The 144,179-nt window shown below is 34.8% G+C and overlaps 2 protein-coding genes across 2 annotated transcripts in view; both read left to right on the plus strand.

Annotated features, from left to right (window-relative positions):
* The window catches only part of LOC149560595 (putative auxin efflux carrier component 1d), a 100,288-nt gene extending 94,745 nt beyond the window's left edge, over window positions 1-5,543 (plus strand). The window contains exon 7 of the mRNA XM_089827648.1: window positions 5,391-5,543. Coding sequence (XP_089683774.1) covers window positions 5,391-5,543 — 153 coding nt within the window. The remainder of the gene's footprint in view (window positions 1-5,390) is intronic.
* Window positions 5,544-17,576: 12,033 nt separating this feature from the next.
* On the plus strand, window positions 17,577-113,064 carry LOC149560596 (uncharacterized). Its single transcript, XM_089827649.1, has 13 exons — window positions 17,577-18,320; window positions 19,955-20,361; window positions 20,639-20,994; window positions 21,082-21,293; window positions 21,512-22,327; window positions 29,595-29,731; window positions 32,055-32,243; window positions 74,604-74,723; window positions 110,378-110,626; window positions 110,780-110,823; window positions 110,914-111,597; window positions 111,687-111,898; window positions 112,107-113,064. The coding sequence occupies exons 1-13, from the start codon at window positions 17,699-17,701 to the stop codon at window positions 112,922-112,924; spliced, it is 4,866 nt and encodes a 1,621-aa protein (XP_089683775.1). The 5' UTR covers window positions 17,577-17,698; the 3' UTR covers window positions 112,925-113,064.
* The last annotated feature ends 31,115 nt before the right edge of the window (window positions 113,065-144,179 follow it).

The following is a 144,179-nucleotide window of genomic DNA, read 5'->3' on the forward strand; positions in this document are numbered from 1 at the left end:
GAATTCGTTAGCCTTTTCTACTATTTATTTAATTTATAATTCATTATCTTTTTCTATCCAAAAAATAAATAAATAATTATTTAATTTGTTACTTCTACATTGACATATTTATTGCATTTATTAAATAAGCGTCTTTACTTATTTTATAAATTCCCAAAGCATCTTCTTCACATTTTAGTTAGTCATCTTTAATCACATAGATCAATTCTTGAATCAGCTTAAGTTGTGTCACTTTTCTTAAATATCTTCATTTGACCTTATCATATTGTCTATGTCTAAGTTCAATACACCTTGAAAAGTTTTAGCACACTGTTACCACCACTTAAACTCAACAAGTCATTTTTAAATTTTTCTTAATCATATCCACTCTTTTCAAAACCCTATATAACATTTTTTCCTATGTAATCTTATATTGCCTCTTAATCATAATTGTTGGTAATCACAAGGCTTCTATCAAAGAAAATTTATTATTTCTTGATCAATCAACCATTTTCATTCACCATAGCCTCTTGTGCTTGAATTTGAGTTTAAAGAGTTATTGGAGATTTCTATTGGTACCACAAAGCACCCCAATGATGTTGATAAACAAAAGATGTTTGACAAGGCTAGTATCAAAGATTTGGTATTAATCACATTTAACATCTCTAACAAGGTTCAACTACATGTTTGAGATGCAACCACATCACATGCAATCTAAGGTGTCTTCCTCACCATCGATTATGAAAAGAATTAGACCAAGATTCTCCACCTTCAATCCACATTCCATACCCTTAGTATGCAAGTTAGCAAGAAAGATGAGGACTTCATGTGTTGTGTTTCTAGACTCTAATTAGAACTTGGTGAGAAGGTGGAAGACAAATTGATTGCTTTGATTACCTTATGAGCTCTCCCTTCTCAATTTCAAACATTCGTCAAAACTATAAATATTACCAAATAGAAGGTGTCATTTGAAGAATTGGTGAATCTAATTCAATAAGAAAAGGTCATTCAATCATTAAAGATGTTTTTAAAGGAAAAAACACTACTTTTTAGAGAACAACAATAACAAAAGTATGGAAGAAGACCCTCACAAAAGCAACCTCCTCGATTCAAGTCCTAGATAGTCCAAATAAAAAAACTCTAAGATATATACTCTTTGAAATAAATGCTCTATCAAAAACCTTTAGTATAACAAAAAGGATATTTACGCCGTAGGCATTCCCTATATGAAGACAAGGAGTTGAATTTTCCATCTAATGGCAGACAATTGGGGAGAGCGAATGACTACCATTGAGAGGGTTTGAGACATAGATCTTACATTTTTACTATTCAACAAAAACAATTCCACCTCTAATGTTTGGTTTGGTTTAGGTAAGGTATTGAAGGCTACTTTCATTAGAGTCACTATGTTGTTTCTATCATCACCTCCTTTGTATATAGAGCAGTTCCATAATGAAGAATTGATAGGATCAATTTAAGAAAAGATGAAAGACAATTGGCAGTAGCTAGCCATGGACAAAGAATTGAATTTACATGTATTATAGAATATGATTAGATGGTATTATTAGAATCCCTTTATCATTCACTATTCACTCCTTTCAATGGTAGCGCAAAGGAGAGGGGTGATAACATCGACTGGGAATTGAGGCCTAGAGATATGTTAGTGCAGAGAAGAGACGATGGAGTTGTTGTTGCTGGCCCTATGATTAAAGTCAAGGTATCCCATGGATCATACCAACATGAAATCTCCATTCTAGCTCAAGCTACTTTCAGTATGTGTTCTATCCATCTCCTCTTTTGTGTGATTAACAAATTGGATATTAGGTATTCACATGCTTTGATGACATGCTCGATTGTAAGTTTATTTTCAAGAGTATTTTTTTCCCTTGTTGATAGGACTTTCTCTTCGAGATGAATCAAGCATAATGGGATTGTTAACTGCTCTCCTAGTTCATTAGGAAAGAATCTCTGGAGCTTGAATGTCTCTCTAATGAGGAAAATACAAAGGGAGTTTCGAATACTTTGGTGAGCTCGGGAGTAAGAGACAAAGACGAGGGCAATAGAAGAGAGTTGTCAGTGGCATGAACAACAATGAGGGATGCATATTAGAGTATGCAGTGAAAGATAAGATAAGTGGAGTTTTATGTGGTGCATTAACAAGCAGTTGGGGATTCCATCCCCTATTTCGAGGCTCGTACAGTTATGTGGCAATGGGTCTAAGCAAGAAAAGAGATATAAATATAGAGAGATAGAGAGATAGAAAAGAAGGGATACATATATATAAAGAGACATAGATAGTGATAAATAGAAAGGAAGGGGTACAAACATATAAAGAGATATAGAGATAGTGAGATAGAGAGTTAGGTATATAAGGATACTTAGAGAGGGATAGTTATAGAAATAGATAAAGATAAAAACATATAGATAGAGGATAGAGACAAACAAATAGAGATGATGAGAAGAGGAGATCTAGAGATGGAGGTGGAGATATACAAGAGATAGAGGGGAGGAAAGAGAAAGAGTGAAATATAGATATATATGGGAAGACAATAAATATGCATGAGAAGAGAAAGAGACAGATAGAGAGATAATGTGCTATAGTAGAAATGAATATGGAACATATAAAGTTAATAAAATATGTATAGAGAAGAGGGTGGGGATAGATAGTGAGATGTAGTTAGAGTGAATATGTGACATGTAAAATTAATAACATATAGCCCAGGAGGGAGAGGGAGAGGGAGAGGGACAAGGAGAGGGAGAGATAGAATATAGAGGTAGAGAGGGTGAGAATGAGAAATTAAAAAATGTGTTAGAGACAAGTAATAGAGAGATGAAGAGTGGGATAGATAGATATACATAGAGATAGGATACATATGTAAAGAGAGGGGGTGAGGAGGGGTAAGGAGATAGAGATAAAGGAGGGAGATAGAAAGGATACATATATAGGAAATGGGGTGAGATCAAGAGGTAAGGATATAGAGACAAAGGAGGGAGAAAGAAAGCCTACATATGTAGGAAGAGGGGGTGAGGAGAGGTAAGGAGATAGAGACAAAGTAGGGAGATAGAAAAGATGTGTATCTAGGGAGAGAGGGTGAGGAAAGGTAAGGAGATACAAACAAGAGAGGGAGATGGATTGGAAGAAAGAAGTAAAGATAGATATAAAAATAATACTATTAGATTTGTACAAATTAACTTGATACAATTTCTCAATGTTGGTCCATTGAGTTTGATTTGAAACATTGTTTGAGACAAATAAAATTTGAATAGTTGAATCCAAAGCCTACTCTAATTACTATAGATTGTAGAATCTAATGTCTTGATATTAATTTAATTAATACTATATAGAAAATATTTATAAAGGAGACATGAGAGAGATGTGTGTGTGTGTGTGTGTGTGTGTGTGTGTGAGAGAGAGAGAGAGAGAGTAGGGAAAAGAAAGAGGGAGTGATATAGAGGGAAAAGAAGGAGAGAGTAAGGGGATAAAGAGAGGTGTGGAGATGGAGACTGAGAAGATTAGGGATATGTAAAGGGGAGGGAGAGAGTGGGAATGGAAAATATAAATTTAATAAGACACACATAGAATGAGGAGAGATGGATGGGCCTAGAGAGGGATATATGTCTAGATAGATATAAAGTGAGAGGATAGAAGAAAAATGGATAGAGAGTTAGAGATCTACCAAGAGGTAAAGATAGTAAGAGTAAAAGGGAGATATAAAGGGATACGTGGAGAGGGAGAGATAAATAGGAAGAGATATAAAGAGTGAAATATATTGATAGAGAGATAACAAGGATAAGTAAAGGGATATTAGAAAATGGAAAGGGGGAGATTTATAGAGGGAGAGAGGAGAGATAGTGAGATAAACATGGAGAGAGTGAAATGGAGGAAGATTGATAAAGAAATAGGGATATGAGAGAGAGGGGGGAAGATATAGGGAGAGATAAGGATAGAAAGAGGGCAAGGTGTAAAGGGAAGAGTAAGAGAGATAGATAGTAAGGATATAGAGAAGGGTATGGAGATCGAGAAGAAAAGCGATATGGTTGTTGGAGAGGAAGATAGAAATAGAGATGAAGATAGAGTGATGGGATGGGAAAAAAATAGATAGAGAAATAGAGATAGATTGATAGGTAGATGACATATAGAGAGAATGATTAAGAGAGACACATAAAGGGACAAATACTTATTTCACCTTCCCTATCTCTATGGCATACCCATTGCACACTAAGGTGCGATTGCTAGTTTACACTTTTTAAATACAACCTAATAACTATATTTTTCATCAAATTTATCTTTAAAAATAGTAAAAATGACAACGAGAAACAGTAAGAGATTATCTGTAGGTGAATTGGTAAAATATATTAATCAGGTGGAATACATTTAATACAATAAGGAAGCATCATAGCTAGTAGATATATGAAAGTCAAAGAATATATGTCAAAGAATATGAAAGTAGATATAAAGGCATAGGGTATACATTTTTTTTGTTTTTTTTTTATGGAGGGTTCGGACCAACGAGGCAATCCAGCAAGGCATGAAGTCTACGAGCTACCAACCAGCAAAGGCCACCACATAGACAATTCGGGAACCCAATAAGAACCCATAGTCCTTGGCTCTAAAAGGAAGATATAATAAGTTTCATTGAAAATTCTACGCAACCTTCGTGATGCTTTGAAAATAAATACCTATGGGGATCTGTCCTGCTTCACGGATATATCTAGCCATTGTGACCTTTTTGTTGTTGCGAACTTCGAAGCACTCACGACATCTTCCAACGTCTTGGAAATGTCACTGTTGCATCGATAAATGGAATGACAAGGCGCGGCGAATAGTCTTTTCATTATTCGCAATCCTGTGCTAGCGTCTTTTTAATACAAAGTTTGCCACAAAATATTCTTTCAATATATTATCTTCCATTTATCTTGTGACTCAAAAGTCTTGCGAAAAAAATCTGAGCTTATCCGCATTTTCCAATATAAAACTCGGGAATTCTTATTCGGAAAGTCAAATCTGTCATTTTAAACCAACGGCTATTACCAAGGCAAGTGCCCGTTGAACAATTCTCGTATTCGAGTTGTTGATCTGCCTCCTCTCTTCAAGTGGTCAACACTAATCCGTCGACGTGTCTTTTATTGAAAAGAGTCCCAAAGGGCTTAAACATTGCATTTTAATATTTAATTGGCTCTTAATCTATTCTTTCATTAGCATTCATTAATAAAAAAATTACAATTTCCTTTGGTACTTGAAAGGACGGAGGATTGATGTGTATCTTCTTTTGTCTAGATGTTTTGGAATGTGATTGAATAAAATCGTGCTGTTTAAAAAATCCTCCCTTCAATTTAGCATATGATTAGATATAGCATTTCTCATATATATATTTTTTCTATTGAATAAAATGCGAATTACAAAATTGCAGTTAGGACTGCAAGAAAATCAGCAAGATACACAAACAACAGCAAATGATTTTGCTGTAGCAAAACCAGTACAAAATAGAGAAAATGTCATAGCTGGAGCAAAACAAGAAGCAACTGTATGCCAAATTCAATCCCGTTGTAATGCAGCCATGTGACGCCCTATGTTGATCTCTTTCTTGCCAAGAAGTTGATTAATCTGAACCTTAATTCGTTGAATCTAAAAATCCAGTCTCAAATCTTTTTCAGCGGCAACCTAAAGCTGAGAGAAAGGAGATATCAGACAATAAAAAATCTCTAAATAAAGCCTTAAAAGTATAAATTCCAGATGATTACTATTGTGATTACTAAAAATCGTTGTACACCTTGTCCGCCATATATGGAATAATATAACCCGTCACACCCCATCAAAAATAATATTTTTATGTAGACCCACCCCTAGAAGAGCCTCTTTCGAACTTAGCTTGTGATCAAAAATAGCAATCAAATTATTGAAAACAGAATTCCACTGCTTCTTCACAAATAAGCAGTCCCAAAAAATATGTTTCATGCTCTCTAATTTATAGCAAAATGGGCAACTGACCGGCTAGACCATTATACATTTCAACCTATCCTCAATGGGAAGCTTGCAATGTAGAATCTTTCAAGCGAGCAATTGAGCATCTGCATTGATCTCTGTCTTCCAAATTTGAGCAGACAATTTTAGCCAAAAAGATTCATTAAATCTACATTTCCATTTAATATTCAATCAATCTTTCATATGCACCACAGGAAGCAGACGTAAATAAACCTTCTTTAAAGGGAAACAAAAAAAGGGATATAAAGACAGCGATCGCTAGTCCTTGAAAAAATTACATTGTATTGGGGTACATAGTTTCATAGACAATTCCAAAGGGACAAGAGATTGGACAAAAATTAGGAAAGCTTTATAACCATTACTCAAACCAAATTTAGTTTTAAGCGTGTGCCACAGCAGCCAATCCATTGAATGGAAATCCCAAAGATCCCCAACTGTGCTAATTCCTTTTTTAAACAGGTGATAGGAATGCTTGGGAAACATTAAGGAAATAGGCTGATCCTGATAACGAATGTGTCTGTTCCACCAAATAGAAGAAGTGGAAAAACTAAAGCCATGTTGAAGAAAATCTCCTTTCCAGCTCAAAAGACAACAAATATGTTGCCAAGCTTTCCATATAGACTAGAGTGAAAAAGGAGGAGGCATGAAGCACTTTATCAAGTTGTCCCACTTGTTGCCATTTACCTTTCACGGTAGCAAGATCAATATGGTTTCATATGAGTATCTTCTATGGCTCATTCCCATGAGTAGCTTTAATTATCCATTTGGATGCCAAACAAAATCCTTGTCTTCCTGTATCTATTAGTCCCAATCCTCCTTTGCTTTTAGGTTGAATACAATGAGCCCATGAGGTAGAAATAAAACCTCTAGTACCATCCCATTTAGCCCACAAAAATTGACGAATAATTTTAACTAGGTCCTCATATCCCTTCTTAGAAGGCATCCAATATGATGAGTAGTAAACATTGGTTGCCAGAAAGATTTTATTAGCAACCTAAATTTTACCAGCCAAGGAAAGGAATTTATTTCCTCAATTATGTAGTTTATTCCTTACCCTATCAAGATACCATCTCCACATATCAGAGAGAGGTACCCCAATACCAAAAGGTATACCAAGATACCTCATGATTTCCCCATGTTTGATTTGCTTCCAATCTTTAGGGATCCAATGAGGGGTTGGACCAAATTGTACCAACAAGAATTTAGTCTTGTCATTGGCCAGCTTGGATCCTTAAACAACACAATACAGTTGTAAAATTACCAAAGTATTATGTACATCTTTTTCTGTATTACGTAAACATGTTGTCATCAACATAGTGTGAGTTAATTACAGTAGCATCATGTGGGATTGAGATTCCTATAATCCATTTCATGTTATTAGCATAGCTAAGCATATATCCTAAGGCATCGGTTGTAAGGGCATAGAGATATGGAGATAAAGGGCAACCCTGCCATATAGATCATTGTAGTGGAAATGAGTTTGTCATCATATTATTAATGATAATCTGAGCACTAGCATCCTTGAACAACATTCACACATGAGCTTGAAACATAGGTCCAAATCCTAACCATTGAAGCATTGTAAAAATGAAGCTCCAACGTATTCTATCGTAGGCTTTGTCAAAATTAAGTTTGATCAAAATAGCATTTTGGCCTATTTGTTGGACCCATTCACATGTCTCTCATGCCAGCATTAGGTTGTCAAGGATGAATCTTCCAGCAATGAATAGTGTTTTCTCGAGTCTAACAATTTCCTGCACAACAGGTTTAATTCTAATAGCCAATGGCTTAGCTATGATTTTGTAGGAAGTATTAAGCAGTGTTATAGGGCGCCAATCGGAAATGGTATCTTCTTTTTTTCCTTTAGGGATAAATCTAATTTTACCACCATTGATAATAGGACCCAACAACCCTTTTTCAATAGCCTCCAAGTACAAGTGGTAGAAATCCTCCTTAATATGCGGCCACATAGCTTGATAAAACTCCATAGGAAGTCCATTGCTGCCCAAGCTTTTGTAAGGAGCCATTGAAAATAAAGCATTTTCCAGCTCATGTAAAGTCAACCGTCTATCTAGCTAATGACTATACTCAGGGTCAATTCGAGTAGGAATGAAATCACAGATAGAGTCTTCTAGACCCTCTTGGGTATCTTGCCAATAGTCATCCTCAAAAAGTTTCTCGTAGAAACGCTTGAAAACATTACAAATAGCAGAGGGATTAGACTGTGGGATATTAAATTCATCCTTAATCATATCAATTCTTTCTTTTCGATGTTTATAGGTAAGGTAATTCAAGAAATACTTAGTGCCTTTATTGCCTTCTTTAATCCAATGAAGTCTTGATCTAATTTTAGCCCCCTATCCCTTGTAATTTTCTATTTTGCGTAATTCAGCATCTGCAACAGCAATGGAAGATTGAATGTGAATGTTACTAGGCTAATTATTTAAAAGCTTCCTAGCACAAGCAACTTTTCCTTCAAGTGATCGCTCCTTATGCTTACGTTGCCATGCCATTTTTTTGCCAAAGCAGCGCAAGAACGTAGTGCATTGAGAAATAGTTGCACATCACCATTCAACCCAAGATTCCCCATTCACAGGTTTAGAGAGGGAGTTCTAAATATTTGATAGAGCTTCTATACAAACATTATTCTTTAAATGTGAAACATTAAGCTTGAAAGGTCGAGAATTATTAACATTTTCTGTTTGAGACAACTTAATGTTACAAAGGATAGGATAATGGTCAGAAAGAGTAGATGATAAGTCCACCTGAACACCCACCCCCACTAAATTGTAAACCACAGGTAGCATTGGGGATATATAAAATCTGTCTAGCCTGCTCAATTTCCTATCATAACTTGTTCTATAGTTTCACTAGGTGAACCAATTATTGGATTAACACAAGAGTTTTTTATAAATAGAATCAACCATGCCTAAAGAATTGTGGCATAGCAACCAACTATTAAATTCTTCATGACTGAGATTGGTTTGTTTAACCCATCTGCGATCAGAAGGATGTTCAACCATATTGAAGTCTCCCCCTAAAACCCAATCTGTTGATGGAAGGTTGTCAGCCATGCACTTCCATAATTCAATGTGTTCCTTAGCAAAATTGGGGGCATAAATGGAACAAAAACTAAGGAGCTGATTATTGATAAAGGTAAGAACCCAAGCACAGCTATGAGATGGATCCTCACCTTTATCAATAACATACTTGGCAACCCAAGGAGCGAGGCCAATAACAGCCCCTCCCCTACCATCTAGATGAGCTGTGTACCAAAAAGAAGCATCTTTCCAAACATTGCGTAAAGAAAGTTCTAGCTTAGTGCTATTGAGTTTTACTTCCTAAAGGAAAAGGACATTAGGCTTCCATTTAGAAACCATTTCATTCACCTTGTACTTGCGGGGAGGTAGAGAAATCCCTCAAACATTTGAAGACAAAACTTTATAAGTCATGATGATCATGAGAGACTGAGTCATCTTGAGCCAACACACTAAAACTATTACCTAGGATGAGTTCGACATCTTTGGCATCACATTCTTTGGTAGAAGAGGGAGATCGTGAGCATTGACGAGAGTGAGAACTAGAAATAGAATTGTTAATGCTTGGTTTAGGAGATGAATGATGAGACGAAAGAGGGGAACATGTATTTCAAGGGATGTAGCAATGGGAGAAGGATAGTTGGGGTGAGAAGAAAGAGAGATATCACGAGTATTAGGGGAGGCAACCGGAGAAGGTGCCTAGACTCTGGATCGAGGCCAAATCAAAGAACAAGAGGAAGACATGGATGGATCTTTCCTCTTCCTGACCATTCTCCAACCATCTGACATCAATGCATCTTCACATGAAGAAATAATAGTATCCAAAACAACAGAAGAACCATTATGATGATCTGATGGAATAAAAGTAGTCTTAGTGGCAAAAGGAGACAACTGGCACCCCATTTGAGTGGATGATGGACTATGGCTATTGGGTGGAGTAGACTTTTGCGGAGGCTGTACTAATTTACTTTTCCTAATGGGACAATCACGAATCAAGTGTCCTTCTTTTCGATAATAAAAGCAGGCATTTGGCTTATTCAAATAAACTAATGGTTGAACCAATTCAAAACTAGGGCCAAAAAGTCTAATGTTTTCTAGCAATGGATTGTTGAGGTCTACTTCAACACATGCCCTTGGGTGAACTCGAAGTCTTGAAAACTTATTAGCATTATGTTTACACCATATTACTCTACCCAACCGGGCTACAATATCCTTTAAAAAGAGCCTGAAAGCTAGATTAAGAAATGGTAACTCAACCCACATTGGATAATGTGAGCGAGAAGGACCTTCAGGGTGAAAATTGAATGTCCAAGCTTGTAAATAACAAATTTGCCCACAGATTACCCAAGTGCCATACTATAGCATAGCTTGAGCATGTTCTTTTTGTTTAAACATGCAAGAAACATATCCTTTCCCCAGACCTTGTAAGGTTTCAATCTCCCATCCCCTACTTTCCCAATTTAGCCTAGCTCATTTATGAAATTCTGATTCAAATGGGACTCATTTTAGAAAAAACAAAATGATAGTTTTGTTTTGATAGTCTTCAATAATCTCAACAATTGATAAGTAGGAGATGATTTCCACAGCTAGTCAAATTGTGATGTGAATATCAGGATTTAACTGTGTGATTTTGAGTCAAACTCGATGACCCATGTTTCATGAGTAGTGATTCAACATGAATCCATCTCTCATGAGAATAAATGGAACACTTAGCACTCATTGGATCTAGGTGATGCTCACAGGGGTGAAGCACCGGGACTTCCCGGGAGGTCACCCATCCCAGTACTACTCCAGCTTGAGCGCGCTTAACTACGGAGTTTCCTCCACAGTTAAACCCAAAGCTTGCAACCCCATTTGCAAAACCTTCACCAAGTGTTGTGCCTTATGAACCATTCATTAGAAAGCCCCTTAAGCTCATTAATTGATAAGTAGGAGATGATTTCCACAGCTAGTCAAATTGTGATGTGAATATCAGGATTTAACTGTGTGATTTTGAGTCAAACTCGATGACCCATGTTTCATGAGTAGTGATTCAACATGAATCCATCTCTCATGAGAATAAATGGAACACTTAGCACTCATTGGATCTAGGTGATGCTCACAGGGGTGAAGCACCGGGACTTCCCGGGAGGTCACCCATCCCAGTACTACTCCAGCCTGAGCGCGCTTAACTACGAAGTTTCCTCCACAGTTAAACCCAAAGCTTGCAACCCCATTTGCAAAACCTTCACCAAGTGTTGATGAGCTTAAGGGGCTTTCTAATGAATGGTTCATAAGGCACAACACTTGGTGAAGGTTTTGCAAATGGGGTTGCAAGCTTTGGGTTTAACTGTGGAGGAAACTCCGTAGTTAAGCGCGCTCAGGCTGGAGTAGTACTGGGATGGGTGACCTCCCGGGAAGTCCCGGTGCTTCACCCCTGTGAGCATCACCTAGATCCAATGAGTGCTAAGTGTTCCATTTATTCTCATGAGAGATGGATTCATGTTGAATCACTACTCATGAAACATGGGTCATCGAGTTTGACTCAAAATCACACAGTTAAATCCTGATATTCACATCACAATCTCAACAATGTCATCTGGAAGTTGGGTTTCTAAGGTTTTACCTTGATTTTCTTCTTCCATAGGCTCATCAGGATCCACATTCCCTTTATCCATTGTTGTATCAATAGGATTGTTCTAATTAAGACATTCATTAATCCCAACTTGATCTTTGCCTTCTGAAACAGAGTTTGTGAGTTGAACATTTTGCCTAGACTCCACTTGTACAGCTGCTTTTTCCTGCTCTTGATTTTTTAGATGGGCTTCAGATTTTAGTCACATTTGTTTGGGAAAGTTACCGTCCATTCTGGGTTCCTACTCCTTGCAACCAGCTGTTACACTTTCCTCCATTATGGATTTCTGTTCCTTGTAGCCGGTTGTTATCATTCCATTAATTGTTGCCTCTATTTGCTTGTCACCTAAGTCTCTTTGCCTAGTGATAGCAGTTGAGAAACCCCCCATGGTGGCCAGATTTGCTGAAAAAACCACTCTAAATTGCTTGAGAAAATGCATAAAAGATAGGGTTTTTGCGTTGGCTAGGGTTCTTCAGTTCACTCTTCTGAAGATTGGAATGTTAGTCTATTTGCAATGGTCCGAAAGAATAACATTTCTTATATTTCTTTAATAATACATTCAACATCTAGACTTCTTTGCTTGTTTGATTTAATAAATAGGGTGTATCATTCTAATAGTTGTTTTAGTAAGTTTATAATAACTTCAATGTCTTCTTTATATATATATATATATATATATATATATATATATATATATATATATATATATATATATATATCACTGGAATTCTTATGGTTTCGTTTATAAAGAGAGATTGTTAGTCATTTCATTTCTTTACATATATTATATCGATTTGATGTTAAAGGAATAATATTTCTATTGTGTTTACGATCGTCCTATTCTTCTTTCATCTCTAATCTAGGATACTATGAGTATAGAAACTATGGAATTTTATGCACTTAATCTCATGTTTGGAAGCTATTTTTAAGAAAATAAACAATACTTCATATATGGACACATTGTTAGCACATTTAAGATTCTATCTAAAAGTGATTTCATATTTTATATAATTTGATGACACCAATACAATGCTTACACCTTTTTCCTTCTTTTGAACACACACCATCAAAATGCATAAATGTCATATGCCATTCTTTTTAGACATTGAGGTTGAAATGATACATTAGGAATGGTGAGATTTTCAACAACATCATCATAATATCCAACAAAATCAATCAATTTAGATTCACTATATACCTCATCTTTTATGTCTTTAGGATTCTCTATATTATAAAACATGTTTTTTTCCTTGTACAAGTTAACATCTTTTCTTTGTAATTATATGGTAGCATATGGTCAAGGCTAACTAAATATTATCACTTATTGAATCTAGATTTTCTTCTTAATAGTAGTGTATTTGATGTAGCTTGAAAAAACAACTATGACTATATCCATCAAGAAATATTTCCTAAGGTATGTCAATAGTTGTACTTTAACATCATCATCAACTATCTTGGAATTTACTTCTCAAGAGTTGGTTGCATAGTACTTTTCAAACATATAGAAACCTCTAAGCCTAGTTGATATTAAATGTCATTACATTGTTGGAAGCTTTGTAATATATATCATATAATTCTAAACTAACAATCTATTTATTTTCAAAGAGGTACTGAATAGATCTATAACTTTTTCTATATTTTAAGATACTATTTTGAGATACACTCAAAGTGTTTCCATGAGACTTAAAGTGTTTCAATAATATTTGCCACGTCATTAACATTATTCTAAGATCACTTGAGGAATCATTAAGTTAATTGAATTTGGCTAAATCATTAGTGGATCATGGGCTGCTTAGGGATCCTATTATTCATATATTATTAGGATTTGAACTTTTAATTAGCTTAAAGTTAGATTCATGTCTATTTGGCTAATACATAAGTAGATTAAACAATAGAATTTATAGAAAATGTATCACAAATAAAAGGTATTATTTGACTATCAGTAGTAGCATCATTTCCTTTTACTATGCCTCAAACTCCTTTAGTTGCACTTTATCTTCATTTGACATCTTCATTATTTGGTTTGGCATGGCATATGCTCTTGTAGCCTTAGGATGTTCTATATTGTTAGAAGGATTTATTTCTTATAGTAGAATAGGAATGTTCTCATTTGAGTAAGTTCTAAATATGAACACTATAAAATAATGAAAAATATAATGATTTCTATAGCATGAAATTAAGTGATTGATGTAATGTTGATGTTTTATGAATGCTCCTCTAGTGATATGACTATAATATGTGAATTGATAGTCATAATTTTAGATTATTTAAAATTAATGCATTCAAATTTACTACAAAAAATTTATCAATAATATTGAAAAAATTTCTTAAAAAACAACAAATACAAAGAGTTCAAGAAATGGGAGTAATGACTTTCTTTCATTAATCTTCGTCCAACTTCCTTATAGTTGAAAAAATGAATCCTTATATCTCCTTTAGAGTTCCCTCAAAAATCTAAATCAATACAAATCTACTACTTTCTAATTATCACCTTCTAAACCAATTACATGCAACTTAAGAACATCTCAAGAAATTATAATAACTCACTAAAGCTTTCTAATCTCCTACAAGAACATCCAAACAAATCATTAAAATCTAAAATTAAATTCACTAAACTCTTAAAAAGACACTAAATCTCAAAAAAGTTGCTAATTTATTTTGACAACATCTAAAAGTGATTACTAAAATCTCTTTTCAAAAAGATTTGAAAAAGGCTCCTATAATATAAATGAATTCTTTTTGTTGCAAATTAACAATCTTGTAAGTTAAATCCTCATATAATTAGACATTAAAATTTTGACTTAAATCCCATTTTAAATTTAACTTTTAGAAACCTTGAAGTTGTTTTAGTTTTTAAGCCAACAAATGAACAAAACTATTAAATGATGAGATTAAAAATACAAAATAATTTTTTTATGTAATGACTTGGTATAGATGTTTTCTCTCATTGCTCCTTTAAGGCTTGTGCCATAAAGACAGTTTTTAAAAGTATTTTTTTAATATAAATGTTATTTTTTCTTACTTAACAAAATCTTCTATAAGTTACTAATAAAGATTTTGAATATAGTTTTCGTTGGTGGCAAATCACATAAACAAGATAAATCACAAAGGAGTATAAGATGACTAATGAGGAGACAGTAGTTAAACAAGTTAACAAAATAGGTAAACAAATAAGTCATATTAGAGAATGGAAGACGATATTAGTAAAGGAAAGAAGAAGAATGTTACTAGAGAACAATATAGTTATTGGTACATAAGATATGTACAAATCTATTTGGAACAAAGGAGAATTATCAGTAAACAACAAACTAGATGAATAGATAAATGAACAAACTTTTTAGAAAAATAAGAGGTGCAAACATCACAACAAGAGATTGATTGAATTTGGACATAAGAATAAGTGAAGGACATGAGTCAAGGAATCATAGAAAATGATTTATAGGAATAGGTGAAGTGATTTCAATGTTGAATTCAAGGAATAATGAAGGAAAATAAAGTTTTACTAGGGATGACAAAGCAAGATTTGAAGACAACATCTAAAGGTTGAAACGGTTTATGGAAGATTCAGGAGAAAGTCTCATGGAGCCCTAATTAGGTTTTGGCAAGTATGAAAGGAAAAGGAATCATATGTAGGTATAAAAGAAAAAGTCAAGAATGATGTGAGAGAGGGGGGGGAGGTTGACAAACCAGAGAAAAGTTACAAAATTGTAGAGCAATCACAAGGAAAAGTAGTTGAAGAGAAACGAAACTGACAAGCTTTTCAAAATACTTGTTAATTTATTCCAATAGTTTAGCAACAAGATTGTGAAATCCTTTAATCAAGTTATCTTAAACTAAACTTAGAAGTTCCCATTCAAACTTATTGTAAATCCTTTGACAGGGTGAACAGTGCATAAGTGGGATAAAATCACTTAATAGATTAGTCTTTAACAGGACTGCATATACTTCTAACAGGTCTTTAGTTACTCCTAACAAGGTGAAGTCATTCAAAAGATGACATTATTGTAAGTTCTTAATCGAACTACTTTTTGCTACAATGATGAGTTGTGGGCACCATCCCCACTACATTTTTTCCCTCTAAGCAAGGATGTTATGTGAGACCAAAATACCAAGTCATGTGTTGTGTGTGTAATTGTTCATGCTACAAGTTTATTACTTTGCATTCCAATAATAGGCAATAAGTTATTTCATACTGGTAAACTAATTGATGATACAACAGACATCAGTAAAAGAAAATTGATGTTTAGAATTTTATGATTAAAAGGTTAAATAGTGAATAAGTGTGTGATAGTTACCTAAATCTTTCTAACATTTTTCAATTTTAAAAATAAACTAAAAATTGTTAAAAATCTATACAAATAAAATTCTCTTAGACATCTCTTTCATGTTAATTATTACACTAAAAATAATGTAGAAGAAAATGCATGGATGGAATTTCCACCATAATGCATAAATACAATTTCCATCATAATGCATGAATGCAATTTCAAGGGAAAAAAAATCTAGTAACTTCCTGTCATGAGGGGGAAATTCATGAATGCAATTTTCAACCATTATAAAAGAATGAACCTAGTAGCTTCTCATTCTAAGAGGAAATATGTGGGTGCAATTTTCAACCATTATAAAAGAAAGAATCTATTAGCTTTCTATTCTAAAGGAGAAGTTCATAGATGTAATTTCCAATGCATGACTACCATACTCAAGGGAAAGAATCTTGTAGGTTCCCCATAAGGAAAAATACATGGATGTAATTTCCAACAATCATAGAAGAAAGAATCAACTAGCTTCCCTCTCTAGGAGGAAAACACAAAGACACAATTTTCCCTCATTAAGAAGGAAATGCATGGATGCAATTTGCAACCAAAATAGAAGAAATAATGAAGTAGCTTCCCACTCCAAGAGGAAAATGCATGGATGCAATTCACGTGCATTATAAAAGAAAGAATACAATAGCTTCACTTTAAAAACGAAATGTATGGGTGCAATTTCCAATCATTATAGAAACAAGAATCCTATTGCTTTTCATCGTAAAGAAAAAAATGCATTCGATAAGTAGGAGATATTTTCTAAAACAAGTCAAATTATAATATTGCTATCAAGATTCAAATGTGTAGCTTTTTTGAGTCAAACTGAACGACATGAATGCAAATTCAAAAAATGTTATTTTAAAAAAATAATTTAAAAAAAAAAAATCCAATAACACTTTATTGTAAAGGAAAAATACATAGAAAGTAACATCACAGTTTTTTTTTTCAAAAGTCAAATTTAACTATTTAATATATAATGCACGATGTTCAAACTGTTTGCGCATTCTAGGTAATTACCAATAGCTTCCTCACAACGAAAATATATGAATACAATTTCTTACCATCGTAGAAGAAAGAATGCAGTAGCTTCGCACCTTAAAATATAGCCGATACATCAATTCCGACAAAGAAGATAAAGAGTCTGAAAGCGAGCTCCAGGCGACCCTCATACTGTAAGAAAAGATAGGGAGGGGTCTGTGCCGCTTCCCGGATACCGGTCGGAATCTTCGAGGATTTATTTGACCTTTTGGCTTTGCAAAGCAATTACGCCATCGTCTTCCGACGCATTAGAAACGTAAACCGACATGACGCGGCGAATAGTCCCCTCCTTTATCCAGAGATCTCTGCTGTCGGTTTTTGATACACAGTTTGACCAAAACTATCTGAATAGGGAAACTTCTTCTATTTCCTTTCCTCTTACTTAATTCTGTGTATCAGACACATGGCAGGTAATCAAAGGGCGCGCATTATAACTTAAATTAAACAGACGAACGATTTGCACTACAAATTGTTTTGTTTGCTTTATTTTCACACGTGACCTACATTTATACCTATCCACTGACGTGTCTTGCATGACAAGATTCGTGTTGGGCTTCTGAGAAATCGAGTTATTTGCCTATAAATATGCCTGAGCTATGCCTTCAAACTTTCCAACGAGAGAAACATCAAAGCTACAGCAATAACCAGCTAAGAAGGTTAAGATTTCGCTTGAGTTATAGAATTCCTTAACAGTATCTAAAATCTCTTACTGACTTTTTCGGTTTTAGCAATATACAGAATGGAGAGCTTCAATAGAAATGTTGTGTATGCCAGAGCCGATTCCCTGCTGAAATCCCTAATCCCAGCTATCCAACAATTTTGTGAACCTGACCTGCAATTACCCATAGATCAGCAAAATCCCACTTTTCACCAGTTTTTAAACACTCTTATTAGGGGCTCAGAGCTGGTTAAATCTTGTGAGAGCATTGGCTCTTCAAATGTATTTTGTAGGCGTAGATATGCTGCACAGATAGTCAAGCTAGAAGAGGAGATCAATGGCTTTATGGTCTCCATCCCAAACCAAATGGAGTCAGATGCTAGAAATCTTGTGGCAGCCCTGAAAGATATGTACAAGGAATTGCAGCCTCCAGATACAAGTAGTACGCTGAATAACATGATTCAACAGCAAATGAGTTTAGGTAACCTGTGTCAAACAACTGAACTGGAAGAGTCTGATAAATGGCCCGCTCTAAGTAATCTTCCTGTGAAGTCTCGGTTTTATGCGGGATTGGAGAAGCCTGTTGAGGATTTGAAGGAGATTTTGTTAAAGAGCGAGGTGTCGGTTGTTGGGGTTCATTGTATGGGGGGTGGTGGGAAAACTACTTTGGCCTCAGCTCTCTGCAGTGATCCCCATATCAAAGGTAATGTTTCTTTCTTCTTTCTTCTTATTTTTGACGTTTCTTTAAGCCACTGAATTTTTTTAGGCCTATTATTAAAAATGCATTAAGATTTTGGGCAAAGGACTATTATGCTAAGGTGGTCAAGGGTAAATTGATCTGTGCTAGTATCATCCTTTAGGGCAATTTTTCCCCTGTTCATTAGTTTCAATGGGTGCAGAGTTCCAAAATTAGTTCTCATGACGTTTTATATAGGGCGCATAGCAATAACTTTGTATTGAGTCAGATAAGTGAGAAAAGTACTATTGTTTGTCGAATTGCATCATTTAGTTTGCAATCTCACATATTTGCTGTTCTTGAGGTGTTCATGTGGGTAGGCCTACCATTTCCTCTGTTTAATCTGTACACTCTTAAATCTTCAGTCATGAATTTTCTTGTCGCTTTTTACTATTATTCCAATCCTTTGAGGAGACTGTTAAATTGTTTTTGGCCCATCTCCTCAATGCCTTAGATTTTGGGCAAAGGTTTTTGCTGTTTATGTCATCGAGGTTAAACTGATCTGTGTTCATTTAAGGCAATAGTGGACACGCCTAGGCAATTGTTCCCCTGATCTTCAGCTTCAATTGGTATAGGATTTCAAAATTAAAATCTCGTGGCGTTTCATATAGAGTGTGCAATGGCTCTGGATATTGTCATATAAGTGAGGAAAGTAGTTGTGTTTGTTGAATTGCACTATTCAGTTTGTGATCCTTTACGCATTCGCTGTTCCTAAGGTGTTTCTCATGTGGGTCGGCCAACAAATTCTTGCGTTTAATATGTACACTTAGGTTTTCGATCATGATGTTTCTTTGTCATTTTTACTAATGTTCTAGTCCTTTGAGGAAATCGGTGAACGTTTTTGGCCCATCCCATCAATAGCTGAGATTTTGGTTGAACGGCTTTGGTGTTTAGGTCATCGAGGTTAAACTTGATATGTGGACTTCTAAGGCTAAGATCGTTAGGACATGTAGTCTACATGCCTATATGATTGTTCCACTATTCGTAAGTTTCAGTGGATATTTACTATTAAATCTCTTGACATTTCATTTAGGTTGTGCGTCAGATAAATGAGAAAAGTAATAGTGTTTGTTGAATTGTACCATTTCGTTTGTGGCATTTTCAAATTCTCTGTTCCTGAGCTGTTTTTCACGTGGGTCAGCCAAACATTTCCCGTACTAAATGTGCACTCGCTTAGATTGCCAATCATGATTTGTTTTCTTGATTCTCTGGTTTAGGATACAGAGCGATAATATATTATTTCTGGTTTTGATTGTAATGCAGTTTTTTCATCAACATGAATGTAATCTGAAATGTTGATTAACTATTGAGCAGCATTGTGAATTGTAAAAACTTATATGTTATGTTCCAACATACTGAAAATTTATTGATCTTTTCTGTGGGCAATGCTGCGCATCAGGAAATGTGCATTTCATTATTGTTTCGCATATTCAAATCTGAAGGAAATTTTTCGGACATCAGGTTATTGTGGAAATGTACATTTCATCAGGTTGTGTGGGCCGGCCTACCATTTCTAGTGATGAATTTGTATGCTCTTAAATTTCCAATCATTTTTGTTTTGCAGCCTACTGAAAAACAATTGTTTTCTTCTGTGACATCAGGTTATTTTGGAAATGTACATTTTATCACTGTTTCAAAGTCTCCAAATCTGCAGGGAATTATAGAGAGAATGTGGGAGAAGATCGTTGGAAGGAAGAAGCCCGAGTTTCAGAATGTAGAAGATGCGCGCATACAGCTAAAGCAGCAGCTTTCTACTCAATACAAGCGGACCCTGATGATATTAGATGATGTCTGGTCCAGGGCTCACTTGGAGGAACTACTATTTGAAGCGCCAGGGTACAAAACTATTGTCACAACGAGAGACAGTTCTACCATCCCCCTAAACCCCTGTACTCAACTATGTCAGTTGCCATTGTTGGGTCACAAGGACGCTCTCTCGCTTTTCTGCTTCTCTGCTTTTGGACAGACATCAATTCCGAGTACGGCAGTTGCAAATCTAGTCATGGAGGTATAGCCTTTTCTTACCTTGAAACTAAAAATATTAAAAAGCCTAAAGCTTCTTTGAGAATCAAATAAGTCCAACAACAAAAATAGGATGAATAATATGCTTTTTTGTTTTTAAGCTATAAGAACTTGCAGTTATTGATAGTTCAATTAGACTAGTACTTGCAGGAAGTTATTTATGCAGTTAAAATCACAAAAATATCGCTTTCTTTTTCGTTCTTTTCATTTTTTACAGAGCTTCCTTTGGACGCTAATAAAAAACCGATCTAAATGAATGGCAGGTGCAAGCTGAATGTAAGGGCTTACCCCTTGCTCTAAAGGTGATTGGGAGCTCTTTAAATGGGGAATCTCATATGGCCTGGTTGAATGCAAAGAATAAGCTTTCACAGGGGCAGTCCATATCCAGTTATCACAAAGAAGGGCTGTTTAGATGCTTGGAGACCAGTATTGATTTCTTGGATGATGTTGCGAGGGAATGCTTCTTAGATTTAGCCATATTTCCAGAGAACAAGAAAATCTGTGCTGATGCACTGCTGGGCATTTGGGTTTATGTTCGGAAGCTGGAGTGGCAAGATGCCTTTATCATGTTATTGGAATTTGCAAGCAAAAACCTCTTGAACTTAATCAGCAGCCCAGGGTATTTGCCTAAGCTTTATATATGTTAAATTTCTTACCATCGTTTTGTTTTCAAACTTTGAGCTAATATTGTTTGTGGTAATATCAGAAGCCAAGCAACAATCTCTTATGGAGATTCCTCTGAGCTGTACTTTTCCCAGCATGACATAATGCGAGATTTGGCCATATATTTGGGAAGCCAGGACAGTATAGTCCATAGGAAAAGAATATTCATGCCCAGGAAGGAGCTGAGCTTGCCAGGGGAGTGGGAGATGCATAATGATAGACCATTTGATGCTCAAATTGTCTCTATTCACACAGGTAGGCGATTCAGACCAAATATTCTAACTTGTTGAGTGACATAATATGCAAGCTACTTAAATTATTAAAATGTTTTAGCTTTTGTGTATTGTCATAATGAATAATGATACTATTGAAACAGCAATAGCTTTGATATAAATTCTTTACTTTAACTGCCGGTATTCTTGACCACTAAAATATTTTCTAATTCAATTGTATATATGATTGAACTATTGCAGGTTCTATGGCTGAAAATCAGTGGTATCCGATGGACTTTCCAGAGGCAGAGGTTCTGATGGTACACTTTTCTGCAAGCGAATACTTTCTACCACCATTTCTTAAAACCATGAAAAAACTGAAATTTTTAATGTTGTGTAATTTGAGTTCAAAGAGAACCACAATTAAAGGTTTAGATGCTCTATCTTCACTCGCTCAGCTCAGGACTGTTCGCTTGGAGAAGTTGGATGCGCCCTCTTTTTTAAAAGAGATTAAAGTAATACAGAAACTAGACAAACTCTCTCTAAGTTTATGTGAACGGTTTGGAAATATTTCCACATTCAGCAACACCAATCTACAAGAATTTAACCTAGACCACTGCAGCGATTTGGAGAAATGGCCACTTGACATCTGTCATATGCCTTCTGCTCGCATATGGTCTATAACCAACTGCCATCTGGTTCAAAAGTTGCCATATGATCTTGAAAATCTGAGTTCTGTAAGAATGTTAAGATTATCAGCATTACCAGGCTTGAAAGAGCTTCCTGCATCCGTTGGAAAACTTGGGCAGCTGGAATTTCTAGACATTTCACTCTGTGAGGGCTTGAAAGAACTTCCAGAGGAAATATGTCAACTCAAGAAATTGAAAGAGTTTGATATGAGGGAGTGTTCTCGTTTGAAGAGGTTGCCTAAAAGTGTTTGCGGACTAAGCTCTCTGAAACATGTCATCTGTGATGAGAAGATTGGGCACCAGTGGCTGAGAGTTAAGGCCTCTTCTATCCCTGATCTTAGGGTTGAAATTGTGGAGGCGCAATTTACTCTGGATTGGCTTGATGATTGAGAAACATCAAGCAACTTCCCATCCTGTTAAATTAATGAGTGTTCTCTTTCTTAGTTCTTGGAGATGGAGCATACTGTAGGTTTCACTTAGAATTAAAGGAGTGTTTAGTGTCTACAAAGTTCAACTTTATGGACAATTCTCCTGTATATGTAGCATACTGTAGGTTTCACTTATAAATTGTAAAAGTTTGTAATGTATATATATATATATCATTATGTACATTTGTAAAGTCTATGTCAAAGTTTATCTTTACAAGCAATCTTCTTTTCCCAATCTTTTGAGGGTCCTTCTTTGGTGGAAGGACAAAATGACAAGCAAACTATTTTCCGTTGTCATTCCGTACTAGTGTACGTGACAATGAATACCGTATTTTAAAGGAACATTTTTTAAAATTTTGTGCAAGTTTCTAGGATTGAATACCATATATGGTTGATAACCGAGTGCTTCATTAATGGCTTTTGCGATTTTGAATGCTAATTCTGTCATTACACTACACGTGAAGTTACATGTCGGGAAAAAATCTCATGCAATTGCATCTTGACTCTTCATATGGATCGCTTATAATTTTTTAACGGAAGAGATCTAAAGAGCAAAGAGTATAAGGTCTTATTCAAGACATTTAAATTTCAGACATTTTTTGAGGCTGAAGTTCAGGTTGCTACAAGTACGCCACACACAGTTTGGTACCATGGAAAGCCGAATAAAATTAAAACCTTTGGGAAGAAATGTTCCTTATTTATTTTTGGTTTGAGGAATTTCTAGGCCTTGAAGTGAGAAAATCACCAAAGACTGGGTGGACCATGCACAAACCTCACTTCGGGACCTGGTTTCAAATGCATCAAAAATTACTTCAAATATCATTAAGAACACATTTTTCCCTAGCAGTTATCGATGCTAGATACAATGGAAAGATAGGTAGGATTCCATCATATGAAGCTGATATTCAGAAGTAAAACATAAAATCCTTAATAATAAACAGTGTTTCACACATTTTGGATCGAGGAGACATTTAATCGGGTGGAATCAGATTACCTTTACCTTTATCTGCCTAAAGATTTTCTTTGTACTGACAAGACTGCTTCGTCACGGTACATACTGAGTCTGATGAATTAAACATCACACTAAAGCTTTATTTGTAGACTAAAAGTGTTAAATAGTCAAAGTTGACTTATTTTTTCAGGCTTGACTTTCATTTTCGTTTGTGATGTTTAAGAATGACCGTCCTATATTTGAGAAACGATATGCTAAAAATCTCATCCAATATTTTGAATTTATGTTTAATAAGATTTGGTGATTCTCTCATCCAAGAATTAGCGACTTGCTAAATCAAGGAGGAGTTATATTTCTGAATAATATGAAATGGGTCTATGTATATTGCCACATAAACCTTGACACTAATTCATCTCAAGTGAAGGGAAACACAATGACTTTGAATCCCAAGAGATGGTTAATGTTCATCTACTATTGTATGCCTAGGTGTAATGTTTTGTTTTGTTTCACATCATAATATTCGATGATACAAGATTATTTAAGCACGACTTACTTAACACAAAGTGGAAGTAAGAGATATTAAATCCCTTGCAAGTAATCGAAAGATGGAGGTATGGCCCTTAGAGATCTTGCTATTTACAATTGCCTCAAGTTTCTTCTTTAGGGAAGGGTCCCGGTGGTTGTGGGTCCTCATTTATCTCATAAATTTGATGATCTTGTTGAATGGGATAGAGTTCCTTGTTGAGTTCTCCTTTTATATTTATTTTTATCTTTATAAACTTTTTACCTCTTTTAGTCGAAAACATTATTTTTGTTGCATACAAAGAATATATAGATACTAGATGCAAAGCATGCCACATATTTCATCTGAGCTAAATCTTATTGCACCGAGCCAACATGTAAAAAGTTCACTCTTATAATTTGTAATGTATATATCAAAGTTTCAAGTTCAAAAACATTTTTCTAATATCCCCAATTTCTTGTGGGTCTTCTCTTTTTTAGTGGAAAGCTAACAGGAAAACATTTCTATTTACATGATTTTGAATTCCCGCATTAAAAACAATATTTTTAAAATATGTGCAAGTTCTTGAGGGTGATCAATGATAAGGTGGATAAACACATGGATTATACCACAATGCTATTAATGATTCTAACTATGTCATTACACTACATGCAAAGTTGCATGGCAAGTTTCATGTTATAATGTCTTCAAACTTTAAGAATCTATTTTGATGTTCACAAAAATTTACAAAATACTCGTGATCAATTCACTTAGCCGCCTGAGACTTCCATTACTTGTTTATACATTACCTAGAAATCACAATTCAATGTGAGGGCTTGCTTAAACCTTTCCCAATTATCACTATTTTCAAATCCTTCTCAAGCATCCTATATATTTATATACACAATACCAGTTGAGTGATTTTTAGAATATTTTATGCAACATTGAAAATTCAGTGTGCAACTATGCTACTACCTTGACAATTGAAGTCCTCATTTTCAAGACATCAATTCCATTTAAATATTACTCAAATTTCACCAATTGATGCATACATAGCTACCTTGAGACTTCCTATTACTCAATCAGGATCCCCTTAAACATCGCCCTGTTTCATTCTCAATCAAATCCTTTTAAACATCACCAATTTTGCTTGCAAGAAGCAGCTTTACCAATCTATCACTTTGTGCACATGAACTAGTAAATATTTGTCTAAGTAGAAAAATGAATTTAACCAAAGTGGATGGTAATAAAGCACAACCTAATCTATCTGATGCCTAAACTCAAGAAACACTGCAACCCAGTAAGAGCAAAATTAACGAAATGCAAGCAAGAGCGGTAAACGAGAATTGTTGCTTAGAAATGGACATTCATGATAGGAAGCCTATTTCAATTATTGAAACACGAAACAAGGGTCTCCCATTGTGTTTCTCATAACAAGGCTTTTGAGTACTACCTATCTATTGAAAAGGTTGGGTTTGCTAATACTACTATCAAGATTCAACTATAGTATTTGAGTCATATTTCATTAATATTAGTTCATAAGAACCTATTTCTAATGAAAACTAAAGAAACACTTAGACTCATCCTATGTGGGCGATGCCTATAGTGGTGAAATATTGGAAAATTTGACACTCATGTGAACATCACCTAGATGCAATGAGTGTTTAATTCATTCTCATGAGGGATGGGCTTTTGTGAACCACTACCCATGAAACATTGGTCCAAGTGTTTTACTAAAAAAAAAACATAGTTGAATCCTTATAGCAACGCCACAATTTGATTTGTTGTGGAAATTATCTCGTACTCATCAAGTAAGAGGTATCTTTTGTGTTGCCACTCAAATTTGTTAGATGTAAAGGGCCAATGCAATGACCTCAAAACCTCAAAGCACCATTGACAATTAATTACTTGAATTATAAATCTCATTGTTGATCTGCTACTTTATGCTTGGGTCTTTTTTTTTTCTTACATTGAAATTCCATGAGTAAATTGGGGAAGAAAACTCATGAGCTTAGACATTTTCATTGACAACTTAGAGCTGAAATTTTGGAAGGACAATTTATTTTGAATTGTCTTCGTAAGTTACAAGCTCTAGCTCCAAGCTCCAAGAAACTTAACATCTTCATGACCAGATTTGTTGATCTAAAGACTACATAGTTTTCTCTCGGAAGTGCTATAAGACTATTTCATAAACTAGAAGTGTGTTGTCTATAATCCTTGTTTGTGATCTATTCATTATCTATATTGATTTCAATATACAAGAGAGTATGATCTCATGGGTAAACCTATGGTCTAATCTTTTTGTATATGTAACTATCACTTTTAGATGATAATGTGCTATAAAGGAGGTGTGCATTGTTAGAGTGGGGTTGTCATTGCACCAAAAGATTGAACTATCAATGCTTGATACAACCACTCAACTTATAGTACAAAATAGACAATTAAGCCCTTGTCACAAACCTCGAACGGAGCACTAAACAAATTCCCAACATTCTCCCCCTCAGTGTTACCTAAGGGTCTGAGGATTCAAACCTGTGACCAAGCTCTGATACCAATTGTTAGAGTGGGGTTGTCATTGCACAAAAAGACCAATCTATCAATTCCTGATACAATCACTCAACTTATAGTACATAGGAGGGAGTTAAGCCCTTGTCACAAATCACAAGGGGAACATTGTTCCCAAATTTCTAACATGCATACCTTGATCCCTATAAACTTTGAACTTTTAACCTCTCTTTAATTGAGTTGGAAAAGTGAATATACCACATATAACATGTATTGAATTCCCACAAGATACTTCCTCTAACATGAATTATTTAGAAGAAACTATTGAAAAATAAACTAATTTGCAAACAATGTTAGGATATATGGATAGAGGAGATGTAGGAGAAGGTAATTTGCCTATATTTTAGATTTGGACAACCCTCAAGAAGTAAATCTCTCAAAATTGCTTCTCGAGAAATGAACAAAGACAACCATTTAGAAGGTACAAGCCTAATAGGAGCTAACCGATAAAGGGGAGTAAAGTGAAGATCCCAAGAGAGGTCATTGTATTGTCTCCTCCTAGAATTATCCCTAGGATATATACCCGACAAACAAAATTCCAATAACTAAGGTTAGATAGGTATCTTACCAAGTAAGATGTTTTTTTCCCTCGTGCTTTGAACACACACGTACAATATCCTAGCTAGAGATTATGTATTATAAGATAATAAATATTTAAGATTACGGAAGAAAAAAACTTGTGGTACTTAATTCTCATGACCTTAACCATAATGAAGAATAAGATAATGAAAGACATGATGAGGTGCCCTCATTTTCCCTAAGCACAAGAGCAAAAAAATTGGTCCCTACATGCCTCGTGATTCATGGGTTTGGTCTACCTAATAGAACCTTTACATTATTTTTGTCCATCACTCTATTACCTCATATGATTAAGGATTCTTTCCTTAGCTATCACAATAATTATCCCATTTAAGTTGGTAGAAGAATTTACAATAGAGTTCTTTTAACTCGACCTTTGGACCAAGAGCATAATATCTTGTCCACCTAGTAAAGCATAATCATTCCCTCTGATTGCAATTATTTCCCATCACCCATATGATTAATAAGTTATATTGGAAAATGTGGTTTTTAAAATACCATAAATACATAGTTCCAAATGAAGTATACAAGGACTTGATCACATAAGTAGTTAATATGAGGAAAATATTTTTGAGAACCTTGTTAGAAGTTGCATGTTTGCATCGAGGTTTGACTCAAAGATTATTGTGTTCCACATCAAATAATTTTCTACTTGTGGATGTATTTTAGTTTTTTTTTTTTTTTCCTTTTTTAAACCTCCAAAGTTTTATTGAATCTAGCTTGAATTGGTGAGGAGCCAAATAAGAGGTATCCACAAGTCATATCAATGCCTAAAATTACTTTAGTAGCTTGAGTATGCCATCCCTATTTTGAACACATTTACATGTCACGTGTGAAGGGGTGTTAGCTAAAGATAATGACCACACACTTTTTTATGCAAATTAAGTCCCATGATTTAGGAGACATAATTAAATTGATCCAAAAGCTCACATAAGCTCTTCATTTGAAAAAAATGATGTCTTTGTGTTCTAATTTTCTCAGAGTTTTATTGTTGCTTATTAATTGGGTTCATGTGTATTTGAGAATGTTCTTCAAGGTGTATGTTACTTTTTTGCACGAAATCCCCCTATCTATTTTTCTATAATTGTTTAATTTGATATGTTGTACACTATTAGGTTGATTATTTGCTTATTATCAAACTAGTTAACACTAGGTTTGACATTTTCAAACTAAGTTTAAATTTACTTAGACTAGTTGAGTTAGTTGTCTCACCTTATGTGGTGTAGATATGATTCCTCGCTAGTGGAGACACCTTGTCCATGCACACTTGCAACTTTCTCTTACACTGGTCAAGTGAGCTACAAAAGATGCATGCTTGTATAGTTAATGGTTGTATCCAACAATCTCACCTCCTCCTCCTCGCCTATTTATGCAAGGAATTGTTCTCATGATTATTGAGATATATATGCAATCTTAATACACAAGATCGACTTCAATTTTGTTTCTAATTTATCTCTCTAGATTCTGGAAATTATTTCAATTTTGATTTGAAGATTCTAAATAAATTTAATTTTGGTAGCACTATTCACTCTTGACATTTAAGTTTCTAATCAATAAGTTTGTTAATAATTTTATAAGATTGTATGTTTCATTAGCTTTAAAAGTTTCTTTCTTTGGTTCACTTTTTTTTATGGGATTTGATTTTGTGAAAGTCTTGTAGCTTATAAATATCCACATGGTGTAGATTTCACCGCTTCTAGGATTTCATGAGGGAAAAATAAGTTATAAAAGAAGACTTGTTGGACATGATAGATAGAAGCAAAATACATAGCCTAAGGATAATGTTATATAATTTGATAATTAAATGTCGTTTTGGGTTTTAAAAATATATATTTATTAGTTTATCTAAGTATATGTTGTATACTTTGATAAAATAAAATGTCATTTTTTACTTACAAATGTTTTTTTGTTTCTAAATTTTTTTTTGTGTGGATGGGGCATGAAATTCATATTGAGTATTTTAACATGTACAATTTAGTAATCTTTAATTAATTTTTGGGAATTGCTACAATTAACAAAGTTCTTTATCACATGATTAGTTTCTAGGTTGTTGTTGCACTGAACAAAGTCGTCCATCACACTTTAGTGCATATTGTCATTGATTGTACTACATGGAGAGAAGCAACAAGATCCATATAAATTTGAATTGATTGATGTTTATTGATTCTCAATGCAGACAAGGTGGGAAATTGTTTCTGGTTATTTGAAGATAGATCATTAATCTTGTTATCAATTTTTGCCCAGATTTTGGTTTAGCATGTAGTATAAGAATTATAGCATACCATATATGAACTGTCTTTTAATGTAACATAAGAATAATTGCATACAACATATGAATTCAACATCTATTACTTAATTTGTACTTAATCTTTATAAATCACAATCGACATAACCCTCACACCCATTAGTAGAAGTGCTAATATTTGTCTTAAATCTGAAAATTTAGTATTACAATTCAAACGATCATACACAAGCATTTACATCATGTCTACAAGAAACAGAGCCGCTACCAGAAGATAATTTCAACGTGTGGATTATTTTCTTTAATTGTATTCCAATCCTCTCCACCTTCCATTAACCACTCCTGTAATTGGGCACTTGCCTCCTGATAAACTTCTATCCTCTTCAGCATCTTCAACTGCTCCAATCCCTTTGCAACTGTCTCCAGTCTTGGACAATTACTTATTTCGAGTCGATCCAGATTTCGCATTGCCTCCTCTTCCAATTCCTGCAACTTTCCAAAAGAGGGAAGTTTTCAATCTACAGGTCAGCCAAGTTGGGAAATCCCCCACTCTCTCCGAACTCCTTTGGCGATTCTCTACAATTTGAATCATTCTTCAACTACAAAAATCGTAAGTTGGGCATCTTTTGAAGCGATGGATAATCACTACACTTGTGAAGGGAAAGATCTGTCAGATATTCCATTCCACATAACCATCTTGGTACAGAGAAATGAATAATTTCAAGTTATTGAAGATCATAACTTTCATCTTTTCTGGGAACGTGGGAAGGCTGGATTCTCTTTTATCATCCTTTGTTGCACAAGTATTATTTACTACTTCTAGAATTCTCATGTTGACCAAACAGTCAAGAACACCATCATCTATACTTCTCAACCCACTTGCATCGCTCAAAGAGAAGCATATTACTTGGAGATTAATGAGATTCCCAACATCTTTAATACTTAGCAGCTCGTTGTCTTTAATAGACAATGTGAAGAAATTTGATCTGAGTCTCCTTAAGTTCAACAATTGAGATATTCCCTTGGGCATATCAATGATCGTGTTCTCATCTGAGCTCCACTCTAGATTGAAATAGGAAAGACATTTGAGTTCCCCTATCCACTCGGGTAGACTTTGCAGGTTTTTGCAATAGGAAACATCAAGAAACTCAAGACTTAAGTTTTCTTATAGTCTGGCACCTCCTTGATCTCTGTATAAGATAAATTCAAAACCTTGAGAAGTTTCAAATTCCCCACACATTTTGGCAATGTGGAGATGGCAGTGCGGCTGAAGTCAATTACCCGAAGTAGTCTCACATGCTCAAGCATCTGCTCTGGAATACTTGTAATGCCAGGATTTTGAGAAAATGACAGAGTGTGGAGAGATCGATGGCAACTAAAATGCCTTTCTGAGCTTACATTGGTATCTATACCTTTCTTAGACAGTAATAACCTGCGGCAACTTGTTTCTTTGGAGGGAAGATCAAATTCACACTGGTACTCTTTACACATATTTACAGCCAAATCAGGAAACATGTCATGTACAGTGTAACAACTTAACACCCTATTTACTTCCAGCAAACATAAATTAGCAAACTAGTGTATATAATCTAACCCAATATCCCACTGTTCTCTACCTTTTTCTTGCGGAATGAATCCCTCCGCCATTCACAAATATATCAAATAGTTCTGGTGTATAGCTCTGTTAATTTTGAAAGTAGTATAAGAATTATATGTGTCCTCTGGAAAGAAGGAAACATAAGCAAAACAACATTTCAAATAAGGAGGAAGAGAATCATAGCTGAACTTTAAAATCTTCTTTATGTAGTCTTCTCCCTTTCCTAACATTTTCAACTGCCCCAGTTTTGCCTCCCAATCTGATGTGAGGAGGGACTTGGCCATGGATGCTGCAACTGTCTTTATGGCCAGTGGCAGCCTCCCACATTCCTCTACAATTTTATTAGTTAAGCTCTCCAAGTGCTCAGGTAGGCTGTTGCCTTCAAGATCAGGGAAGGTGTAATGGCAAAACAGAACCCAACTTTCATCCTCTGTGAGGTGCTCCATTTCATAGATGTGGGCATTGAGATTTTCAGCAACATCTCTACTTCTGGTACTAGCCACTATTTTGCACTGGTTATTACGGCCAGTGGGAAGGCCAAGTCTAGAGATCAAGTTGCCCTCAACACTAGTCATCCACACATCGTCCAAAACAATCAAATATTTTCTGCCCTCTAATCCATCATATATCAATTCAGCTGCCCGTACATCACTTACTCTGTTATCTATTTCTAAACCAATATGGGAGGCTAGGTCACATTGCAATTTTCTAAGAGAACATGTCTGTGAAACAGAAATCCAGGCAGAACACTCATACCTATGTTTTGATCCATTGAAGACATGTTGCAGAAGGAATGTTTTACCCAACCCACCCATTCCAAGGACGGCAACAACTCTAACTGCAGGACTCTCTAGCAATGCTTGAATCTCATCCACCTTGTAGTGAATAGCCACTGCTGGTGCATCTTTCTCCAAGATACTCCCTCTTCTCAACTCTGCTCCTCTTTCACTTTGGGATGTGCTTGTTCAGGGCTTACTCAAATGGGGCATATCATGCAAAAGCTTGAGTTGCTGTGCCCCTTGAATAGAAGCCCTAATCCTCTCTTTGATGTATTTAATCCTCTTCCTCATCTTATACCGAAAACCCAATTCACTAAAATTGCAAACACATGAGTGGCTGATATTTGTATACAGATGCTCAGCGGCACATTCATCAATTATGTCTTCTGCATCAAAAGCAATATTTCTCACTCCCGCCAGCCATATTTTCACAGCATCAGAGTGCCCTGTTTGCTGGTTTGCAGCTTGTAGAGAAGCAAATATGAGCCTCAGCTGTTTCTCCAACCATTTAAAGTCAGTTTTGAAGTTGAGGAGCAGAAATGCCTCATCCAGTGCTTTTTCGCCGAGCTTTCCCATGAGGCCTTCGGCAAAAGCAAGAGCAAGTCCAGCTTCCATCTTTGTAAAATGGGGAATGCTAATGCAACTCAAGCTTTGTTGAACGTGAGTATGGAAATCCTACAACTCTCAAGAATTTATAACGACAACTGGAAGAAAAGAAAACCAACGTTTTGTGCCACTACAGGTGAATGGGTCTGTAGAAAAGGCTCAAAGGAAGCAACGACTACTTTGTGTTGCACTCGCATTTTCCACAACTAATATTTGAAAAGATTCCGAACATTTGTATTATTTACGGAAATGTAACATTAAAAATTAAGTGCAGAGTTTAAACAGACTGATTTGGTAATATAAGGCCACGACGGATGATAGTGAAAATAAACATTTTCTTCAGAAAATTTTGGAGGGGGAAACGTAAAGAGAGTAATCTCCGAGTTGTTTGAGAGCGAAATAATTATTTTTCTACCGAATGGAGACGCCGACACAATTGAAACTAATAATTTTTAAAAATAAACCAAGAGCTCTGTGACAGCTCGAGTCTCCTCATTTTTTAAATAAAAGTATTTTTCATATATTATAAAATATGAATTGAAAAATTAAAGAATTTTGTTAGATATAAGTCTTTTTTAAAACGTAGAAAATAATAATCTAATATATAATTATGAATGATGGTACGACTTCTTAATTCACTATTATTTTTCTATAAGAAATAATTTTAAATTATAAAAAATATTATTATTAAAGTGTATAATAATTTAAATCAATTTGATAAAAGAAAATATTATTTTTAATAATAATATTTTGACAAAAAGATAACAAATTTAAATAATCTTAGCATAGATTATAAAAATTCTTATCACTAAAATATTCAATTTGTCTACAACTATGATAAAGATAATAAGATAAATTATGTTTTATATTAAATATATAAAATATTTTTAATATTCCGATTCCAATAAAGAAATCTAGAATGATCCAGATCTATGCGACCTATCTATGCAACCTGGTAAAAGATTATTACACTTGATTGCAAGATTCAATAAGGAGAGCGAAGGACAACTAACTTATAGGTCAGATAGCTTTACAATACATAGTGTCTAAAATCCCTTATCCCGGCAAGGAAGCATTATGTCAATAAGAATGCACTAAAAAATGTTTTAAATTTGCTCATATTAAAAATTTAAAACATTTACTCAAATCTCTATCTCTTTGTATCCCTGCCGATGAAAAGAACCCTGCCTCTAATCCCTCTAAATTTGATTTGTCCTAGCGGCGATAATTATTTGATAGCTAATAAAGAAAAGAATATAGCTACATTCAATAATAGAAATGCTTTGAAATGCCTATCACTATCCCTAGCTCTAATACTTCCTCTTGCTTCTATATGCAAAAATTTAAGGAAATTATACATTTTGACCAGTAGTATATTAGAGCTTTGAAAATAGAGAATGATTGCATCGAATGTTAGCACGGAGAAGTTGGAGAGTTATATGCCTGGAAAGGTTGGTTTCATGCTTGTATTCCCAAAACAATTGGGAAATTGGACATTTTGTGCAATCACATTTAAATTGTATACTCCTACTTAAATGCTTCCCACTGCATAATGATTTAAGAAATCCAACTCAACCATTTATTTCAATACTGACATGCCCAAATTTTTTGAGGAAAGCTATCGGAACACATAGGAGAATGAGAAGAGGGCAACACTACTCATTGTTGCTTTAACCAGCTTCCACATCACAGTAGTCACAAGAGGACTGCAGTGATCTCACAATCTATTTTAAAAGCAAGAATCACACACACCTCCAAGTGGTGTGGGGAGAGGAGTGACTGAGGGAGAGGACTGATTGATGGAGATGGTAACGAAGAAGAGGCTCTATAGATGGGACAAGATGGATTCATCCTGACCTTGCAAAAAATCAGTGTCAATAGTCTGGCAAGAGACGAAGAACTTCCCATGGAAAACTGTAGAAGAAAATGGAAATGTGAAATTTTTCTTCTAATTTTTTTCTCATAAAAATAATTATACCCCTAGAAAAAAATTTATTTGCCAATCAAAATTTAGGAATTGTTAGATGAAAAATGAATTAAAAAATAAAGTGATTTTAAACTTTAGAAAGTAGTGAGTTTTGATTGTAAAAATTAATTGTCACCCTCAGTGAAAACATTAGTTCCCTGCCTATAGATAGGCAGGGACTAATAATTAGAGCCAATGAAAGTATCATTGATTAATATAGATCCATTCCAGAAAGTAGAGTTAAAATGTAGCCCATACATGTGATACCTTGAGTGGGATGGCAGATAATAAGCGATAGAGACTTTGATTTGTATGTGAACATTTCAATTCTTAATAATGAAAGCAAGGGCCCATTTGGTTGCTAGCATAGGAATTGAAAATTAGAATAGAAAAATGGAATGGGAATAGAAAAGGGCAATTCCAATCCTATTTGGTTTACTTGGAATTTGATTAAGAATATGTTAATTCGTTGTTTGGTTTTACAAAAATGGAATGAGAATAAGGTTAAGTTTTGTACTTCTAAAAAATATTTTCCTTAATTTTTTTTGTTTTTAAGTTATTGTTTTTTGGTTAATTTTTTATCAGTAAGAGGCTAAAGCCTAGATTAATCAATATGTATTATTATTAATTATTATTTTATTAAGCACAGGTAGATTCAAACCCAAGACCTCTTCGATAAGAGGCTCGCAATTTACCATTGTGTTGTAAGCTCTTGCCTTATTTATTTCATTTTTTAAACAAATAGATATAATAAAAAAATATTTTAAAAAATTAAAAAATTAAAAGAAATTTTTAAATTTTTTGTTAAAGAATTTTTTTTATAAAAAAATTATTAATTTTTTAAAAAATAGATTGGAAATAGGAATGACCTATTCCAATTACAACTATTTTTTGGCATAGACCTATTAAATGTAGTAATTTTTTGTTAGTTTCGACTGCAAATAATGCAAACCATGAAGATCAAATGCTAAAATTTTCGAAAAAATCCATGATGTTTTCAATTTTTTGAAAATTGGTCAATGGTATAGTTTATAGGGAGGATAGCCGCGTCCTTTTGGGGACAAGCTAATCTCCAAACAAAACAAAGTCAAACTTTTTTTTTTAATTCATGAAAATGTAGTGATTTTTTTCCAATTTTTTTTTTAGTTTTGACCACAAACTATGTAGATCATGAAGATCAAATGCTGAAATTTTTGAAAAAAATCCATAATGTTTTCATTTTTTTGAAAATTGGTCAACTATATAGTTTGTAGGGAGGATAGCCACATCCCTAGTTTTGGGGTCAAATGTTTGCATGGATGTAAAGATTTTTGTGAAAAATAATAATGACAAAAAAATTTGCAATTTGTTCCGTTCGTAGTCAACACTCATTTTGAATGTATCTTTACATCAAAATGTATATTAAAAAAAAATCATAACTTTTACATCATCTACTATTGTAAATTTAAATTTCATTTACTTAAAACATACCTTATAATAATCTTATTTAAACAAGGGGCGCAAGTGCCAAAGTTCTTGTCTGTAATGTGGTTAGTATTGGGGTAAGAGTTTAGTCTAGTTGTACATTTGCGAACTTGGAATAGATGTCAAATGTCATTGAGAGCTTCCATTGAAGGCTTCTAATCCGCGAAGATCAACTACGTCAAATTTACTTTTAGAAATTCTACGAATGTAATGATGTTAATATAGGTTGCATTATTTAGCTTTCTAGAGTAAATTTTATTTTCTACTTTATAGAATAAATTTATTTTTCTTTAAAACTTTTTAAGTCTTTTCAATAGATCTTATTTTTTTATATGTTTCAAAGAAAACTAAATCAAGTTTTTTGTACATATTTGAGAATGGTGTTGTTTGCACAACAGTGGCATGTGAGATAAATGAAAAATCATTATTTTATTTTATTATACATCAATTCAATTAGAAATGAGATCATTTTTTACTTTATCCATAGGCTTCTATGTTTAATTAAAAGTCATTCCAGAGATGATTGCTCTATTTAGTCACTACTACACTTCATCACTATTTTATGAAATTTCTTCTAGAGAAAACCTATTAGGTACTTGGTGAAGAAAAACATTTTGGATCATGTTTTATGTTTAATTTAGTCAAGTTACTCTAACAATATGCTAAGGTGCAAAATATCTCACAAATTTTGTAACTTTGATCATATCCCTTGTTGAATATAAATATAATTGTCTACAATTGGTAATGATAAATAGGTGTTGCAGATAATAATAGGTCCTTGAATCGTAGCCATATTTTTCTAAATATATTCTAGCATCGATGAGAAGTCCATTTTTGTAAGAATTAAAAGTCATCAATCAATATATAATACTCGTCCCTAACAATTTAACTTTTTAATGAAAATTTTGAAGAATAAATAACCAAATCTTAGCAACATAACAAAGTCGACATTGTTTGGGAACATATGAGCATAAGTTTAATTAAAAAAATTGGTTCAAGAATATTATTTCCAAAGACTAGTGGATTTAAGGGTGGGCTATCAATCTTTGTTTAGTGAGATTATGAAATCAGATTAGAACCTTTGTTGGATATCAATGACTCATTATAGAAGGAGACGTGGACAACAAGGACATAGAGGGATGTATGTAGAGAAAACAAATTGGAAATGAAAATAGAAGGGATGATAGATAGAAGAATGAATAGATTTCAATTGAAAAATAAAATAGAATGAATTAAACACTCAATTAAAAGTAATATTTGAATTTATGAAATAAATACAAAATATTAATTTGACTGATAACTAATAGTTAAAATAATGATTAAATAAGATTTTAAAAGTTAGAGTCATAATATACTCAATATCATACCTCGATAGCATTAGTAGGTTGTAAGAACTTGCATAACCACCTAAATTTATAGTCATCCCAAGTTATTTTTTATTATGATAATTATGCATTGTATTTATTTTTTCAAATATATATAATGAATTTCTAAAAAATTGAAAGGAATTAATAATTAACACTCTAGTTGATTCTTGAACACATTAGACTTGGTTACACATGCCTTCAACTTATGTTTCTGGTCCATGTACCCTAGCTTTGTGTCTACACTTGTGCACAAACTTTCAACAAGTCATTGATGTGCTACATGACATTTTGGCCACTTTTCTCCTCTGCTAAATGATGGTACCCCCTTTAAGATTACTATGAACATCAAATGCAACTTTTATCACTCGACATTTTCTAGCTTTGTTTATGTGTGTTGATTAGGCTAGCACCCGCTCTTAGATTTCTAGATATTAAATCAAGAGTGGTTTTGATTTATAATTGTTGTCCAACTCTTTTCCTTAATTTGTTTTGAATTTAGGAATGATTTTGTTGTGGTTGCTCAATTTTATATGTTGCTATCTATCAGTTCTAATATTTAGCAACCCGTTTTCAATATTCAAAAAACATCTCAATATTACATGACATAATTGCAAACAACTTTTAACACATTAATGCATACTTCTATTGAAATTTGTTAATAGCCAAACTAAAAGTTGAATTAAAAACTAGAAGATTACAGTGGATGGAAGCAACACTGATGGACTCGACAAATACCAACAGATGAAGCAAAACAACCACAAGAATTGAAGAACTTCTCAATGAAAATCTAATATATGAGAGAGGACGTCAGTCTAATTACCAAACTAGGACATACATTGTGTACCATAGAGAGTGAAAAGAGTAGGAGACGTACATTGTGTACCATAGAGAGTGAAATGAGTAGGAGAGATTTCCTATTCATTTGAATGCTGAAATGATGATATTTATTAGGTCTATCTAATCTCTCACTTTGCATTTTGTAATTTATCTGTTTGATTTTAACACTTCACATTAGTTTTGTAGATGTTAATGAAGTATACAAAATGGATGTAGTACCTTTTGTGATTTGGTTTTCTTTAATATTAGAATTAGTTTGCCAAAAGATACATAGGATTTCTTCATCAATAACTACCAACTACCCAATTCAATGGTAGAAATTACTGTACCCATTATAAACCTCTTCAAAAATACATGAAGCTATTAGTAACAATGAATGAGAAAGTGTGCTAAATATAAAGAGGCTCATCATGAGAGTTCATACTTCAACAAATAATTATCATAATTTATACATCCCATTGTCTAGTAACATTATGGCTACCCTCTACCTTTTTAGAGTCTCCAATCTCCCCAAAGTGGGGTCAATCTTTTATTCTTGTTGCCCTTCTTCTTCTTCTCCTGTAAAACAATTCATTCTAATCACAATTTCACATATTACCCTTAGGTTAAGGTTATGGTGGTTGAATTTTAAACCTGTATAAGAACCCTCATGTCCCTCCATACAATTTTCCCTAAATAAGTTTACCCATCTCTCTACTTTTTGGATCGACATTCTCTTCCTCTTCCACTCACCTTGGTTTCTTTGCTCTGGTGAACTTTCTCTTTCCACATTGTTCTTTTGGATTTATGTTATGAAAACCACTTTGGATCTTGTTCTTAGAATTCTACAATTGTTTTGGAGCTTTTTTTGGGATTCAACTTGTGTGATCGGAGTTGTTTATTTTAAACATTTGATACCCATATTTGTTTAAGTTTTGTTGGTCCTTTCTTCTCTACCCACATTGTTCTTTTGTAATTCTACTCTAATTACACATTGTACCATGTGAGTTCACGACTTGCAGTTGCTTGCACCAAGAATATTAAGGGTTAGATTGTCCCTGTTGGGATAGAAATGGATTAGAATGCAAAAGTAGCATTCTGAGAGAGTGTTGGAGAGATCCCTCTACATTTTGATGCAAAGTACCAGATGGGGTTTCAAATAGGAAAAACTACCTTCCTTATAATGCTTTCCTCTGCATGTATCAAAAATAGAAACAATACAATAGAGGGCAACCAAACTTAGCTAGAAGGAGAACATATTTTTCCTTAACAAGTGCATACAACAACCATATCAATTTGGAACTAGAACTTGCAGCTTCTCAGCTACTCAGACTAGGTTGAACAAAAGGTGCCACAAATTGCAATGGTTATAGTGTTCTTGGCTATAACTAGTGGTGCATAGATTTTTTTGCGGTTTAAAAGGGTACACATACTATTTTTGCACATATTTTCTTTCAAGCCTTGATAAGCATGGGGTGATTACATGAGAGGAAGGAATATTTTTCAGCATGGGCAACACGGCCCTGGTTTTAGATTTCCCTAAAGTTAAAGTGTGATGTCTTCTCCATAAGTTAGAATAAAGAATCACCACTTTGGCCTAGTAGCTTCTAGAATTTTCTAGTAGAAGCTTTAATGCACATCTAATGGTAAAAGATCCTAGATTAGATTTTCCTTACAATTTTTGTTTAAAATTTTGACTTTTACCTTGTCTTTTTTGCATTGAGCTAATAGAAGTTCAAACAAATAATATTATTCCAATTTTAAAAACATATAAAAATTTAAAAACTTATATTATTATTCTAATTTAAAACACATAATTTTTTTTTAAAACTTATGTAATAGACTTTGGAAATGAATTAATTCTACAATTCTATTGGTTGAAGTAATTGAATCTTATGGACTTAACGGATCCATAAGTATCCTGTCGAAGGCCAAAGGCAAGAACTAAAATGTCAAATTTTCATAATTTTGACATTCTTTATGTCAATTACAATAATGATTTATTTCTTATGATAGAGTGGAAATGTTTTTTTTAGGATATAGTGATATATGCCAGTATAGGTGTACAATATTCAATCTTAATATATAATGTTTCTATTTTGTAAAAATTATATATTATAATATAAACTTTAGGGTAAAAAACCATTAAATTTTCTTGGGAAGAAAATCATCAATTTGATATAAAAATATGATATAGTGGTATATAGTATAGATGTACAATATTCAATCTTAATATATAATTATTCTATTTTGTAATGGGTATGTGCAAGATCATGGTGTACCAAACTATAGCCTTAAGTGGTAGTGGAAAATTAGCAAATCAGGGTTATGTCAACTTGACACATAATTTTAAAGTGGTTGTGGACTTTATATCAAAAAGTTGTAAGAAAATAATCTGTAAGAAATTGAATGTAGTTTCTAAACTACTAGGCCTTATCAGGAGAAAAAAATAATTGATTGGTCCAAAGTTTGAATTTTAATGCAGTACTACAAAAATTTCAGGGCGAAAATAAAAAATAGGTGTATGTCTTACCACCTTAATCAAAATCAAATAATAATATTTTTAAAATATAATTATAGATATGAAAAGTAGACTCATGCCCGGATGTGATGCATATTTTTTAGTATTTTTATTCCAAATAAATAATTAAATATGAATTTTCTACCAAAACTTTTTTGGAAAAAAAAAAGTCTTGTGTCTGACCACCTTAATTAACTAATAGAAAATTGTACCTAATTTTTTTTTTTTTTTCTTATACTAGGCGAAGCATAGAATGTGACACAACTTTTAGATTTAAAAAATGTTATACCATTTGAAACTTATAGCTATTTTTCAATAAGTATGTCAGTCAACACTTTACAATAATCTTCATTGATAACTAACTAATAAATACTTATCAAACTCAAAATTTGATAAAAATTATATCGATGGAATCTCAAGAGTGACATTAAAAAACTATTTTTGTTTCATTCAATTTTGATCAAAATAACATTGTCAGACGGCTACCCAAAGTCTAAGTATCACTAAAACCCTCTTCAACCACATCTTTTGGGTTGACCAGATAGGCTCGGTAAATACCAAGCCTAATCGGATATCCGATATGGCTCGGTGAATTTTGGTGAGAAATTTGAAATCCCAACTCATTTTGGAGGGAAAATCGGATTTAAGAGTTATAGCTTATGATTTATAAATTACTTTTGTTATATTACTATGTAAATATGTATTATAATATATATATATATATATATATATAATAACGTAATGTAAAGATATAACATATAATATATTAATATATAATAATATATTATGTTATTCTTATTATAATCTATAAATATAATTTATATTATTATTATTTTTACTAAATATAATAACGTAATATATATTATAATGTAATATTTTTATTAAATATAATAACGAAATATATATGTTATTCATATATATTATTACATTAATATGTATGTTATTAATATATATGTATATTATTAATATATATGAGTCAAAGGGGGTCATAGGTTGACCTATTTCCCCCTTCAACCCATAAGAATGATTCTAATATGTCACTAGGGATCCTAGGAAAGACATATGTCCCAAGGGGTCCTCGGACCCCTAGTGACATATTAGAATCGTTCTTATGGGTTGAAGGGGGTCATAGGTTGACCTATGACCCCCTTCGACACACTACATGATGACATATGTCCCTAGGGGTCCTAGGACCCCTAGGGACATATTAGGATCATTCTTATGGGTCAAAGGGGGTTGTAGGTTGACCTATGACCCCCTTCAACCCATTAAATGACGATATATGTCCCTAGGGGTCTAGGACCCCTAAGGATATATTAGAATCGTTCTTATGGGTCAAAAGGGGTCATAGGTTGACCTATGACCCCCTTCGACCCATTAAATGATGACATATGTTCCTAGGGGTCTTAAGACCCGTAGGGACATATTAGAACCGTTCATATGGGTCAAAGGGTGTCATAGGTTGAACTATGACCCCCTTCGATCCATTACATGACGACATATGTCCCTAGGGGTCCTAGCACCCCTAGGGACATATTAGAATTGTCCATATGGGTCGAAGGGGGTCATAGGTTGACTTACGATCCCCTTCGACCCATTACATAACGACATATGTCCCTAGAGGTCCTAAGACCCCTAGGGACATATTAGGATCATTCTTATGGGTAGAAGGGGGTCATAGGTTGACCTATGACACCCTTTGACACATTACATGATGACATAAGTCCCTAGGGGTCCTGAGACGCCTAGGGACGTATTAGAATTGTTCATATGGGTCAACCTATGATCCCCTTCAATCCATTACATGAAGACATATGTCCCTCATATTAGAATCGTTCATATGGGTCATAGGTCACCCATTAAATGATGGCATATGTCCCTAGGGGTCCTAGGACCCGTAGGGACATATTAGAATTGTTCATATGGGACAAAGGCAGTCATAGGTTGACCTATGAACCCCTTTCACCTATTAAATGATGACATATGTCCCTAGGGGTCCTAGGGACATATTAGAATTCTTCATATGGGTCAAAGGGGGTCATAGGTTGACCTATGACCCACTTCAACCAATTAAATGACAACATATGTCCCTAGGAGTCCTAGGACCCCTAGGGACATATTAGAATTGTTCATATGGGTCAAAAGGAGTCACAGGTTCACCTATGACCCCCTTTGACCCATTACATGATGACATATGTCCCTAGGACCCCTAAGGACATATGAGAATCGTTCTTATGCGTCAACCTATGACCCCCTTCGACACATTACATGATGACATATGTCCCTAGGGGTCCTAGGACCTCTAGGGACATATTAGAATTGTTCATATGGGTCAAAGGAGGTAATAGGTTTACCTATGACCCCCTTTGACCCATTACATAATGATATATGTCCCTAGGACCCCTAGGGACATATGACAATCATTCTTATCAGTCAAAGGGGGTCATAGGTTGACCTATGACCCCCTTCGACGCATTACATGACGACATATGTCCCTAGGGGTCCTAGGACCCCTAGGAAAATATTAAAATTGTTCTTATGGGTCAAAGGTGGTCATAGGATGACCTATGACCCACTTCGACCCATTACATGATGAGATATGTCCCTAGTGGTCCTCAAAACCCTAAGAACATATTAGAATCATTTTTATGTGTCTAAGGGGGTCATAGGTTGACCTATGACCCCCTTTGACCCATTACATGATGGCATATGTCTTTAGGGGTCCTAGAACCGCTAGGGACATATTTGAATGCTTCTTATAGGTCAAAGGGAGTCATAGGTCAACCTATGACCCCCTTCGACCCATTACATGATGGCATATGTCCCTATGGGTCATAGGACACCTAGGGACATATTAGAATTGTTCATATGGGTCCAAGGGGGTCATAGGTTAACCTATGACCCCCTTCGACCCATTAAATGATGACATATGTCCCTAGGGGTCCTAGGACCCCTGAAGACATTATAATTTTTCACATGGGTCAAAGGGGGTCATAGGTTGACCTATGACCCCCTTTGACTCATTAAATGATGACATATGTCCCTAGGGGTCTTAGGATCCCTAGGGACATATTAGAATTGTTCATATGGATCAAAGGTTGACCTATGACAACCTTTGTCTCATTACATGATGACATATGTCCCTAGGACCCTCAGGGACATATGAGAATCATTCTTATGGGTCAAATGGGGTCATAGGTTGACCTATGACCCCCTTCGACACATTGCATGATGACATATGTCTCGAGGGGTCTTAGGACCCCTAGGGACATATTAGAATCGTTCATATGGGTCGAAGGGGGTCATAGGTTGACCTATGATCCCCTTCGACCTATTAAATGATGGCATATGTCCCTAGGGGTCCTAGGACCCATAAGGACATATTAGAATTGTTCATATTGGTCAAAGGGGGTCATTGGTTGACCTATGACCCCCTTTGACCCATTACATGATGACATATGTCCCTAGGATCCCTAGGGACACATGAGAATCGTTCCTATGGGTCAAAAGGTGCCATAGGTTGACCTAAGACCCCCTTCGACGCATTACATGACGACATATGTCGCTAGGGGTCCTAGGACCCCTAAGAAAATATTATAATCATTCTTATGAGTCAAAGGTGATCATAGGTTGACCTATGACCCATAAGAATGATTCTAATATGTCCCTAAATCTCCTAGGACCCCTGGGGACATATGTCATCATGTAATGGATCAAACGGGGTCATAGGTTGACCTATGACCCCCTCTGATCCATATGAATGATTCTAATATGTCCCTAGGAATCTTATGACCCCTTGGGACCTATGTCGTAATGTAATGGGTCGAAGGGGGTCATAGGTAAACCTATGACCCCCTTTGTCCCATTTTAACCATTCTAATATGTCCCTAGGGGTCCTAAGACCCATAGGGATATATGTTTTCATTTAATGTGTTGAAGGGGGTCATAGTTATTTAATGGGTCGAAGGGGGTCATAGCTCAACCTATGACCCCCTTTGACCCATAAGAATGATTCTAATATGTCCCTAGGGGTCCTACGACCCCTAGGGACATATGTCGTCATTTAATGGGTCAAACAGGGTCATAGGTCACCCTATAACCCCCTTTGACCCATAAGAACGATTCAAATATGTCCCTAGGGGTCCTAAGACCCCAAGGGACTTATGTCATAATTTAATGGGTTGAAGGGGGTCATCGGTCACCCTATGACTCCCTTTGACCCATAAGAATGATTCTAATATGTCCCTAGGGGTCTTAGGACCCCTAGGGACATACGTCGTCATGTAATATGTTAAAGAGGGTCATAAGTCAACCTATCACCCCCTTTGACCCATAAGAACGTTTCTAATATGTCCCTATGAGCCCCTTTCACCCATAAGAAAGATTCTAATACGTCTTTAGGGCTCTTAGGACCCCTAGGGACATATTTCGTCATGCAATGGGTCCAAGGGGTTCATAGGTCGACCTATGACCCCCTTTGACCCCTAAGAACGATTCTAATATGTCCCTAGAGGTCCTAGGACCCCTAGGAACATATGTCATCATGTAATGGGTCGAAGGGTGTCATAGGTCAACCTATGATCCCCTTTGACACATATGAATGATTCTAATATGTCCCTAAGGATCCTAGGACCCCTAGGGACATATGTCATCTGGTAATGGCTCGAACGACATCATAGGTCAACCTATGACCCCCTTTGACCCATATGCACAATTATAATATGTCCCTAGGGATCCTAGGACCTCTAGGGACATATGTCATCATGTATTGAGTTGAAGGGGGTCATAGGTCAGCCCATAACCCCCTTTGACACATAAGAACAATTCTAATATATCTGTAGGGCTCCTAGGATCCCTAGGGATATATGTCGTCATTTAATGGGTTGAAGGGGATCATAGGTCAACCTATGATCCCCTTTGACCTATATGAACGATTATAATATGTCCCTTAGGGTTCTAGGACCCCTAGGGACATATATCATCACTTAATGGGTCGAAGGGGGTCATAGGTCACCCTATGACCCCCTTTCACCCATAAGAATGATCCTATGGCCATCTTTGACCCATAAGAATGATTCTAATATCTCCCTAGGGGTCCTAGGACCCCCAGGGACATATGTCATCATGTAATTGGTTGAAGAAGAGCCATAATAACGATTCTAATTTGTCCCTAGGTGTCCTAGGACCCCTACGGACATATGTCATCATTTAATGGGTCGAAGGGGGTCGTAGGTCAACCTATCACCCCCTTTGACCCATATGAAGCATTCTAATATATCCGTAGGGGTCCTCGAATGCCTAGGGACATATGTCGTCATGTAATGGTTCGAAGGGGGTCATAGGTCACCCTACGACCTCGTTTGACCCATAAGAATGATTCTAATGTCCCTAGGGGTCTTAGGACCCCTAGGGATATATATTGTTATTTAATGGGTCAAAGGGGGTCATATGTCAACCTATAACCTCGTTTGACCCATATGAAGCATTTTAATATGTCCTTAGGGGTCTTAGGATGCCTAGGTACATATGCCATCATGTAATGGGTCGAAGCATTTCATAGGTCAACCTATGACCCTCTTTGACCCATATAAACGATTCTAATATGTCCCTAGGGGTCCTCAAACCCATAGGGACATATGTCGTCATGTAATGGGTAATGAAAGATTCTAAGATGTCCCTAGGGGTCCTCAGACCCATAGGGACATATGTCGTCATGTAATGGGTAATGAAAGATTCTAAGATGTCCCTAGGGGTGTTAGGACCCCTAGGGACATCTGTCGTCATGTAATGGGTCAAAGGTTGACCCCTATGATCCATAAGAACGATTCCAATATGTCCCTAGGGGTCTTGACATGTTTCATCATTTAATGGGTCGAAGGGGGTCATAGGTCAAACTATGACCCCCTTTGACGTATATGAACGAATCTAATATGTTCCTAGGGGTGCTAGGACCCGTAGGGACATATAATGTCATGTAATATGTCGAAGGGGGTCATATGTCAACCTATGACCCCCTTTGAGCCATAAGAATGATTCTAATATGTCCCTAGGGGTCCTAGGACCCCTAGGGAGATATGTTGTCATTTAATGGGTCGAAGAGGGTCATAGGTCAACCTATGACCCCCTTTGACCCATATGAAGCATTCTAATATGTCCTTAAGGGTCCTAGGACCCCTATGGACATATGTCATCAGGTAATGGGTCGAAGGGGGTCATAGGTCACCCTATGACACCCTTTGACCCATTAGAAGGATTCTAATGTCCCTAGGGATCTTAGGACCCCTAGGAACATATTATAATCGTTCTTATGGGTCAAAGGGGGTCATAGGTTGACCTATGACCCCCTTCGAGCCATTACATGACGACATATGTCCCTAGGGGTCCTAGGACCCCTAAGGACATATGTCGTCATGTAATAGTTGGTAGGGTGTCATAGGTCAACCTATGACCCCCTTTGACACATATGAATGATTCTAATATGTCTCTAGGGATCTTAAGACCTTTGGGGACATATGTCATCATGTAATGGGTTGAATGGGGTCATAGGTCAACCTATGACCCCCTTTGACCCATAGGAATGATTCTAATATGTCCCTAAGGATCTTAGGACACCTGAGGACATATGTCATTATGTAATAGGTCGAAGGGGGTCATAGGTCAACCTATGACCCCCTTTGATCGATATGAATGATTCTAATGTGTCCCTAGGGGTCCTAGGACCCATAGGGATATATGTCATCATTTAATGGGTCGAAGGGGGTCATAGGTCAACCTATTACACCCTTTGACCCATAAGAATGATTCTAATATGTCCCTAAGGGTCCTAGGACCCCTGGGGACATATGTCATCATTTAATCGGTCAAAGGGAGTCGTAGGTCACCCTATAACCTGCTTTGACCCATAAGAAAGATTCTAATATCTCCCTACGAGTCCTAGGACTCGTAGGGCCATATATCGTCATGTAATTGGTCGAAGGGGGTCATAGGTCAACCTATGATCCCCTTTGACCCATAAGAATGATTATAATATGTCGTCATTTAATGGGTCGAAGGGGGTCATAGGCCAACCTATGACCCCATTTGACCCATATGAATGATTCTATTATGTTCCTAGGGGTCCTAGGACCCCGAGGGACATATGTCATCATTTAATGGGTCGGAGGGGTTTATAGGTCACCCTATGACCCCCTTTGACCCATAAAAATGATTCTAATATCTGCCTAGGGTTCCTAGGACCCCTAGGGACATATGTCATGATGTAATTGGTCGAAGAGGGTCATAGGTTGACCTATGACCCCCTTTGACCCATAAGAATGCTTCTAATATGTCCCTAGGGGTCCGAGGACCCCTAGGGACATATGTCATCATTTAATGGGTTGAAGCAGGTCATAGGTCAACCTATGACCCCCTTTGATCCATTTGAACGAATCTAATATGTTCCTAAGGGTCCTAGGACCCCTAGGGACATATGTCAACATGTAATATGTCGAAGGGGGTCATAGGTCAACCTATGACCCCCTTTGAGCCATAAGAACGATTCTAATATGTCCCTAGGGGTCCTAGGACCCCTAGGGACATATGTTGTCATTTAATGTGTCAAAGTGGGTCATAGATCAACCTATGACCCCCTTTGAGCCATACAAAGCATTCTAATATGTCCTTAGGGGTTCTAGGACCCCTATGGACATATGTCGTCAAGTAATGGATCAAATGGGGTCATAGGTCACCCTATGACCCACTTTGACCCATTAGAAGGAATCTAATATGACCCCTACTGACATATGTCATCATGTAATTGGTGGAAGGTGGTCATAGGTCATCCTATGACCCCCTTTGACCCATAAGAATGATTCTAATATGTCCTTAGGGGTCCTAGAACCCCTAGGGACATATGTTGTCATTTAATGGATTGAAGGGGGTCATAGGTAAGAACAATTCTAATATGTCCCTAGCTGTCCTAGGACTTGGAGGGACATATGTCGTCATTTAATGGGTCAAAGGGGGTCATAGTTCAACTTATGACCCCCTTTGACCCATATGAACGATTCTAATATGTCCCGAGGGATCCTAGGACCCCTGGGGACATATGTCATAATGTAATGGGTCGAACGATGTCATAGGTCAACCTATGACCCTCTTTGACCCATATGAAGGATTCTAATATGTCCCTAGGGATCCTAGGACCCTTGAGGACATATGTCATCATGTAATGGGTCGAAGGGGGTCATAGGTCAACCTATGACCCACTTTGACCCATATAAATGATTTAGGAACCCCAGGGATATATGTCGTCATTCAATGGGTCGAAGGGGGTCATAGGTCAACCTATGACCCCCTTTGACCCATATGATGCATTCTAATATGTCCCTAGGGACCCCTAGGGACATATGCCATCATGTAATGGGTTAGATGGGGTTATAGGTCAACCTATGACCCCCTTTGACCCATAAGAACGATTCTAATATGTCCCTAGGGGTCCTAGGATCCCTAAGTATATATGTTGTCATTTAATGTGTCGAAGGGGGTTATAGGTCAACCTATGACACCCTTTGACCCATATAAAGCATTCTAAGATGTCCCTAGGGGTCCTTGGACCCCTATGGACATATTTCGTCATGTAATGTGTCGAAGTGGGTCATAAGTCAACCTATGACCCCCTTTGACCCATAAGAATGATTCTAATATGTCCCTAAGGGTCCGAGGACACCTAGGGAGATATGTCGTCATATAATGGGTTGAAGGGGGTCATAGGTCACCCTATGAGCCCCTTTGACCCATAAGAATGATTCTAATATGTCCTTAGGGGTCCTAGGACCCTTAGGGACATATGTCATCATTTAATGGGTCAAAGGGGGTCATAGGTCAACCTATGACCCCCTTTGACCCATTTGAAGCATTCTAATATGCCCCTAGGGGTCCTAGGACCCCTAGGGACATTTTTCGTCATGTAATGTGTCGAAGGGGGTCATAGTTTACCATGTGACCGCGTTCAAACCATATGAAAGATTATAATATGTCCCTAGGGGTCTTTGGATGCTTAGGGACATATGTCATCGTGGAATGTGTCGAAGGGGGTCATATATCATGCTACGATCGCCTTCAACCGATATGAATTTTTTTAATATGTCTCTAGGGGTCTTAGGACCCCTAAGGACATATGTCATCGTGGGATGTGTCGAAGGTGGTCATAGGTCACCCTACGACCCCCTTTACCCATATGAATGATTCTAATATGTCCCTAGGGGTCCTAGGACCCCTAGGGACATATGTCGTCTTGTAATATGTCGAAAGGGTTCATAGGTCATCTTGCGTCCCCCTTTGACCCATATAAACTATGTCCCTAGGGGTCCTAGGATCCCTAAGGGACATATGTCATCCTGTGAGCCCTTTCGACCCATATAAATGACTCCAATAGAAATAATATAGTAAAAATAATTTTATATATATATATATATATATATATATTATAATAATAATAACATAAGTCATAATATTAATAATATATTATAGATTATAATTTACATATGGTAATAATAATAATAATATATTATAGATTATAATTTATATATGATAATAATAATAATAATAACTTAATATATTGTTATATATTAATAGATTATATATTATATATTTACATTACGTTATTTTATATATATATATATATATATATATATATATATATATATATATATATATATATATATATATATATATATATATATATATATATATATATATATATAATATAATATTATTATATAATATATAGATTATATATTATTTTATATATAATATTTATGTTATTATATTATATATTTATAGATTATATATTATATCTTTACATATTTCATAACGCAAATTAGTTATATCACTTACAAATTCGTTTTTCCCTCTAATTTTTGTGCCTTTTCCCTCCAATTTTTATGCTACTGGTATCGGATATCAGATCTCATATCCGATATCCCATCTCAAATCAGATATTTGATAAGGCTTGGGCCTTACTTTCCAGGTTTGGTACTTGGATAGGTGAAAAAAAGTCAGAGCAGATTTTGAAGCACTTTTAGACTTGTTCAAACAATATTTTTTTCACATCGCCACTTTTTGGCACACCATGCTCCTGCACATACCCTAATAAATTATATATTATAATATAAACTTTAGGGTAAAATGCTATTAAATTTTCTTGGAAGAAAATCATCAATTTGGTATAAAAATAGGACACATTATGTATCTTTTCTATGCTAAAGAAAAGATATTTGAATTTGAGAATTGAGGTCATTCTACTAGCTAATAAAGAATCCTAAAACTTGTCATAGTGGAAAACTCAACCTTGCTTGGAAATGTCTGTGGAAGAATAGTAAGGGAAGAAAATTGAAGAAGTGATGAAGGAACACGAAGAAAGAAATAGTAGGGGTTTGCCAGCAAGTAGAAACTAGCCTCCCATAGGAACAAGCTTCAATAATTGAAAATGGTAGGTCGCTTCTACAATTGACAAAATAAACAAGCACCAAATTGGAGAAACCCTAGTTTGTCCTCCTTAAGTTGGAATGACGAATTCAAAAATAAAAAAGAAATGGTCATGAGAGGAAAACAAGAGGTATGGATTACACTAGATATAGAAAAAAAAGAAAACAATAAATAATCTCTTCCAAACCCCTAGAACCATATTGAAAGTGATTCAAAGACTAGTTATTTTTTGCAAAATGGATATGCCTAGTGGACACAACCATAAAATAGTGAGATGATCAATTTTTTTATTGTGTAAGTCTCACTTCTCTTTCTGATAGATATTTTTATGCTGAAGGCATTGCTTATATGAAATGAAGGGCCTGACTATGCCATCTGATATCATGGAGTGCTCAAGGAGGGAAGCGAGATAATTGAAGTTGTCTCAACCATTCATCATTTTTCACATGTCAACATTGAGAATTTTCCAATAATGAAAGTAAATTTGATGTGAAGATGAATGTGCATTAGGTAACTTTCTACTCAAAATAGAACATGTGTTGTCAAATCTATAATTTCATGTTTCATCGCTACCATGGAAAACGGTTGCAAAAGCTAAAGTCCAAGCTACCTATTAAAAAATAGTGTGCTACTCTATTGTGAGATTTGTTATTTGGACCCAAAAAAGTACAACTACCCCTTGAAGTGATTGAAATCTCAAGAAAGCTAACAAATTCTTTCACCTGTCGCCTTTCAACACCTTCCTTTTGAAAATCTCATCTACCATCTCCTCTAGCATACAAGTATATAATTCAATGAGAAAATCTCTTCTACAATTCTAGCTTGAGAGATATGATATATATTAGCATGTCACCACATTTACAACTCCTCAAAGCTCTTTGAGCTTTTGAGCTTTCCTCTTCCTACATCTAGAAACATAACAACTTTTAGCTCTTATGAGCAAACTGAAATGGATTCAAAACAAAGAGGTACAATAGAGGTAATGAAAGATAGCTATACAATTGGAGAAAATATTATTGAGGGAGCCTCAAAAAGCTTCTGTAAGGGTACAATTATTTAGAGGATAGGTAACTTCTTGCAAGCATGAACAATTGGATAAATTATTGTTTAAGAGTAGCAAGGCCATATCAAAGCCACTAAAAGCGATATGAGGAGGGGTTCCAATTGCTGAATTTTCCAAATGAATTTGTAATATAAACTTAAGGTGTTGATAAAAGAAAGAAGTGAAACTTATAGAAAAAATAAATAGAAGAAATAGAGAGGTAAGTGCAAGATCATGGTCCACCAGATTATGGCCTTAAGTGGCAATGAAAAATCAGCAAGTTGTGGTTATGTCAACTTGACATGTCATTTTGAAGTAGTTATGAACTTTATATGGAAAAGTTGAAAGAAAAGAATTTGTAGGAATCAAATGTAGTTTGTAAACTACTAGCCTTATCTTAAAAACAAAATTGATTGGTCAAAATTTTAGATTTTAATGGAATAGTACAACAAATCAGGACAAAATAAAATTTGGTGTATGTCTGACCATCTTAATCAAAATCAAATGATAATATTTTTAGATATAAGAAATGGACTCATGCCCAAATGTGACACATAATTTTAGGTGTTTTTATTCCAAAAATAATAATTAGTTATGAATTTTTTACTATAAAATTTTTAGAATAAAAAACTATCATGTCTGACCACCTTAACTAATTGAAAACTTTACAAAAAAAAAAATATCTTTGTTTTCCTTATAGTAGGTGAAGCATAGAATGTGATGCAACTTCTGGATTTAAATTTTTTTATACCATTTGAAAGTAACAGTCATTTTTCAATCACCATTTTACATGCATCTTCATTAGAAATTAACTAATAAAAATTTATCAAACTCATAATATGACTAGGGCTATTGAGAGTGTTCTCAAGAAACCCTTTTTGTTTAATTGAATTTGGATTAAAAAAGAGTTGTGAGATGGTCAATCAAAGACTAGATGTCAAATAAACATGGCTCAAACACACTTTTGGAGTTGACCAAATAGGCTTGGTAAATACCAAGCCTAATTGGGTACCTAAAAATTTTGGGTACTTGATCAAGTTTCATATACTTGAAAAGTGGAGACAAATTCCAAAATTTCAAATTTGAGATATTTGCGACCACATTGTACATTTAATACCAAAGGTTTTACAAATATATTTAAATGTGTTTGATTAGTATTCATATTTAAGATATAATAATATGAGTATGATTATTTCGTATTTTATTAGAATAAATTAGAAATTGGACATAAAGAAATTGTGGTCATAAAGTCAAATGGAGGTTTCTATATAGGACTATGGAAGGCTTTAGATTTAGTGGACAATATATATATTGGCCATTTGTAGATGACACTAGCAATTTATAGATGACACTGTGTTATTTGGGGTCACCATGCAAAAGGAAGATAGACAATATCTTATAATTTTCTCAAAATATACTAAAACCTCATGATAGGAAGTAAATTAGAACAAACTAGATATTTTCTAATATCAACGCAACCAAGAAAGATACAATAATTTCAAGATTTCTTAATTTAGGAAAGGAACTCTACTATGAAAATACACAAGTCTAGCTATAGATAAGGGGTTAAGAAATGAAATTTTATGGGATCCTTTGAAATACTAATCAATAAGAGGACGAGCTCTTAGAAAGGAAAATGGTTGTCATGGGTAGGAAGAATATTATTGTTGAAAAGTATCATTTACTTGTTTCCTATGTATCTTTTACCCTATCTCACCCTAAGAGTTAGGGATAATATTAAGATATTTATACCCCAAAAAATGAGGGAGTCCTTTTGGAAAGGATTGGCAAAAAAGTACAAACCTTCTCTAATCCACTAGGATAAGATATGTAAACTAAAAGAGTATAGTGAAGTAGGGATTAAAGATCACTAATGGAAAAAAAAAGCTATGAGATAAAAGCTATAATGGAAAAATCTCAAAGAATTCAACAACTAAAATGGTTAACAAATCTACAACCCAAGTATCTAACAAAACATTGGCAAGACTTCTATTATCGAAGGCATGAAGCCCACCAAAAAAACTGAAGTGTGGGACTTTATGCTAACTCGTATGCCTTGAACTTTGGGACATATGTCATGGGGTAATTATGATGAAAACAATTCTATCTTGTGGGATGATTTGTTGTAAGTTATCCCAACATAGATAGCTTTACCAACATTGAGGAAACTAAAGCATATCTCAAACCTTGTTAGGGTAGTAATGTGAAGAATTGTATTGATTTATACAAAAATGACTAGTCCTTTGATGGGAACAAAACTAATTTAAATCTCTGCCCCTACTAGAATAGGAAAAAGTGTCTTTTACAAATATCATTTCAAGAAGAATAATAGTAATTTATATCTGGGGAGAGAAATTTGGTTTTTGCCAAGGGCTAAGAATGGGGTATATAGTGCAAAATATAGTTATATGGTTCTCTAGGTTGAAACCCATTGATAAAAATACATGTTAGAGTAAAGGATTAATTTAATTTAATTTCATAAAATTATATTTCTCCCTTCTTAAGATTTCCCTTTATGCACATGCAATACCATTTAATAATTAAATATTAATTATTAAATTTCATTTACCTCTTAGGGTTTACCTTTTAGGTTTTACAATCTCCTTCCATAAGGATTGATCAATGGCATATTTCAATTCATTCTTTCCAGTCTTATAATAATACATTCTTGCATATTTTTAGAGCCAAAACCTTGCCTTCTCTTGTCTTTTTATTCTCTGTGGCAAATTCTTGCATGCAAGTGTTCTACTGAAGCTGTGGATTTTTTCTCATCAAATCATTCATAGTATCAGAGCCGGATCTAGTGTGGCTTGTTCAGATTTATTAAAGAAAATAGGAACAAGATTATGTTGGATCAAATCAAGGTAATTCTTATGGAAATAGGGGGTTCTATGAAATTTGAAGCCTTTTGAGTCCAAGTGAACATCACAAGTGGATGTCAAAGCCTCTGTTTCCATATAAGGCACTTTGATTTTGGACATCATTGACAGGAAAGGCAAAAACATTTTTTCGAGGACTTCAATGGCATCTGCAAGCATTTGGGTGAGGCCAAAAAGATCACTTCATTTTATAATTATTTTTTTCAAATGTTGTTTTTTAATTTAAATAACCACTTCTCTTTGTATAAAAAAGGCATAGCTAGTGGTACATGAGGCAACCACCACCGCATCGCTCATGTGCAACCTACGCCTAGCCTATTCCCTACTTGCGCTCAATGACTGCTACTAGGATTTGTTGCTTGTGCACCACTCCTCGGGCCACCAGCCTAGCTTCACCCAACCGATGGTCATATTGATGCTTAGGGGGCTAATTTTAAGCCCCTAACCTTTTTTTAGGCCCTTCTTAAGAAAATAGGGTACTTGCCAATTTTTTGGCTTTATCAAAACCACACAATATCAAAATTGGACAAACAAGATACCATCGGAAAGATGATTCCAAGACAAACACATAAGTGTAGGTTTTACAAGTGATTTTTTCTAGTATGGTACCTATTTTTGCAGTAAAAGTTAGATTAAAAAATTGCATATTGAAGGGCATAATTTGCTCATTTTTGCTCCATTTTTAATTTAGAAGAAGCGCTAGAAAGGTCTCTTCGACCTCTTTCCAGTTTCTTTTCTATTTTCAACATATTTTTTCAAAGGTACACTTGATCTTCATTTAAATATTCTCTCTCTCTCTCTCTCTCTCTCTCTCTCTCTCTCTCTCTCTCTCTCTCTCTCTCTCTCTCTCTCTCATTATAAGAAATCTTTTCTAGCTTATGGGGTTTGATTTATTGAATAGTGGGGCTGTTTCATTTCTTGTTTTTCTGTAATTTACTTCAATAAATTTGAAATTATATTATAATAAAAACCCTTCCAAAAAATATGGCTAAGACCTCTTCTTGTCTAGAACTTCTAACCCATCATAACTATCACACATGAAAATCCCTAATAACATGGATTCTATGGTCAAAAGGGTTGTGGTCTTGTTTAGACGTAGTGCAACCAGTTTTATAGAGGTCTTTCGAGGTCATGCAACACAAGAAGAAGATGGATGAGGCAATGGGGTTGATTTATTTACAGGTATCAAACAATTTACAATTTCATCTTGATGGATGCAATACCTCTCTACTTATGTGGACCAAGCTAAACAACTTGTTTGGTATAGCAAATGAGTTCAGGGCACTTCAAATTGAGGCAGAGCTTACCTCTCTTGTACCTAATTCTTTTCCTTCCATTGAGGACTTCTTGATGAGTTTCAAATAGTAGTGATCTTTATTGCAGGGATGTGGGAATATCAAGACCAACATTGAGTGCATTTACTTGATTCTGTCTAAACTTCATGGGGACTTTTAGATTTTTTCTTCTACCTTCCATTCCACCACAAATGCTTTGGGTACTAGATTTACCATTCCATCCTTTGAGGTTTTTTGTGATCATTTGACTCGATAGAAAGCTAAGCTCTCTCAATTGGATTCTCTCACAAGTTTATAAACTCATGCATTGGTGTCTTAGACATCCTCTGGAAAGAAGGAGAAGAAACAAAAGTCACATCCTACAAAGTCTTGGATTGATTCTAGCCCTCACCTCTCATTAGGCCCACCTCCTCTTAAGGGGGATAAATAAAAGCTATATAGACTAAAGTTTGCTTATTGTAATAATCTCAATCGTGATAAGTCTCATTGCTATGAGAAGAAGTTAGATTGCTATGCCAAACAAGTTTCAAATTTGACAGCTCTCCTTTAGAAGAGTAACATTGACATTCCTTCTACTTCTCACAGATCATCTTCATCATCATTTATGATAAAGATATAAGAAAGGGTCATGCATTATGTGCAACCACTACTCCAAATACTTCTAGATGGTTATTGGATTCAAGTGCTTCACACCATATGGCCTCTTCTCAATATTTGTTCTCTTCTTTTGATGCTTGTCCTACTCCACACACTTTGATGGGGAATAACATTGTTATGACTATATGTGGGAAGGTTCTATTGGCATTGATGATGGTGCATTCCATGATGTACTATGTGTTCCATCCTTGTTTTCTAACCTTCTCTCTATCTATCATATTACTAACAGTGGAACAAGGAAGACAAATGAGTTTACACATGATTCATTGCACATCAGAGATAGTAAGACAAAGATATTATTGCTACAGAGATTGTTGATTATTCTTCTCATTTATACTCTTTCTCTCATTTTGGTCCACCATCTCCACCATCAAAGAATAACTCTTCCTCTCCACGAGAGCCAATTGAGGTGAAGTTAGGTCACTTGAACTTTTGTGTTTTTCTAGAGACTAGTATTGTGACTTCTACACCTCCATCTCCTATTCAGATTCCATTTGTTGCACAAGATTCCTCTTTAGCATTGCCTGGCATTTTAGCTTCATTTCTTGAGTTAGTCAGAGCAGTTGTTGAGGATATAACAAAGGACGTTCATCTCCTCTTGGATGACACATTTAACACACATGTTATCCCACTTCCATTAGAGATTCCATTAAATAATTCTCATGCATTCTCTTTTGAGCATCCTTTACGACTTCTAGCTTCACCTTACATTCATGGGTTTCATTTTCCTTGTCCACTACCTTTTGTTCTCCCAAATTGGAGACACATTTGTATGATCATCAATACATGAGTTCTACCATTCAGGGGGTGTTGTGGAGTCTCAAGCCTCTATCATAGGGGGTTTCAGTATTAGTAGTAGAAATAGGGATTACTAAGAGGGGGGTGAATCAGTAATCTACAAACTTTAGTCGCCAACTAGATATTATTTCTTACTTTAAACCATGCATAATAAAGCAATAAATTAATGTTGAATAGTAACAATAACAATGCACAAAGATGTGTCTCTTTGTTGTTTCTTTTAGCAGTTCTTTCTGTGACCTCTTTTGTGTTCTTTTTGGAGGTCTGTCTTGTGTTTGATTCTATTTGCTCTATCTATTTCTAGTATGACTTGATGTAAAAAGGTTTTGGGTCCTTAAAACCTATTTTTACTTAATCAAAACAATGCACAAAGATAACTCATAACACCATATTTTGTTAACTAGGGAAACCTTGGCCAAGGGAAAACCCTAGTGGGGATGATACCCACTAGATAATATACTAATATATGAATTCTTTGTTAGAGGATGGACCCTATTAGGAGTCAGTGAGAAAATTCAATATAAGGAGTCTCTCTTAGGAGACTTTGAATCCTTGTTAGGATTTTCAAACCCTGTTAGGAGTTGTAGTATAGTAGATGCAAGATGAGTCCACTGCCCAAACATGCACTTTTAATTACAAAAAGAGATCCCTGCTCAAACAAGTGATCAAACTGAATATAACTATTGTATTTTCTTCCTTGACTGATCACTGATCGTCAGCTCAATCTTGGATCACCAAATAGCTCATTTAAAACTTCACATATATTGCTTTCACAAAAGTTTGCATATAATCATGATTACAAGATAGCACTTGCAAATCACAATTTCTCGCCTTCTCATCGCAAGATGTCCTTTGCATAAATACAATGCCTTTACACAAATTGTTTCTGGGTTGGCTAAAATCATAATCCACTTTTCCAACTTAGAGTAAATATCTAGGATGTTGGCCCAAATTGGACAAGTAATTACTTTGTAAAAGAAACAATCCTTTCCTTCAATTCCGCTATCTTGTTTTGCTTCAAACATGATTATCTCTGTTCTGTACAGTCCATACTGACTTCTAAGGTTATACATGTCATCATAAACATGTATACTATCTCCATCTAACTTTGCTAGTCATAATATGATGCCAGCAAAAAGTTATAAACAAACCAATACACTGATATAAACCAAATTCTATACTTAGACAATTTTCTGATTACCAAACACTAAGCATCTTTATTTCCGAGGTTTCTTGTGATCATGTACATCATGTGTTGCCATAAATGACAACAATTACATATCACTATTAGCCAATTGTCAACAATCTCCCCCTTTGGCATTGATGGCAACAAAATAGGAAAAATTGGCTAAGTGACAAATGCTTAACACAATAAATAAATAACACCTTACATTACATCTATTACAGTTTGTCCAATATTACATAAGCTCCCCCTTACAATACACTTCAAAATTGTCTGTAACTACTCCCCCTTTGACATCAATGAAAAAGGTCAAAATGTTAGAAACTGTCCAAAAAAATGGTGTCCTTCCTTATGTTGATATGATCTTCATGCAATCATCAAAGTTTGCCTTAAGAATTTCCATACTCTTAGTCCATGTCTCCTTGGTGGATTCAATTGATGTGAGTATTGCACATAGAGCATATGATGCAATCTCAACTGCATTAAGATCTGAATACAAAAGTTGGAATATGTGTCCTTGGCCTTGACACATTTCTCTAACTACTTCTTAACAAAAGATAATTTTAGAGCAATAGATTCTCTGAAATCAAATATCCTCTTCAAAATTTGTTCCTTCTAAAGTTCTAGTTTCTTGATATCATTATGGATACTAGCCACTTGAACTTCAAAATCATCTACTTTACAAGATCTGGTTAGATAGAGCCTCTAGCTCACTCACCTTCCTTCTATCTAATTGTTGATTTATTTAGTCAGCTTGTATGATAAGGTACATTTAACAACAAATTTTTCCCATCCTATTGGCATTTCTAAAGTTCCTTGATACAAGTATCAAGATTAACCAAATCATTTTTAATGTTTTGAAAGATGGTGCTAAACAAGTTAGCATCATGGGAAATCTATGCCTCTGCTTCAACAACATTTAACAAATTGGTAAGCTCTTCACCAAATGATTTCAACACTGTTTGTGCCCTTTATTTAGGATATGATTCAGTGTGTTGTACTACCAAAGTAGTGAGCAATCTTTCAGTAACTTCCATTAAAGTCTTTTGCAAGCTTTTCATTGTTCTATTCTTTTGTATAAGCATAGAAAGGGATGAGATCAGATCTATTTGATCATCATCATCAATAGCTAAACTAGCAAGAGAGAGAAAAATAGATTAACTAGATGGTTTAGTATCATCCTCCCTTTGTTTCTTAGTTGCCTATTTTATTCTTCTCTCTTCTTCCTCTTTCTTTTCTTTTTCATCTCTTTCCTTCTCTCTCTTCTCTTCCAATCTCTTCTCATCTTCCTCTATTTTCTTCCTCATCTCTTCTTCTACAATTCTCCTCTTTTCCTCCTCTTGCTTTCTTTTCTTTTCTTCCTCAAGAAATTTCTACTTGGCTTCTTCTTTTCTTCTTCAAGTAGCCTCTTCTCTACTTCAATTTGTCTCAACTTGTCCTTAATGTCCTCAGTGTCTGGTTCATTAGGTTCAAAACCACCAAATGGATTGGTATTATCAATGTTAATGGTAACGTTGGTTTGATCAATTTGCATAGTGTCACTACTCACTAACACTTCCAAGCTTCTAGGTGTTGGAGGAGATGTTGTTTTTAACTTTGTCAACATCTGAGTGATAGCTATGGCAGTCTCACTTCTTAGTTTATCCTTTTCACCAACCATAAATAGAAATGGTCTCACTTTATTCCTTAAATATGGTGCGGGGTTATTCAACAATATTTTAATCTCTTCTTCGTCATCAGTCTTGCAAATAGTTCTAAGCATAGACTTCCAATGTTCTAGATCTTCTTCCCTTGCAGAAGCCTTCTTCTTAATGATTCTTTCATAGAATTTCTGGTTAATTATGCTCTCAAGATCCTTCAATTTCATATTGTTTTCTATAATATATCTCACAGTAGAGATATCAATATGATCCTTCTCAAAACTATTATACAAATCATAAAATTTGTTCATCTGAACAAAGTTACCTTCATTAGCAATAGTTGTGTTGATCTTCTCTATCTTTGACTTCCAAGTTTGCCAAGATTTGCATGTTGATTGCTTTGATGGAGTCACTTTCTCTGGTTACTTGATCTCTTGTTCTTCTTCTTCTTCATCACTAGACTCAACAATTGTCAACAGTTCATTTTTTGTCTTTTGCTTGGTCCAGTGGCTTGTTGTTTGACCCTCTTTGTTTTAGTAGTCACTACTTCCACCAATCTTTCAGATTTTCTTTTTGATTTACTAGGCTAAACATTTGACACTACTATATATGCAATGCTTTGTTCCAAATATGTCGCTATAATAGATGCTGAAAAAGGTTGAATGTTCAATATTCCTTGCTTCATAGTTTGTCTTATAGCCTCAGATTCACTTTTTGTCATTTTGGCTTCTGATAGTGCTTTCTTCATAATAGATTCTACTTTCTTGTGTGATGCCTTCTCTAAGGTTGCTTGATGAGCTAACTGTGTGATCTCATCATAAGTACCAAATCTATATTCTTCTTTGTCTTTATCTAAATTCAACAATAAGTCAATATAACCAAGTGCTATATCATCATTTAATTCATAACCCAAGGGATCAAGAAATGTTTCCCGAGGTTCCACTACTTGAATATAGGTATAATCTGTATCAACCAAAATACAAATGTCATCCTTTTATCTATCCACAATTGCATATGTAATTCTAAATCTCTACTTCATTTCATTCTGAAATGTTCTCATTATCAGATTTCCACTGTCCAATATCTTATCTGCAGGGTGCCTTCTACATACTTCTGAAATCTTTTCCACTATACATTTGTCACTGCTCATTATGTATGTGACTGATATATAAGGAAATCTTTTAAGTACATGAAAGAATATGTGAGTGATTAATGACTGAAATAAAACACACCATTCTTTGTCCTCTTGATCTTTTCTAGGTTTTCTAAGAGTTGCATTCTCATAATTTCACTAAGATTCACTTGTTCTTTCTCTACACATATCTTATATTTTGCATAGATGAATCTTGTTGAAAGTTCATCAATCTTTGAACTTGCACAAACAGAATAGGAAATAATTCTAGTAAAAAATCTCATATCATCTTGCTTGATGGTGCTGATCACCATAGCCTTTCCATTATACACTGCTTTAATATGGCTCTTAACTTTCTTCTTGACCAATTTCTCACCTGTAGGTACACTGCCTTGTTTACTAAGACCAGTTACCTCATGGATTACGTCGACAGAAATATCAATTACATTATCTTGCATCTATAGTTTTCCATCATGTATCCTACTCAATATAATTTGTTTCCACTCATCTATGTCTAACTAATGGTAGAAGTGATATTTGAACAAGTCTAGTTACCTTAAGTGTTCAAATCCAAGCTCCATAGTCATGTCATGATTGGAAACTAATTCCATATCCTTGTTCATGAATTCACTACCAATCAACTCAAACTTACTATTCAAATAATTTCCTACATCTTCAAGATATACTACATTGTTCGGAGTGATAGCCAACATAATAAGGGTTTCCTTCAGTAGGTTTTATGGAAACAACACTCAACTTAGGTTTATCTTCATTCTCAACACTATACACTACTGACATATCCATGATTCTATCAAAAAAGAACTTTTATCGAACAAATTTGTGAAAAAATGATAAAATACCTCTTTCCAAAAATAGGGTTTGCTTTGAAATTGCATTAACTAGTCGCTTCTGAGTGTTCTTTGCTTCGGATGAATTGGCAATAAAGTGAAACTCAATTTTGTACTCCATTTATTCCATCAACTTGAACTTGCATTAATTGCGTACTTTGCAAACATAAAAAGTTGTCAATTTCATTCTGTAATCAAATAATTGCTCAAGATCATCTATTTGATCTTCAAGTGCCGCCTGAGGTTCACCATAGCTAATTTCCATCATGACAAAACTCTACAAGACTTCGCATCATGAAATTCTCTATAAAAACATACTTTTCATCTTATGTTACAAAATTATCTTTTTCATGTAATACCAGTAACTCTGAATTCCTTCATAACTTGTTTAGATAAGCTCCAAATTGCAGGCAAGCTTAGGTAACATCTAAATGTATCTCGATACACCTTTTCCTAACTTCGCTACCTCTAATTTGATTTTTGGGTGAAGTCCTCAAACTCTGATGCTGTAAACAAGCTTAATTCAACTTAGTTGAATCAAACTCGATAACTGACTTCGATCTTCCTATCTCATCATCATCTAGCTTTTCTTTTGAGATATCTACTCCTTTTACAAATGCCTCATTAAGTTCTTCTCAAAGTTCACTAACAATTTTTTCATGTTCCTCATTGTCTCTCTTGGTTCTAGAGTTCCTTTCATGGTTCCTTTTGTCATTTCCGACGTTCTTTCCATCATTCCTTTTGTTCCCGAAGTTTCTTCAATTGTTCCTTCTATCTCTGAAGTTTTTGTCCATTTTGCAATACTTTGTTGTGTATCTGAAATTGTTGCATAATTGACATACAGGTGCTCTGCTTCTAGGATTTTACTGATCATCAGGTGCATGACAATTCCGAGTAATATGTCCTAAGTTGTTACACTTATAACACATGATCTATCTTTTGTCTTCATAAGATCTTCCTTCTCTTGATGTCCTTTTATTGGATCTTCTTATATCTGTAGGGTTAGTATTTCTAGACATTCTACTATTTCTTCTATCATTATCATACTTAGGTTTCCTACAATTAGTTGCATTATGACCCATACCATGACAATTATGACAATAAAAGTCCTTAACATGATTAATAGACTCATTAGTAAAATCTCTTTTCATATGACCTATTTCATTACATAAAAAACACTTACCTCTAAATTCATACCTGGTTTGCTTAGGAGATTCTACTTGCTTTGGTTCATCTGAAATTTCAACTTCCTTGTCTTGTCTAACTTCTTTGGATTTATCAGAAGATTGAACAGATTCACTCTTATCATCAGATTTATCTTTTCCTTTTGGATATGATCTAATCTCAAGTTTCTTCGTAGACATGCTAATTAGATAACCAAGACCATCCTTATCATAAGTAGGTCTCTGTATTCACATTGAATTATCAAGCTTTTCTTTGCTAGAATAGAGCTTCTCAAGCAACTTCTTATACTGAGTTAATTCACCTTTCACAATGGTATTGTACTTACGAAGTTTTTTATGATCTTGTTTCAATATTTCAAACTCGGATGTTTTCTTTGCCAGACTTGCTCTCAGATTTGCATTTTCAGTCTTCAAATTAGACTCAATTTTTCTAGGATCATTTATCAAAGGCAACTTTAGATTTATAATCATCAATTCTTGCTTCAAAATCTTGTACTCTATCTTTAACTTTGAATAATCATCATTACTAGTTTCAAATTTAGTACATTTAGACTTGGATTTAAGATGTTCAATCTTTTCCTTCAATTGACCAATGTATGCTTTAGAGTTTTCATATTTACAACCCTTCAACTTATCTCTTTCTTCAGTAAGGGGATCAATTTGTTCAAGAAATTCTTCAAGGTTCTTCATCAATTGTTCCATATCCATAGGGATCTTACTCAAGCTGTTAAGCCTCTTCTAAGTAATCTACAAAATTTAGTCACCAACTGGATATTATTTCTTATCTTAAACCATGCATAATAAAGCAATAAAGTAATGTTGAACAGTAACAATAAAAATGCACAAAGATAACTCATAAGACCATATTTTGTTAACTACGAAAACCTTGGCCAAGGGAAAACCTCGGTGGAGATGATACCCACTAGATAATATTCTAATATATAAGCTTCTTGTTAAAGGATGGACCCTGTTAGGAGTCAATGAGAAAATTTAGTATAAGGAGTCCCTATTAGGAGACTTTGAATCCCTATTAGGAGTTTTCAACCCTGTTAGGAGTTGGAGTACAATAGATCCAAAATGAGCCCACTACCCAAACATGCACTTTTAATTACAAGAAGAGCTCACTACTCAAACAAGTAATCAGACTGAATATAAGTATTGTATCTTCTTCCTTGACTGATCACTGATCTTTAGCTCAATTTTGGATCACCAAATAGCTCATATAGAACTTCACATATACCACTTTCAAAAAAGTTCACATATAATCATGATTACAAGATAGCACTTGCAAATCAAAATTGCTCATCTTCTCATCACAAGATGTCCTTTACATAAATACCACGTCTTTACACAAAGTGATGTTGGGTCGGCTAAAATCACAATCCACTTTTCCAACTTAGAGTAAACATCTAGGATGTTGGTCCTAATTGGACAAGTAATTACTTTGTAAACAAAACAATCCTTTTCTTCAATTGTGTTGTCTTGTTTTGCTTCAAACATGATTATCTCTATTTTGTATAGTTCGTACTAACTTCTAAGGTTATACATGTTATCATAAACACAATACTATCTCCATCTAACTTTGCTAGTCATAATACGACGTTAGCAACAAGTTATAAACAAAATAATACACTGTTGTAAGCCAAATTCTATCCTTAGACAATTTTTGATTAGCAAACACTAAGTATTTTTATTTTCGAGGTTTCTTGTGATCATGTACATCATGTGTTTCCATAAATGACAACAATTACATATCACTATTAGCCAATTTTCAACAATTACTTATGGTTTTGAGAGATTCTCTTGAGACATCATCTGTACTTTCCTTTCTATCTCTTTTTTTAGTAGGGTTTTTCCTATTGGGTTTTCTCTATTTCTCTATTTCATAGAGATTTGGCTATCAAGCCTTTTTGCTAGGACCCGAGTTTGCTTTCAACATTGTAGCTTTCTTTTTTTTCATGCATTATTTGTAGCTACATTGTTGCTCATCTTGCGGGGGGGCATGTAAGGATAAATGATTAATTTCATTTCATTGTATTAAATTGCCTTTACTATCTTCTTAAGATTTCCCTTTATGCACATGCATTACCATTTAATTATTAAATATCATTTACCTCTTAAGGTTTTTTTTTTAGGTTTTACGATCTTCTTCTATAAGGATTGATCAATTGTATATTTCAATTCATTCTTTTCAGTCGAATAATATATTCTTACACATTTTTGAAGGCAAACCCTTGCCTTCTCTTGTCTTTTTCTTCTTTGTGATAGGTTCTTGCATGAAGGTGTTTCACTGGATCTATGGATTTGTTCTCATCAAATCCTTTAATATGTCTATATGATTAGCTATGGGTTGAAACCTATAATTCTATCCCATACATCATTAAACACAATACATGTTTCTATATCTAACAATGCATTAAACACAATCATAGACCCTATACCAAACAAGAATTTTTGATAAACTGATTGAGCACAATATAAATATGATCAATCAAAACTCAATATATCATCTTTGTCTACATATGCAAAAGAATCTATCATTGCTCAATATATAAACAACATTGATGAACTTATGCTCAAAACTAAAGCCAAACTAAATTCAAACTCATCCTGTTAAGTGATATCCATGTGTATCATGTCATGCCTATGAGTTGACATCATAAACAATAGAAAATTACAAGTCTTTATTTAAATCATAGAATAATATTTCTTACATGAAAAGATACTCTATGTTTATGCTTGTTCACAACTTTTAGTGTTTCTAAATAAAACTTTATATTCGCACCTATGTATGCTTTGATTAGATTTAAAAACATTTCTTATGTCTTCCTTTAATCTCTATTGTACAAACTATATAACTTTAACTAATGTCTTCCTTTAATTTTGTGTTGCCTCGAATATCTTTAATTTTGGGGTTTCAAATCCATTTCAAACTTGTTTTGTAAAGTGTGTTAGGGTCCCTTCAAAACTTGCTTTCACTTAATCAAAAACTTTAACCAATGTTTGCTTACTCATGATATGCATCATAAATAATTGATATACTAACATACCTTATGAATCATATAAACATCAATTTCCAAACTCGAATCAACCTCATAAACATATTCAACCAACACATACTGTGTTCCATGAGTGCATCAAAAAATATGTAAACATCCCTAAATACACACTCACTCGGGCTCACAACTAGCATGATGTGACATGCACGAGGACCACCACAATAAAACATGTATGACACAACCCTTGCATGTATGATATTAAGCAAAGACATATATGCATGATCACCACTTGAAAAAGTATATATGTTATCCAAATATTGATTAAAAAAATGTATCCAAGAACAACATGAATGAATGTAATCAAGCACCACCATATATTGATTGAAAAAATGTATGCAAGACCAACATGAATGTATGTAATCAAGCACCAAATGAATGAAAGCTTCCAAACCCATATTAGACTGTGTCCATATGACAGTAACTAATGAAAGTATATAACAAAAACAATTACTAGAGTTTAATGAAAGCACACAACTAAATGCAATGTGGGTAATAATTGTCTTGATTAAGTAAAAAAAAGTTTTGAAAGGACCTGAAACCTTGTACAAAGGGAGAAGAAAGATATAACAATGAGGACCATAACACAACTGTGGAAAACCACTTGACAAGCTAGAGGGACACACCCAAGATCCCTACAAGAGGGAACATAGCCCAAGAAACCAAAGTCCATCAAGATTTACATTTTGGTCCCGACTTATGAGAATGTAAAGCCATATCAAATGACAAATTAGTGGACTTGCCATTTTTTTCTTTTAACCATTGTACAACCATCCTCCACCTTCCTAGCAGCCTTTTGCCAATCCCCACTAACCCTTAAAACCCTAGCTACAGGAAAAGAACCAGCAGCAAAGTACTGGCCAAAGTTAGTGGCAAAAAAAGGGCCGACATCAACCTTCTGACACAAATTCACCAAAGGAACAACAACTAAATCAATAGAGTCGACATTAGGAGAAGAGCCCTCAACAAGAGAAGTGTCAATAGTTAAAGGGACAATATTCAAATTGCTAGAGACAACAACTAGAACCGCATCTGAAGAAGAGTCATTTGACTTATCTACTATCGTGGACACTTTCTAAACCGTATAGTGACCATCTGAAACTCCTAACCACTAAGAAGGTGATTTCTTCAAACAAAATTTGTCAAAGGAACAACCTGTCGCTAGATGGCCAGTCATATAACATTTCTTGCATCTAAAGGGGATACCCTTATAATCAAGAAGTTGAATCCAAGACCCAAGAGGAGAAGCCAACTTTATCTTTTCCGGAAGCCCCTTAGAGACATCAGTCTCCACTAGGATGCGAGCATACATTGTCCTATAAATGTTGGAGGAAGATGCATCAACCATCAAGAAGTCCCCAAGGGCCTCCCCAACAATCTCCAAGACTGAATCCAGCCAAAAGTAAAGGGGGAGGTTCGATAGCTGAACCCAAAGAGGAATCTTATTGAGGGATTTAGTATTCGCATTAAAAGTCAGATACCAAGACTTAGCCATTAGGGGTAATTTTTCCTCCCAAGAGAAGCCACATCCTAGGATGGAATTTTTGTCATTAGCATTAGCAAATTTCACAATAAAAAACCCCTTGCTACAGGGTAAATCTGAGTTGAATCCAAAATAATTAGTTCCCAGAATTTGAGATCCAAGCATGCAAAGTTGAAAGAGAAGGCCAAAACCCCTAAACCTAAAAATAGCAGTAGTGGAAGATTAATCTTCCACATATGTAGAAACCTCATCAACAATATCTGAATCAAGTTGAATTTCAATCGATTTACTTATAAGAATAGGCACTGTCGAACAACTAACAGAGGGCATAGTCGAACGAGATCCCAACTTTAGAACAAGAGCACAATTACCCGCTTCAAACACAACCACATCTGCATAGGAAATAGCTAATCTCCTCACAACACTCATAGAAACAACAGGGGAAGAATCCATGATAGCAACCAAAGGCTGAATGGTAGGAGAGGCAGCAAGATGAGCCCCAACACAAGTAGCATGGTCGAAACCAAGCATAGGAGTCTAAACAAAGCCAAGCACAAGAACCTGATCAGAAGAAAGTGCTTGAGCGGGAGCCACCATAGGAATCACCAGGGTAGGTGCCACATGAGCAAATTCAATAGGGAACTGGGCCTTAACAAAAGGGTGGGCAACCTTCGCACTAGTATTGGCTAGAAAGCCATGGGCGGGAGCAACAGTTTGAAATGACGTGCATGGGTAATAATTGTTATGTAATAATTGTTATACTATTAGTATGGCATTCATTTCACTAAGTCATTCAAATGTAATTGCACAACTTAACCACAAAAGAACCCCTTTTAAAATATATGTTTCGAAAACAAAAACTCCTTATAAAGAAAAATAACTAGTAAGACCCATAACATTAATGACTCGATGCATTAACATAAAGAAAACACAAATATTCATGTTATAAATAAACTTGTACATTTAAATGAAGAAATTTAAAAAACATTAAACAAAGGTCAAGAAAATAAAACCTACGAGCTACCATGCACCAAAACACTTCCTAGATATCTCGGTCATTTCTTTGCTTTGCACCTCTTTAAAATATCATCAAAACCTCTTATCTACTATCGTAACCTCCTTTGCACTGTGCCACTCAAAAATCAAATTACATTATGTAACTAGAAACTTTGATGATTGTGTTTCCCTAACATGGGTGGTGATGCCTTAGCTCTCTTGAGCTATAGTTTCACATATCATTACCACATTGTTTTTGTTCTGAAAGCACCGAAATAGTGTAACTAAAACATCTTTTTACTTTTGATTTTCAATGCACAATAAATTCCCACCAATGTCAATAGATGTGGCATTTTGTCACATTTTCTTAATCAAAGCCAAAAGTAACATAATAGAGGATGGCTAGGGGTGACCAAAAAGCCTTCCGAGCAACACAACTTACACTCATGTCATGGTCAAAACATTGACCAATGTTTTAAAATTTGCAACACTTAAACCTTCATGCCAAGGTACTAATATGGATCTATCAAACTTTCATTTTTTAAAATAAAAAAGTGAAACTTCAATTTGTTGTTAATCACTGCAAAGAATCAATACAAATGAAGTCAATACATATCCGAGTAGCCAATGTGTATGTGTATCAACTGAATGGTAGGTACAATGATCATAACTAAAATATAAAAACCATTGATCAATATGATTTCACTATTGTTGGTGTAAATAAGCATTTACTATTTACACTTTACTTAAGTTTACTTAAGTTAATGCATTATTTATTATTTATTTACTAGTCACCAAGGAGTATGCGTACTCTTGTGAGTTGTCATGTTAAAAACACAGGAGTTACCCATCTAATTATGCACATCGTGTCTACAACATAGGAGTAAGCACTTTATTTGAGCACATGTTGTCTACAACATCTACACATGTGAGACACCTTATCATGTTTATCCTCTCATTATGGAGGACATGTGCTTAGTTGTCATGCTTATCTCCTAGTTCCTTCTAGATGCATCTTAAAGGCCTTTATATACAGGCACTCCTAGTGTGTATGTACATGATTTTGACATAATAGAGAGCATTTTCATATTGATTATACTCTTCTTGGTCTATTGTTGTGCTTGTGCTTGAGTTCTTTGATCTTGGGTGAATTTTTCTCTAAGTCAAATTCTTACATGGTATCAAAGCTCGGGGAGTTTCTCTTCACATAGCCATTTGAGACCATCTTCTTACTTCAACACCTTAGCCCAGATCTAGAGTATCGCAATCATTAGGAGCCTCTAAAGCTAGATCAGACCTTGTCATTGTGTCCAGAATGTTGATTTAGTAAAAATTAGCTATAAATTCACCTACCCTAGGCCAAAGTCGATTTTGGGGCAAAATTTTTTTGCAAATCGGCACTTGGAGGCTCGATTTGCAATTCTGGTATGGTCGTTTTTAGATTTGCTTAATTAATTTTTCAGATTTGTAATTTAATTCTTCTTTGCAAGTTTTTTTGAATTTGGCATTTTTCGAAAAAAAAATTGCCCTTTGGGCAATAGAGAATTTTTTTTTATACAGGTATTGGGCAATGACACCCTGACCCTGTACCCTAAGCCGAATATTCTATCGACATCATTATTATTCGACAAGCATATATTTCATTAATTTTAGTGGGCATCTTATATTCCAGCTGGTATTAATATTCTGGCAAGAATCAACCAACAATCTCAGAAATCTGGCCGACCCTCCTCAACACATAACTGGCAGCCAACTCATCATAATTTTGACAGCTTCATTGCTTAAGGTAGAAGTGGCATCTCTTTTATGCATTGTTGAGTTCAGTACCACACCGAATATGGGACTAAACCCCACATTTCCAGCCTTCGCAAATTAAAACTGGTGAAAAATATGGCAATGCTACTACAACACTCCAGCAATCCTCTGTGTTCCACACGACCTTATCATAGCCACCCACACGACCTATGACCCCGTCGGCTTTGTGCCATGTGGTGCTATTTCATTGGTCCAGCTCGACCATAGAACACGTCACCACTCGGACACGTGGCCTACCACATCCTCCCTACCCGTATCATGACCGCCACATCGAATCTAACATGTTAGCATACAGTCAGTCAGATTTTTGTCTGTACCATCTGTACAATTTTGTATGGTGCTGATGTCATCATTATGTCAGCATGACATCATCCAGGGGGATTGAGTATGCTGATGTCATCAAGTTCACAAGCCTAAATTTGACGGTCGTCTAATTGTTATCCAGGGGGCCCGAGTACGCTGATGTCATCAAGTTCACAAGCCTAAATTTGATCGTCGTCTAACCATCATCCAGGGGCAAATTTGAACTACTATGACAATCGTATGACTGTCAAATTTAACCCCATCTTTTGTTGATCCAACCCCTCTCCAAATTGATTTTTGATTTTGCAGTCCAACTTTGGGAGGCCATATCTCAATCATCCGGACTCCAAATCATGTGTGCTTGTTTTTTTATTTTGGCTAGAATTTCTTAAACTTTTCAATGGTGTAGTTCTTTTCTAATTTTGGTGCATGGAATTGCGTCTTTTGGTGACTGTACCTATCTAATCCTGCATTTTGCAACTTCAATTTCTCTGTACGGGCTAATCAGGACTCAAAATTAGGGTTTGTTCTTTTTTAAAGTGCATTATTTTTCATCTACTTTCCAAATCTGCAATCAGATTATAGGGTTGTGTGGACAAAAGTATCACTTTCAGAAATAGAACCTTTCTTTGCTTTGTATTGCTTCAAAATTGTTGTAAATTGTAAGTTCTAGATTTGTACTCTATCAAGAGGTTGTAAATAGCAAAATCAGAAGTCCACTAAGGCCAAAATTAGCAAATGGCCATTGTAAACGCACTACATATAAAGTGTCAAAAGCATCTATTTTGGGGGAGTTTCTTGATTGAGTAAAAAGGGATGTGTTCTTGGTGTTGTGTTCCTCTTTTTTTGTTGTTTTCTTTCATTTTCTGCATCATGGGAAATTTTAAGTTTCCAAAATTAACTCCATATAACTATGCTACATGGTCCATCAAAATGTGGTGTCATTTAATGCATAAGGGAGTTTCTCAATATGTAGATGGTACCTTTCCTAAACCAACAGGTGATCAAGTATCTACAAGTGAAATCTCTGCTTGGGAAATAATGGACAGGAAAGCCCTAGGTGATATATGTTTGGGGGTTGAAGACAAAATCATATATTAGATTCAGAAGTCTCATACATCCAAGGAAGCTTGGGATACCCTCAAAAACCTATATGGTAAAGTGTCTAAGGAAGATGTTTACAAAATTGAAGATGAGCTTGTCTCCTTAGATCCAAAGACATTTGATTCTACGCAAGATTTCATCATAAAGATGAATGAATTAAGAACGAAGCTTGATGATTGTGGGAGTCCTATTAAAGATGACAGGTTGATCTATCTCATTCATAATAAGCCACCATTTGAGTACTCCACATTTGTTTCTTCTTATAACACCTCAAAGACTACATTAGGGTCTTCCTATCAGAAAGTTTCTTTTGATCACTATGCTATACTATTGGATGAAGAAGAAAAGAAGTTGAAATCAATGGGGATTCTCAATTCATCTAAGTCTAAGGCATTGGTGGCAAATAATAAGGGTTCTCAAAATTTAGCTAGTTAGTCTTCAAATAAAGGAAAGGGCAAGAATAAGAAATGGAAGAATAACAAATCAGAGGATGCAGAAAAGACAACACCATCATCAAATCAATAGGGAAAGTCTTCCTCAAATTCAAACAAGAAGGGGGACACTAATAAGGAGAAGAAAAAGTGTGCCTATTGCAAGAAATTGGGTCATGAAGAACATGAGTGTTATCATAAAAAGATTGATGAGTTGACCAACAGCATGAAGAAACATAATGTTCCACTACCTAATACTTATAAGGAGAAAGGGTCTTCTTCAAATTCAAAGGGAAAAGGGCAAGCACTCATGGAAAATTCAAGTTCTTCAACGGAATGGATTCTTGACTTAGGTGCCTCATATCATATGGGTTCTCCAAAGAGGATTTTTCTTCATTAAAGAAGTCAAAGGTACCACACATCTTTGTAGGAGATGATACAAAAATGGAAGTTGAAGGGAAAGGAAATGTGGAGATGGAAAATGGAGAGTTCAAAGATGTTCTCTATTTTCCAAACCTAAGTTCTAATCTCCTCTTAATTTACCAAATCATTAATCTTGGAGATGGTCATAAAGTTGAGTTCCTTCCTGACTCAGTAAAGGTGCACAGTCTAAAAGATGATTCAGTGGTTGCAGTGGGGAAAGTGAATCATAACAAAAAGTTGTATTCCTTCTCTCACTTTGTGCCCAAGTCTCCTTCACAACCCTTGTTGACTCAATCTAATTCTCAAACCAAATTATGGCATGAGCGGTATGGACATCTTTCCTTCTGCTATCTCCAGCAACTTTGCTCAAACAAAATGGTCAAAGCTCTATCTCCAATCAACTTTTCCACAGGTGAATGTTCAATAGGTTCAGTGGATATGCATCCAGAGGAGAAGTTACGTAAAGGGAAGTCTTTAAGAGCACTAGTTGTTCTTAAGATGGTTCACATAGTACTAGTAGGAACTTTTGTAGTGACATCTGTCAGCAAGGTCACTACATACATACTTTCATTGATGACTTTTCACGATACACTTGGGTCTACTTTCTTCATCACAAGAATGAAGTGTTGGACAAGTTTTTAGCCTTCAAGCCTCATGTTGAACAGAAATCAAGGAAAGCCATCAAAGTTCTAAGGATGGACAATGAAAGCAGATATGTGAACAGAAGATTTAAAGATTTTTGCAAACTTGAGGGAATTGATCTTCAGAATTCACCAACATTTAATCCACACAAGACAGATGTTGCAACACTAAGGATATGAACTCTTAAGTCAATGGCAAGTTGCATGATACAAGCCAAGTCTCTAGATCCATCACTTGAAGTCGAAGCAATCACCAGTGCCAATCACATACTTAATAGGTCTCCTCATCCTACCTTAGATTGCAAGACTCCTTTTGAGGCATGGTGCAACAGAAAACTAGTTGTGACACACTTTAGAGTCTTCAGTTGTCCAGCATGGGCAAATATATCTTCCAAGGGATACAAGGCACCACCACCTTGGCCTTGTACTTCCATCGGACATGAAGATAGTGTGAAGGCATATAGACTTATGGATCTTGAGACACATCAAATCTTTGTGGAGAAGGATGTACACTTTGAGGAAAGCTCACCAAGCTTATCCTCTCCATACATCATACATTGTGAAACTGATAGTGACACCAGCGATAGTGCTTCAACAGATTCAGACACGTGGGGTTCTATCGACAGTTGCAGTGAGAGGTCATGACATTAGTATAGTCCACATGCATATTTTGCCACAGTGATATGTCCAGCACAACAGAGTACACCTAGTCTTCCAACTCTAGTATCAGTGGATGACTTCTTGGCACACATTGCAGGTTTGTTCATGGAGTCACACTTAGCAGATTCAGAGGACAGTATTGATGATTTGCATCTTCTCTTTGATGAAGCAGGAACTTCTTCAATTGTCACGAGGGTTCACTCTGACCCTCCTGTCCATTCTCTATATGATCAATCTCTACAGGTTGATGTGATTGCAGATACTTATGAACAACAGTTGCAGAGGATTTCTTTATCAATTGAGGAGATGATTAGTTCTTTGAGACAGGTTCTACATTTATCCTTAACAGGGACAGTTGAGCAGGTTTCAGAGACTACATTTATCTATGGATTATTTCCACACACAGTGGAAGCATCTCATTTGTACCTATGCCATTGTTTCTTCCAAAGGGAAGGAACACTATTCAACGCTCCTGGATTAGCTTCTACATCGGAGCAAATATCACTGGTCAGCACTCTTCTTGGGGGGGGGAACTATCTCGTCTCTCTTCATCTCATATTTCTCCTTTGTATATATTTGATGTATGTCGTAATGGGGGGGTCTTGATTACTCCATCCATCCATGCATCTTGCTTTTTCATCTCTGTTTTTGGGGGAGGGTTTTTCCCATGAGGTTTTGCCTCTTTCTCCAAGTTATAAGAGATTGCATTTTTATTATGTACATGGGTACCTAACATGGCCTAGTAGCTGGGACCCATTATGCATTTCATCCTAAATTATGTGAGCTTAAGTGCATTCCCCTAAGTTTCACTTAAAGGGGTGTGTTGGTGTAAATAAACATTTACTATTTACACTTAAGTTTACTTAGGTTAATGCATTATTTATTATTTATTTATTAGTCACCTAGGAGTATGCATACTCTTGTGAGTTGTCATGTTGACAACACAAGAGTTACCACTCTAATTATACACATGGTGTCTATAACATAGGAGTAGGCACTTTATTTGAGCACATGGTGTCTACAACATCTACACATGTGAGACACCTCATCATGCTTATCCTCTCATTATGGAGGATGTGTGCTTAGTTGTCATGTTTATTTTGTAGTTCCTTCTAGACACATTCTAGATGCATCTTAGATGCATTTATATACAAGCACTCCTAGTGTGTATGTACATGCTTTTGACATAATAGAAAGCATTCTCATATTGATCATACTCTTCTTGGTTTACTATTGTGCTTGTGCTTGAGTTCCTTGATCTTGGGTGAATTTTACTCTAAGGCAAATTCTTACATGGTATCAGAGCTATACCAAATTATTACAACTATATATGATCAAATAGAAAAATATCAAATTGCTTGAATAATACTAAAAAAATTATAACCAAACTAATCATAATGCCAATATAAAGTTATGACCAATATAAATGATCATGATGATTCTAATATAACCGATCATGATGATGTCAAGCCAATATAACTAAACATGAAACAATGGAAACATGTTATGGCATAAGAGATGCAATCATGATGATATTGCCAACATAGTTAGTGTGTTTGGAACAAGGACAAAACAAAAAGGTGATAGGAACATAATCTATATAGCATTTTGGTTCTCGCCCATCTAAAAAGTTTGAAATAATATATATTTTGGATGAACACATTATGGTGGATTGAAGTTGGACTAATTTAATATCTACATATTTTGAATTTTGAATTTTGTCATATTAGGAGCACTAGCCTACATTCAGAACAACTTTATGGAGGTTACATGTGTGTACTTGTATATTTCAAAAATAAATGTAGATCTTATCTACATACTATTAACAATGTGCGTATAATAGGGAGATTTACAGTGATAATGGTGGAGGTGATTTTTAGGGAGATTTACAATGATAGTGGCAGATGTGATTTTTTTTTTTTTTGTGTGTGTATGTATCTTGTTTCTTTTAAACTATATAGATTCCTATGAAATTTGATATTCTAGTTTGTTAGCTTTTTACCATCATGAAACATCGTTTGAGGAGCTATGGAGATGGATGGTTGAGTTGGTCTTTTATAGGCATCGTATGTTGTTTCTTTTAAACTATTTAGATTTCTATGGAATTGGATATCTAGTTTGTTAGCTTTTTATCATCATGAAGCATTGTTTGAGGAGGTATGGAGATAGATGGTTGAGTTGATCTTTTATAGACATTGTAGGTAAAACAGATGTTCAATTTTTTGAACATATGAAGCATGATGTCATTAGATTACATAGGAATTGCATATTCTAGTTTGTTAGCTTTTTTGCATCATGGAGCATTGTTTGACGAGGTAGGGAGACATATGGTTGAGGTGGCTTTTTAGAGGCATCGTATGTAAAAGAGATGTTTAGTTTTTAAGCATATGAACCATGACATCATCAAATTATCTAGGTGAAATTACAATCTCATATAGAATTTTGTACAAGTACATAGTTATGTGTGATAAACCATATTTTAGTTTGAAGATGCTAGCAATGATGTCATGAGAATATTCTATGCATGTATCAAATTTTTGCACCAAATAGTTATGTTTATGAGTATGTCATACAAATGTCAAAATTCCATATGTGTCTACGTATAATACTATCAATGGAAGATTTGGCAACTATTTCAAATATATAGGCTTTTGGTTTTAAGGATCAACATTATTGTACCATGGTAGACTCTAGATTAGGTTTCTAATCTAGTGTGATAGGGTATCTTTTAAATATGTGGTCACTAAAGATGGATGATATTTTGATCTTAAGATAAGAAAAATGGTACAAAAAGAGGTCCTTGGTCATGTAATGAGGACATTGGCCATGAATTCTAAATATTTTGTTTTTGTGGAGCATACTCATCACTACCTTCGAAAAAGACTCTAACAGGTATTGTTGTCTTTATATGTCTATAAGGTTTATTAGTCCTTGCCTATATATAGGCAGGGAACTAATGTTTTCATTAGACCTTGCAATTAATTTGCATGACAAACAAATTTTAAAAGCTAAAGTTTTCACAAGGTTTTGACAAATGTGTTTTTAAAATCTATTTTTGAAACATAATTTCTTATTTCTTATTGGTTAGATACAATTTTCCTAGGAGTTGTTTTTCTTTTTTAATAGCTTTTAAAAGGCTAGAAAGATCAGCATGCATTTATTAGACTGTCAAACATACATCAATTGCAAAGTGCCATAAAGAATAATAATTATTTTTTAAAACTTTCAAAACAGGCCAAAGTGTTTTACATATGAGAGGAACTAGTTGAAGTGTTGTAGGACGACATTGTAAGGCAAGTAGAAAAATTACAATCCTCCAATTTTGCTGTTTTATTTTATTTTATTGTGTGGACCATAGATATTTTTGTGTGTTTTATTTTACTTTTTTGTGTGGACCATAGATATTTTTGTGTGTGTGCTCTTTTTTAGATTATTAAGACTTATAATAATATTTATAACGATGATAATATAAAATAGCACTAGTTTTTAAATAAATATATTATTACATTATAGGTTATAATTATATTATGTTATAATTTATTGTTGACATTTAATTTTTCAATTATTGATTTAAGAAAGAAGTTATGTACATATATAGTTGTTAAAATTGAATGATTCACTATGAAGAGTGTAAATAATATTAAATAATAATATTTTATTTTATCATTCAATCAAAGTTAGGATTAGATTCGAGTGAACTTAAGGTGCAATTTTAAAAATCAATTATTAGAAATTAATTTAAATTTTTCAATTGATTTGTAGGTGCTAAAATTTAATTTTATTGTTCTTAGTAGTACTTTGATATTTATTTTATTTTTTATTAAAAAAATTGTAGTCAAATTTATTGAGATTGTTATTACATGTTTTAATATACTCACAAAATTGGATGTGTAAATCTGTTCAAAAGTTCTTGGACTCATGTAAGTGCATATTTTTGTTTTAGCAACTTTATTTTTTAGAAATTGTTTTGTTTTAATTTGTGATGTTCAAATTTAATTCTTAGTTATGTGTATCAATGTGTTTCATGCATATAAGCTAACTAAAAAGATAATTAATTTTTTTTCCTTGATTCTAACTTTTTCTACCTCGAGTTCTTTAGATTTTGTTTTCTAAGTATTCTACTCTTTGTAGAATATTTATGTCAAATTAGATTTATTTTTAATATCTTGTAGAAAACAAAAATTGATTTAATTAACATATAAAAGTTTAAATTTATTTTTCATATTTATATATCTATTTGGAAATTCTCGTTCAAATGTAAAAATATTAAAACCTATGAGAAAACAAAAATTGATTTAATTAACATATAAAAGTTTAAATTTATTTTTCATCTTTATGTATCTATTTGGAGATCCTCACTCAAATGTAAAAAAATTAAAACCTATGAGTTTTTATTCAAATGTAAACCTTCTAAAGCACGATCATACTACAAATCACTCTGTTTTACAGAAACATTACAATAACATTTCCTTTCTATACAAGTGTTAACTATGATTCTAAAAGGTAAGGACTCTAGCTCACCAAGAGCTCTTGTTTGTCGGGTATTCAACAATTATCAATGCACCTTGTATATAGATTCATGTGAGGTTAAAGATCTCTTGGGCTTTGTAGTTCGATTGTTGAAATTGATTTTTTGATTTAGAAGCTTTTGTATTTTATACTTTTTATAATTAGATGTGAAGAAAGACTTATTAGACATGGAGATTTGAGTCGAACGGATGTATGATACACAATCAGATAATTTTTACAGAATTTGAAGGTAGTTATGGTCTTTAACTCTCTTTTACACTAGGTGAGATGTAGTGTATAACCTACTTCATATATATGAGTGTAGCGCTACTCTTCTATACTTTGCACCAGACTACTCATTACTCGAAGTAATGAATCTTGAGAAAGCATATGTTTTCGCATTTGACCGAAAGTGTTGGTTGATCTTTGAGAAATCTTTGTGTTTAATTTTCTACCTTAGAAGACAAACCTTAAGTAGGACAATAGATAGTACTAGGATTATATGGATAGTCGATAGTTCAACAAAATACATAAGTTTTCATGTATTGTGATGCATTTGGTAGTCCTATTGTGGTTATCATGTATTGTGATGCCTGCAACATATCATGGCAATCAAGAGTTTCTTCCTATGACTAGATGAAGAGATAATATGACACATGGTTGTGTTGCAACAATCATTCCACACATTTCTAAGGATGGGAAATAAATGCAAGGTATTCTCTTCCACCATTGTGGTCAATAGGCATGAAAGCTATAGCTTCAATGTTTCTGCAATTGCTGCATAAAGAATTTGACTTTACAAAGATGAGTCTCTAGAGGAAATCAGGCTTGCACTGGAGTTGGAAAAAGAATTTGACTTTACAAAGATCAGTCTCTAGAGGAAATCAGGCTTGCAATGGAGTTGAATGAAATGCATCAGTGGCACATGGCACATATGCGTTTCTTGGGACAACTATACAACTATTATTGTTGATTCATGTGTGACATTTGACATATTTTATTTGGTACTTCTCTTTGGACATAACATCGCAGAGCAAGATGTACGTCATTCATCAAGGGATTGTTTTACATTCAGATGATATGGTGTTTTTCGTACAGCAGAGATGTGCTATAACAAGATGAAAAGGGTATGGTGAATTGGAAGACAGGAATGCACGATCAACATTTAGAGTTGTAAAGAGGTCCGTTTGCTCTGTGTTTCTTCAGTGACGATTTTCCATTCTCATTTAAGTTCTTTAACACAAGTAACCACATGGATTGGGTTCAGGAACGTGTGAAACTTAAGTCTTTATCTAATTTTTCTGAAGCATATACTTTCTTGTGTTTGTTCAAACATGCATAGTGAGGGAAGAAATATTGTTTTGTCTATATTGCCCTGAGTAGGAATGCATTGGACAACAAGAAAATCTTTAAGATAATAAGATGTGTTGTGTGATGTCATTGGTTGAGTGTTAGCAAACCTCATGAGACTGCCATCAGCCCTAAAATAAGCATGCATATGTAAATGCAAATGACAAAGTGATGGAAGAGGCTAACATACGAAGTCTACCTTAAAGAAAATAGAACTTAAAAACATGAAATATATAGTCCTGTTGAAGGGCCATTTTCATCGTAAAAAGATAGTCATACAGAGGCATCAAAAGGTATGTGACCTTAAAAGAATAATACATATAGTGAGCATAAAGAAGGAAAAAGAATAGGTCTACCAGTATGGGGAAGGGAACAACCAAAAATACAGACAACCACTAAACAGCAGAAAGGTGCAAGAAGAGTGCAATTAATTGACAATTCAAGAATAGGCCACTGGTAGTATGAATTGCACTCAATATTCAGGAGGATAGTAAGAGGATAAGACAAAGTTATACTAGAGCATGATAGGCAAGAGATCATGACAAGAAAAGCAATCAAACACCCTATCTTGCAAGTGAATATTCATATCATGAAATGCAGTGATATCAAGTAGACCATTGTATAATAGAAGGGGCCAAAGGATAATATCTCCATTTTATGATTATTGTGCTAGGAGATTAAAAGGAACTAAGAGAATCGGGAAAAGACTCATCATGACAACTCTATTACACTGAACATTTTGTTTCCTTCGCCACTATTCATCTACCACCCACCCAAATGAAAATGTCGACCCTCCCTTTCATGTCATCCACTCTTCCAAGCAACCAGATTACTCATCATTCTTATAAATAATTCACTCAAGCTGGTGAATAAACTCATTGACAATGCCAACAACTCTTTCACAACAGCTAGTCTAGTCATGGTCATTCCTGCCAATAACTCCACTTGTAAGGTCTAATTTGACCCTGTTAACAACCCACCATTAGACTCAGTACAGAGGTTAAATTTGACACATATTTGACCATCATCACCACCTCTACTTACTATATCTATTATTTGGAGTTTTGTTACAAGTCTCAGGCTCCTCTTTCAAGATCATTTTTAGAAATGCTTATTTTTCTCTCCCAAAAAATCTAGATCTTCTTACGTGCACTAAGAAGAATTTGGTAGAGATTTTCTCCTGCTCCATAAAGTTATTTCCCCCCAAAAAATCTGTCTTCTCACATGCACAAAGAAGTTGAATTTGGTGGGCAAAAGCCTACAACACAATAGTAAATTGTGAGCCTCTTATGTGAGAGGTCTTGGGCTCCCTACGATGAAGATATCTGCTACTTTTTCCAAGATCACCACTTGCTTAGGGACATACTTGGGTCACTTGAAACACAATACCGCTACTCCATACCACCAACATCTAAACATGCACCCTGATTATTGTCTGGCCTGACTTAAATTAATACAACTAGTCTTCCCACATAGTGGACTGACCTCAAGAATGCAATTGCGATCATCCACGGTGAAGGCATCATTGTCCCATTGATCTTCTCAGATATGGCCAAAAGTTAAAACATGATTGCCGTCAAAAATAGCATATGAGGAGGGTTGGAGACCATGTTTTTGAGGAAGGTAGGACACAATATTTGTCAGAATGGACACTTCAGAATTCCAGAGGTTTCTCCAAAATCCTCTGTAGGTACAAATCTAGAAATCCTCCGGGCTCTCAATTTATGTAGCCCAAGACCAAAATAGTGCCTAAACCTTCTTTGGTCCAGATGAGATCCTGGATGCTAACAGCTCATCGGGAATCTCTTTTGCACATAAAACTTGCTTTGATGAAGATTATGGTTATCACAGAGAAATGCTAAAGCAGATGCACTTATTCTGGTGTCATCATTGTTCCTAATAATCTAACAACAACATAAGAAGTTAGGTTGGAAATAGTACTGAAACCTAAGCAGTTCAGGAGGCGAAGAATTTCTGGTTAAATTTAACCTTTCACTTACAGGCTCTACCCCAACAGGGGGGTCCTGTAATATTGCTGATCTGAAACCCTAAGCCCATGCTGTTAAAAATTATGCTTCACAACCAGAAGATTAACGTTTGGCACCCACATAGCTTCCTTCCTTAATCCGAATACCTTCTTCAATGTGTTATTGTCCAACCTGAAAATCAACGTGCCTTGCTCTTAACCCCCCTGGTCTTAACCTTAGAACTATCTATTGCCCACGAAACCGTCACCACGTCTGATAAACAATTCTGCAAAGTGACCTTGCCCAATTCCAACATCCATCCATAACAGCGGTACAAACTGATGCCTTTTCTTCTGTGGCATGAGAAAACAGACCCTGCCGCCATGATAGGACAAGCAGGAATCCTTCATATCACACCTGACCTCGAAAAGTTTCTTTCCAGCATCATTTCCCTATGCAGATCTATTCTTGTAGTATTTGGCAATCATCATGGAAGCGAAGACCTCGTGCTAAATACTATGGTACGTTTTGAATTTTCCAAACTAGGGTTTTAATGGAGTCAACCGAATTCACAGAAACCTTAAAATCCTAAACCAATATACAGTAAATCTTTCATATATGTACTGCAAAATTAACTGGTTCACTCCAAAAAACAATCACAAGCACTTTGGTAGAGATTCAAAAACCTAAATCAATTTCAAGCTTCGCGTACAGCAAAACTTACGGATCATTTCTGTAACACGATAGGATCTGAATTTTCTAGGCTAGGGTTTAATATGCAGTCAACTGACTACAGTGAAGCCTTGAAACCCCAAAACATTTCGCCAAAACTCTTTTCATTTATTTTGTGCTGCAGACACAAATCCACTCCAAAAAACAATACACAAGCACCAAATCAAGTTTATATAAATAGAAAATTTGCGAGTCACAAACCTCGACCAATTTCAAGCTTTGTGTAAACTAAAACCTAAGGATCACTTGGCTTACATGGTAGGTTTTGAATTTTCTAAACTAGGGTTTAATATGCAGTCAACAGATTACAGTGAAACTTTCAAATCGCAGACCGATTCGCAGTAACTCTTCCAATTTCATGTACTTTTAAAAACTAATTCACTCCAAAAAAACAATCCACAAGCAGCAGTCTAATTATACAAGAATTCCCCATTTTAAAAAAAATTCCCGATGTTATTTTAAAATTCTAGACCAGTTTCAGGCTTCGCGTACAGTTAAACTTACCGCGAAAGAGCTCCAATCTACTGTGAACTGCAATTTGACTTTACAATCGGCAAGCACAATCCTAAAATTCGCCCCAAAAGAAAAGATCCGTAGAAAAACCTAGATTTCAAGAAATTAGTGCGAAATTAGACCAAAAAATCGGGTGACGGCAGACCTAGGCCCCGTCTGCTGATCGATGATCAGGTGCATCACTGTAATGATGGAATGGCCAGCTGCTTCGCCGAGGCCTGGACATGGCTCCACACGTGTCTCAGCCAGCCCTACAATGAGGGCGCCAGATCACTTCAAAGCGAAGATCTACTCTTTCGAGCTTGCATTCTCTGCATTTTGGCCCGGGGACCTTCCTCGGCACTTTAACATTTGGTCCGCCGAAGCACCTCGCTGCCATACCCCTCTAATTGTTATAAACCCTCTTTGGGGAAAGCTATATAGTCATAGATTATCATTTACACAGACAATGTGGTATTATATATTCTTATTTTGGTTACCATCCGATCGTTTCTGTCCAATTTTGATCCCATCCGTCTTTATTTTCTGGCCTTTTCGTCGTCAGTTTTTTCCTAAATTTTGACACTTTGCGATGTTACCATCACGACAGGCGTTGAATGAATTCGTTCATCCTTTTTGAACTCCGTTTTCTCTTACTGCGGAAGTAAACAGAACTCTGCAACGGAACATGAACCGCCGTTCAAGAACATTGTTTGGAGATTAGTTTTTATTATTTCATTCTCATGGTTTAGGTTGGTATTAATTTAAAATCATCATTGAAGTGTTGAGCGAACGAAAAGTTTAGGCACTATTATTTTTCGTTTTTTAGTTCATCTATATTTTCGGTTAAATAAAAATATTATTATATTTTATATTTTACTATTTTACATGTATTTAATAATATAATTAAATTTACATAATATTTTCTTTACTTTCTTTTTTTACAAATATAATCAATATTGGAATTAAAACAACTTTTGTCTCAAGTAATATAAGATGGAGGTTTGTTCTTATGGTGTTGCAGAGTGGTTTGAATTCTTCTAGAGTGGGGGCTTTCATGTTCATCTTATTTTGCTCACCTATGGGTCATTTAATTTGGGCAAAAGTCAAGGTGGTTGACTGAATGGCTTTGATTTGTTGTTGTGGATGACATGACAAAAGGTTTGTTTTGAGAAGAGAGGCTTCTCTCATCAAGCTTGCCCATGGAAGGACTCACCATAAAATACTATGGTGGTGCAAATCAATGCAATATGATAGGGCTTGGGAGGCCCCTCTGATACTAGACGCTATTCTGTGAAGGCAGTTCCAATTGAGTTATGATTCTTTATTTTTAAGAGAATAATCTTTTCATGATTAGTAAATCTCTCCAATTATATTCCATAAATAGTATGCAATAGTATCCAAAAAACAATAAATAAAACTAGGTAAACACAACTATATGATGTAATGGATTTCACTATCAACTTTTACCCATTATTTAGCTTATAATTTATTGGTCTCATTTTCATTCAACATGAAAATCTATTGATTTCTTTCTTCCAAAGGATCATCCAATTTCCAAATCTCAAAACTTTTACAGTTGAACTTTTCAATCCACCATCAAGATGAGTTAGTCATGGACTCTTATCACCTAAAGCTTGAAATTCAAAAAGAAAAAATATAGTGAGATTGGTCTCAACACTATTAGTAATTTACCTACCACTAATGAAAAATAGTGATTTTAATGCTAAATGTGGGATAAAGTGTAACTAATTAGTAAGATTCGTTAAACTTAAATGTTGCAAATTCATTAATAATGATAAAATATCAAGTTAATAAAATTATTCATAAAAAATAATGCAAGCCATAATAAATAGATTTGATTAGAGAAAGCAATTTTAAAAAATTGGCATGTGAAGAGACCTAAGATTATATTAATTTGTTACATCCATTAAATAGATAATCCATCTAAAACTTGAAAATTACAATGATACTCACATTATATGTAGAATGACAAACACATCTTCTAACCCAAAGTATCAATGTATAGTAGAAGATCAAACTAGAAATCATCACATAGTTTTAAAAAACCATTAGCAAGCCTAAGACATGTATGGTAGGCAAGTAGTCAAGGTGCAAATCCTCTAAAACCCTCATGGTCTTATCTTCTAGGCTATTTTTAGCATGTTCCTTACATATCATGCCATAAAAATATTTGACCAACCAAATTTGAGTGCTCCAATTTCTCTCCACACAACCCATTCAAAGGCATTCCATGTCGATTGTTGAGACTTATAACAATGTTTGTTAAGATTCCAATGTAATATCCCTCTTACATGTTCTTATACATTGTAATAATAAGTCATAAGTAACACCTATTATGATGCTCTTACCCACTATTCAAGACATTGACACAAGACAAAACATGTTGACTTAATATAGGCCCCTACTTCCCCATATAAGGAATTAAATATGCTAAAAGTTATGTCACCTTCAAATGGGATATAAAGTTTTCCAATTGAATCCAAAACAACTTAAGATGGCATAGTAAACACAATTAGGATATTAAATATGATCATTATGAATACAAAATTGAGACACCTTTTTTCAATACTAACTTATGAGATCTTCAAATTTGTGCAATATGATTTCTCATAATGTTTGAGACATCACCAAGCGTTAACTAAGTCTTTCATTCAAATTAGATTAAGTTTTCTTAGTTTTAACATTATCAAATTTCCACAATCCACTTAAAATGTAATTTTTTTGTTTTCGGATTTGACTGTTTATGTTTGTAAGAGTCAAAATTTTAGATCACACTTTGTGATCCATCATTAGAGTGAGAGAATGTTAGAATATAATAACTTTGATGCTAAAAAACATATACAATAAAATCCATAAGCAAAAAAAGTTTCATTTCTTAATAAGTTTTGATGGTAAAAAAATATTTTTAAAAAAATCATTCCACAAAACTTTAAAATAAAGAGTATGTTGTCAATAGACTTGTAATCTTCTAGTGAAATTAAGAGGCCCACAAAGAGCCTATTAGAAATAGCTTAATTATTTGTAAGTACAAAATTATAGATTATAATGAAGACAAATTTAACAAGAGACAGAAAACATCATAGTGAGAAAATCAAAACATTAAGCTCATAATCCACAGGAATGAATCGTCACTTCAATTTAGCTATCATCTGATCCCATCTGGTGATTTTGTCCTTTCCCTTTCTATTTCGCTCCAACTAAACCTCCTACCAGCAGATCTTCGCATGTCCCTTTAGTTTTGCCTTCGCGAGCTTGACCCTATTAGGATCATCAATATCTTCATACTCGAAGTACTCCTCCAATTCATTGATCCAATCGATCAACTCCTCTAGGTTAAGATTTCCTGAAAATGTGGGAACCTCAAACTTAGGTCTTTTTCCAATCTTGGAGATGGCCCTAAAAAGCCTCTCTTCCTCTGGGTTTAGAATTGCCTCTGCTTTGGCATTTTCTTCTACTTCATCCTCATCCTCGCTTTCATCTCGTATGGGAAGATTCATTCCTTTACACATTTTTTCTTCCAAGGCTTGCATTTGTCTTTGGAGGGCTTAGAAACCCTTAGGTGCAACACCTACAACTCTTCGACCACGCTCTCTTCGTGGAGAAATTTTCGCACTTCTATTGAAACCCTAGTGCAAACTGCCTCACAATCAATGATCTGTCTACACGCTCAACCCAAACCACAGTCCTGGTGTGAGCTACCTCATAGTTGTCAATCTACCCACACACTCAAGAACTCTAGCTCTAATACCATTTGATGAAGGGTACTCTCCTTAAAACCATAAACACATAACAGAAATAAAGAAACAATAGCAAATGCAAGAACAAAATATGGACTTCTTATTTGCTTTGCAAATGCAGAATTACAGAATTCACAAGTATAATAAGCTAACCCACATTGGCGCCTTCATTATAGTAATCTGCAAGACTAAGCTGCAAACTACCATCCAGAGTTGTTCTAGACAATGTTCGGGCCTTTCTTAAATAGGCAATTTTATGTCGCCCAAGAAGGTTCTAGACATTGAAACTTAATACCTAGGGTGGACAAACCCTAACAATACATATAGAGTCGACCAAATACATCTTTGACAATTATTTTAGATATTTCGAGTTACAACTCAACTTTGAAAAGCCATAACTCATGAATTGTTCTTTTGATTTGCTATTATAACCACTTTTCAAAAATGCCAACTCCTGATCTATAGGCTTGGAACTACGCTAGTGCCCTTCCATTGATTGTATAGATTGGTGATTGAATCGGAACTATGGATTTCAAATGGAGTGAAAAAATTAATAATTTGGAGGAATGAGAAAGATGTTATTGTAAATTGGCATTATGAATAAATTGAAACAAATAGAAGCCCGGTATACAAAATAGAAATTTTATCTTCTTTAAACTTGTACCAAGATCTTCACTTTTGATAATATCTTTGAGAACATTATTTGTGTGAATTCTTTTGGTTACTATTTTCTAAATCTCTTAATTAGAAATTGACATCTTTAGTAAATGTATTAAGAAATGTACCTTAACAAAAGAAGCTTTTTTTATCAATCAATTTTTTAAAATTAATATTATCAAGTAAAACATTTAACATAATTGATTTAATACTTGTTTCATTGCTTTTCTCTATCTTTTCATAATAATATACCAAAGAATGCCAAATATCAAATGTGTAAAATTAAGACATAAATTAAGATGAAATTAAGACCAATCTATTAAGAGTATTAATTGGAAAAGAACTATATTTAAACATGAGATTTTCAACTAAATCACACAAAAAAGACTAAAATCTAAATTCCAAACTTCATAGTCATGCGTACCCTATGACTTCTTTTGATGCAATGCAAGGCATGAAAATCCCCAAAGGAGATGTCATAGCCCCTAGCAAATAACCACACAACATAATATAAACAATAACACAAAGATTTAGATCCACAATGCCAATTCTCATAATAAAATTTTCATCCAACATGCCTAGTTGTGAGATCTTCCAGGTTACGACCAAATACATCAACAATTAATTATAATAAAAGTTTAATAGCAAGATCTCACAAGATCCAAACCAATAGCTAGCACATATCCACTACTTGGTAGAGAACTCCGAGAAGAATCTAAACTTGTGCTCACAATCCACCAAGCAACCTTCTTGTTTCCCAAGTGCTACTAGCTCTACTCCAACTTTGCTTTTCTCAACTACTCATCTTCTCCATGATAGATGAATGATAATAACTCTAGACTCTACAAGACCCTCTACTTATACTAAACTAAGCCATTGGTCGACCTATCTAATTACATTAATTAAATATACCCACATTAAATATATTCATCAAGCCACAAGTCAGCTTGGCTACAAACATTAAATACATAACATAAATTAAATACATAGGACAAGCCCCACGTTTACAATGCATAACTAACTCATAAGACCACATTATAATACACACACTTAGACATAGGTCCATGTGCCAACCAACTATCCAAATCCAAGAGCACACACACCAACCCCCTTGGATTAATGCTCATGAATACACACTCCAAGGTCTGCTAGTAAATAGGTACACATTACCAACAACCACTAAAATAGCTCTAACTCCAAGACAATACTCCAATCATCACGCACACTTAAGGGAAGGTTCTCCAATATGCCTCAAACAGATCCCCAACAGTGTGAATAATAACTCCACAAACTTGAGCATAAAGCCCCTGCATATAGGATCATTGACTTCCCTAGGATGCTCCTACATCATCTTCAAACCCTTTAATCATAAGAAAATAACCACATCATAGCTAGTACACTCAAAATAGTGAAGAAAATACATTTTTTCTATGATTCACCCGATGGGCCAAAGTCCCAGAAGGAAATGAAGCACATAAAAATATAGTAGCTCATTTCAAAACATCCCCAGTATAATTTATGGCCAATATGAGGGAATTCACTTACCATAGTTTGAATATATTTTAAAACCTTTTGTGCTTGATTTGAGAATTGGTGATGATATAGAAGAAGGGAACATAGTGTCATATCGATTTTTGGGAGATCATTGTTGGATCTTGACAGAGTTCCAAAGGGAGGTGCTAGCAAGAAAATATTCTTATGTTTAAAAAATTTATTAAAAAAATTATTTCTTCAAAAGTATTTGATATTGTTTCTTTTATTTAACTATGCTTTTGTGTATTTGACCATTGTTACTAGATTAGTTATAGCTTTTTAAATATGTTTAAGCTTTGTATTGGATAGCTACTTGTTTTTAGAGTCAATTACCACATACTTATTTCCACATTGAATTTCCTAATAAGGTTAATTGTGCAGCAATACCACCATTTAATTTGAATTCATAAGTTTTCTCTTTTCAAGAAAGTTGTGATTATATTTAGTTTTTGTACGTGATAGATTAAAAACTCTTTATTGAAAGTTCTTGAATTCTATACTCTTTTCATTGAAAGTTCTTGTTGTATCTCAGTACAATAATTTTATTTCTATTATAATTTATTTTAGGCTATCAATACTTTTTGTACTCAGGTGTGGTGCTGAGACACTTAAAACTTTACCTTCTTAATTTTTTTTTATAGATGCAAAAATATAGCGGTAATTAATCCAAGGCACAGTTCTATAGAACACAAAATATTAATATACGATTTACAACCAAATTGGAAGTAAGTTGAGTCAAGGTGTAGGGTATGCCCAAAAATGGTTCACTTTAAATGTCTTTTAGGAAATGTGAATATCACATTTTAAAAGCCAAATCTCACCATTTTGTGTAGCTACTTCCTACCCACACACAAATAAAATAACTACTTCCTATTGGTGACGAAGGCCACAGATCAAGATATGACAGATTGGAAACATTTCTTTGCATCCACCCTCGTTGGGAATAAGTTCTTTTGAGAAAATTACAACATAAGCGAAGATTGAGTTGAATCTATGTAGAATGATAACAAGGATTGACGTCAAAGACAAGATTAACTGTTGGGGATTTGAATCAAAGTGGGAATGAAATTGTTGTGTAGTTAAGGTTTTTATAACACGCTTGACGAGTGATACAAAGACATTTCCAAATAAGGAGGCAACTGATCCTATCCATTAGTGTTAAGGTTTCAAATTATTCAAAGCTCCATTGACCTGGTAGAAAGAGAAGCTAGGGCTTGCCTAACCTATCCATGCCCTTATGGCCAATGCAGAGGGCCCTACAACTCTTTGCCTCCACTATGATTTCCCATGAGTGTGTTGCCAATTTCAGAGATTTCCAGAATAAGAGCGAAAATACAAGACTTCTTGAATAAGGTCTTCCATATTTGTGTAAACAAAATATTGGATTGGACAATAGTAAGTGTTTATTTTTTTCTACTTTTTGAATTCAAATTTTATTTTCTTCCTTGTCTTTTTTTTCCATAACCAATAGTATTATAAAAAATTAACAAAATTTAAAGTATAAAAATATCTCATAAAATTGAAACTATATAATAAAATTATAATAGTGAAAAATACTTGATTGTTATTGGTTAATATAATATAATAATATTTTTTAAAAGAATTGAACTATGACATAAGTATCCTATCTTAGATAGGAAGTAATAAAAACAAGTGCCACGTAGTGGCTAAGTACTTGCCTTTAGTTATGTAAGTAAGTATAATTATAATATAATTATTATTTTTGATCGGTAAGAGGTCAAAGCCAAGATTAATTATTATGTATTGGGTATGTGCAGGATCATGGTGTACCAAACTATGGCCTTAAGTGGCAGTGAAAAATCAGAAAATCAGGGTTATGTCAACTTGACACATAATTTTAAAGTGGTTATGGACTTTATATCAAAAAGTTGTAATAAAATAATCTGTAAGAAATTGAATGTAGTTTCTAAACTACTAGGCCTTATCAGGAGAAAAAAATAATTGATTAGTCAAAAGGTTGAATTTTAATCCAGTACTACAAAAATTTCAGGGCAAAAATAAAAAGTAGGTGTATGTCTGACCACCTTAATCAAAATCAAATCATAATATTTTTTTAATATAATTATAGATATGAAAAGTAGACTCATTCCCGGATATGACGCATATTTTTTGGTATTTTTATTCCAAATAAATAATTAAATATGAATTTTTTACCAAAAATTTTTTGGAAAAAAAAAAGTCTCGTGTCTGACCACCTTAATTAATAGAAAATTTTACCAAATTTAATTTAATTTTATTTTTTCTTATACTAGGCGAAGCATAGAATGTGACGCAACTTTTAGATTTAAAAAATGTTGTACCGTTTGAAAATTATAGCTGTTTTTCAATCAGTATGTCAATCAGCACTTTACAATAATCTTCATTGATAATTAACTAATAAATAGTTATCGATCTCAGAATTTGACAGAAATTATATTGATGGAATCTTCAGAGCGATATTAAAAAACCCTTTTCATTTCATTCAATTTCAATCAAAATAACATTGTCAGACGACTACCCGAAGTCTGAGTATCACTAAAACCCTCTTCAAACACGTCTTTTGGGTTGACCGGGTAGGCTTGGTAAATACCAAGCCTAATCGAATATCGGATTTGAAATCGGATATTAGATTTCAAATCAGATATACGATTTGAAATCGGATATCCGATATGGCTAGGTGAATTTTGGTGGAAATTTTGAAATCCCAACCCATTTTGGAGGGAAAACCGAATTTAAGACTTATAGCTTATGATTTATAAATTATTTTTGTTATATTACTATGTAAATATGTATTATAATATATATATATATATATATATATATATATATATATATTATAACGTAATGTAAAGATATAACATATAATATATTAATATATAATAATATATTATGTTATTCTCATTATAATCTATAAATATAATTTATATTATTATTATTTTTACTAAATATAATAACGTAATATATATATATATATATTATAACGTAATATTTTTATTAAATATAATAACTTTATATATATATATATATATATATATATATATATATATATATATATATATATATATATATATATATATATATATATATATATATATATATATATATATATATATATATATATAAGTATGTTATTAATATATATATAATAACGTAATATTTTTATAAAATATAATAAAGTTATATGTGTGTGTGTGTGTGTGTGTGTTATTAATATATATAATAACGTAATATATATTATAACATAATATTTTATAGCTTATAATTTATAATTTTTTTTTTTATATTACTATGTATATATATATATATATATATATATATATATATATATATATATATATAATAACGTAATGTAAAGATATAACATATAATTTATTAATATATAATAATATATTATGTTATTCTCATTATAATCTATAAATAAAATTTATATTATTATTATTTTTACTAACGATAATAATGTAATATATATATATATATATATATATATATTATAATGTAATATTTTTATTAAATATAATAACCATATATATGTGTGTGTGTGTGTGTGTGTGTGTGTTATTAATATATATTATTATATTAATATGTATGTTATTAATATATATGTATATTATTAATATATATGTATATTATTAATATATATGAGTCAAAGGGGGTCATAGGTTGACCTATGACCCCCTTCGACCCATTACATAACAACATATGTCCCTAGGGGTCCTAGGAACCCTAGTGACATATTAGAATCGTTCTTATGGGTCGAAGGAGGTCATAGGTTGACCTATGAACCCTTTCGACGCATTACATTACGACATATGTCCCTAGGGGTCCTAGGACCCCTAAGGACATATTAGAATCGTTCTTATGGGTCAAAGAGGGTCATAGGTTGACCTATGACCTCATTCAACCCATTAAATGATGACATATGTCCCTAGGGGTCTAGGACCCATAGGGACATATTAGAATCGTTCTTATGGGTCAAAGGGGGTCATAGGTTGACCTATGACCCCCTTCGACCCATTAAATGATGACATATGTCCCTAGGGGTCCTAAGACCCCTAGGGACATATTAGAATCGTCCATATGGGTCAAAGGGGGTCATAGGTCAAAGGGCGTCATAGGTTGACCTATGACCCCCTTTGACCCATTACATGACGACATATGTCCCTAGGGGTCCTAGCACCCCTAGGGACATATTAGAATCATTCATATGGGTTGAAGGGGCTCATAGGTTGACTTATGATCCCCTTCGACCCATTACATAATGACATATGTCCCTAGAGGTCCTAGGACCCCTAGGGACATATTAGAATCATTCTTATGGGTCGAAGGGGGTCATAGGTTGACCTATGACCCCCTTCGACACATTACATGATGACATATGTCCCTAGGGGTCTTGGGACCCCTAGGGACATATTCGAATCGTTCATATGGGTCAGAGGGGGTCATAGGTTGACCTATGACACCCTTCGACCCATTACATGAAGACATTTGTCCCTAGGGTTCCTAAGACCCCTAGGGACATATTAGAATCGTTCATATGGGTCAAAGGAGGTCATAGGGTGACCTAGGACCCCCTTCGACCCATTAAACGATGACATATATCCCTAGGGGTTCTAGGACCCCTAGGGACATATTAGAATTATTCATATGGATCAAAGGAGATCATAGGTTGACCTATGAACCCCTTCGACCCATTAAATGATGACATATGTCCCTAGGGGTCTTAGGACCCATAGGGATATATTAGAATTGTTCATATGGATCAAAGGGAGTCATAGGCTGACCTATGACCCCCTTCGACCCATTAAATGATGACATATGTCCCTAAGGGTCCTAGGACGCCTAGGGACATATTATAATTGTTCATATGGGTCAAAGGAGGTCATAGGTTGACCTATGACCCCCTTTGACTCATTACATGACAACATATGTCCTGAGAACCCCTAGGGACATATGAGAATAATTTTTATGGGTCAAAGGGGGTCATAGGTTGACCTATGACCCCATTCGACACATTACATGACGGCATATGTCCCTAGGGGTCCTAGGTCCCCTAGGGATATATTAGAATCGTTCATATGGGTTGAAGGGGGTCATAGGTTGACCAATGATCCCCTTCGACCCATTAAATGACGACATATGTACCTAGGGGTCCTAAGACCACTAGGGACATATTAGAATTGTTCATATGGGTCAAAGGGGGTCATAGATTGACCTATGACCCCCTTTGACCCATTACATGATGACATATGTCCCTACGACCCTTAGGGACATATGAGAATCGTTCTTATGGGTCAAAGGGGATCATAGGTTGACCTATGACCCCCTTCAATGCATTACATGATGACATATGTCCCTAGGGGTCCTAGGACCCCTAGGGAAATATTAGAATCGTTCTTATGGGTCAAAGGTGGTCATAGGGTGACCTATGACACCCTTCAACCCATTACATGACGACATATGTCTCTAGGGGTGCTAGGACCTCTAAAGACATATTAGAATCATTTTTATGGGTCAAACAAGGTCATAGGTCAACCTATGACCCCCTTTGACCCATCACATGATGACATATGTCCCTATGGGTCATAGGAAACCTAGGGACATATTACAATTGTTCATATGGGTCAAAGGGGGTCATAGGTTGACCTATGACCCCCTTTGACCCATTACATGATGACATATGTCCCTAGGGGTCCTAGGACCCCTAGGGACATATTAGAATGCTTCTTATGGGTCAAAGAGGGTCATAGGTTGATCTATGACCCCCTTCGACAAATTACATAATGACATATGTCCAAAGGGGTCATAGGAACCCTAGGGACATATTAGAATCATTTTTATGGGTTAAAGGGAGTCATAGGTTGACCTATGACCCCCTTTGACCCTTTACATGATGACATATGTCCCTAGGGGTCCTAGGACCCCTAGGGACATATTAGAATCGTTCTTATGGGTCAAAGGGGGTCATAGGGTGACCTATGACACCCTTCAACACATTACATGATGACATATGTCCCTAGGGGTCCTAGGACCCCTAGGGACATATTAGAATCATTCTTATGGGTCAAATGGGGTCATAGGTCAACCTATGACCCCCTTTGACCTATTACATGATGACATATGTCCCTACGGGTCATAGGACACCTAGGGACATATTAGAATTGTTCATATGGGTGAAAGGGGGTCATAGGTTGACTTATGACCCCATTTGACCCATTAAATGATGACATATATCACTAGGGCTCCTAGGACCCCTAGGGACATATTAGAATTGTTCATTTGGGTCAAAGGAGGTCATAGGTTGACCTATGACCCCCTTCGACCCATTAAATGATGACATATGTCCCTAGGGGTCCTAGGACCCCTAGGGAAATATTAGAATTGTTCATATGGGTCAAAGGGGGTCATAGGTTGACCTATGACCTCTTTTGAACCATTACATGATGAAATATGTCCCTAGGACCCCTAGGGACATATGAGAATCATTCTTATGGGTCAAAGGGTGTCATAGGTCGATCTACGACCCCATTCGACACATTACATGTCGACATATGTCCCTATGGGTCCTAGGGCCCCCAGGGACATATTAGAATCATTCATATGGGTCGAAGGGGGTCATAGGTTGACCTATGATCCCCTTCGACTCATTAAATGACAACATTTGTCCCTAGGGGTCCTACGACCCCTAGGGACATATGAGAATCGTTCTTATGGGACAAAGGGGATCATAGGTCATTACATGATGCCATATGTCCCTAGGGGTCCTAAGACCCCTAAGAAAATATTAAAATCATTCTTATGGGTCAAAGGTGGTCATAGGTTGACCTATGACCCCCTTCGATGTATTACGTGACGACAGATGTCCAAAGGGGTCCTAGGACCCCTAGAGACATATTAGAATCATTCTTATGGGTCAACGGGGGTCATAGGTTGACATATGACCCCCTTCGAACCATTAAATGATGACATATGTCCCTAGGGGTCCTAGGACCCCTAGGGACATATTAGAATCATTCATATGGGTCAAAGGGCATCATAGGTTGACCTATGACCCCCTTCGACCCATTACATGATGACATATGTTCCTAGGGGTCCTAGCACCCCTAGGGACATATTAGAATCATTCATATGAGTCGAAGGGGGTCATAGGTTGACTTATAATCCCCTTCGACCCATTACATAATGACATATGTCTGTAGAGGTCCTAGGACCCCTAGGGACATATTATAATCATTCTTACGGGTCAAAGGTGGTCATAGGTTGACCTATGACCCACTTCGACACATTACATGATGACATATGTCCCTAGGGGTCCTCGAAACCCTAGGGACATATTAGAATTGTTCTTATGGGTCAAAGGGGGTCATAGGTTGACAATTGACCCACTTCGACACATTACATGATGACATATGTCCCTAGGGGTCCTAGGACCCCTAAGAACATGTAAGAATGCATCATATGGATCAAAGGGTGTCATAGGTTTACCTATGACGCCCTTCAACCCATTAAATGATGACATATGTACATAGGAGTCCCAGGACACCTAGGGACATATTGCAATCATTCTTATGGGTCAAAGGCAATCATAAGTTGACCTATGATCTCCTTCGACCCATTAAATGATAACATATGTTCCTAGGGGTCCTAGGACCCCCAAGGACATATTAGAATCGTTCTTATGGGTCAAAGGGGGTCATAGGTTGACCTATGACCCCCTTCGACCAATTACATGACCACATATGTCCTTAGGGGTCCTAGGACCCCTAGGGACATATTAGAATCGTTCTTATGGGTCAAAGGGGCTCATAGGGTGACCTATGACCCCCTTCGACCCATTAGATGATGACATATGTCTTTATCGGTCAAAGGGGGTCATAGGTTGACTTATGACCCTCTTTGACACATTACATGACGACATATGTCCCTAGGGGTCCTAGGACACCTAGGGACATATTAGAGTGCTTCATATGGGTCAAAGGGTGTCATAGGTTAACCTATGACCTCCTTCGACCCCTTAAATGATGACATATATAGCAAGGGGTCCTAGGACCCCTAGGGACATATTAGAATCGTTCATATGGGTCAAAGGGGGTCATAGGGTGACCTATCACCCCCTTCGACTAATTACATGACGACATATGTCGCTAGGGTTCCTAGGACACCTAGGGACATATAAGAATCGTTATTATGGGTCTAAGGGGGTCATAGGTTGACCTATGACCCCCTTCGATCCATTACATGATGACATATGTCCCTAAGGGGTCCTAGGAACCATAGGGACATATTAGAATCGTTCTTATGGGTCAAAGGGCCTCATAGGGGTACCTATGATCCCCTTCGACCTATTAAATGATGACATATGTTCTTAGGGGTCCTAGGACCCCTAGGTAGATATTAGAATCATTTTTATGGGTCGAAGAGGGTCATAAATCAACCTCAGAGCCACTTTGACCCATATGAACGATTCTAATATGTCCCTAGGGATCGTAGGACCCCTAGGGACATATGTCATCATGTAATGGGTCGAAGGGGGTCATAGGTCAAACTATGACCCCATTTGACCCATATGAACAATTCTAATATGTCCCTAGGGGTCCTAGGACACCTAGGGACATATGTCATCATGTAATCTGTCGAAGGGGGTCATAGGGGTCATAGTTCAACCTATGACGCCCTTGAACCCATAAGAATGATTCTAATATGTCTCTAGGGGTCCTAGGACCGCTAGGGACATATGTCATCATTTAAAGGGTCAAAGGGGGTCATAGGACAACGTATGACTCCCTTTGACCCATAAGAATGATTCTAATATGTCCCTAGGGGTCCTAGGACCGCTAGGTACATATGTCATCATTTAATGGGTCGAAGGGGGTCATAGGTCAACCTATGACCCGCTTTGATCCATATGAACGATTCTAATATGTCCCTACGGGTCCTAGGACCCCTAGGGACATATGTCATCATATAACGGGTCGAAGGGGGTCATAGGTCAACCTATGACCCCCTTAGACCCATATGAAAGATTCTAATATGTCCCTAGGGGTCCTAGGACCCCTAAGGACTATGTCATCATGTAATGGGTCGTGAACAATTCTAAGACGTTCCTAGGGGTCCTAGGACCCCTAGGAAAATATGTCATCATGTGATTGGTCAAAGGGGGTCATAGTTCAACCTATGACCCCCTTTGACTCATAAGAATGATTCTAATATGTCCCTAGGGCTCCTAGGACCCCTAGGGACATATGTCATCATTTAATGGTTCGAAGGGGGTCATAGGTCAACCTATGACCCCCTTTGACCCATATGAACGAATCTAATATGTTCCTAGGGGTCCTAAGACCCCTAGGGACATACGTCGTCATGTAATATGTCGAAGGGGGTTAGAGGTTAACCTGTGACCTCCTTTGAGCCATAAAAATGATTCTAATATGTCCCTAGGGGTCCTAGGACCCCTAGGGAGATATGTCATCATTTGATGGGTTGAAGAGGGTCATATGTCAACCTATGACCCGCTTTGACCCATATGAAGTATTCTAATATGTCCCTAGGGGTTTTAGGACCCCTATGGACATATGTCGTCAGGTAATGGGTCGAAGGGGGTCATAGGTCACCCTATGACTCCCTTTGACAGATTAGAAGGATTCTAATATGTCCCTAGGGGTCTTAGGACCCCTAGGGACATATGTAGTCATGTAATGGGTCAAAGGGGATTATAGGTCAACCTATGACCCCCTTTGACCCATAAGAATGATTGTAATATGTCCTTAGGGGTCCTAGCACCCCTGGGGACAAATGTCATCATTTAATGGGTTGAAGGGGGTCATAGGTCAACCTATGACCCCCGTTGATCCATAAGAACAGTTCTAATATGTCCCTAGGGGTCCTAGGATCGGTAGGGACATATGTTGTCATTTAATGGGTCAAAGGGGGTCATTGGTAAACCTATGACCTCCTTTGACCCATATGAACGATTCTAATATGTCCTGAGGGATCCTAGGACCCCTAGGGACATATGTCATCATGTAATGGGTCGAACAGGGTCATAGGTCAATCTATGACCCCCTTTAACCCATATGAATGATTCTAATATGTCCCTAGGGATCCTAAGACCCCTAGGGACATATGTCGTCATGTAATGGGTTGAAGATTCTAATATGTCCCTAGGGGTCCTAGGACCCCTAGGGATATATGTTGTCATTTAATGGGTCGAAGGGGGTCATAGGTCAACCTATGACCCCCTTTGACCCATATGAAACATAACATATGTCGTCATGTAATGGGTTAGAGGGGGTTAGAGGTCAACCTATGACCCCCTGTGACCCATAAGAGTGATTGTAATATGTCCCTAGGGGTCCTAGGACCCCTAGCTATATATGTCATCATTTAATGGGTCGAAGGGGGTCATAGGTTAACCTATGACACCGTTTGACCCAAATGAAGCATTCTAATATGTCCCTAGGTGTCCTAGGACCCCTAGGGACATATGTCGTCATGTAATGTGTCGAAAAGGGTCATATATCAACGTATGACCCCCTTTGACCCATAAGAACGATTCTAATATGTCCTTAGGGGTCCTAGGACCCCTAGGGACATATGTCGTCATCTAATGGGTCGAAGGGGGTCATAGGTCACCCTATGAGCCCCTTTGACGCATAAGAATGATTCTAATATGTCCCTAGGGGTCCTAGGACCCCTACAGACATATGTCATCATTTAATAGGTCAAAGAGGGTCATAGGTCAACCTATGACCCCCTTTGACCCATATGAAGCATTCTAATATGTCCCTAGGTGTCCTAGGACCCCTAGGGACATATGTCATCATGTAATGTGTCGAAGGGGATCATAGTTCACCCTATGACCCCCTTCAAACCATATGAAAGATTCTAATATGTCCCTAGGGGTCTTAGGACCCTTAGGGACATATGTCATCGTGGAATATGTCGAAGGGGGTCATATGTCATCCTATGATTCCCTTCAACCCATATGAATGATTCTAATATGTCCTTAGGGGTCCTAAGACCCCTAAGGACATATGTCATCGTGGAATGTGTTGAAGGTGGTCATTGGTCACCCTATGACCCCCTTCGACCCATACGAATGATTCTAATATGTCCCTAAGGGTCCTAGGACCCCTAGGGACAAATGTTGTCTTGTAATATGTCGAAAGGGTTCATAGGTCATCCTATGACCCCCTTCGACCCATATGAACTATTCTAATATGTCCCTAGGGGTCCTAGGATCCCTTAGGGACATATGTCATCATGGAATGTGTCGAAAGGGGTCATAGGTCATCCTGTGAGCCCTTTTGACCCATATAAATGACTCCACTAGAAATAATATAGTAAAAATAATAATAATATAGTATAACAATCATATATATATATATATATATATATATATATATATATATATATATATATATATATATATAGATTATAATAATAATAACATAATATATTATATATTATAATTTACATATGATAATAATAATAATAAGAATATATTATAGATTATAATTTATATATGATAATAATAATAATATGTATTAATAACATATATATAATATATTACGTTATTATATTTAATAAAAATATAGTAAATATAATAATAATATATTATAATAATATATATTATATTTATAGATAATAATAATAATAATAACATAATATATTATTATATATTAATAGATTATATATTATATCTTTACATTACGTTATATATATATATATATATATATATATATATAATATTATATTATATTATTATATAATATATAGATTATATATTATTTTATATATAATATTTATGTTATTATATTATATATTTATAGATTATATATTATATCTTTACATATTTCATAACTCAAATTAGTTATATCACTTACAAATTTGTTTTTCCCTCTAATTTTTGTCCCTTTTCCCTCCAATTTTTATGCCCGATATTAGGTGATAGAGGCTATGAGTGAATGGGAGAGCACAATAGAAAATCTAGTGGATAAGATAGCCAATATGCAAAGATAGCTCAACATTTTCAAGATCAAAGAGAGAAGAGGGGATAGATGGATGATGGAAGAATTACACATGATGCCTATTTGCCAGGTTTTCATCATGGTACTTATCCAAGGTGCCACAAGAAGTAGTTTTCACCATAGGATAAATTTATTTCTCTTTACTTTTGCTACCAAGGTGCCACAAGAAGTAGTTTTCACCAAGGCACATTTTCATTTTATTTTCTTTTTTTCATTTTTCATTTTTTTTTTCTTTTTTTTTTTTTGAATTTTTAGAAAGAGCTCAAGCTTTTTGAATTTAGATAGTGCTCTTATAGGAAAGATAAGCCATGATAAGCCAAGACCATAGAAAGGTATGCTCAAAGATGTTGATAGGGTGATGAAAGGGAAATGGTAGTAGGAAGAATATATTGAGGATAAGAGTTCATGTATCGAAAGTAAGTGTAAGCTTTAGAGGATTTCATGTGGAAGCTGAAATATTGGACAAGATCAACATTGACACACACCTTGAAGGGTATTGGAACAATGGAGAAGTCATGGATGAAATAGCTTGAGATTTAGAAGTATGAGGTGGTAGAAAAGATTTGGAAAAAAGTGGAGTGAAAGGCTTTAGAATATTTTTAGGAAGATTTTTGGAAGAAGATGGAATGGAAGCCTTTGGAAGCTTGAATGTCAACTTTGAAATATTTTCAATATTCAAGTCTTTTAAAAGAGACTTGGGAATCCACATAGCTTTAGATTTTCCTCGTTCTTTGGGTGCTTGAGAGTGCATTTCTTCAATGATGGATTTAGGAACCCACATTTTCTTTGATTTAGCTCTCTTAATAGTGGACCTTTGTAGTCTCTTTTGTGCATTTTCCTTCTTAGCATTCACATGTCGATTAGATGGGACATAGTGATCTTCATTTTTCAATGGATTCTTATGTTTATTCTCACTTCCAAAGGACTTGGGATTTGTGGATGAATAAGGATGATATAACTGGTTTAGATGAATAGATGGGTGATAAGTCATCAAGGATGAGTGTCTTTGTTGATCTTGAGGTATGATGGGAGAGCTAGGGAATGAGCTAGGAGTGAATGTAGGAGATGGAGGAACATAAGGCCCCAATATGGATGGAAGGTTCGAATGCTTTAGCTTAGATGGATAAGGACCAAGGATAGACTTAGGAGATGCAAATGGATAGTGAAAATGGATATCAACATCTTTAGAGTGAGCAACATGGTCAAAGCCATCAATAGACTCATGAGTACCTTTGATAGGAACAACATTTTTAATAGAAGCAATTGAAGCTTGAGCACAATTTTGAAGTGGATGTGGAGAAGTAGAACATGATGGGATGCTTTGATCTTGACAAGTAGCTTTGGATAGCATATGAAGAGAACTTTTCTCATAATTTTTAGTAAGCTCAAGGGGGATAATGGAAGTGGTGTCTTCATCATACTTAGGAGGTGGATAAGATATAGGATATGGAGGAGAAAAATCTTGAAAGAGATGAAAGGGTGCTTGATCTTGATCTTTCTTAACATTTATAGATTTTTCTTTTTGAGAGTCCTCTTGACATGGAGCCACTTCTAAGGACAAGGGAGAATGAAGAGTGAATGGAGTAGTGCTTGGACTAGGAATAGTAGTGCATGAAGGTTGAGGATGTTTAGGATTAGTAGCATGGAAAAGGTTTGTAGCCAAGTGAAGGTTAGCTTGAGTTTCTTTTAGAGGTAGCCCTTGAGGGTACGCATAGTCAATGTGGAAACTATTAGGTTCTTTATTTGATGGAGGCATGTTGGAAATATTTGAAGTGTTGGGAGATGCATGAGTGTTGGAAGAAGTGGAAGATGTAATGGAGCCACTACTAGACATAGGTTCATCAATGTAATCTTGCTCAAGAAAAGTATCCTCATTGCATGAATTATTAGAGGTATCAATAATTCCATTATCAATAAGATCTTGGATTTTATGTTTTAGCTCAATGCAATCTGAAGTAGCATGGTCATTAGATCGATGATAGGTACAATAGGTATCCAAGAATGGATTTCCATATGAGCTAGACTTTGGTAACATAATGATCTTATTCCTAAGAAGTTTTTGCAAAGTGTCATCATAAGAATCTTCCAAGCGAGCAAAAGTTCTATTAGAAGTATGTCTAGAGTCTTTTTTTTGTTTCTCAAGTGAATGGTATGCATCCATGTCTTCATCATTAGGTTGGTCAAAGATAGGTCCATCTTGAAATTTTAGCATAGGCTCAAAGGAGGTATCACTTGCTTGTTCTCTAAAGAGGTCTTTAGATCTAGAAGATGAAGACATTTGATGTCTTGAAGTAGAGTATGTAGACCTAGAAGAAGAGGATGACCTCAAAGAAGGTGACTCACATGCATGTAAAGACCTTAAGGAAGATTCATGTAATGATGCAATCTTCTCCTCTAACCTTTTCTCAAGTTTAGACTTCATTTCTGTCATGCGCTTAGAGAGATGAAGGTAAGAAAGATCATTTGTCTCTTCTAGTTCTTTGTATTGCACATATAGATCTTGAGACTCTTTAGTAACATGGAGGATATCATGATCATCTAGATTCAGTTGAAGTTTGGTAGCACAAGGTTTAGATCCCATAGTTTTAGATGCAAAGCCAAGCATAAAATAGCCTAGAAGATAACTTGATGTTGAAACTATAGGAGGTAGAGTGTTCACTTGCCAAGATATTAGAGAGAGATTAAAGTGACTTGTCAAAAAATATGTCCAAGAAATTTACGACATGAATGACTCAAGTCAATAGCTAGGAAAGATGCCAAAATAGCCAAATAGATAGAGCAAGCGGGGTGACAAGTGAACAACTCTCCAACCCAAGAGTGTAGTCAAGAAATCAAGGTAACCATTTTAGCAAAAGGATAACTAGCAAGCAAACATAGACCATGAAGATAGGAAGACCAAGAGCACTAAGACCAAAGAGCCACTTTAAGCATGTTTAAGCACTAGAGACATAGAAAATAAAAATCAAATGATGAGACTCCCCTTAGCAAGCAACACAAGAAAATGTTTGCATTTGATGTTTTGACTTGGTTGACAAAGTTTGACAATAGTTGATAGCATAGCAAGTTTGATGTTCAAAAGCAATTTCTTTCCAAGCAAGATAGTGACACATGGAGTATTCTTCAAACACTCAAGCAAGGGAAAAAACAACCTTGCATGATACAAGCATATGTGACGTCTCAAAAGAATTTTCTAGAATTATCGTCATGTGTATGTTCAAAAGATTTTCACAAGTATACCACATTTGAGAACACATCAAGCAATATCTACCTAAAAGACATGGTTCATTACTCAACAACTTGGCCCACGCTTGATGCTCCTTCGCCTCACACCAAGTGGTTGCCCACAAGAGATATTGGCTTTGTCATGGAAATGCCATAAGCATAACCAAGGGAACACATATGGTGAGTGTAAATCTTGGGGTGATCCGGGTAGTCCACTAGGATCAATCCTTGCACCAAGAAGTTGAGTGGCTAAAAAGGGTAGTTACTAACTTAGGGTGTTTAGATAGGGCTTCCGTTCATAGTGTTCCTCTTGCTCCCAATTACGGGACACCTCACCTTGCGATGAGTAACCGATCTCGCGATCACAAGAGTACCTTAAGCATTCTTGCCTAGTGATCTCCCTATGGTCGAAATCTCATAAGCAATCACACTAGGCAAAGACAAACACTATGTCTACCAAAGTTTTGTGTCCTTGGTAGCCTTGAGTTTATAGTGGGTTGGAAGAGCCGGGTAATCTGCTTGTCCCCACTTGGGTCGTTCCTCTCAGGTTGTCCGAGAGCAGGCCCTCTAAAGGATTCTAACTACACAAAGAGTGGATCAACTTTTGAAAGTCAAGATTTCTGATTCACCACAAGGGTGAAGAGCATACTCTCCTATTCCAATCATTTTCTCCCAAACATGCCAAGAAGATTCAGTTACCCCTTGCTTTTGAAACCAAATGGCAAGTCAAGATTTCTGATTCACCACAAGGGTGAAGAGCATACTCTCCTATTACCAAAAGACTCCAATCACAAGTTTTATGTGCCTATGAAAAATGAACAATTATTCAATGCCACACATGAAAACAAAAAAGCAAAAAATTTGGGTTTTTATGCTTTGGGCAGCCCTGCAAACAATCGTTAGTAGCCCTTGTGCATTTGAAGCTTTGACATGCGTTCTTTTTATGCAATGTTTCAATTTTTTTCACAAGGATGGCAACCTGAAATCACAACTTGTTAGCAAAAAAAGTTAGTGTGAAATAACATAAAAATCTACAATAAAAAGTGGTGAGTTGCTTCAAAAATCTAATTTATCCTCCAACCAAGTACATGCAAAGAAAGTGCAAGTTAATCACAAATGCTTTCATTTTTACTCTTCGGTTTTGACCTAGTCAACAAGATTGGAATTTTTTGCTATGATTTCGTATCCAAAAATGAAAATAAAAAAAAGAGACCCCTGTTAAAAATTAGAGAGCTTTCCAAAAATGCAAGAAATTTTTAAAAATCTCTTCATTTGCTCCCTAGAGATTGATTTTGTCAAAACAGACCAAATTTATCAAATCGAATTTTTTATCCTTAATACGATCTCAAAATTAAAAACACAAAGAAAGAACCCCCATTAGAATTGAAAAATCTTTCTGAAAATGTAAGTTTTTTAAAAAAAATCGCTGATTTGCGATCAGAAACAACTTTTTATGAAAAACAAAGAAAAACTCACAACTCCCGAAAATCACGTCAAAATGCTCTGAAAATTGGAGTGAGACATTTTGAGCATATACCCAACCTGCAAACAAAATTTCAGAACCAAATTCTAAGCGGTTTAAAAGATATGATCAAATATTTAAACCAACTAAGTTTTTGGCCTTCAAACCAATTTACTTATGGCTTGACCTTAAAACCAAAGTAAAAATTCTACAAAAGCATTTGATTAGACCCAATATGCTGCTGTAAAAAACCAGAGATAAGAAATGAAAGCAAATGGAGCTGAAAATTTGATTCAAGCCCCACGGTGGGCGCCAAAAATGTACACTCGAAAGTGTCCCACTCTAAACCCTTCTATCCAAACGATTCCATGAGTTGGAATGCTTGGATGCCGGCTTAGAGCTCCCTATCCATGGAGTGCAAGAGAGTGTATTTCAAGTTCAAGGGCTCTCAGATGAGCCTTAGAGATACTCTTCTTGCTAGTAAACCATGCAATGGGAGGTTCCAAAGACAAGATGCAAGAATGCAAATGTCCCAAGGAGTTCCTCAAGGATGCAAATGCAAATATGAAGACTACACTAGAATGAATATGCAAAGTGCAGCTATGCTAAAACATGCATGAGAGTGTTACAATACCATTATTAAGCTATGTGAGATTAAGCTACATGTAAAAATGAAAGCTAAGCTAGAATGCCATGGATGAGAGAATGTAGACAAGGAAGAGAAGTTCTCCACAAAGCTCCAAATAAAACCTGTTAGAAAACCTGCAGCATAACAATGTTCAAAAGATGGATTGATTGAGGGGGAAAGCTCTCTCCCTTTTAAAGATGTATGGACGGTGGAGATCAAGATGAAGATGGTGGATGATCAACGGTGGAATTCGAAAATAGGAGTGATCCATGTGCACACACAAATCAACCAATAGAATATAAGTTGACTTGTCATATAAGACAAAAGTCACAAAGCCTTTTCTTTTAATTGCAAAATAGAAAAAAGACTTTATGTGTGCACTTTAAGTGGGTTAGAAGAATGGGGTCTTTTATTTAATTAAAAGGGGACATGTTCTTTTAATCAAATAATGAACTTAGGATAGCATAGTCAAACTATAGGTTATAATCAAATAAATTGATTATTAGCAATTTGGCTTAGGTAAGTGATTAAATTAATTTAGCCAAAATGTTGAAAAGGGGGCTAATAGTCTAGATGACCATTTTTAGGTGATTACATTAATAACATATATATAATATATTACGTTATTATATTTAATAAAAATATAGTAAATATAATAATAATATATTATAATAATATATATTATATTTATAGATAATAATAATAATAATAACATAATATATTATTATATATTAATAGATTATATATTATATCTTTACATTACGTTATATATATATATATATATATATATATAATATTATATTATATTATTATATAATATATAGATTATATATTATTTTATATATAATATTTATGTTATTATATTATATATTTATAGATTATATATTATATCTTTACATATTTCATAACTCAAATTAGTTATATCACTTACAAATTTGTTTTTCCCTCTAATTTTTGTCCCTTTTCCCTCCAATTTTTATGCCGCCGATATCGGATATCGGATCTCATATCGGATATCCGATATGAGATCCGATATCCGATATGAGATTTGATATCCGATCTCATATCGGATATCCGATAAGGCTTGGGCCTTACTTTCCAGGTTTGGTACCTGGATAGGTGAAAAAAAGTCAGAGCGAATTTTGAAGCGCTTTTAGACGTGTTCAAACTCTATTTTTTTCACATTGCCAGTTTTTGGCACACCATGATCCTGCACATACCCTATTGTTATTAATTATTATTTTATTAAGCACGGGTAGATTTGAACCCAAGACCTCTTTGATAAGAGGCTCACAATTTACCATTGTGTTGTAAGCTCTTGCCTTATAATTTAAATTTTATTAGTGTGTAAGAACAATGATTTTTAATTTTTAGTTTAAAATTCTATTATAATTTCGAATTAACATATTTTAATCAATACTGAATAAAGAATAATTATAATATGACTAGCATTATAGTTACTTTATGATTACTTTATATATATATATATATATATATAGATATATATATATATATATATATATATATATATATATATATATATATATATATATATATATATATATATATATATATATATATATATATATATATATATATATATATATATATATATATATATATATATATATATATATAAAACTTATTTTAACATTTTTATAAACTATTCAATATAGAATTTTAGAAATCATAAGAGACGAGCATAAAAAATCATCCATACAATATGGTCAGGGTAAGCCAAAAAAAAAAAGAGTGATAAAAAATAAGTTAGAGAAAATAACGACCATATAATAATGAAGTAAGACATAAAATTTATATATTTAATAAAATATAGAAAACTAATTAAAAAATCAATTTGTAAAGATTAAAAAAGTTTAAAATTGTCATGTATCTTTTAAAAACATAAGATATATAAAAATAATCAAATTCTCAAAGGGCCCTTGGTCTACCGGTGAAGTTGAATGGCTCACAAAGAGCCCACTAGGGATCAAGTCTTGTTGAGTGCAAGGCCCAAGGACATCATAAGGGATGAGGCCGGGATCGTGCCCTAGGCAAATTTGGCAGCGTGGATGCTCCTCAGTCCTTGGCTCTAAGTCGAAGAGGTTTTAGGCATGTGAACCACTAAGTGGGTCTGTATTGGGTTCCTAAAACGTTTGGGTGGCCTTCGTTGGTTGGTAGCTCGTAGGCTTTGTGCCTCGTTGGGCTGCCTCACAGGTCTAAACCCTCCATAAAAATAAAAATAAAATTAAATGAACTGTCACAATACTACTTATAACGTACTACTAACAAGAGACGCAATGCATCATAGTTCTTGCCCAATGCATAATGGTTGTAGAGGTGTAGATGAGTGAGAATAAGGTTAAATAGTTCTAAATTAACATTGTGAATGCATTAGTTTTTGCCTAGAAATGCACTTGTGATATGCTAGGATGGCTCATATTTTGTTGTTAAGTTCTCGTGTTATTATATATTTGGGCATTTAAGCCCAAGAATAAGAGGCCAAAGTCCCCAATATGGCACTAAGTACCTAATATCATACTACGATCAATACATATGCTTTAGACAAATTTGCACCTTCTACATTGACAACTTAAAATATGTGCAATGAGGAAAGTTATCCATACCAATATTTGAATTATAGAACTTGAAGAAGTGACGAAGCATTTGGAGTATCACATTATATGTTTAAGCATGTTATGCATGCTACTAGAGAACCATAAGTAGTTGAAAAAAACCCCCAAACAATCAATACATATAAATTTGATGTTGATGAATAAATATGATGTAATAAATAAGAAATAGAATATAACTATTTAATTTTAATACATAGTCTATAAAAACTTAATAATAATTTACATATCTTTTAGAATTGAATTATTTCCTTTTTGTGGTTATTTCCTTTAGTATGTTTTTTATGTAAAATATAATTATTAATTTAATATCAAAATATATATTTAAGTTTTAAATATATTTAAACTAAATGATAAATTGTTTAAATATAAAATAATAATAATAATAAATGATATAATTTACAAATTGTAACACTTATCAATTATACATATTACAAACACTATTATAAAATATAATTAAAAAATAATATTGTTTAATTTATTTGTACAAAAGTAAAATAATACTAATAATTTAACAACTTTTATTAAAAAATCAAAGTTTTAAAAAAATTAGAAATTCAAATAGAAAGATATAAAATATTGAAATTATATTTTTATTGAGAATTAATATTGATTAGACATGTGTGGGGTGGAAGATAAAATGATTGAAAAAAATAAATCTTATCAAATTGTTACAAATGTGAAAAGGATAAAATTGTAATTAATGCATTCATTAATCCAAATGAAGTTGTTAAAAAATATTTGTATTTTTGTTGAGGAAAATTAATTTTCTCCCTCACCAAAAATAGTATGGACCAATAGAATGATTGAAAAATGTGATTTATAAAATAATGAAAAATTAGAAAAATATATAAACATTTGAAATTTCATATAATGCTTTAAATTCTTTGATTTGATTGGTTAGTGTAAATGTCATAGCACTTACATAAATGCACAAAAGTATTCCTGCCTTTGAAAAATACTAATAATATTGTTCGTCCTATATCCATATTACATATGATTAAAAGTCCTCCAACGTTATTTTTTTCAAATTGACTAAATTTCCAAGAAATTTCTCTCCATAAAAGTCCATGTTCCAAGAAAGGAATTTTACGCTAAATTAATCAAACTCTTCGTGGTACCTTCCAACAATTTCCTGTTTTGCGGACAAAGAAAACGAAAGAGGTCGAAATGTGACAGAACAAGGAACCTATCTCCTCGCCGCGGGGAGGTCAATATTCTCCGTAAACGCGAGGAAATATCCGTCGGGGTTCGAGGAAATAGATCTGTTGGTTCAAGGAAGCCTCTCGATCACTCTGTAATATATACCATGAGCTCGACTCCAATTCAACAACTGAAAACTAGAAGTTTGCGATCTGAAACAGTTTGCCCAGTTTCTTGAGATAAAGGTCGAAATTTTGTGGAGAATTTGTCGATTCCTAGTCTAACGATTTCTCTTTGGTGAATATAGTATGGATTGTTCCAATTGCTCCGTCTCTGGGGTGCATTTTTCAGGTAACAGATTACTTCCCGTAAATATTCTCTGGTGCCGACGTGATTTTTATATGTTTTTGTTTTATTTCTGCAGTCATTTTTTTGGTTTAGGTTAATTGCTTGTAGAATGGATGCACTATATTATGGTTTCTTTAGTAATTTTGCAGCTTACCAGAATAAATTTGTTTTTGTGGATACAGATATATCTGAAAACGTACTTTGGTCAAAATCATCATATCAGAACAGGATTTTAGAGGCCTTGTGGGAGGAGATCTTTGGGAGAAAGCTGCCTGCATTTCAGAATGTTGAAATTGCACTCGTACAACTGCAGCGGCAGCTTATGGGTCATAATTGGTCAAAGGCTAATTTGGGGAAATTACTATTTGAGGCTCCAGGATACAAGATTGTCATCACAATCAGATACGGTTCTACCGTCCGCAAAAGCCCCCTCACCGTACAGTATAAATTGCCATTGCTAAGTCATGAGTATTTTCTCTCATTAAATGGGGAATCTAATGTTGCCTGGGAGATCGCACAGAAAAAGTCGCAGCGGAAATCAATATCCCGTTACAGCAGAGAAAGGATTTGTAAATGCCTGAACAGTATTGATTTCTTCGATGGTGTTGGGAGGGAATGTTTCCTAGACTTAGCCTCATTTCCAGCGGGCAAGAAAATCTGCGCCGATGCACTGCTTGACATTTGGGTTTATGTTCGGAAAGTGGAGAGGCAGGATGCCCTAATGTTGTTACGGGAACTTGCAAGCAGAAATCTCTTGAATCTAATCGGCAATCAAAGGTACCTGTCTATCCTAACATTTATCAAAAAATTTCGTTTCCATTTTTTCAAGTATCGAGCTGACTTGTTTGTTAAATTTCCTGTATCAGAAGCCGAGCAGAAAACCCTTACGAAAATGCATCTGAACTGTTCTTTTCACAGCGCGCTGTTGTGCGAGACTTAGCCTGGTATATGGGATACCAAGACAATCTAATCCATTCAAAGAGGTTACATGTACCCAGGAAAAAGTATAGCCTGCCAGAGGAGTGGGAATTGCTCCGTAATAGACCACTTAATGCTCAAATTGTTTCTCTTCACACAGGTGGGTTACATTTCTCATCCATAAAACACTTTAATTTAGTGGCATATTCTGCAGGCCGTGATCTATTTGAAAAATTAGGGTTCTTGTGATTTTGTCTTTCTTCCTCTTCTATAAAATCGAACATGGCAATTTTTTTCATGAACTACTAGTATAATTGAGCGCTATAAAATGTTCTAATTCACTTGTGTATGTGATTTATCTTATGCAGGTTCCATGGCTGAGAATGACTGGTATGAGATGAACCTTGCGGAGACAGAAGCTCTGGTTTTACTCTTTTCTGCAACAGAATACTTTCTTCCTCCATTTTTGAAAACTATGAAGAAACTCAAAGTTTTAATCGTATGTAATTTGGGTTCACAGAGGGCCACAATAAAAGGTTTAGATGCCTTATCGTCACTCACTCAACTCAGAAGTGTTCGCTTGGAGAGGGTGGTTGCACCCACTATTCCCAAACAGAGCAAAGTAATACAAAACTTGGACAAACTTTCTCTAAGCTTATGCCAAGGGTTTGTAAAAATGTCCACACTCAATGACTCTAATCTGCATGAATTTAGCTTGGACCACTGCAGCGATTTGGAGGAGTTGCCCCCTGCAATCTGTCATATGCCCTCTGCTCATACATGGTCTGTAACCAACTGCCATCTTGTTGAAAACTTGCCATATAATCTCGGAAATCTGAGCTCTCTAAAGACACTAAGATTATCAGCATTACCAGGCCTGAAAGAGCTTCCGGCATCAATTGGAGAACTTGAGCAGCTGGAATTTCTAGACATTTCGCTGTGCGAGGGCTTGAAAGAGCTTCCAGAGGAAATAGGTCAACTCAAGAAATTGGAAGTGATTGACATGAGAGAGTGTTCTCGTCTGAGGAGATTGCCTAGAAGTGTTTGTGGATTAAGCTCCCTTAAACATGTTATCTGCGACGAGAAGATTGGGAGTCAGTGGTTGCGAGCTAAGGCCTTTTACATCCCTGATCTTAGAGTTGAAATTGTGGAGCCACAATTCACTTTGGACTGGCTTGAAGAGTGAATTTCTTTCATAACTCTTACAGAGCAGTAGCTGCAGAAGATGTGGATGACAAATTGCCACTTTTATGGCAGCATTGGCCATGGGAATCATTACTGTCATCAAGTCTAAATACCATATGAATTAAACATAACGGTTTATTCTATGGTCGCTATGACTCTGTGTAATAATCTTGAAGAGCGAATTTGTGCAGTTTCTCGAGGGATAAAGTGAGATTGGGTGAAACCTTTCGCAATCCAGAAGGCAACCCTCTGTATCTTAACTTCCAAGCCATTGCGCTATACTATAAATTATGCTATTAAGTATTGAAAATCACTTGAAAAGTTGATTCATAAAAATGATGACTGTTTTTTTTATTATACCATCATCAAAATTTAAAGCCTTCATTTATTTTTATATATGCATATTATCGATGAAACATTCACTTGGGTTTGAACTTCAAATGCAAGCACAAAATATTGATTAAGCGGTAAAAATGAACGTAAACAAGGGCTGCGCTGTAGTTGTGGTCCCTACCTAAAGTTATAACCTGGTGAGAAACTATATATGTTGACAGAACAATAAGCTCTAATCTACTCCAAGAAATGTAACTGCTCTACAGCAAGCCATGTAATGGCACATATGAAATCGGCGCATTGCTAGTGATAAGAAATGAATTTGCATGGATATATCCATTGGTAATGTTGTCAATTCCCACAGTCCTCAAATCAGAGTATCTTTCTATGTTTCTGACATTGTATAAACTATTAATTGAAAGCTACTCTACAGAAAATTTTCATATCCTGCTCTAACTTTATTGTGATTGGCAATGAATTAACCAGGTGAATGACTTATTGACTAATGTCATGAATGAATCAAATCAAATTGAACAGCTAAGTAGTAATGATTAAATGTTATGAATTAGGCAGAGTCTTATGGGAGGGGCTACAACTTTATTTTTTAGGCACAAGAGGTCCCATGACAATTTATTTGAGGGGCTGTAGGATCATTTAGAATCTTTTCCTCGAAAATAGGAGCCCCTCACTTTTAGGCCTCTAAAATTGAGTGGGTGAAAATGGGGTGGGTCTGGGTTTAGTCCCACTAGCTTAGGAGCAATATTTGGCACATGTCAAACATTTGTAAAATTTATTCCCACCAAAACTAAAAATTTAGAAAGAAAATAAATTTCTTTCTTTTTAAAAAAAATATTTCATCAATTACACATTTCTTAAATTTAGGAGGTGAAACTTTTAAGAGGAAATACAAAGTAAAATTAATGGGACCACTCCCATTAAAATATTCCTAAAATTTCTCAGCAGCCACAACTTTATTTTTATGGAACCCTGCCTCCATGAGACTCCAACCTTACTTATGCATCAAATTGACAGATATTAACAAGTACAACAGTGATGAAACTGAAGTTGTGAAGCCTCTTGGTCTCCGCATTAGTCGCAGTTTGAATTAGTAAAGGGCATACACAGTGGAACAAAAGTTTGTAGGTAGACATACTAAATTACTTGGGTTTGAGATTGTTGTAGTGTATGCCTTTTTATGAGTGACCTCCTCTGATGTGTAAGCCATTGAAAAATCCTAATTTGGCCATTGTTTGCAAACATGTTCAACCATAGTTGGTTGAGCTACTGAATCATTGGAAAGGTAATGGTTCACTTGCGAAAACTTTTGGCATAGACACAAATAAGAAGAAAATCCTTAGTGGCTTGTAGCCTCTCAATATCTATAACCAAGCACTGTAACCCCATATCCCCATGCAACTGTTTATGGATAACTTATGCTTAAAGTTAAGCAACTACAATATTTTCATGGAATTTTGAAGTTTAGAGGAATGGATAAATTAGAATCTTTTCCTAAAATAATGGAGCTTAAAATCTTAAGATAAGCTTTGGAAAAAAGGTGGGGTTGAAAATAAGCAGCCACTGCTTATTGGAAAAATGTCAAATTTCTTCACCCCATTTATTCCTCTTCTTTTTTATTTGCCTAAATTTTCTCTTCTAACATTTATTCACAATAAATATTATACAAACCTTCATTTTAAAAATTAAGCAGCAAAATTTGGTTCTATAGGGCCATTGGCTCCACAAATTAATGCTAAAAATATGGAGTAGCTGCTACTAGCTAAAATAAGCTTAGCAACTGCATGGGGACCTGCCCTAAGTGAGCTCTACTAGTGGCCTTATCTGTTGTATCTGAAGCATTCCTACAATTGAGCATTTAAAAATGTTGCAAACATGCCATGCTCCCTGCTATTAATTGCTATGCATTACAAATGTAGAAAAATGACAATAATGATGAAATTGAATGCATATTCAGATTCACTCTCTACCCTTTTCATAGCTTGCAAACCTTTACATCCATGACATTTTGGGTTGCATAAAGACAAACATTTATTGATACAACTATTTATTACCTCCAAGTGCTTAGTAGTCTTAGTATGAGATATTTGAGGAGCTAATTTAGGCTAGGGTTCCATGTGTGTGAATCTTTATTTTTTTTTTTTAAAATAGTTCTTAAATTCAAGGAAGTTGTTTGTTTCATGAGTTTAAATTTTTTTTTAAAAATAAAAATTATTCGGGGATTTCATTTTGGTGGGAAAATGAAGTGTACATTGTTGACAAATGACCTTTAGCCCCACTAACAAATTATCATGGAGCCACCTACTCCACAAAAATAGAGCCCAAGCCCCTCCCATGAGACCCCTGCCTTATTTTGTTAAAGAGTTGATTCAGGAGATGATGATTAATAAATGGAAAAGCTAGAATTGTTGGAGTGTGTCATGTAATTTTCATGTTCTGAACAATTAACACTAAGCAAAGAATATGAAGTCTAATATTTATTTTAGTTTTTGTTTCATCATGCTTATTTTATGTGTTATAAAGAGGGCCAATTTATTTAATAAGTAGGATCCGAGGAATACTTTGCTTCATTTTAGTCAAAGAATATTATTATGATGGCTTAGGGTAGGTCCCTATGTGGTTGCTAAGCTTATTTTGGCTAGTAATTATTGCTCAACTTTTTTAGCTATATGATGTGAAGCTGGTGGACCCATGGTACTAATGTTTCTTGCTTATTTCTTTGTATATATATATAATAGAATGTTTAATTAAAAACCTTAATAATAAATTTTGTAGATAAATTTCTTGAGAAGAAATAGGAGACTAATTTTTCTCAATGAGTAGCGCCTGATTATTCGAGCCCCTCATTTATTTCAAAGCTTATTTTTGAAAATTAAGCAATGGTTGCTTCAAAAAAATAGGGATAGATTCTAAATTATCCCTTTCCCATAATTAAAAATTGGCATAGGGATAGTGCATCAACTTATATCTAAGCTGGTGGCCCCATGGTTACTTATGTTTCTTGCTTATTTTATTGGATACACACACACACACACACACACACACACACACACACACACACACACACACACACACACACACACACACACACACACACACACACACACACACACACACACACACACACGTATACATATAATAGAATGTTTAATTAAAAACCTTAATAATACATTTTGTAGATAAATTTCTTGAGAAGAAATAAGAGATTAAAAAATAGGAAAATTCTCTGATGCAACCATGCATCTTTTTTCTCAATAAGTAGTGCCTGCTTATTCAAGCCCCTCATTTATTTCAAAGCTTATTTTTTAAAATTAAACAATGGTTGATCCAAAAAAATAGGGATAGATTCTAAAGTATCACTTTCTCATGATTAAAAATTGGTACGGGGATAGTGCATCTACTTAAATCTAAGCACTAATTGCACTTAAGTAGCCGCATGGGGACATGGGGTTAGAGAGGGATTTGTATGCACTAGGGAAGGAGGGGCATGAGAAATTAATGCTAATCTTCAGAGGAAAAATGTTGATGATCGGTTCCAAAGATGGTGCAAGGCACTTCATGAAGATTTTGACAAATTTATGTTTTTGTTTTAATTGGTCATGTTGTAGTAAGGTCCTATACCTCAAGGTCCTCATTAGCCACACAAAGAGCAATTTGGTCAAAATGGGTCAAAGGCCTCAGAAATATAGGAAAATAAATGAATTTGATCATATTCCATGTTGAGGGTGATGGTTGGCCTATATGCAATGGAATTTGAGCAGTAGGAGATAGGTAAAGACAAAGTTATCAAAATATTGCATTGCAACTCTTAAACTTTTCCAACTTTTTTTCCAAACAATTTTTTTGTTTCAAAAAGTGGTTAGAATTGGTTCCTGTTAAAATTATCAGACTTATATTTAGAGTGAATGAACTTTGAATTCTTATGTATATATTCTTATTTAATTCTTGTAAGTGATATGCTTGTGATGTAATAATCAATATCACATAGAGTGAATATAAATCTTGTAATTTGTAGATGATGCAAATGAGAGAATAGATATGTAGTCTACTTTACATATATTCTAATATATATATTAATCACCGTTGAGATCAACTTTACTCCCTGTAAAAGAGAATTGCTGCAACAATCATCAAAGACATTGGAATTAAGTGTTCATTGTGATTGAGATTGCAAAATGTGGGTGAGTATTTGTATATGACCGTGGAGTCACGTACAGATAGGAGTGACTCCACGGATGTCATGCCCATAATTAAACGAGGCAAAAACACAACTAATTTTTTTAAAAATTTAGAAATTGAGGGTAAGAACTTAATCTATCTAGGTGGAGACGAAGAATGATAATGGAACGAAGCATTGTTTTCCTCAAAAAAAAATTAATTACAAGTTTCCTAAAGAGGGTGGTCACTTGGTAGCTAATTACTAAGAGTGGAGCTCTGTTAGGATGTTGTGGATGGAAACCCTTAATCTTCTACACTCAATATGAGTTACCTAATATGCAAAAAGATACCATTTGAGTAATTGTGATGCTAAAAGTACTAAGGGTTGTAATAGGAAGATACTTAATCAATTAGTCATTTTATTTCTATTAATATTGGGTTTACCATTATTTTTATTATTCAATTATTATTATAATTATTATTTGGAACACTGATGACTTCTACTTATTTATTTATTTATTTTTATTTAAATTTTTTTTACACACCCTTTATTTTATTATATTTTACTTTTATTCGCTAACATTACTATTATTTATTATTAACTAAAATTACTACTTTTGCAAACAATGTTCGATTTAATTACCCAGAAGAAATTTCCAATACATCTCTAAAATATTTATAATCCAATGTATTAAAATCACATATATTAAAATAAATTACATATATATTATTCTTAAAATTTTCCTACTATACTATAGTCCAATATGGTCAAATCAATCTATATTCATAACTAAATAAAAATCCATATACTAAATATATAATCAATGTGCTAAACTCAAATGCAACATCCCTTCAAATATTACAAATATATTTTAATAACAACTAAAACAATCTAATCTTTATAACCTATAACCTATAACATATTTAAATCCATTATAATTTTCCTACACTAAACTAGTACCATCAACCCCAAAATTATCAAAAATACATAATATTTCCATCTTTCACAAGACATATTATACAAATTTATGACTTTACTACTACACCCCACTTGTTGCATTAAACAATTTTTAAAGAAAAACACAAAAAAATAAATTAAAAAGAAATGTATTACATACTAACCTACCTATCTACCCCTACCCACCAATTACCACTTGAGTTGGCCTAGTGGTGGAGAACTTGTACTCTTGAAAGAGAGGTCACAAGTTCAAATCCCACTGGGGGGTAGGGTATGTATGCCTCGTTTGTAGCGCCAAGCGCCTCTCGAAAAAGAGTACGAGGTAGTCCCATATCACTGTCACCATATGTAAACCCAAAAACTATGGCATAGTGTCGTGGACTATAAAACTTACTTACTTACTTTTATTTATACTCCCCCTCCTCCCACGTGAGAAGGAAGAGGGAAGGGTGGTGTGCCCTACAAGGAAGCCCCCTTAACATTAAATGCCCCTATTATTAAGAAGGGTGCCAAGGACAAGTGGGTGGGGGGGGGGTGGATTCCTTCCCCACACAACTTGTAATTTGAAAAATAAAAAGAAAAATTCTTTGAGGACAGGTACAGCTCTAGGCCTGGTTGCCCTTCCACTTGAGGTGAAATAATTATTTTTTGAATACAATATTATTTTAGTAATTTTATTTTTTTTATAGGGATGTCATAGCATGATGGGTAAAGTCAACACCTAGGTAATGAAATCTCAAAGTCTGAGCAATATTAATGTGTGTCCAAATTTATTAATATTATATTAGTTGTTCTTAAAGGTAATATTATTTTTATCTAGCTGAGTATTTTATTGATCTGTATTAGTAGGAACTTTTTATTTTTTTTGCTCCCTCATACCTTTTCCAGAGAGCTAAAAAGTGCTCTCCTAGGTCTCTTTTTTTTTGTTTAATTTCTTACTCTTGCATAATTTACTTATGGATGTTTTGTAATTGAGCTAATAGATGTTGTTCACACTTTTAATATTCTAATGTTTATTCCATATATGGTATTCTAATGGTTATTTCATAACAACTATACTATCGCTATCAAGATTAAGAATTACTAGATACAAATTCAAGAGGCACAATGAAAGTTTGCACATAACTTTATGAACATCATATACTCTTGTTAATCATTGATATATCCATCATGAACTACAATTTTCTCTATGAATTGGAAGTAAGAACCTACATGCAATATAAATCAAGATTGAATGCAATTACATCAAATTATTTTAATGAGGTTATAGGAATAAAGATAACATAAGTAAAATCTCTTATTCTGGACTCTAATTCTTTTTCTCAATGCAATCCTACCCCAAAGAATATCAACTCAACAAGAATTCTTAATCAATTTTCTTCCATTCCTTCTATACTAAACTCTTATCAACATGAGCATAAGGTAGTGAACCAACATATCATATTACACACAATGGAAATACCCATTTCATGATACATAAATGGCTCGTATTCTCTTGACAAGAGAAATGGATGAACAACATTGCTACAAATATAAACACATAACACGACGGATTTATCTCTACTCAATGCAACACATTAGTGCCTTCTTCTTCATAAGGGTGGAACTCAACTTTCCAAATGTTCAAAGCCTCAAGAAAGAACCTGCAACAAAAGACAAATGTAGAACCATGGAGGCTCACCTCCCAACCTAGGCCTCAAGGAGGCCACCCCTGTGCTAGGGGAAACAAGGCTCAATCGGGATACATTCAAACAACATCATAATAACAAGAACCAACATGAATACCATAGTTTCACAACACATTTACAATTCCCAACCAAGGCTTGGACAATGGTTCATAGATGGAATCATAAACATTGGGTGAAGGTGGGCTCTTCAAGGAGGAGAATACCATATCCTTATGAGACAACAGATCTTGCAATTGCAATATTCCAATAAGGCTTCCAAGAAGCATGCCACTACAAGGCTATCAATACACATGCCTCAACAAGGCTATCAACACTTACTCCTCTTCATATATCCTCACTTATACCTCCCATACAATAAGCTATCAAGAACACATGCCTCTACAAGGTTATCAACACTTACTCCTCACACATCCTCACTTATACCTCCCATAGAACAATAGAAAGGCATATGGCTTCAATGGAGCCCATACTCCATGATAACTATCCCCTCTCTGAGAGAAGGATTTCTCAACTTCAATGATGAGCCCAACTAACCCCTTCACCCTAAGGCTTCTCTTCCCTCCCAAGGGTGAGTGAAGCCTTCACACCCATCACAACATTAAATTTACAACCACAATCCAAGAAAACAAAACCAAATGCAAATAGATTCAACATGCTCACTCACATACACAAACATTTACAACATGCATCATATACAACCACATAAGTCCTACAAGAAACACTTTTACAAATTCCATCTTTCAACTTTCATGAAAAAAGAAAATCCATGGCATGAAGCACTAACCTCCTTCCAAGCTAATGGCTATGAGATGGTGATGCTGAGCTTTCCTTCCTTGGCTTCCAAATTCCTTCCTCCAAACCCTAAGTGTCTCTACAATTAGAGAGTGGGTGAACAACCACTAAGTTTGGCACAAGCTCCCTAAAAAGACCTCCACTTCCCTCCCCACCTACCCCTCTTACACCCTTGTACCTTTCTACCAATAGGAACTTGGCCAAGTGATGGGATGAGGAAAAAAGTCATGTGACTCTTTGATTTTCGAATTGGCTTGAAAATGACTAGTTTAGAGGGTCTCCTAAGCCCCTTAGTCCAACTTATGGTTATATTTAAACCCCTAGCCTATACTACTACTATGTGGGTAATTTACTTTCACCAAAATAACACTTGGGAACCACTTTTAGACCCTCTAAGGGTCCTATCAAATTTATTTTGAATTCCATCAAGAAGGTGACTCATCCTAACACTCTCCAAGGTGGGTTGACTTAATTTCATAATAGGATTAAGTTTAGGTTAAGTGACTTCATGCCCAAAAATCCTATATGACATGTCATTTACACATAGACAACAAAATGACACACATACACACATTAAGTACTTTACACATCACAATGACATGTCACTAATTAATCATGATCTTTAAACTTATAACACCCGTGCATAATCACATTATGAAATAAACATAATACAATGAGGTTTTGAATCTTCCAAAGATTCACCTTGGCTTTACCATGTTCACATAGGTTTAAACCTTGTTTCCCCAAATAATCTCCATGGTTCAACTTCCTGCACACTCAACCTCATGTTAGTAGCCCAATGAAATAATATAGAAATACATGCAGATAAGTGTAGAATAATCCAATATCACTTAATTACATTAACATATTCAGTTAACTTCCATCTAATTGTTTCCATAAATTATTCAAAACATTGAAATATCTAGATATGTATAACATTAATCTTTCTAATTATAACAAAATTACTATTCTAAATACTATCACAATCCTTATCTATCATAACAATGAAACACAAAAGTCAAATCCATTAAATCATTAAAACATGTAAAATGGATCTTAGTATATATGTCATAAGTGAAAATCACTATTGTACTGACTTGTTAACTAGTATCCTTTCAATCAGGTTAAAAATAATGACATTCATAGAAATATCCCTTCATCGCATTATGAGAGGTTTGTGTGTGAGTTTCTAGGGTTAATTCCTTACATTGTTAGAATGTTTCTATAATTATGTCATCATAATATAAAATCAATTTTTGAATGTAACCATATGTCTTGTTTTTCTCATTATCAAATTATGTTTATCTACATATCATAATCCTTCATCTTATAAAGCATCATAATCAAATTAACGTTTATCTACAAATCATGAATCATCATAATCAAATTAACATTTCGCATCGCATCAAAAATATAATAGTATTAGGTCATAAAATTGTATCAATATGTGTTCAATCATTTCATACACAATACCAGGTTCTTATGTAACATGATTAGACTAACATTCCGAACAACCTCATAATCTATTCTCTATCATAGTGATGGAATATTAAATTCATGACTATTAAGTTACAAGGCATATGAGTTGGGTTCGTTTGCATATCTAGGTCTATCCTTTGGCGCTAATTTTCATTTGAACATTACAATTTGACATTCAAGTATTTATGCAATTCAATTTCCATTAAATCAATTGAATTAATTTAGAACATGAAATGAAACCATTAAATATATCGAATAGGTTCTAATAAGTGTGAATCATCAAAATACTGATATTAAAATGAAATAACCCTATAGTCTCGAAACTATATCAAACATCAAATTAAAAGTACCACAATGCAATTATGTCATCTTTACTACGGTGGATTGGGTGAGGCCTCACAATGGAGGAGTCACGTCCTATCTTGCACATGGCTCAAAGTCATCTTAAAAACCAGCCCTTTCAACCTCTTGACAATTTTGTCAATTAATATTTTAAAGCATCGATCAATGACTTCAATCGATCATCACATAATAGATTTGCACATTAATTACATTTAAAATTATATATATACATATGTACACACATACATTCATACACACACATACATATATACACATATATATGTGTGTGTGTGTATACGTACATATATGCATGTGTATATATATATACATATAAATATATATATAAATGTATGTATATGTGATGAACCTACAACTATTGGACTGTCATGGAAAACTTGTGATGAAGATGGCACCTGGAACTAATGGATTGTCTTGGAAAATTTATGATGAAGATGGCACCTGCAACTTCTAGACTATCATGGACAACTTGTGACGAAGATGACACCTATAACTACTAGACTATCATGGAAAATTTGTGATGAAGATGACACTTGCAAATACTAGACTACCATGGAAATCATGTGATGAAGATGACACCTCCAACTACTAGTCTATCATGGAAAACTTGTGATGAAGATGATTCCTACAACTACTAGACTTTCATGGAAAACTTGTGTTGAAGATGACACACATAACTAATGGAATTTCATGGAAAATATGTGATAAAGACAGAACCCATAACTACTAGATTATCATGGAAAACTTGTGATAAAGATGATGCCTCCAACTAGTGGACTATCATGGAAAACTTGTGATGAAGATGACACCTGCAACTACTAGATTGTCATAGAAAACCTGTGATGAAGATAATACCTCTAACTACTAGTTTGTCATGGAATACATGCAATGAAGATGGAAAATGCAACTACTAGAATGCCATTGAAAACTTGTGATGAAGATGACACCTGAAACTATTGGACTATCATGGAAAACTTGTGATAAAGATGGCACTTGCAACTACTAGACTATCATGGTAAATGTTTGATGAATATGACACCTCCAACTACTAAAATATTATGGAAGCTTTTATCTCTCTTGTTTCAAATCGTGGGATATATATATATATATATATATATATATATATCCGGAGAGAGAGAGAGAGAGAGATGAATTGGGGCACCTCTAGAATTACATCCATACATTCACATGAGTGCTTATTAACATGTTTCATTGGCTATCAATGTCAAGCATCAATTTTTCTTTCATCTTAGCAAGAGCTCCAATAATTTGTCTAGCCATTTGAGAAGAATATTATTGTAGGTTTCTTTGTTTGTCATGGTGATGCACCCTTGGCTTAATTCTAGACCCTTCTTCCACACATCACTAAATTTTCCTACATGATAAACATCAAAGAGAAAGTTGAGTAAAATGAATTGACATACCTCATAGCCTTCACATGAAGTCTCTGTCATTTAACTAGAAGATAATTTATCTTATGCTTCATCCACAAGAATCTCTTCCCTATATCTTGACCTTATATTGTATTGTTGCATTGTAATTAGGTTTACCCTGTAATGGTCACTATTTGGATGAACTACAAACTGAATGATTCCAAGACCCACAATCTAAGTTCTAGAAGCTAAACTTTCCATGATAGTCCCTCCACCACACTCTTTCTTTGTAACAAAACCCATTGTGTATCATCCCTCCAATCATTTATTTGATGAAATTAATTTAATTTTAGGTAGTCAATTCATTAATTGGGCCTAATTAAGCCTATTATGCTTCTAAAAAATTGGCTATACTTTTACATAGACATAACACAATCATGCTATGTCTAGTAAAGTCATACTAGACACAATGATGGGCCTCCAAAAGGCCATCTTTTTATCTTTTTTTCAAGAAGTTATCTTGCAGAAACATTCATGACTTTATGCTTTTACGAAGATGTAAAGACATGAAGTAGAAGTATGGATAGTTCAAATATGCTATATTTTCTTGAATCTATGGACATAAATGGTATAATAAAGTAATGTTACATGTTCATAAATGTTTTCCCATAATTTATGCCATGTCTTGGGCAGTTTTCTTCCCATAGCCGTAGGATTTGCAAGACAGATAATTTGAACTTTACACCTTTTCTCGAATATTGATGATGAAATAAATATATGTATGTGGAAGTCATGTGCACATTGAATGTTTTGTAGGTGTTTGGCACAACATTCAAAGGTCACTATTTTAGTGCTAAGGAAGTTGGAGCCAATCAAATTACTAAACCATAGCAAGTGGAGCAAGTCATCATATGCTTTCTGTTGTTATAGCGCACAAATGTAGCTTCCAAAACTTGCTATATTCTTGGAGGATTTATTCGTGGTTAATGACATTTCTATTTCAAACTTGACGAGTTTGTAATTGATCCTCATTAATAGAGTGATCATAGTGTTGGGATTAAAGATAGAGTAACTGAGAGGGGGGGATGAATCAATTATTCACAAAAATTAATCCACAAATCCCTTAGATGTCTTAAAGATCTAGTTACTGCTGATACTTGGTAAACAAAATGTTGTAACTTGGTAAATTAAACTATTACTTATCTTCAAGAATTCATACATGTAACTGAAAATAAAATGAACACAAAAGACACTAGATTTAATGTGGAAACCCAATATGGGAAAAACCACCAAGTAACTAGTCACCAATTTTTCACTCTTCTGAAGTTAGCCCTATTAGGAGCCAACCTTGTTAAAAGTTGCAATACACACTGTCAGGTGTGACCCTGTTAGAGGATTTAATCACCCTGTTAGGAGTGGCCTTGCTAGAGGTCCTTAGAACAATTCAACTAAACTGTCACCTTCTTAGAGGATTTACAAAATGATTGTTAAACCAACTTTGTTAAGAGATTTGAAATCACTGCTACAATAGTTAGAAAGCAACAATGAATTGACCTGAACAAGATGCAACTAAATTTTCTAGCTACAGGTCTTTGTTCAGCATCATTAGATCCTCCTTGATCAAATATGGCTCTGTTGCTCCTCGATGATCTTTGATCATCCTTCAAATTCACTTCCAAAATAATCAGTCCTCATAACTCATTAATTCCACTTTTTCACACACTTAGAATTCATGACTTGACCTTTTACTTATACCATTCAGATTGTCAAGTTGGCCCATTTACATGTTACATTTATCAATAAACTATACATCAGTCGGCTATAGATATTAATCTGAATCAAATAAATGTTATTTCATAAAATAGTGAAATCCTTTACTGGCCGACCCTGCTCGGTAAATACTGCTTCCACGAATTTCTTGAGTTAACTTTCTTGACTCAGTTAACATTGCAATATCTATAAAATCCTTTGGTTGCCGAGTTTACTCGGTAAGAACTGAATTCCTTCATGAGTGCTCGATAAGAACTGCTTCTTCCATATTACCTTTGATGACTGAGTGAACTAGGTAAGAACTGCTTCTTCTACATTACCTTTGATGATCGAGTGAACTTGGTAAGAACTGCTTCTTTCACATTACCTTTGATGACCGAGTGAACTCGGTAAGAACTTCTTCTTTTCCTTGCTGACCTTCTGATCTCGGTAGACTTTGTTCTTTGTCTAGCTGAGCTTCTAAGCTCAATAGTCACTATCCTTTGCCTTGCTGACCTTCTGAGCTTGGTAGACTTTGTTCTTTGTCTAGCTGACCTTTTGAGCTCGGTAGACACTGTCTGATGACTGATATGACATTTGTGTGACATCAAAGACAACACATAATTGAACAATTGTATCCAACAATCTCCTTCTTTGGCATTGATGGCAACACAACATATCATCGTAGAATGAAATTTAAAAACAAGTCTTTTACTGATAGAATACTTCACTTTCTCTTTAAGTACAACAAACTCCCTCTTTCATAATAATCTCTCCCTCTTACATAAACTTTTATTATTTTGCAAGCAAATTTCAGAAAGATATGACAACAAAATACTCTCCATCTTTGACAACACATGCCAAAGACAACTCAAAACAACTAAATAGCATTGTACCTGATGTACTATTTCATATGCAATGTCTTTATTGGTTTGTTGCATCAACTGATAGATCTTCAATTCTGTTTTTGTTGATGCATCACTAGAATTGTATTTTAGAGAGCTTCAGATAGGAGAATGACCCCTAACTTACCTCTTAGATACAAGAATGCATCCTTAGGTAAAGGCTTTGTGAATATGTCAGCAATTTATTCCTTTATATGGACATATTCTAATCTTATTTCCTTATCTTGCACTAATTCTCTAACAAAGTGATACTTTATGGAAATATGCTTGGTTTTTGAATGCATCACTAGATTCTTGGAGATGTTAATTGCACTTGTGTTATCACAAAACATAACAATAGGTTCTTTGATTTCTTGCTTCATACCTTCCAATAATTGTTTGAACCACACAATGTTTGAGCAGTTTACTACTGCTGCAACATATTCAGCCTCTGCTGTGGATTGAGATGTACAATTCTACTTTTTACTTGTCCAAGAAACCAACCTTTTTCCAAGAAAGAAAACTCCTCCACTTGTGCTCTTTCTATCATCAATATTTCCTGCCCAATCTGCATCAGTGAACACCTTTAAATCTAGTTTTCCTCCGAGTTTATACCATAATCCATATTCTTTAGTTCCTTTTAAGTATCTCATGATCCTTTTGATTTCCATCATGTGATTTTCTTTTAGTTTTGTTGAGAATCTTGCTACAATTCCTACTGCAAGGGCAATGTCTGGTCTTGTGTGCACTACATATTGCAACTTTCCGATCATAGATCTATACAATGTCTGATCCACTTCTTTTGATTCATCATCCTTGGTAAGTTTTAATCTAGTACACATAGGAGTCCCAACTGGTTTGCAGTCTTCCATACCAAAATTTTTCAGTATCTCCTTGATGTATTTAGATTGAGTGATGTAGATGCCATTCTTATTTTGTTGAATTTGAAGACCAACAAAGAATTTGATTTCACCAAACATTGACATTTGAAATTCCTTGTTCATTTGTTTTGAAAATTCTTTGCAAAGATCATCATTTCCTATGAACAAAGTATCATCTACAAATATTTTTGCCAAAACAATCTTATTATCTGGTCCTTCCTTTATGTACAAACTACTATTGTCATTAGTTCTTTGAAAACCAATCTGAATAAGATAGTTATGTAATCTTTCATACCATGCTCTAGGGGCTTGTTTCAGACCATATAATACTTTATGCAATTTGTAGACCATGTCCTTCTTGTCTGGATCAACAAAACTTTTAGGCTATTCAATGTAAACCTCTTCATCCAATATGCCATTGAGAAATGCTGACTTGACATCCATCTGATAAACTTTGTATCCTTTGAATGTAGCATATGCAAGTAAGGTTCTGACACCTTCCAATCTTGTAATAGGAGAAAAAGTCTCTCTATAGTCTACACCTTCTTATTGAGAGTATCCTTTGCATACCAGTCTAGCTTTGTTCCTTGATACCTTACCATCTTCATTTAGTTTGTTTTTGAATACCCACTTTGTTCCAATCACATTTTTGTCTTTGGGTCTAGGTACAAGAGTCCATGTTTTGTTTTTCTCTATTTGTTCTATCTCTTCATTCATAGCTTCAATCCAACTTTCATTGTCTAGTGCATCTTTAAAATTTCTAGGTTCAAAATTAGCAAGCAAACAAGTGCCTTTCAACTTACTTCTTGTCATTGTTCCTTCTGATTTATCTCCAATGATCTGATTTGGTGCATGATGCTTTCTGACATACTTGGCTAACACGGGCTCCTGGCCTTTTGAATGACTTGCATTGTTATCCTTCTGTGTCCCAATTTTTGGTTATGATTCTAGTTGCTCAGGCTCGGTAGATGCTAACTTGGTAGCTTCTATTTGCAACTTGGGTTCTTGTAGCTTGGTAGATGCTGACTCGATTTGAACTTCTTGTGACTCGGTTAATGAAGACTCTAGAGTTGAAGATTCCTGATTAATAGGTATACTTGGCATTGTATCAGGTTCAATGTAAACAAATCTTCTGTAGTCCTTAGGTTCCTTTTTGGTTTCTTCTTCTGTTCTTTCTGCAAACTCATCAACTTTCACATGTGCACTTTCTATGACTTTGTAAGTAGATAAGTTCAAACATCTATATGCTTTTCTTTTGCAGGAGTATCTCAAAAATATTTCTTCATCACTTTTTACATCAAATTTACCTTTTCTAGATTCTTTCAAAATGTAACATTTTCTTCCAAATACTTTTAGATAACTTACATTGGGTTTGTAGCCATACCACAACTCATAGAGTGTTTTGAATGAGTCCTTTTTCAGCTGTACTTAGTTCAAGGTATGAACTAAAGTGCTGATAGCTTCCTTCCAGCATTTGATAGCAATGCCTTTTTCAATCATTAAGGTTCTTGAACAATCCATGATAGATCTGTTCCTTCTTTTTGCTATTCCATTTTGTTCAGGAGTTTTAGGTGCTAAAACCTATCTTTTGATTCCCCTTTCAATGCAAAATTTATTGAACTCATGTGAAATGAATTCACCACCTCTGTCAAACCTCAAGCATTTTAGTCTTTTTCCTGTTTCCTTTTCTACTCTGGCCAAATACCATTTAAATTTTCAAATGCTTCTGATTTCTATCTAAGGTACATGACAATCATCATTCTTAAATAATCATCAACAAACAGAATGAAGATTTTTTCACCAGTATAACTTTCAATGCCAATAGGTCCACACAAATCAGTATGCATAATTTCTAGAACTTCTTCAGTCTGATAGGTTTTGCTTTTAAAACTAGTCTTTCTCATTTTACCAACTTGACAATTCTTGCATAAACCAACCTCAGGTTTCTTTATGTTAGGAATACCTCTTACTTTCCTGAATTTACTGATATTTATTAAGTTGTCAAAGTTTACATGAAACAACCTACTATGCCATAACCAAATTTCTTCAATTTGAGCAATAAAACATGAACATTCACCAAGTTCAAGATAAAATAAGTTACCTTTTGTTTGAGTGCCTAATCCAATTAGTTTTCCTTTGCCATCCAACAATATTTCTTTTTCATGCATAAATTCTACTTTGAATCCATTATTGAGTAGCTGTGCCACACTCAACAAGTTATGCTTTAGTCCTTCTACCCAATATGCATTATCACATACAAGTTCCTTGGTTAGTGAGATTCTTCCTTTTCCTCTTATACAACAAGGTTCATTGTTACCAAATCTTACACTGCCACCATCATAGTCTTCAAAGTATTCAAATTTAGTTTTATCACCAGTTATGTGATGAGAACAACCACTATCTATGATCCATGTATCATTTCTACTCATATGAGAAATGAGTGCCATTTTCTCATCATTATCAGATTCATCTTTCACAGCAATGTAGACAATTTCATCTTCTTCTTCATCATTAGAATTATTAGAATCTTTAGCCATGAAATATGTTTTCTTACCTTTATCCTTAAATGATTTGAAGTCTTTCTTGCCATTGTACTTGTGACCTTTCTTCTCATCTTTGTTCTACTTATTTGGGCACCTAGCAGCAATATGTCAAACTTCTTCACAAGAAAAATAGATTAGAGGAACCTTACCTTTGTATTTCCCTTTGCCTCTTGAATATTTTCTTGCTAGTAGAGCTTCAACCACTTCAAATTCACTGTCTAAACTTTATTCTGATTCTTCATCACTGTCTGATTGTGGATCCTTCATCTTTTTTCCTTTTTCCTTGAGTGAAAGCTTGGCTTCAAATGCTGATTCAACATTCTTGGTAGCTAGAATATAATTTTCATAGTTGTCTAGCTCAAATGCAATCAATCTTCCAACTATGGCCTCTAAATTTATTTTATGATTTGCCTCACATCTTCTTTCTTGAATTGCAAAGACTTTGATTGCATAAATGGGAAATAGAGTTCTAAGAACTTTACTTATAACTATCTCATCATTGATATCTCCTCCAGATTCTTTGATTGCACTAACACATGCTTTAACTCTTTCAACATACTTGGCAATGTTTTCATCCTCTCTCATCCTCATTTGATCAAATTGTCCTCTCAAACTTTCTGCTTTGGCTCTTCTTATATTATCATCTCCTCCATAGATTTCTTTCAGCTTGTTCCACATTTCAAAGGCAATTTTGCAATCCTTGATATCATCAAATTCTTCATAACTCAGAGCAGATGCTATATCTATCATCATGTTATTGTGAGTCTTCTTTTCAGAAATATCATTGACAGATAGTGTACCAAAAAGTTCTTCATATTTTTCATCAAGGTACTTCAGCCCTATATCACTAATAGAAGCCAGATGAAGCCTCATCAATCCTTTCCATGCTGAGAAGTTGTCCCTGTTAAGTCTTGGAATTTCCCTTTTGTAAGACATCCTGACATTTAGCTTAGATCCTTGAAATCTTTTCTTGTAAGCACCAAAAGCTCTGATACCAATTGTTAGGATTAAAGATAGAGTAACTAAGAGGGGGGGTGAATCAGTTATTCACAAATATTAATCCACAAATCTCTTAGATGTCTTAAAGATCTAGTTACTACTGATACTTGGTAAACAAAATGCTGTAACTCAATAAATTAAACTATTACTTATCTTCAAGCATTCATACATGTAACTGAAAATAAAATGAACACAAGAGACACCAGATTTAATGTGGAAACCCAATATGAGAAAAACCACCAAGTAACTAGTCACCAATTTTTCACTCTTTTGAAGTGAGCCCTATTAGGAGCCAACCCTGTTAAAGGTTACAATACACACTGTTAGGTGTGACTGTGTTAGAGGATTTAATCACCCTGTTAGGAGTGGCCTTGCTAGAGGTCTTTAGAACAATTCAACTGAACTATCACCTTGTTAGAGGATTTACAAAATGGCTGTTAAACCAACTCTGTTAAGAGATTTGAAATCACTGCTACAATGGTTAGAAAGCAACAATGAATTGACCTAAACAAGATGCAACTAAATTTGCTGGCTACAGGTCTCGTTTCAGCATCATTAGATCCTCCTTGATCAAGTATGGCTCTGTTGCTCCTCAATGATCTCTGACCATCCTTCAAATTTGCTTCCACAATAATCAGTCCTCATATCTCATTAATTTCACTTTTTCACACTTAGAATTCGTGACTTGACCTCTTACTTATACCATTCAGAAATTCAAGTTGGCCCATTTACATGTTACATTTATCAATAAACCATACATCAATCGGCTATAGATATTACTCTGAATCAAATAAACATTATTTCATAAAATAGTGAAATCCTTTACTGGCAGACCCTTCTCGGTAAATACTGCTTCCACGAATTTCTTGAGTTAACCTTCTTAACTCGGTTAACATTGCAATATCTGTAAAATTCTTTGGCTATCGAGTTTGCTCGATAAGAACTGAATTCCTTCATGAGAGCTCGGTAAGAACTGCTTCTTCCATATTACTTTTGATGACCGAGTGAACTTGGTAAGAATTGCTTCTTCCACATTACCTTTGATGACCGAGTGAACTTGGTAAGAACTGCTTCTTTCACATTACCTTTGATGACCGAGTGAACTCGGTAAGAACTGCTTCTTTGTCTTGTTGAATTTCTGAGCTCGGTAGACTTTGTTCTTTGTCTAGCTGACCTTCTGAGCTTGGTAGACACTATCCTTTGCCTTGCTAACCTTCTAAGCTTGGTAGACACTATTTTTTGTCTAGCTAACCTTCTGAGCTTGGTAGACACTATCTGATGATTGATATGACATTTGTGTGACATCAAAGACAACACACAATTGAAAAATTATATCCAACACATAGAGTTAGGAAGTAGTTGTAGTTTTCTTTAAATAATGTTTTTTGCAGCTTTGAGTAGAGTTTTGGAAGAAGAATAGGATAAGTTGGTTTTCATAGTAGTAGAGTGTGATACTATTTTTAATCAAGTGCAATCTTTCACCATGAATGAATAAACAGTTCAAGTTTATTTATTTTATCTTGATTGTCTTTTCTGTTCACTTATCTAAGGGGGCCCACTTGGTGAGTGAACTATTCTATTAGAATAGATTTGATTTTCTTGTTTATTTCCTTGCAAGGTAGAATTTTTTTGCTCCCACAAGCTTTGATAACAAAATTAGTGAACTGTTCCTACAACATAGATGCATAGATAGGTTTATTTTTTGCAACATTACTTTAGGCTTTGAGTTAAGTTATTGTTTCAATTTCTAGCATAGGTTTCCTTTAGCATTTCCTTCTCTTTAGTTGTAATGACTTAAAGAAGAACTAGAGCATATACTTTGTACTCATCCTCTAAAGTTTATGCCTACAGTTTGACAAATTAAATGAAGTTAGTGTACTATTTTAAGTAAAACACATGATGTTGTCTGACCATATAATCAATGTGAAAGGATGTCCAATCCTTTGTTACTAAGATATTAAGTTGACTGGCCACATAACTTTATTGCTTTATGTCTACTATAGACATTTGAGACATAACGTGATCACATTATATCTAGTATGAAAATTTAGTCATACAAAGAATAACACAATAACATTTTATTAACATAAATACATGATCATATTTAGGCTTGGTATAGGCCTGTTTAACTATGCAAAGGCTTGGGTTGAAGCTTTCTGTCCACTTTTAGTAGCTTTAGACATTTTTCAACTTCTAAGATCAATTCTCATCTTTAACTTCATCAAGTTTGCAAATGATGAAGCGTGTATCTCTAAAATTACCTTCATAATCTCACACGTTTTCTGACATTTCTAACCATATAATTTCTTTGACTTTTGGACAAGATTTATATTGTGAAGTTGATTTTTATATGTTAGTGTCTTGATAGTCCTCTTGGACATATATCTACCGTTTTTAAAAATAATTTTTGATCCAGTTAACCAAATAGAAAATGCATTATGTATTATTGTTCTACAATTGATTCTATACACTTTTTTTTTGAAAGTGTATATTTTAGAGTATTTTGATGCAAGTTATGCCCAGTGCACAAAGATGCACCATAATTAAGGATGGAGTCACTTCAAAAAATCATAGAAAAATACTATTCATCAAAGATTTATGAAAAAATACACAAATTATAGATCTTACTCTTACCTATCACACTACTAAAGGTTTATTCAAAATACTAAATATAACTATATGTTTTGTTGAGTGCACATAAACAAGTTCTATGTCATGTTTTTCAACAAAAAAATGAATAATTTTTTACATGTTCATGAGCTTTGACCCTCTTAATCTTATTCATTTTTCAAAAACCTTATTATTTTAGAAAATAGATTCAAAGTAATACGATTATTTGTGTTCTACACATTTTCTCTTTTTGAGTGCATGGCCCTCAAATGGGTCTTCCAAGATCAGGTTTACCTGATTTTTTTTAAAAAAGTGTCCATGTTTACCCCTCTTTTTCACATTATCTTGGTGCACACACCTAGAGATTTTGTCTCATCCATGCATACATTAATAAACCAACAATGTTATGGCTCACATTGGAACTTAAAACATATATTACACTAAAAAAAACTCTTAGTTATCATCTACACTTTCATAATTCATCTAATTGTAGTAGTCTTGAGATGACCTATCACCAAGCAATAGTCCTAGTGGCTACTCTGTGAATGCAGCGATAACAAAATATCATCCAAGAACCATGCAAGTTAATCATCAAATCTAATTTGAATTGATAATATCACAAATAACCACTTATTCAAATACTTTTTGAATGGTCTAGTTCTCTAAGTTGGACATTACTTATGACTATCTTGGGGTTTAGGGTAGGACCAAAGACACTAGAAGACTTAGCTCCAATCTATGCAACTATTTATCCTAGATAACCATTATATTAACAACTAAAGTAAGTTTCAAGACTTGGATCCACCACACTTTTCACTTGCTTAGGTCATTTAATCCCATCACCTTAGGCCAATTGTGTAACATAACAAAGCTTAAGCAGAAAGCTTCATCAGATAAAGTATTTTTAAGGTCTTACCTCAAACCATGGCTCGAGATCCCAACCAATCTCTTTAAAATATTTTTCCACATTAACATTGATAATACAATTCTAACTCATGAGGAGGCCTCTACTTAGGCACACTACTTATCAAATATTACACATTGACTTTTGTATCCTCAATGCACTGATTAAGAAAAAGCTACACAAGATAGTTGTGAAGCAACCACACTAACCCTTATAGTCATTCCCTAAAATCACGCATACACAAAATACAAATCTATTCTATTTAAAATATTTTTCCAAACTTAGAAGAAATTTAGTAATGGATAGTATTGGAAGATTGGTTGGAAGCATAAATGCTGATGATATTCCTATGGGGGAGTACTACTATGATGATATGTTACATTCATGACTATTTTTATCATTGATGTCAACACAACAATTTTCTATGGTATCTGATAGAAGAACAACAAAAAGATCAAGTTGGTACAGATGATTAGTTGAGTATTATAATCATCTAAGGTTATGGGAGATACTTTTGAGTATCTGGTATATGCAATTAATGTTGGAAAGAGAAAGGATAAGTCTAGAAGAAGTTATGTAAGTTTTGGTGTTGTTTGTGTTGAGATAGAGTTTATAGAGGCATGTTTTGGTAAACTTGTTATATCTCTTAGCAGATTTGGTATCTTGAGGATTAAGGTTGAGGACATGGAGAAGACATGTTGGTGATGACATGGCTAAGCTTGCTTGGCCTAATATTGTGTGTACAAAAAGTTATTCAAGTTGCAAGGTAGAATATTTATGTTATCACTAAGTGTAACATGTTCTTAATGTGGTCCTATAATAATTAATTGAGAAGGTCTAACAATTGACTCAAGGAATTGTTTTATGGACTTGATATAAAGGAAGGACATTTTTCTTTATCATGGTGTGTGTGAATGTGGATTGTGAATGATCGATAAGAAGTAGAGAGTACAAAATACGAAGTTGAGAAGAACAATGCAGAACTAAAGGAAACTTCATTGTCAAAGTTTTGCTGAGTGATCCAAGGTTTGGTATTTGGGTCTAAGGTTAGTGACCTAGTCTACAAGGTCTAATAATGATTGGACTTATTGACAAGACAAAGGAAAGAGTAGAGGAAAAGAGGAACATTATAGTCAGTTACCTAGTTGAGTAGTGAGCTATTCTTGTAGTTGAAATTACATGTTTGGGCAGTGGGCTCTTCTTGCATACATTATACCACAACTGCTAACAAGGTTGAAATCTCCTAACAGGGGTTCAAAGTCTCCTAACAGGGACTCTGTACTAAATGTTTCTATAGACTCCTAATAGGGTCAATCCTCTAACAAGGAATATTTATATTAGTATATCATCTTGTGGGCATCATTCCCACTGGGGTTTTCCCTCTGATCAAGGGTTTCCCTAGTCAACATATTTGGTGTAATTGTCTATGTTCACTTTATTATGGTTTTTATTTACTTTGGTTGAATGGTTAAGTTTGGTTAATGAAGATATATGTTTTAATTATTGGATAATTGATTTGACAAGCGAGCCCCCCCCCCCCCCCCCCCCCCCCCCCATTGTTGAGGTAGAGAGAAACCTTTTCATGTGTGACATGAGAGCTAGAGAAGCACTATTGACTACACTTCTTGAAATTGAGTACAATCAAGTAAAATCACTTGCTACTTCACATTTGATTTGGAAAACTTTGGAAAATAGTTTTGAAGGCGATGTACATTTTAAGAAGTTGAGGTTACAAAGTTGGATTTCTGCATTTCAAGATGCTAAAATGATGGAAGATGAATATGTAAGAACATATTTAGGCAAGATATCAAAAATTACTGTTGGTATTAAAGCTCAAGGAGGAACCAAAGAAGATGACGAGGTTATATGGAAGAGAGACTCTAACACCACCATTTAAGTCAACAATTCAAATGGTACATTTATTAATATCTTGTACCAAATATTTCACAAAGGAGACATTACTTGGAAGACTTGAAGCAATTGAGAATGAACTTAGACAGTCTGAACAATTGACCAGAATAGAGACAACTTTTAGTGCCTTGAATATTCAACCTAATTTATTAAGGAGCACAAGTGCTAGAGGAGATTTTTTTAACAATAATAGATTCGAGGAAGATAGAAAGATTGAAAGAGTAGCCCTTCTAGTAATAAGAGAAAAAGGAGATAAGAAAATCCTTAAATGTTGGACTTGTGATAAATATGGTCATTATGCATCTAAGTGTCCTAAAAGAGAGAAAAAGTATAAGGGAAATCACAAATCTAGAAAAGATAGAGAATGTTTATATGTAAATGAAGATAATGATTCTGATTAACAAGCATTAAGTGCTAGTGATGATGAAATTAGATTTATGGCAATTAAAGAAGAAATTCTAGAGAAGGTAGCTTCGGTATTATAGTTTGAGATAAATCTAATTGGATTCTTGACAGTGGTTGTTCACATCATATGACTGATGATGTAAACATGTTTGTGTGAAAAATCAAACTATTGCAGTCACTGATTATTAATCTCCTATCACAAATGATTATTAAACTGCTGAAAATAAATTCCCAGCTAATATCGAAAAATAACACAACTGCAACTTCACTTAAAATACGGAAAGAAATGCGCAACACAATGAACACAATATTTTCGGACAAATTGTCCCTAGAAAAACCCCTAAGGGAAAACCAGTTCTACAGATGAGAAATTATATTAAACTTCAGCAAATCAAGAGATACAAAATTCCTTGCCTCTCACTGGCAGAACTCCGACAACCTCCTAATTTCTCCCGTTGATATTTCCCACTGCTATCCCCACGCTAACACTGCGCCCTTGCTAACACTGCAAGACTGTTTGCTAACACTGCAAACTACTTCACAAAAGCTTCTCTCTTTTGCCCTTGCTAACACTGCAAGACTGTTTGCTAACACTGCAAACAACTTCACCAAAGCTTCACCGCCTTTCTCTCCAAATGCCCCCTAGACCCCTTTTTATACTACTCTCGTTGGTAAACCAACGACCGAGATTAAATCAAACCAACGGCTAAGATTAAGACAACTCAACAGCCAATAATAGAATTGGTTGCAAGGTGTCCAAAAGGGAATCTCTAAAATTAGTAAATAATAACCATTTACTAATTTTTGGCAAGTGGACAAACAGCTGTCCAAACCACCCATAAATACAACCGCTATTCATAGATAAGGACAAACAGCTGTCCAAGCTACCCATAAATAGTGCTGCTATTTTCGGGTCAGAAATAACAGCTGTCCAACTAACAATAATTAACACTCCCTCTTAGCGAGGAAGCTGTTCTGCATGACACCCATCTTATCTCTGAAGAAGATAAATTTGGCCTTTCCCAAAGCCTTCATCAGAATGTCTGCTACCTGCTCATCTATAGGTATGTATTGTAGTCGAACAACTCCCCTTTGTACACAATCTCTGATGAAGTGATATCTGATATCTATATGTTTAGACCTATCATGAAACACTGGATTCTCAGACAACTTGATGCAACTCTGATTGTCACAATGTATCACAGTAGTCTCAACCTTCTGACCAAACAAGGCTACTAACAACTTCCGAAGCCATATAGCTTCACATGTCGCCATGCTAGCTGCTATGTATTCTGCTTCTGCTGAACTTAGAGCCACAAACTTCTGCTTCCTGCTGAACCAAGATACAACTCCTGATCCCAAGCTGAAACAACACCCTGAAGTGCTCCTTTTGTCTGTTGTACTTCCTGCCCAATCTGCGTCAGTATAGCCTATCAACCTGATACCTTCACCTCGAACATATTTGATCCCATACTTGACTGTACCACACAAGTAACGTAGCACATGCTTAGCCGCTATCCAATGCATTCTCTTTGGTTCAACCATGAACTGACTAAGAGAGTTTACTGCAAATGCTATATCTAGTCTAGTGTTGACCAAATACAAAAGCGTACCAATCAACTATCTATATAAAGTGGGATCTACATCTTTCTCCTTAGATGTATCGTCATGCTCTGTGCTCACCTCCGGAACACCTGTCACAGTCTCACGAAGCAATCTAAGTGCTCCATGATGAATATGGCCCATCCTCCTATGCCATAGCTCTCCAAGATCTCTAGGATTATTGTTGCTCATAAGTGCCTTAGGAGTATCAAACTGCAATCTATAAAGGCGACCACTACTAACTCCAATAGTTATGGGTGATTTCCAATCCTTGTGCTTAATCAACACATGTGTCCCTCTAAAGAGTACATTATACCCCCTATCCTGAAGAACAGATACAGAAATCAAATTCATACCTAAGCCCGGCACATATAACACATCATGAAGAGGAATTATCTTTCCATTCTCCCTCTGAAACTGAACAGTCCCTTTCCCAACAGGGTTGAGTTTGGACAAGTTTCCCATAGAAATCTGGATGTTGGTGTCCTCCTCCTTGTAACTGGAGAAGTACTGTCTAACTCCTATCATATGAAATGACGCCCCACTATCTATATACCAAACACACTGTGAGGTTGAGCTAACCATACAAGCTATGAGTGCAAACTCATCTTCCATTCTGCTGGAGAGTTCTTCTGCACTTGCTGAAGCTGCCACCTGCTTCTTACCCTTTTTCTTCTCTAGGCAATCACTGACATAGTGGCCAAACTCGTGACATCCAAAGCACTTAACCTTAGAAAGGTCCTTCTTCTTCTTTTCACTTTGTGAATTTGATCCTTTGCTAGATCCCTTCTTTGCTTTCCCTTTACCCGCTAGGGCAACGTTCTCTTGTTCCACCTCATTTTTCTGACTCTTGTTGGCCCCATTGACAAGTCTTAGTCTAAACTCCTCCTGAGTGAAATCAGTCCATAGTCGATCCCAACTCGGTAAAGTATCTCGTCCACTGACAACTTGAACAAAGACACTCCATTGTTTAGTAAACCCATTTAGGGCTATTCTCACTAGCTCATCATCACTAGGGCTATCTCCAACAGCTGCTAACTCATCCTTGACAAGTCTGAGCCTAGTGAGGTAACTTGTGACGTCTTCTCCCTGATTCATCCGGGTATTCTTTAGCTTCTCTCTGAGAATCAACTTCCTGTTAGTGGTAGCATTCTGGTACAGATTTAAAATGGCGTCCCACATCTTCTTTGCTGTATCTAGCTCCGAGATATGTGGAACAATATGATCCTTGACACCATCAAGGATAATCCTCCTCGCTTTGGCATCGTCCTTCCTATATGTTGCAAGCTGTGTTGCATCCGTTGGTACAGGTACACCACTGGTAGCATAATCCTTGATACCATTCTCTTCCAACAATAAAGAAATTCTGGCCTTCCAGACACCAAAATTTGAGGCACCATCCAATCTATCCTGATCTCTCAAACCAGCTAAAGCCATCTCAAGGGTTTAAAGCAATAATAAATCTAAAGAGATCAAAATTTCTTTCCTAGGGCAAAACTCTTCTACCCTTAACAATGCTCTGATACCATGTGAAAAATCAAACTATTGCAGTCACTGATTATTAATCTCCTATCACAAATGATTATTAAACTGCTGAAAATAAATTCCCAGCTAATATCGAAAAATAACACAACTGCAACTTCACTTAAAATACGGAAAGAAATGCGCAACAGAATCAACACAATATTTTCGGACAAATTGTCCCTGGAAAAACCCCTAAGGGAAAACCAGTTCTACAGATGAGAAATTATATTAAACTTCAGCAAATCAAGAGATACAAAATTCCTTGCCTCTCACTGGCAGAACTCCGACAACCTCCTAATTTCTCCCGCTGATATTTCCCACTGCTATCCCCACGCTAACACTGCACCCTTGCTAACACTGCAAGACTATTTGCTAACATTGCAAACAGCTTCACCAAAGCTTCACCGCCTTTCTCTCCAAATGCCCCCTATACCCCTTTTTATACTACTCTCGTTGGTAAACCAATGACCAAGATTAAATCAAACCAACGGCTAAGATTAAGACAACTCAACAACCAATAATAGAATTGGTTGCAAGGTGTCCAAAAGGGAATCTCTAAAATTAGTAAATAATAACCATTTACTAATTTTTGGCAAGTGGACAAACAGCTGTCCAAACCACCCATAAATACAACCGCTATTCATAGATAAGGACGAACAGCTATCCAAGCTACCCATAAATAGTGCTGCTATTTCCGGGTCAAAAATAACAGCTGTCCAACTAACAATAATTAACAGTTTGTTAACTTTAAAAGTCAGCACAAACGAATTGTCAGAGTTGGAAAAAAATGCACCATGCCAAGTCAAAGGTATTGGATCTATAACTCTTAATGGTAAAACTAACACTGATGATGTATACTTTGTTGATGGTTTAAAGTAGAATCTTTTGAGTGTTGGAGAACTAGTAGCCAAAGGTTATCAATTGCAATTCACACAAAAGACATGCACGATCAAAAATAAAGATGGAAAGGTAATTGGAATAGGAACCTAATCTATTGGTAATGTATTTTAGTTGAATGCTATTGAAATGGCATGTTTGGTTGCAAAGGTAAATGACAGTTGGCTATGGCATAAGAGATTATTTCACATAAACTTTGATAGTATTGTGAGGACTAGTAGAGTGTTTGTAGTTAGAGATTTGCCAAAGATTGTAAAGCCTACTAACACGATTTGCAAGGAATGTGTTTTGGCTAAGCATAACAGAACTTCTTTTCCTAGCAAGAACTTCACCACTACACTGAAGTTGGAGATTACATACACACTGATCTCAGTGGTCCTACAAAGACTAAAGGATTCTATGGTGAGAGGTATTTAATGATTCTAGGGTCAGTGTCAGAAGTTGGGTCTCACTTTTGGCCAACAAGTGGAAGTGTTTTTCCTATTTTTGAAATATTTTGTCAATTTATGCCAAAATTTGAGCCATTTAGAGATTAAATATTTAAAAATTTCAAAAAAAAAAATTTTTAGTGCCTAGAATCTTCTTTTTGAATATGTAATTTATTTGTACACCCATATGATAGATTGTTTTTTTGGTATGGATCTTTAAAAACCACTTTTTCAAAATGCTTGTTTTAGGACCATACTACGCTCGTGTATGAACACCATAATTTGACACAAATATATGAATTTTTGTGAATCCTTTTAAACAAAGTTACCTAACACACCAAAGATTGATGAGAATATTTTTCTTAAATTTTTTGATGAATAATTTTTTATTAATAATTTTTAATTGGCTATAAAGGTAAATTTTAAAACCTCTCGTGTAAAAACACCATAATTTGATCAAAATTTCACTTTTTTCAATTTTTTTAAAACTTCAAAAGAATTGAATGTAGATTGATGACATATAGATTTATTTAAGAAAAATCATAAAATAAAAAAGTTATTAAAGTTTTACTGAACATCGCTATTTAACATTTAAGTACCACCTTTGATTAAAAAAATAAAAAGTAGTAAATAAAATTATGACACTATAAAATTTATATTTCTAAAATCATGACAGTGAGACCTCTAATGGGTTTTTGTTTCGTAAACTAATTTGATCGGGAAGACCCTCTAAAAATTATGGCAAGGCATGAATTTGTCAGTTCAATACCTTAGTCAAATGTTGAGAGGCCAAGGCATAGGCTTGATCTCACCAAGCTTGTCCCAAACCAAAATTTGAGGAGAGAAAAAAAATCCTGCCTCATGTTGGAAGAAATAGGCACCTGTTATTTAAAATTCAAAAAACGAGTACTTACTTTCAAAAACTAAAGGCGGCATGTAAAATCCCCCCAAAACTTAAAAAAATTGATTTTTTTTAGAAACGAGTACTCGGTTTTTACTTTTAAAAAATGGGTACCCATTTCTATAAAAAATTAAATTTTTAAATTTCTTGAGAAACAAATACTCGTTTTTGAAAATAAAAAATGGTTACCTAATTTTAAAAAAAATGGGTGCCCATTTTTTAAAATTTAGGGTTAGGTACTTGAGCTAAAAATGGGTGTCCATTTTTTAAAATTGGGTACCCATTTCTAAGAGGTCTCATTCCACTAATTTGTGACCCAACTTTGTGCATTCATCCTCTACTTGATGATTTTTCTGGAATGATGTGGGTTGCATTTATTAATGAGAAATCTGAGGCATTTAACAAATTTAAGATATTCAAGAATAGAGTTGAGAATGAATCTGGTATGAAGATTAAATGTTTAAGATTAGAAAGAGGAGGAGAATTTACTTTGAATGAGTTTAACATGTTTTGTGAAGAAAATGGAATTAAAAGATAGTTATCAGCTCTAAGAAACCCTAAACAGAATGTTGTTGTAGAGAGAAGGAACAAGTCAGTTACATAAGCAGCTAGAGCTATGTTAGCAAAGAATGATGTATCCAAGAAATTTTGGAGAAGTCTACACTATGAATAGAGTGCAAGTCAGGAAAGATACAAACAAGACATCTTATGAACTATGGTTTGGTCACTCACCTATAGTTAAGTATTTTAGAATTTTTGGGAGTAAGTGTTATATCAAAAGAGATGATGATATTGGTAAGTTTGATGCTAGAAGTGATGAAGGTATGTTTCTTGGTTATTCATTGAAAAGAAAAGCTTATAGATGTTATAATATGAGAACTAAGACTATTATGATGTCAGGATTGATGAGAAATTTAGGATACAAGAGAGAATAGTTGATTACAACTCTGCTAATGATGTTGTTACTAAGCCAAGGAATGATGAGGTATTTATTGAGACTAACAAAGATTTGCAAAATGAAGGAGAGTCAAGGCAAGAACATGGATTGAAACCTTCAGTAGAGTCAAGAGTTGAAACAACAACTCCTACTTTAGGAAAGAATATGATAAAGAATCACCCATTTGAGAAGATCATCAGAAGCAAAGATAAAGGTGTGATGACAAGAAGAAGAGTAAATGAAGAAATATTCTTGATATCTCAAGTTGAGCCTAAGACTATGTAGATGAAGCATGCAAAGATGACTATTGCAAACAATCCATGAAAGAGGAATTGGATCAGATAGTAAAGAATGAGACATGGGAATTGGTCCCCAGAGCAGGAGACAATAATGTTATAGGAACTAAATGGGTATTCAGGAACAAGATGAATGAACAAGGAAAAGTTGTTAAAAAACAAAGCATGATTGGTATGTAAAGGTTACTCATAGAAAGAAGGAATAGATTATGAGGAGACTTATGCTCCAGTAGCTAGAATAGAAGCAGTAAGATTATTCTTAGCCTACACAACACAAAATAAATTCAAAGTGTATTAGATGGATATCAAGTCAACATTTTTGAATGGAGAACTTAAAGAAGAAGTGTACATTGAGTAGCCTGAAGGATGCCCTTTGACAAATAATAAGGACATAGTATGGAGACTAAGGAAAATATTGTATGGATTGAAGCAAGCACCCAGAATCTGGTATGCAAGGTTGGACAAACATTTGACCAAACTTGGATATAGAAAAGCTATGGCAGATAGTAATCTGTATTGGAAAGAAACTGGTGATGGTTTAATAATTTTTGGTAATATTTGTTAATGACATCATATTTGAAGGAAATGATGAAGAAAGTGAGAAGTTTGCAGAAGAGACGAAGAAAGAA

The sequence above is a fragment of the Cupressus sempervirens genome, chromosome 4, assembly GCF_028749045.1.
Source record: "Cupressus sempervirens isolate cs-2001-9-10 chromosome 4, ASM2874904v1, whole genome shotgun sequence".
Taxonomy (NCBI): domain Eukaryota; kingdom Viridiplantae; phylum Streptophyta; class Pinopsida; order Cupressales; family Cupressaceae; genus Cupressus; species Cupressus sempervirens.

Bases quoted from the DNA above. Each gene is read 5' to 3' on its own strand.
- LOC149560596 (XM_089827649.1), top strand. From the start codon at position 17,699: ATGGAGAGCTTCAATAGAAATGTTGTGTATGCCAGAGCCGATTCCCTG. The intron at 22,328-29,594 runs GAGAAACATCAA...TATCCTCTTCAG, and splicing joins TCTGGATTGGCTTGATGATT to CATCTTCAACTGCTCCAATC. The intron at 110,824-110,913 runs GTAACAGATTAC...TTTTTGGTTTAG, and splicing joins CTCTGGGGTGCATTTTTCAG to GTTAATTGCTTGTAGAATGG.